The 117849-nt window shown below is 42.1% G+C and overlaps 6 protein-coding genes across 8 annotated transcripts in view; 4 read left to right on the top strand and 2 right to left on the bottom strand.

The window, feature by feature from the left end:
• Window positions 1-40070: 40070 nt before the first annotated feature.
• Window positions 40071-58569, bottom strand: LOC120736952 (histone acetyltransferase KAT7-like). Of its 3 annotated transcripts, none has more exons than XM_040037360.1 (15): window positions 58372-58569; window positions 56669-56813; window positions 55396-55596; window positions 52869-53153; window positions 52678-52760; window positions 52434-52520; window positions 50531-50629; window positions 50333-50443; window positions 49358-49549; window positions 47972-48061; window positions 47193-47333; window positions 46804-46897; window positions 46504-46650; window positions 44890-44996; window positions 40071-44759 (listed from the first exon to the last, which is right to left on the bottom strand). In XM_040037360.1, exons 1-15 carry the CDS (start codon window positions 58384-58386, stop codon window positions 44661-44663), a joined length of 1896 nt encoding a protein of 631 aa, XP_039893294.1. In that variant the 5' UTR covers window positions 58387-58569; the 3' UTR covers window positions 40071-44660. The 3 variants fall into 3 exon arrangements, with proteins under 3 accessions (XP_039893294.1, XP_039893296.1, XP_039893295.1); XM_040037362.1 differs by having other exon boundaries at window positions 50354-50443; XM_040037361.1 differs by having other exon boundaries at window positions 52869-53150; window positions 58372-58568.
• A 1233-nt stretch (window positions 58570-59802) lies between these two features.
• On the top strand, window positions 59803-69891 carry aldh16a1 (aldehyde dehydrogenase 16 family, member A1). The gene is made up of 17 exons (XM_040037359.1): window positions 59803-60095; window positions 61286-61385; window positions 61514-61640; window positions 61727-61884; window positions 61971-62048; window positions 62596-62783; window positions 63361-63519; window positions 63603-63761; window positions 63933-64089; window positions 64238-64313; window positions 64570-64675; window positions 64966-65099; window positions 65198-65371; window positions 66339-66543; window positions 66646-66831; window positions 68466-68591; window positions 68717-69891. The coding sequence occupies exons 1-17, from the start codon at window positions 60006-60008 to the stop codon at window positions 68888-68890; spliced, it is 2397 nt and encodes a 798-aa protein (XP_039893293.1). The 5' UTR covers window positions 59803-60005; the 3' UTR covers window positions 68891-69891.
• A 6064-nt stretch (window positions 69892-75955) lies between these two features.
• On the top strand, window positions 75956-77640 carry LOC120736953 (ferritin, middle subunit). Its single transcript, XM_040037363.1, has 4 exons — window positions 75956-76235; window positions 76673-76819; window positions 76994-77119; window positions 77223-77640. Exons 1-4 carry the CDS (start codon window positions 76134-76136, stop codon window positions 77376-77378), a joined length of 531 nt encoding a protein of 176 aa, XP_039893297.1. The 5' UTR covers window positions 75956-76133; the 3' UTR covers window positions 77379-77640.
• A 5597-nt stretch (window positions 77641-83237) lies between these two features.
• On the top strand, window positions 83238-84912 carry LOC120736956 (ferritin, middle subunit). Its single transcript, XM_040037365.1, has 4 exons — window positions 83238-83542; window positions 83952-84098; window positions 84273-84398; window positions 84503-84912. Exons 1-4 carry the CDS (start codon window positions 83441-83443, stop codon window positions 84656-84658), a joined length of 531 nt encoding a protein of 176 aa, XP_039893299.1. The 5' UTR covers window positions 83238-83440; the 3' UTR covers window positions 84659-84912.
• A 15559-nt stretch (window positions 84913-100471) lies between these two features.
• On the top strand, window positions 100472-102246 carry LOC120736954 (ferritin, middle subunit). The gene is made up of 4 exons (XM_040037364.1): window positions 100472-100671; window positions 101283-101429; window positions 101604-101729; window positions 101834-102246. The coding sequence occupies exons 1-4, from the start codon at window positions 100570-100572 to the stop codon at window positions 101987-101989; spliced, it is 531 nt and encodes a 176-aa protein (XP_039893298.1). The 5' UTR covers window positions 100472-100569; the 3' UTR covers window positions 101990-102246.
• Window positions 102247-116159: 13913 nt separating this feature from the next.
• LOC120736934 (uncharacterized protein K02A2.6-like) overlaps window positions 116160-117849 on the bottom strand; it is a 2336-nt gene continuing 646 nt past the window's right edge. Inside the window, exon 1 of the mRNA XM_040037320.1 lies at window positions 116160-117849. This exon is cut by the window's right edge and continues 646 nt beyond it. Coding sequence (XP_039893254.1) covers window positions 116680-117849 — 1170 coding nt within the window. The 3' untranslated portion in view covers window positions 116160-116679.

Genomic DNA, 117849 nt, shown 5'->3' with positions numbered 1-117849 from the left:
CCTATACGAATGGGTGAGAACCCCGTTTGGGCTCACTAATGCACCTGCCGCCTTCCAGAGAAGTATGGAAGAGATCTTAGGTTCGCTGAGGGATGACTGTTGCGTACCATACCTTGACGACATCCGCTGTTACTCCCAGTCTTTTGAAGTCCATGTCGAGGTGGTCCGCAAAGTGCTTCAGGACCTGTAGGACCTGAAGCACTTTGCGGACCTTCTCAAGCTGTGGCCTGAGAAGTGTGAGCTTTTTAAAGCAAAAGTTTGTTATGTGGGGCGCCTAGTTAGCGCTGAGGGTGTCAGGATTGACCCAAAGGATCTGGAGGCTGTCTTGGCTCTGAAGACCAAGTCACCACAGACAGTAGGTGATCTTAGGCGGGTCTTGGGCTTCCTTAGCTACTATCGCTCTTTCATACAGAACTTTTCGAGGATAGCTCAGCCACTGTACGAGCTACCCCAGAGCAAATCTTCAGAATGGCCCACTCATGGCCGTCAGAGTAAAACCAAAGGGCCCCAGATGCCATCGAGGGCGCCCATAGATTGGACTCCTGAGCATCAGAGGGTACTGGAACAACTGGTCGACATGCTAGTCCATCCTCCAGTACTAGCATATCCAGACTTTGACCAACCCTTTGTTTTGCACACTGATGCATCTGAGCAGGGACTGGGCGCTGTGCTCTACCAACAGCAGGGCGGGAAGTTGTGCGTCATTGGCTATGGGTCACGAACCCTGTCGCCTGCTGAACAGAACTAACACCTGCACAGTGGCAAGTTGGAGTTCCTGGCTCTTAAATGGGCAGTGTGCGAAAAGTTCAGAGATTATCTGTTCTACGCACCACACTTCACCATTTACACAGACAATAACCTGCTTACGTATATCATGAGCACAGCTAAGATGAACGCAGTCGGTCATTGATAGGTCGGGAAATTGTCAGATTTCCAATTTAGCATCAAATACAGGCCAGGAAAAACAAACATAGATGCCGACACGCTGTCCCGCGTTCCTCTGGGTGTGAACAACCTTGCGTCAGTGTGTACCAAAGAGTTGTCACAGGAGGTGGTAAGAGGGGCTTGGGAGGGAGCAAGAGTAGCCCAGTAGAAAGAAGTTGCGTGGGCGGCTGTCCTTTGCAGCCAGGCGCGGCTCTCCAGGAAGTCAAACCTTATGACCTGATGCAGGCACAAAGGGATGACCCCACGATGAAGGAGGTCATCAGACTCAAAGAGTCTAATGTCAGACTCAGTGAGAGTATCAGGAGGTCGTTAGAAGGATCTGCTTGTAAACTCCTCCGCGAGTGGGACCAATTACACCTCGAAAATGGAATCTTGTGCAGACGAACACCCGAACAAAAACAACTAGTCCTACCTCTCCTGTACCAGCCTATGGTATTGAAACATCTTCATGACCAGATGGGTCATGTCGGTACTGAGAGGGTCCTTCATCTCGCACGAGAGAGGTTCTATTGGCCTCACATGAAGAGGTGCATAGAGGACTACGTCACTATGAAATACTGTTGCATTAAACAAAAGAAACCCACAGTTCATGTGCGTGCACCCATGGGCAACCTGAAGTCCAACTCACCGCTTGAACTTGTCTGTATAGACTACCTACATCTTGAGAAAAGCAAAGGCGTGTATGAATACATTTTGGTGATGGTCGACTACTTTACACGGTTCGCTCAGGCCTACCCAACCAAGAACAAATCAGGGCGGACTGCAGCCGAGCGGATCTACAATGATTTTATACCTCGCTTTGGGTTCCCCAACAAACTCCATCACGATCAGGGGCAAGAGTTCGAAAATGAGCTCTTCCGAACTCTTGGGCAGCTCTCAGGGGTTGGTCATTCTCGGACATCCCCATACCACCCCCAGAGTTATCCCGCAGAACGATTCAACCGCACCTTGCTGCAGATGTTGCGTACCCTGACAGACAAAGAAAAGGAAACATGGAACGATCATCTCCCACAGGTTGTACACAAGTATAACTGTACTCGTCATGAGTCCACTGGTTATTCCCCACATTTCTTGCTTTTTGGCTGTCACCCCCACCTTCCGGTGGATCTTTTGTTTGGCCTGGTTGAGGAAACTGAACCAGTGTTGCACAGGGGGTATGCCGAAAAAGTGGCGTAAGAGAATGACAGAGGCCTATCAGGTTGCCACCAAAAATAGCCTCTCGGCTAGTGCTAAGGGGGAGTCGTACTATGATCAGAAGGTGAGGGGAGTGGTACTGAAATGAGGGGACAGAGTGTTGGTGAGGAACTTAGGCGAGCGTGGTGGACCCGGCAAATTATGCTCCTACTGGGAGAACAGGATATATGTGGTCAAGGAACAGGTTTCGGATAACCCAGTGTATGTCGTCCATCCAGAGGGTAATGACCAGGGAAGAACTCAGACCCTGCACTGAAACTTGCTCCTGTTTGTCAATGATTTGCCAGTAGAGTTCCCACCACAACCAACTAAACTAACCTTAAGATCGACACACAAACAGACCAATGATCGAGTGAGGGGTAAAGACAGGGAAGGACGGATAGAAAATGCTGAGACCTTTGATTCAGATGATGATCCGGGCAGTGGCTATTAGCTGAGGGTACCACCGACCCAGGCTGAGTTCAGAACAACTGTCCCTTCCGAGAAACAGGCTGTCAGCCAAGACAGAATGGAACCAGGGAGGCAGACGCAGGCTCGGTTTGATGCTGAGGACATTGCTGAGAACCTGTCAGAGATGGCTGGGGCCCACGGGGAAGGTCGACTAAGAAAAGAGGGTCCCATGGCACCTGAGACTGGGGATGAAGTTGAGACTCACCAGTATGACCACGAGGGGAGTGACAGTTCGGCAGCCCTTAACTTGCCTCAGTCAGAAGTAGAACCCGAGTCACCTCGACATGAGTGAGGAGGCAGCAGACTCTCCGTTGAACTCACCTGCCCCACTGAGGCAATCCACCCGACAGAGGCGTCCAGGCCAAATGCTAACCTATTCATCTCTAGGCCATCCAACATACCAGTCATGGCCCACTGTAAACATGGTAGATACTTACCTCGTGCCTTTGGCTGCCTTGTGGCCCCCACAACCAAGCTTATCTTCATTCCAAGGCCCACCGGTCGTCCAGATCCCATATCTATCTCTTTTCTACCCCATATGTAGCTATTAGGAAGAAGCCATAAGCTATGGTGGTTACCTAATCCCAGAGAACCAAACATTCCTAAGTGCTTGAAGTTTTAATTTAAGGGTTTTGATTATTCACTGTGTGAGATTTGATAAGAATACAGAGACTGTAAGTGCAAAATTGTTTCAAGTGTCAGGAGCCACTTTTGTTGTAGGGGAGCATGTGGCACCCCTGTGAGGGAATGACCACATTAATATTAATTTGTGTAAAACACTCATGTAACGGGACATTTTTCATTACTGTATTACTGTAAACTGTATTTATTTTCAGTTTCTTTAAAAGGATAGAAAATCCATGTAACAGGGATTCATTTTATGTAAGAAAGCAGTGAGGGCAGAACTTTGGTGGTTGCTCCAGGGTTTCGGGGTGCAGTAAGTGGAGCCCACCTTCTGCTGCTTCCTCGGACACATTCTGGAGGAAAGCAGAGGCTCTTTCTCAATTCTAAGTATGCGAGTCCGTACTCACGTTCTCGGCGAGACTGGACTTGCCGAGAACGTGAGCACGGACTTGCGATTTGTACAATTGGAACACCAGCGTACTTGATGATGTCACAGGTCCGGAGTTTTTACTGCCATCCCCTCTTAATTTAACTGTGATTAATATGGTATGAAGCTTAACTTTAATCTCAGCCAAACTGATTTACTCAGGAACAAATAAAAGACTGAAATAAACCAAACATTAACATTTAGAAGTGATCTAAGTGACTTATATATCATGTTTAACCTCAGTAGTGAAATCTCTATTAATAAAAATAGTGTACATGTACATACGTGTACATACCTTAATAAAAACAAGCAGGTGAGATGTTAGAAAGCTTTTATTTTTATTTTAGTGGACACTCAATACAATAGACAGCTGCTGGGGTTTGGGGTTTGTTTAACCTGAGTAGCAAAAAGACCGCGGGGGGAGGATTGAAAACGATGTGCCGGGAGTCCGCTGTTCTCGCCGGCTCTAATAATCCTCGACCTCGCTGTCTGCTATGGAGCTGGTGGGTCACAGACATCTCCGAAAACGTCGGAGCGCGTTTGGAAATATATGATGTCTTGATAAATCGAGCAGATATTTGAAGTCTACACAGCTACATTCTCGCTTGAAAATAACTTAAAAGTTTATTTTGTGACCCAGACAGAGTAATATTTAAAAGTTTTTAGCCCCGCTCGTCCGCCATTGCTGTGTTTGAGTTTTGGACGAAATGCATTCTGGGATATTTAGCTGTACCAAGTCCACACAAGTCACCACCGATGCATGTTCGATAAAACGGGCGGAGCGAGAACACATCCGGGACTTTTTCGCGTTCTCGGCTTGACGCGTACTTCGAATTGGAACAGTACGTGGTCTCCGACTGATGACGTATCACGAGTACACGAGAACGCAAGTACTCACAAGTACGCATATTGAGAAAGGGCCAGAGACGCATCGTCTTCCTTACTCTGCTCTTCACCTGCTTTTACAGGTCGGTAAATGGTGCTCGCGCCGAAAATGTTGTTTATTGTTACCATGGTTAGCCCACGTTATGTGAATGAGAGAGTTAAGGCGGTCCGCCCGAGTTATTTATATGTAAACACGGGAGAAACCAGAGGGGTGTCCTGCGCGGCCGCACCGCGAGCCGCTCATTAGGTGGAGCGCTCGTGAAGCAGAGTCAGTGCGCTCCTATGCTCTGTGCAAACGTGTTGTAATGCTCCAATCAAATCAGTTCTGTGAGATGTGAATGTTAATAGTTATGTTAAAGTGACTGAGTAGGTTAGCTAGTGTAACACAAGCACTCTGAGCAACTCTGTGTTGCTAACAGAGGCGTTCACAGGTTAATTAAACAAGCTGGGTTTCATGATGCACTAAATAGTGATTTTGCCAGTAAATTACTGAAGGAAACAAATGTGATGTATTTACCGATGTTGTTATTGAATATAACTGTTTAGCCAGTAAGATGCTGCAGAAGACAATGTGATGTGTTTGTTGATATGATCAAGGAATGTAACTGTTATGGAAAGAAGTGTGAATTTGAGAAACTGAACCAGTTAAAGACAGTATATTTCACTGAGGTTGTGAAATAAGTAAATGTAATTGATGTGAATGAGGAACCAGCTGAACAGTATATTGAAAGCTCATGTTTAGTGTTTATATAGCATTTATTTGTGTGAAATAAATCAGACAGACACGTTCTGGAGGAAAGCAGAGACGCATCGTGTCTTCCTTATTCTGCTCTTCACCTGCTTTTACAGGTAACATATTTGTCATCGTGGTCTTCATCCTTGGGACCCTTAACATTTGCACCCGTACCTACTCCTCAGGAGGGAGCGACTAGTGTCCAGCAGGTGCCTGTACCCATTCCTGTTTCCGCTGGAGGCTCCGGTGAGCCCATCCAGCAGTTTTCCTCGTGTTCTGGAGGCTCAGGGGTCCTAGTTCAGCTAACTGCTTATCCACTGCCACTACAACCTTCATTATAACAACCACCTCTACAAACTCTACTCCAGTCTCTAGCTCTGTTGTCAGCTCTGTTACCTGTTCAGTCTTTAGCTCTGGCATCAGCTCTGTTTCCAGTTCACTCATTAGCTCAGCCACCTGTTCAGCCACTTCCATCCTCTGCTGGAAGCTCCAATGAGCTCATTCAGCCAGCAGGGGACCGCATCTCGCTAATAAATCCTTGACAGACTGTTTGCCGTTGCATCCTGAGCCAGCTGTGTGCCTTGTGCAGCTACAGTTAGCTCCACCCATGCCAGAGGTCTCTGCACCCGCTGGCCCTGCCTTTGTTCCTGCTGGGGGTTCAGGAGAACCGCTCCAGCCTCATGCCATGTGTGATGGCATGCCACACATGGTAAGCTCCACACCTCACCACCCGTTGATTCACTTTAGTTTAATTTACAGTCACTACTTTAAAATATTCTACTTATTGTTCAATATTGTTTCTTTATTAAATGTATTCATTTTTCCATCACACCTTCCAATGTTTATATGGCGTGCACACATATTAACCTTGCAAGGTCAAAGTTCTGTTTTATGTTATATTAATACATCTTTCTTTGTTTGAGTTACCTGGGGGTTGGCTTCTCCTCCTGTCTGGCAAAAGGTGTGGCAAAGGGCTGGGAGAGCTGAAGTACCACTGACAGCCTAATTGGATTGCACCACATGCTTCATTGCCTGGGGGGTGTCTCATGTTTGTTTAATTGTTTTGTATTAGTTGGTTATATGGCAGCCATCTTGTTTTCCCCGTGTGTGTCATTTGGTTTAGCTAAACCAGTATTTAAGTTCCCTTGTGTGTCATTTCAGCAGGTCAGTTTACCATATGTTTGTTTGAGGTTTTGTTAATTATTATCTTGAGTTTAGTCTATTGAGTTGACCTCTTTTATTGGTCTGCCTGCTTTAAGTTTTGGCTTTGTTAAATATGTTTTCATATTTTTGGGTCAATAAAACCCGTTTTTTGAATTAAAACCACCTGTGTCCTTTATGCTTTACTGCTTGGTCCCTGACAATTGGTGGCAGCAGTGGGATCATCCAGTATTGGACACAGGTCTTTTTTCTTTTTCTTTTTTTCTTTTTTCTGTTTTTCCCCATGAGGAAGAAGAATGCATCGTGGTGGCAAGAATGAAAAGAAAAAGGGATCTGCTCAGCAAACCTGCGAAGAGGAGGAAAATGGAGCCTCAGGAGTCACTGAAGTTGTGGAGAGAGTGGAAAAGGAGCCTGCTTTGTCTGATCTAGTCAATATGCTACATGCTCACATGGAACAACAGGATGTCCGGGATGCAAAACAGAGTGAGTTAAATGCACGACAAGAACAGCGATTTAAAGCCTTACAACATCAGTTTAGACTTCTGCAGTCAGAAATCCAAGTCGGAACATCACCATCAGATTCTGCAGAAGCTCGCTCTGAATCATTAGAGTCTGATATTCATCCTTCTTCCTCTGCTCAGCAGGCCCAGGCTGAACCAGTTATGACTAATTCCAATCCAGCCATTTCACCAGCATTTCAGTTTCCCCTACAAATAGAGGGCAGATTGGAAAGATTACCTGAAGCTGATGATATTGAACATTTCCTGATCACATTTGAACGTATGGCTACAGCTTATCGATGGCAGATTGGGTTTTTCATTTGATACCCTTGCTTACTGGTAAAGCTAGAGGTGCCTATGTTCACATGGACATTGATGATTCATTAGACTATGATAAAGTGAAATCAGCTATTCTGTCAAAATATGACATTAACCCTGAAACATATAGGCAAAGATTCAGATCCCTGGACGTTCAACCAGATGAAAGCCCTCGTGAGCTATATGCGAGACTGAAGGAGCTTTATGGGAAATGGATCCAGCCAAAGGGTAAAACTATTCATGACATTGGTGAAACTATAATCTTGGAGCAGTTTCTCAGAACGTTATCTGCTGAGCTTCAGGTTTGGATCAGAGAACACAACCCGGGTTCAGCAATGGAAGCGGCTCGGTTAGCTGATGTGTTTGTTGCTGCCAGAAAGAAGGGGCAAGCATGGAGCCATAATGCATGGAAGGCATCGAGGGACACCCGGAAGATACCTCAGCAAAACCATCTGGATTCAGCAAATACAAGCACCAGTAAGACCTCTCAGTCTACCACTAGACCACCAAAGGCCTCTGGTAAGAAGCTTATTTGTTATCTTTGTGGATTAGAGGGCCATACAAAACCTATGTGCCCAAGAAATTCTGCTAAAATGGTGCAAATGTGCTTTGCCCCTCGTTCTAATGCTGATCCTGAGCAGGAGAGTGACAAATCCATCAAAATGAGTCAGATTGAAGTGAATGGGGTTCTACTCAATGCCCTTCTTGACTCTGGCAGTTCTCGGTCTCTTATTCACTCAGATTTTGCCCCACCTAATATTGTTCGCACTAGTGATACAATTTCAATCTGTTGTGTCCATGGAGATGAGAAAAGATATCCGACAGCTGACATCTACATTAAAGTTCAGGACCAGATGTATCTGCTGAATGTGGGTGTTGTGAACAGTTTGCCTTACGCTGCCGTGTTAGGGCGTGACCTTCCTGTGCTTTTTGATTTGTTGGAGTCTGAGCAGACTGAGGAGTGCAATGTAGCTGTTACCAGAGCTCAGGCTAAGCAAGTCAGTACCCACTCTGAGACCCTGAGTGCCCTGCCTTTTTTTAATGAGGAGTTTGAGACAACTGTGGTGAAGCCACGGAAGACCCGCAGACAAAGAAGGCAGGAGAAATTCAAATTTTCATCTGTGGATACACTAACAGACGCTAAGCCAACACCGTCACCCCTAGGGTTTAATATTCCAACTGAAATCGCTAAACTCCAAAAATCTGATCAATCTTTAATATCTCTTTTCCGGAAGGCCAAAGAAAAGGAACCTGGAGTGGAGCAGGTTCTTAACAGTGAGTACATCTTGCAAAATGACATTCTCTATCGTCAGCAGGGGTCGGTGCTGCAGCTGGTGGTTCCCCAGAAGGTTAGAAACGCCATTCTCACCTTAGGGCATTCTATTCCGTGGGCTGGCCACCTTGGGAAACACAAGACCACAGCTCGCATCAAACATCATTTCTACTGGCCCGGTCTTAGCAAAGATGTGGCTCAGTTTTGTAAAAGTTGCCCACAGTGTCAGATAACATGTGCTAAAATCCCCCATAGAGCTCCACTCCAACCTCTCCCTGTCATCGGCACTCCTTTTGAGCGTCTTGGAATGGATATTGTAGGGCCTGTTGAGAGGAGCAAAGCAGGAAATCGTTACATGCTTGTTGTAACAGATTATGCCACAAAATATCCTGAGGTGTTCCCTTTAAAATCTATAAAGGCCAAGCCCATTGCATTTTGTTTAGTGCAGTTCTTTGCAAAGAGTTGGGTTTCCACGAGAAATACTAACTGATCAAGGCACTAACTTCATGTCTACTTTGTTAAAGCAAGTTTATCAGTTGTTGGGTATCCGGAGTCTGAGAACTTCACCATACCACCCTCAAACTGATGGGCTGACAGAACGGTTTAACCAGACATTGAAACAGATGCTCAGGAAGTTTGTCAATGACAGTGGTAACAATTGGGATCAATGGCTGCCATATCTACTCTTTGCTTATTGAGAAGTCCCCCAAGCCTCCACAGGTTTTTCACCTTTGAGCTGTTGTATGGTTATGAGGTTCGCAGCCCTGTAACTCTGTTAAAGGAGATCTGGGAGGGAGACAAGGCGGAGGAGGGACCCAAGAACATTTTGTCTTATGTCATTCAGATGAGAGAACGGTTGGAGAAAATGAGCGAACTTGCTCAATCACATATGGTGGAGGCCCAGCAGCAGCAGAAGTCTTGGTATGATAAATCTGCTCGTCAGCGTGCGTTTGAGCCAGGACAAAAGGTGCTCGTGCTCCTCCCCAGTGACAACAACAAATTGCTGGCAAAGTGGCAGGGGCCATTTGAAGTCATGAGGAAGCTGGGACCCACCACATATGAGGTGTCCACCCCAGGGAAGTTGCGCTCCAGCAAGGTCTTGCATATAAACCTTCTGAAGGAGTGGGTGGAGCGTATTGAACACAAGGCAGATGCAATGCTCATACGGCGAGTACCTGAAAAAGATGAGGCAGATGAGCAATATCTACCACCTGCAGGCTCTCTGGATTATGATCTCAGCCATCTCCCAGAGGACAAACAGCAGCAGGTGAGAGAAATGTGTAAATCAGCAGTCTTTCAAGAGAATCCAGGGAGAACTGACATTGTCGAACATGATATTGTGGTACGAGAAGGTGCCTCTGTGAGACGATTAAGTTACAGGATCCCGGAACGTCTGTTGCCTTCATTGAAGAAGGAAATTGATTTGATGTTATCCCTAGGGATCATTGAAAGATCTAAGAGTGAATGGTGCAACCCTGTGGTCTTGGTACCCAAAAAGGATGAGAGTATGAGGTTCTGCATTGATTTCAGGCACCTGAACTCCATATCCATTTTTGACTCCTACCAGACACCAAGAATTGATGATCTACTTGAACGTCTGGGAAAAGCAAGGTACCTGACCACAATAGATCTGTGTAAGGGTTACTGGCAGGTCCCACTCACTCAACGGTCCAGAGAGTTCACAGCATTCAGAACACCATGGGGGCTTATCCAATTTACAGTCTTGCCATTTGGACTACATGGAGCTCCAGCAACTTTCCAACGGCTAATGGATCAGGTATTACATGACTGCTCTGACTTTGCTGCTGCTTACTTGGATGATATTGTTATCCACAGCAACACCTGGGAGGAGCATGTGGAACACCTGCGAACTGTTCTGGACCACCTGCACTCAGCTGGGTTGACGGTGAATCCGTCAAAGTGTGTTTTCGCCGCTGCTGAGACAGAATACCTGGGCCATGTCATCAGCAAGGGGGTTATCAGGCCACAGGTCAGCAAAATCGAGGCCATGGAATCATCCCCCCTGCCCCTAACAAGGAAGCAGCTGAGATCTTTTTTGGGCATGGCAGGTTTCTACCGTCGTTTCATCCCTCAGTTCTCCAACAGGGCAGCTCTGCTCACAGACCTAACGGGATCACGTTCCCCCAATCACATCCAGTGGACAGAGGAGGCAGTGGCAGCATTTCATGACATACAACAGTCACTAAGTAAGCAACCGGTTTTGTTTTGTTTGTTTTTTTGGGGTTTTTTTGTGTCCCGTTTGGATCTTTAGCCATCAGAATTGTTGTCTTAAGGCCAAGAAAGATGCCAAGCGGATTTATTTTACCAAGTGGATCATCATGGCCTTGCCATATTGGTCCATTTGATTGACCTTTATTATAATTATGAATTTATTTTATTTTCAGTTGCTACAAACGGGACAGACATGACTGGGGGATAGGACAGGGAGAGAGAATGAAAGAAAGAGAGGGAGAGAAAGAAAAACAGAGGGGAGAAGAGACGGTGAGAAGGGGGGGAAGAAAGAAAAAAAAAACCAAAAAAACAAAACAAACAAAACACCTGGGTCACCTGTATGGAGAAAAAAAACAGAAGAGAAAGCAAACAACAAAGAGCAACATAATAAAAAAAACGGCACCATCACAATAAACTAGCTAGCAGTAGATATCAGTAGATACTAAATAATAAACGATATTGTGCAGCACGCAAGATAGACAGCGCACAATGTGCTTTGAGGCAGCAGCCAAGAAAGCTGTAGTCCGCGTCTGTGAATACCCGTGTGTACACCTGTGTGCATACCTGTGTGGATCAGCATGCTTGCATTCCAAAGGTTTCTCCATGTAACGATCTGCTAGGGAGTGTGGGGAGCCACAGCCCCGTCCTCCAGGGTATGAAGCAGGTATGGAGGAGATCAAAACTCCAGACATCCAGAGGCCCCCAGAACACAAGAGACCAAGGAAGACCAACAGAGGGGCAGCCGCGCCACTGTCCCAGTAAGAGCTGAGGAGAGTCCCAGATGAGGGCTCACTCAGCAGCCGCGGAGCAGAAGCCAGGGGGAGTTGCAGTGATGCGCCCGTGAGCTCCGCCGGCAGCCAGCTGTGCCTGAGTGACCGAGCCCCAGGCCGAGAGGCCGGGGGCACCCCACCTCCGAAGTGGCCCGAGCGAGCCCCAGGCTCCAGGCCCCGATAAGCGGCCACCAAGGAGTGAGCCGGTGTGTACCCGGACGCCCATCCCCCAGACACAAAGAACCACCAACGCACTGACACCTGAGGGAGTCCGCCACCGGCAGGGGAAGTGGTGGTGGGTGGAGATAGGCCTCCAAACCTTGGAGGGCCTGAGATGTCCCCAGAGAGGTGGCGTCTGATACCCAACCTGACATATAGACACAGACATACAGGCACACACAGACACAAACATCCGTTCCCACCCTCATGCTCTCATATGCACTTACTCCACACTCAACCAACGTGGAGACAGACATAAAGAGACACTGTACACACGATCACACTCCCCAAGCGTACTCTACGAACCGGGTCTAGGTACCCTTGCCCCTGGAGGGGGGAACTGCACCCAGACCCAGGTGGTGTTACCCTTTTCCCTGCGGTGGGGAGAGGCAGACCGCCCCGACTCCGCAGCATCAGGGAGGCCCCACACTCCAGACCGCAGTCGGACGGCCAACTCCTCCTAGCCCCCCCCCCGCTCCAGCAGGCCGCAGAGAATGGGGGTGAGAGAAGACTCCAAACCTCCCTCCACCCGCTCATTGTAGTGTTGATGCATGTGTGTTCTAAGGTTTTGTACAGTCCCAACTTTGATGAACCGTTCATATTACAGATTGATGCTTCAGATCGGGGCCTGGGAGCTGTCCTCCTTCAGGAAACCATGGGAGGCCGCCATCCAGTGGCTTACATCAGCCGGAAACTGTTTCCACGGGAAGTTCGGTATTCTACAGTAGAGAAGGAGACCTTAGCAATCAAGTGGACCCTGGACTCCTTCCGCTACTATCTACTGGGAAGAGACTTCACCTTGGAAACTGATCACAAAGCACTCCAGTGGCTTGAGCAGATGAAGGACACAAATGGGCGAATTACCCGCTGGTACCTGGCCTTACAGCCATTCCGATTCACTGTCCACCACGTACCAGGCAAGGAGAACCTTACTGCTGACTATCTCTCTCGCTGTTCCAGTGAGAGCTCTGAAGAGGGGAGGTGTGTGATGGCATGCCACACATGGTAAGCTCCACACCTCACCACCCGTTGATTCACTTTAGTTTAATTTACAGTCACTACTTTAAAATATTCTACTTATTGTTCAATATTGTTTCTTTATTAAATGTATTTCTTTTTCCATCACACCTTCCAATGTTTATATGGCGTGCACACATATTAACCTTGCAAGGTCAAAGTTCTGTTTTATGTTATATTAATACATCTTTCTTTGTTTGAGTTACCTGGGGGTTGGCTTCTCCTCCTGTCTGGCAAAAGGTGTGGCAAAGGGCTGGGAGAGCCGAAGTACCACTGACAGCCTAATTGGATTGCACCACATGCTTCATTGCCTGGGGGGTGTCTCATGTTTGTTTAATTGTTTTGTATTAGTTGGTTATATGGCAGCCATCTTGTTTTCCCCGTGTGTGTCATTTGGTTTAGCTAAACCAGTATTTAAGTTCCGTTGTGTGTCATTTCAGCAGGTCAGTTTATCATATGTTTGTTTGAGGTTTTGTTAATTATTATCTTGAGTTTAGTCTATTGAGTTGACCTCTTTTATTGGTCTGCCTGCTTAAGTTTTGGCTTTGTTAAATATGTTTTCATATTTTTGGGTCAATAAAACCCCTTTTTTGAATTAAAACCACCTGTGTCCTTTATGCTTTACTGCTTGGTCCCTGACACCATGTCAGCTGGGGGTTCTGGAACGCCCGCCCAGTACCTCTCTGTAGTGATGGGCAGATGAAGCCCCATGAAGCACTGAAGCTTTTCATCCAATTGGTTCACCCCAACGCGAAGCTTCATGAAGCTTCATTTGCTCTAGCAGGACACCTACTGGACGTAAAAATAATAGCTGGCATGAATTTGAAGAGTGTGGCATTTTGCACACAGCCTGTAAATGTCAACAACAAAAGGAGTGTGTAAAACATCTATATTGTAGTGATGGCAGTATACTGTGTATATTTATAGTGGCAGTATGGAAAATGATTATTTGGAAATGCTTGAAATGGAAATGATCATTTACTGTGAGGTGAGGTGTGGTTGGGGTGTGGACAGTGGTTGTGCTTTTGTAACGTTGAGGTATGGACAGCTACACACTGAGGCTTTGAGCCTCAGTCCTGCCTGTTCACATTTTATTCTGTAAAAACTAAATTTTCACTGCTTTTATGACCTTTTTAGTGGGGAGAACATAGCTAGGATTTAATGATTTAACAAATCTTTTGAATCCTTTGTCCTCCACAATGCTAAATGGCTGGGAGTCCTCAATCACCATGCTGACCAGGTCTTCATCTATTTCAGATTGTTCTCCTGAGGAAAGACAATAAAGATAAAGCACAAATATAAATATCACACACGTAACTTATAACAGTTGTATAATATTGTTATATGATTTAGTAACATTACTGCATCCTATATTATCATTGCATTTGATGGCTCACCTGGTCTTGCTCCACAATCGGTGTTCCCCTTATTCTCATGCAAAGCTCTGTAGTGCCTAAGCATGGATGAGGTGTTGTTGTTATATCCCAGCTCCCTGGCACATAGCAAACACTTCACCTTGTACAAAAGTAAGGACAGCTTAACATTAATTGTATTGCACCATCAGTATCATGAAAATACATCTTCTGTAGAAATTTACATACCTTGTTGGGAGGAATAAGATCAAAATGCTCCCACACAGGGGAGGACATCCTCCTCTTCTTAGCTGGCTCCATTCTCTCCTGACTTTCTCTCATAAACCTCCAAACGGTCTCCAAACTCTCACTAACCGCAACTCTCCATCAAACACCCACATTTTGAATGAAGTCTGAGGGGTTTATATCGCTGTCATATCTCGCGGCAAAGTTTGAACCACTTCATGAACCAGTCACGTGGTACAGCCGGGCAGCGAGGCTTCGGACGTCATCATTTTCAGCTCCTCCCATAAATGAAGCAAGCCTCGATACGCGCATCGCGGAAACGCCCTCTCCATTACTCGACACAAGCTTCGAAGCCTCGATACAGAACGTCCCATCACTACCTCTCTGTTTCCTCTCCGTGCTGGAATCTACTGGGGAAGACAGTGACACTGCAGAGCCTGTGACGATTTTTGAGGTTAACAAACTAACTGGACTATTGAGACATTCTCAGGACATTTACAGACTCCCATGTTATAATGTGCCCAAAGGGGCCACAATATAGAGCTCCTTACATTAAGGAACAGTGATATTTGGGAATCTTTATGGGAGCATTAAGAGACGACCTTGGAATTGAGTCTTTCCAGTACTTTCTAACAATATTTGCAGAACCCTGTGCCATGTCTAGTGAAAAGTGCCTACCCAAAATGCAGACTTTGATATGAGTAAATGAACAAAAGCAAACTTTTGGTGAAGCAAAAGTCCAAAAGGCAGCAAACGACAAAATCCATACATTCTATCAGGCGGAGAACAATGGAAACTCACATGCAGACAAATCATACAAAACAGTACGACAGCACTGTGGAGCAGTTCTGAGTCACTGGCTGTGGATCATTGCAGGAATGCCCACGTGGGGGCGCGTAGAGAAAGCAAATCTGTTAAGGGGGACGGCTGGGTGGGCAGCAGTGGAGCAACTCAGGAGGGAGGCTGGGAGACCAGTGATGGAAATGGAGCTTAACTACTGCTGTTGGTGATGACAGGGGAACTGTTGCACTCCCAGTCTCCTCAGACTTGTGCCTTTTCCAACTGTGTAGCACCTAAATGTGCATCATGTTAGCAACACAGCATTTGTATGTGACACAAACACAACACAACAATGGAGGATGTGATGGTATACCTGCTGCTTATATGTGTATATAATATATATCTATAGCTTCTTGTCAGGTTTTTGTGCAGCTTTTTAAGCAGGTGCTAAAAAAGTACCAGAGAAAACCCTAAAAACTGAGTCGAGTCAGGTCAAGCCGAGTAGGTTTTAGTGGAAAAGGCCTGATACGGTCAAAGTTTCAGCTGGCTCTAGAAGCTTTGCAGGTTCAGGGTCCTCTTGCTTGTTATGAGCTGGCTTCACCACATGAGGTACAGGAATAATAAAAGTGTCTGGGCTGGCACAGAGGCTGTATTATCTTGCTTCACCATCTCGTGGTACAAATCAGCATTACAAGAAAGAACAACCTGGCCCTCGTTCAGCCTCTTCAAGAGATATTCAGATATAAAGTTACATCTGCTGTTTCTTCACGTTTTGTTCATAGCTTTAGTTAATTATGGAAAACTATTTTCTAATTCACCAATAATGAATTAATTCAGCCCTTTAACAGGAAATCATTGAATTAATTCACAAATTCAAGTGATAAACATATTATAGACCAGTGTGAGCATCCTGAGAAGGCCACACTCACAACAAGATGTTAAACATGTTTCAGGTTGTGCCTCATAATAATTAGCACTAGCATCATACTCATATCCTGTCTGATATATAATCTGAATGTGAAGTTCTTCACAGTCACATATTTAACTGTGGATGTAAGAGCTGTGCTCCACCACTAGATGATGTTGTGGATCAAGGTTTGTAATGGAGCAGCTGGTCCACTGTGAATCACTGCACCTTTGTGTTTGTTTGTTTTATGAAGATTTGTGACTGAACAGAGATTTAAACACTGAAATAGTCACGACTCAGTCACGTTAATGTGCAAACATATCGATGCCTGTTAATTAGGGCAACTCTCTTAGGTGCTCAACTCACGTGAAACCCAGAGACATGATGCTTTAACACTGCATTGCAACATTATCACATTTTATTATAACAATACTTTTCTTAAGAGTATAGATAATTCTATTAATCCACTTAATATTAATGTAATTACTAATAACCTAATCCTCCATATATATTATTTCTAATAGCTGCATCGATATATTTTTATTGTCCTTATTTTGACTTTTTTAGCGCTGAATGCAAATAGTAATAACAGTCAAGTTACAATTATGTCCTGATAGATTTGTTGTAATTTTCTTTGCACAATACTGGCTCACTGCACTGGTACATAAAAATGTTTGTCCTATCTACGGTAAACAAAATACTGTACAGTGCTGATGTAATTAGCAGATAATAAGTCATGCGTTATTCTAAATTTTGTTGTGTATACCAGCTTGTGCAAGTCCCTCCTCTTGAAAACATGTGCCCTCCCCACACTAAGAGGCTTTAAACAAAGACAGCACTGAGACCAGTGTCAGCACTGGTCTTGTTTCCTGAACTGGAGCAGCTGTTAGAAGAGCTTCAATGTTTGGCTCCCGTTTGTTGATGCTTGTGCTGATCTGATGATTCTGAAGGTCAGAACGTCCTTCAGAGGCCGTCGTGTTTAACATAAGAGACATGAGAAATATCGTCATTCATTCACCGCCTTCCTCTCTTTTTGTTGACACAGCTGTGTCATTTTGAATTTACCCAAATTAAATATCACTTCCGTCCTTCTCCAGCATCTTTGTGATTGTGACCCAGTTAACGAAATAAAAGCAATGTCAAGCTCATTTTCAAATTCTTTATTAGCAATTTTAATGACATTATGCGGAGCAGATGTTTACCAAACCACCAGAGAGGAGTCTTATTAAGCTATTAGTTAGCAGAGGTTAACCCGGCAGTGGCAGGGCATGAATTCAAGAACCTTATCTGCATGTGTTGACCTTCACTCGAGGAAACACGGTTGTTTGTTTTGGACACCAGTGTAGAGCATTTCCTTATATATCATCCGCAGGCCTAGATGTCAATAAAAGACATTCAGCTGACAGTCAGCGCCAAAATGTTTGTTATCACTTCTCTCCCAGTAAATAATGTGTATATTTCTCATTGTTCGCATAATTAAAACCCTGAGTACATACATTTCATTACAGTACACAAGCACATGCTAAAAACACACAAACAAGCAGATGTTAAAATACTATCCTACACTCAAACACCGCACACAGGCGTGCTGCAACTCTCCCTCCCCCAAAGCAGGGCCAGCATCTCTGCAGCAAATGATTTAGCAATCTAATTATAAAGTGTGGGGAAACATCCTTTCATGTTTACTACCAGTATTCATTACCTGTAGAGGTGCAGCTCAGGGAGAAGCATTTCAGTGGAGACCCGTAAGATTTAGAGCAAGTTAATGTGATAAGAATTCAGCACTTCAGGGTGGAAAAAACACTGGAAGCTGTTTAGCTTTATAACTTTCAAGCTTTGCAGTAAATGTCTTCAAGTAAACGGCCATATTTTTGACTCTACTAAAATTATTGAAACATTTAGATACATTAAAAATATATGTAAAAATGTACAACTTAATGGCTGGTGGACATAACATATATTAATCTATTAGGGTAGCTTTGCTTGATTCACAGTTGAAATAATGTTTATTTGCTTTAAACCAGGCCATGGTGTGCCTGAGGTGGCCATATTCAGGATATCCCCTCTGTTCAACAACATTTGGATGTTCACAATAAGGACAAACGTATTACAAATCAACAGGGTTTGCCAAGTGCTGAGCCAAATAATGCTCAATAGCTCCAAACCTCCTCTGGAATTAACTTTAGCACCACAACTTTGCACAGAGAGCTTAGTGGCATGAGTTTCCACACCCAAGCAGCTCCTGTAGGTGTAAGGTGGCCCAGCACTTTTGTCCATGTAAGGATGAAATGATCACATTATGTGTAACTTTGCCCAATTTTACTATGTGTATGCACCAATGGAAAAAACATTTCCCAGTTTCTTTTCAACAAAAAAGATCACATTGATTGTTTTTTTTTTAAGTTCTCTGCAATCGTTGAGTGTAATAATTCGATTACAGTAAATAACATTAAACAACCCCTAAGCACCTCCACAGAGGTCCAGGTGAGTCACAGCTATTTTGGCTGCAGTGGAGCCTGCGAGCAGGTATACAATGTATACCCTCTTGTACTCACAGAGATTTATAGTTTGCCTATAAATATTAAATAATAAATAATAAAAGGCTGCGGGATCTAAAGGAGCAGTTGCTCCTTTTTGACAGCACAGCTCCCTAAAATGTAATAAACCTGCAGACAGGAGCAAGGAGACAAGGGGCATCAAATCCATTTAGAATGATTTAGACTGAACCCTGCAGACATGCTTGAACGAATGAAATGGATTACAGTGGATATGATCCTGGTCCTGTCCTTTCTCTCGTTGTTCTATAACCTGTGAGCATCATAGCAGGTATAAAATGAATTCACATTTAAAACGCCAGCTGATCAGGAGCACACATGTACAAATATAAAAATATGAATCAACATGATCATCAAATCTGGGGCTCAAAGTGGGTGTGCGAAGTTCCTCCAGTGGCTGCTTGAGTCTGACTCCTGTGGTAAAATGTCCTGCTTAACAACATTATAAAGCATGTTTACAGCCTGGTGCAAAGAATGGCTTGGGCTTGTGTGGTTTCCTCCTCTGACATCAGACAATGGTTGATGTCATGGTGCTTTTATGCACCCGCAGATTTTAATTGAAGTAGTTGTCATGCTGACATCAGTATTTGCTCAAAGCACTTTTTCTTAAACATTAATTTAATTCAGCAGGGAGCAATAAGCTGCGTAAATGAATGAGTCCGTTCCATGATCAGCAGGTTTCCCATATCTGACAATCTTGTAGCAGGTGGGACTTGTTTGCTCTTCTCTGCTAAACTTAGATTTTCATGCTTGTTAATAAAACGTGCAGCTTTAAGTCCTGCCATATGTAAAAAACAAAAGACGGGCAGAAGGAAGAGCTTTCAGGCAAAAACCTGCTTCCCTGATATGTTCTGTATGTAATACGACGCTATCCAGTGTCGTGCTTTGATGCGATCTACACTGTGCCAATACTGCGCCTGTTACCGTGCTTGTGGCTGTGCTCCGGTCTCTGCAGCTTGCTCACTTGGGTTTGCATTTGCAATTTTTTTGCTTTTTAGCCTGACAAAGAGAAAGAGAGCACATGAGAGACATGAGAGATGAGAGCAGTCTGATCCAACAAATAAAAGCTGATTGGATCTGCAGCTGGCAGCATGACAGGAGGCTGCCTCTTTTCACCTCCAATTCTGGACCTCAGCATTCCTTCCAATTTTGACCAGCGGTGGCTTATTTACAAGTTGGCCACACACAAATTTGTTTTTCTTTCTGCTATACCCGCGTCACTTTGTGTTGTTTGAAATAAGTGGGAACATCTATAAAGTCACACAGTAATAGAAGCCGCGCAGCTGAAGTCACGACGCAGCCTAAATGAAGTGTGTCATAGTCCCAATAACTCTCATGTGCATAAATATAGTGGTGGACAACTTGTAATGTAAACCCAGACTGATTGTTACTAAAGGTATAAGTGAAGTTAGTGAGCATAACTGGGCCTGAATGTCAGAAATATCTTAGTTTTAAAGCCTGTTGTAATGTTAGTCTGTCTGCCTGGTCTTAAGACCATTTAACTGTTGAAGACAGCAGAGCTGATACCAGCATCAAACCATTCAGTTCATTTACATATTAATGTTAGTTAAATGAAATATTTGAACAATGTATTTCATCAGTTATTAACTTATGTTGCCAGCCTTTTGCTTTGACAATGTGTATAATTTCTTCCCCTCTGCTGTCGGACACATGAACAATAACCATATGACTGTTCCCACCACTAACACATGACCCTACGCTGTGTTCACTGCATCATTCCATGTTTGGCACTGATCACCACCTGCACTCATGTATATATCATGTATATATCTATCCACTTAGCACTTTTAATTCTTATTCTTATTTTTATATTTTTATGACAGTATGTTGCACTGAAGCACCGCAGCAATTTCCTAATGTTGTAAACCTCCTCAACATCTGGCAATAAACCCTTTCTGATTCTGATTCTGATTCTGAATTTAAATTTCATTTACTTAGTATTGGTAACCAAATTGTGCATTTTTAAAACTGTCCCTTAGATTTCATTTTTAAATAAAACTAGCTGGAATCACAGCCGTCGTTAGCTGTCAATGTACCCATCTTTAAGTAACAATGTCACCATGTTTCAATCAAGCAACAATGTCCTCGGCTGAAAAATGAAGCCTGGTTGGAAATGACCAACACTGCAGTTCCAGGAATGACCACTAGAGGCTGGCTTCCAAAGAGATTCAGTTCTTATACCATGTTTATACCCAGGTACAAAAAAATGCTTTAGTTTCTTCTCGATAGAGATCTAAGACGTAATTCCCTGACAGCGACATCAATCACCAAAGCCTTCTTCCTCTGGCATTTTTGCACAGCCTGAACCTGGTTTAAAGTTAGCCATTTAAACTGAGTGTGACACACAGGGAGTTTTTCCTTCCCACTGTCGCTAAAGAGCTTGCTCATAGAGGTCATGTGGTTGTTGGGTTTTTCTCTGCATGTATTATTGTAGGGTCTATCCTACAATATAAAGCACCTGAGGCGACTGTTGTTGTAATTTGGCGCTGTATAAATAAAATTATATTGAATTGAAGGATGTGGTTATGGATTTAATAAGGAAATGGCCACTTTGTGGGACAGGTGGTATTCATTTAAGCTCTAGCTGTCTGCTAGGTATCCCTTACCTGCACCAGCCAGCCAGAATGAAATGTCAGCATTTTATTGATATGTTACAATAATTAGCAGGTACTGGTATCTGTGTGATATGCTTGCTAGCTGATGTTAGCTCTCTGTCCTCTTGTTTAAATATGGACACTTACTGAAAAACAAAAACAAGTAAAAATAGATGATGATGATGATGATGATGATGATGGCCTAATGGGAGTTTACAAACGACTGGGTGACAACACTGTGCTTTTTCCATCTTTTATCTATACTCTATACTTTATGTATATTCTAGATGTGCTGAATATAGCAAAGGGCTTTTTTAAAACAAGCACCAAAATGAAAATTGAGGAAAACAAAAGTAAACATCATCATTAATCATTCATTTCTATCATTTCTTACGTTGCTTTTGACATTTCGAGCTTCCAGCCACACTGGAAAACATTTCATATGACTAGTACACCCAATAATAGCAGCAATAATTTGAATTAATCCTTTCCTTTTCTCAGTATCTCACACCATTTTGGAGGAATTTTACTCTGGAATATTTTGGTATACAGAGGAGTTCACGGTCGACTCAATGCCAAAGCACTGAGGTCCTGTAGCTGCAAAACGAACCCTAATCATCACCTCTCTGCCACCATGCTCGACAGTTTATCAGTTTTATACAAGCCACAGCTGTGCTGTGTTTGTTAGAGACAGCATCCCTTCCACACAGGCAACACTTGTTCAAGTTTTTGAACACTGCACAGTCTGACCTTGGGGTGAATTTGTTGGGATGTCCACTCTTGGGAAGACTGTGTGTTAACACCTGAATGTTTCAAAAACATCTGTTTTTCTAGAAGTGCTCACGCCTGCGGATGATTAATTAGTCATGTGAATTTGATGAGCAGCTGCTACCCTTAAATTCCTGTGCAAGTAGTTTTTCACAGGATTGCAGAACAAAACAGCTGAATAAATAATTTAAGGTTTGTTGGACTGTCACAGTCTGGCAGAGGCAGACTGTAGGAATTTGACGTGGAGGACCCAAAATGCTCCACGTCAAACGAAGGATCAAAACTTGAATATTAACAAAAAGTGAGCCGTTTAATAAGGCTTTTTAAAAAAGGTACAAACAAAGGGCAAGGCAAACTGAAGTAAAACTAACATCAGCCTAAACTGGGAGAACTAAATAAACAACAAGAAAAACCTGGACATGAAACTTGGAAACACGGCATGGAGAACGTGGCGTGAACAACAGGCGACCTGACAAAGAACGAACAGAAACACACAGACTAAATACACACAAGGGGGGTTAGGGGAAGTGGAAACACATGAGGAAACAGCTGACACTAGTCTGACATAACGAGACAAAGGAAGCAAAGCTGACTGCACTGACATAGGACACAGACCTTCAAAATAAAAGAGGAAACAAAAAATGCAGACATGACAATATGAACTTGACATTAAGACACGCAGGATGAAACACAAAGGGTGAGGGAAACTTAAACACAGGGGAAGAAAACACAAGGAGTCTAATAACCAAACGAACTTCGCTAATCTAATGAACTCAAACATAAACAACATCCAAATAAACTAAAACTTAAAACGTGGCGTCAACAGACCCATGAACCTGACGCTTGGCAACTCAAGGAGTGTTAGATTACATTTCCAGATAAATGGTAGAAAACTTCAGGTGGAAATTGTGCAGCAGTTTTATGTAAACTGCTTTACAACTATCTGGCAAAGGCATAAAAACGGGGGATTTTGTGGCATGTTTCAGTTGTTACTTTGAATTACTTTCCTGGGTCTTGTGCACCTTCCAAACGTCAGTGTTGTTAACATACAAGGAAGAAAAAGTAATTAGCAGTTAACCCTAAATACAGAAAAAGTAGTGTGCTGTCTCTGCTTACCCCTGGAGAAAGTGGTGACAGACTGCGTCTCCCATTTTGCGTGGCAGGAACTGCTCCCGTGGTTGTTTACAGGATTCAGGTTGAGCTTCATCTCTGTCCACAGACTGTACAAAGAAAAAGCCGTGAGACACTAAAGGAACGACTGGGAGAGAAAGGGGGGGGAAGTATTTTTTTATTTTGAAAGAATTTTCTTTGCCTACAAGTCGATTATTGTGAGAGGAGCATAAGAAAAACTGTTCTGTATTGTTGAAAACAGTTTGTCACAGCTGAGAGCTTTTTCATTGGACTCTTCTGAGGTCCTGACTGTTAGCAGCTGCTAAACATCCTTCTCCTCTCTCACTCCTCACAATGTGCCGGTGAGTCGTCCAAAATCATATAATAAATATAATAGTAGAGCAGCGGGCCTCTTTAGTCCTTCATATTGTGTCACTGATGAAAATTAATCCTTATCCCACCAACATATTTACATATATACTTGATCAAAAAAAGAAAGTTCAGTTCTAAGAGTAGGCTGTCATGATCTTCGGTAGCCGATTGAATGGAGGGAGAGTGAGGACCTAAATGCAGACACTGCAGGCAGAAGTTAAACGAGACGTTTCTTTTTTTCAAGCTGATTGTTGAAAGTAAACTAATCAGGAAAACTAAACTGGGAAAAACCTCGGAAACCTGGGACACAGGGATAAGTGTACAGGTGTTCTGACAAAGGACTGAGGGAAACAGCCACTGTATACAATGAGGGGCGATCAGGGAAGTGGAAACACAGCAGGAACGAATTAGACATAACAAGACAGGGGAAGCAAAACCAAACACAATGCTCATAAGACTATCAAAATAAGACAGGAAGCAGCACGAACACTGAGACCCAGACACACAAGCTTGACTCTAAGGCGGGAACACAGAAGAACATGGGAAAAGGTGAGGGAGACAAAGAGACAGACAGAGGAGACACGGGGATAAGTGAACATGGAGACATCGTCTTCCACAGGAAGACACTGAGGACAAAACACTGAGAAAGGGAAACGATAAGGGAACTTAACCTGAATCACAACAGACAAACATAATAATTAGGAAAGTTATAAGCACAAGAAAAGTAAACTAGGAAAGATAAGTCACTCTAAGAACACAACAATAATGACTAAACACGATTCAAAAGTCCACAGACACAAAACACTGGGTCAAAGACCCAGAACCATGACATAGGATGTCTGTCCAAACTGGGAGCTGGACTGGTTTCTGATACCTGACAGCTCTGCCTACACAAGTAGAGCCTAGAGTAAGTATTTCATTAGGATACAATGTTACGGTATCGACCTATGCAGATGTAAGAAAGTGAAGTATTTGAGCCTGAAGTTAAAGTGAAGACACAAGATAAATGCACTGCCAAAACAGGAAATGATTAACAACCAATGCCAAAAACACAAAATAAGGATGAGACACCAGAAAATGCTGAGGGGACCAATGAACTTCACAAACACAGACAGTAATTTACCAAATACAGCCAGGACGAAAGAGAGAGGATCAAGCAATGAAGAACGATATTAAACTGAAAAAAGAGAACCCTGAGAAAAGACCAGCGATCCCGAGGAGCCCTGGTCTGCTGATCAGCTGAAGGCTTTTAGAGCAGCCTGACAACAGAGACGTGACAAATGGATGAACACGTTTTTCAGCATCTGTGTCAGATACGACGTTCCGAATTGGGACAATATGTGCAGATGAGATAAGACAGTCTTTACAGTTGTTTAATGTGAGGCAACAGCTTGATTAAAAGTGACTTTGATTTCTCACAATATTTTAGCCAAAGTAATGGCGTTCAGGGCCTGGTCAGAGATTTACTTTATGTAGCCAAATATCAAAATGTCCATTTTGTGCCCTTCTGTGATATGATTCTACTCTAAGGTCTGTATGATGTGATAGTGCCTGCTCCGTATGTGAGGAGAAAGAATTTAAAGCACGCTAAACAGCATCAGCATCTTAGCACTGTCCCTGTGATCACGCTAGCATGTTAACAGCAGCTGTAAAATGCACAGACGCACAAAGCTGCCAGGTTAGCTGTCAGTTCATAAAGGTCGTCTTTTTCTTCTGGATCAGGTATGATGCTCACTTCCATTTATAATGGAAACTGATTGAAAAGAGACTGATTGCACGATTGTACTTTTTTTAAAGAACACAAAACAATGAGAGATGCAGAAGCTTGTGCCACTGTCATCAGAGCAAAGACACCCCTCCATAAATGACTGATCAACTGGTCCAAGTGTAACACAGTTTGAAGGCGACTGATTAAGGGTCAGCTCCGGCCTGGACTGGAGCGTGGATGAAGAAAACACAGTGATGGGGGCCATCGTGGTTTTTGCTCCCGTTGGGGAGAAGGTGCAATTTCTCCCAAATGAGCATCTGCACACACTGGCTTTATGATGTTTCTGGGAACAGGATGCATTTCTTTTTACAATTTGCTTTGACGGTGTTTGATGAGTATTCTTAGAACAGATGTCTTTTTAGATGATGTGTTTCCATAAGCTGAAACACACATTACAACATTACAAAGAACATTTAAGACAGAAGAATCAGAGGCTCACTGAACGCTTTAAATATCTGTTTATCTATTTATCGTACATGATGAACTAATAACCAGAAGATATGGTTTCAAAGAAAGGGAAAAAAGAAAAGAGTTTTTAGACACTCGTCTGACATGTGCGTACAGATCTGTCTGGATGTGGTGCCTGTGTTTCAATCACCTGTTTGAGAATTACTTCTTCTTCTTCTTGTGTGTACTTCTTTGGAACCCCAGACTACTTTCCCAGCACTCCCAGCACAGCAGAAGGATGGGAGTCTTTTAATGAAGCTCAAAAAACCCTCCCTTGTGATCATGAAGGTTAAGAGTTAGTGAGGCTGATCCCTGCCTGGACTGAGGCAACAGACGGAGTGTCAGCAAAAATGTCAAATACGGCAGTGAAACATAACTGAGTCCGTCCTCTGGGAGGAATGAGTGAAATAACAGGGAAATAATTTCTATGCAGTAACTGTTAATGGATGACGTGGATCAATCAAAGCACACAAGGCTGAATAGAAATGTGACGTAAAGAGTGAATCCATCCATCTTCTTCACCACTTGTCCAGTCCAGGATCAGCAGTGATCAGGCCGTCACAGTAACAATGTCCCGTTCCTGAGTCTGGTGACTCAGTGTTTATGTTTTTGATGATCAGTATTCTTGGTTCCTGTTCGTTTCTGGTTAGGCTTTATTGATTTTTAGATCTTGGGTTTTGCACCTCCCGTGTGTTCCACGTGTCACGTCCAGTCAGTTGTGCTTTCTTGTCTATGTTCGTTCATCTCCTGTCTCCATGTTGCAGTTTGTTACTCTTGTCTCTGTGCTCAATGTTCGCCTCCACTGTCAGCCATGTCGCCTTTTCAAGTCTGCGTCTCCTGATTTATGTTTCCTGTTTTACTTTGATAGTCTCGTATCCTGTTTTCAGTGTGTTGAGTTTTGCTTCCCCGTCTCATTATGTCAGATTAGTCTTGCTGTGTTTCCCTCCTGTTTCCCATTCCCTCGTTACTCCCTCGTGTATTTAAGTCCTTTGTCTTCCTCTTTTTGTTGCTGGATCTTCTGCATTTTCTGTCCCTCGTCTCTGATTTTCACGTTTTATGTTCTTACTTTCTTTATACTTGTTCGTAGTTTTCCCCAGTTTAGGTTTTTGTTAGTTTTTCGCAGTCTCCCGTCGCCTTTTGTTTTTGGTGTTTTTTTGCCGCCCAAAATAAAGGCTCACTCTTTGTTAAACATCCACCTGCATCTCTGTGTCTGCGTTTCGGTCCACATTTGATTAAGCCTCCCAAAATGCATTGGACTCAAATGCAGCAGTCTGGAGAAAAGTTTCAGTTTATTTCCCAAACACAGCTCACATGGTGAAGGTAAAGGTGCCCAGTCAGTGAAGTCCAAGGCCCAGAAAGAACAAGAAAATCCACTCCTTAGCTCCACAGAATCGAGACCTCTTTCTGTCTCTCTAAGATCTCAAAGGCCTTCTGCACAGAGACACACAAAGCAAGCAGCAAACACTGAGCGAGAAAGCCTGCTTCACTAACTGCGGTCAGTTCAATGATCCAGCAAAGCCTGAAGACGATCTTAAGTAGCAGCTGATTGCAAATGGGTGAGCTCATTACCTGCAGGTGAGAGGAACCGAAGGGTGTTAACCCAGGACACGTCCCGCTCCTGAAACACAACGCTGAGGTCAGCTCACTCACACAAAACAACAGAAGGATAGAAAATGGTGAGCCAGCACAGGAGGACTGAGGGACCATGGCAATTTTCTTTGATTCTGGAAGGTGCTACTTAATGGTTCCCTTGTATCCCCACGTTCAATCCCCTGCAGGTTATCATATGAGAAATGTGAGGGAGGGTTCAAATTAAGTGGACACACATCTCCAGGAAGAAAGCTGTTTCGCTTCTTTCTGTAGTTTTTCTCCTTTAGGATTATTTTCTTTTTACCCTCAGGGTGTTTAAAAAAACCCTGTCAGACCTGCAGTTCTCTATAAAACAGAAAGTAATGCGGCTCTAGTCGCTACTTCGTGTCTAACCATCCCCATTTTATTCAGTTAATACAACATTACATAGATTTAAGTTCACGTGTGGCAGAAGACTAATGTAAGCTTTCTTCTCACCTGTGAATGATTTAAAAACAATGGTTCAGGTTGAGTAAATGTATTAATTTTAACACAAATGCACAAACGAACACAATCGCAGTAACATTAGACTCCATTAAGCTCCTGTTGGACCTCTGACATCTCTGAAAGGCTTGACTGCCATCCAGAAGTCCACCAAACGCTCACTAAGGTTGACAAGTCAGGTAGATTCAAGGCCTGCACTCCATCCCACTGTGGAGTCCCTGGAGAGGAGAATTACTTTCTTTCTTTCTTTCTGCAAGTTTATTCATGCAGGGAATCCTATGTATGCAATTCCAAGCAGGAAAACACTCTCCCAAAAAATCATCCCAGGCCTACATGACAGAGAAGGTGCATCTTCTCTTTTGTTTTCATATTTTAATTTATATTTGATTGTGTTGTGATTTGCAGTGTTTTGTGTTGTTTCACTTAAATTTGTTTAAAAGGAAAAAGCTGAAAATTTAAATAGTTAAAAGTTGAAATGTGAATTGTTGTTTTTTGTATTTTAACATTTATTTATTACGTTTTATGTGGAGTGAATAAATAAAAGTATATTTACGGTGGCCCCTACAAAGCACGTAGTGCGTCGTTCACTTCAAAGAGCCGGCTCTAAGAGCCATTTCGTTTGCGACCGACACATCACTATTACCAAGCCCAGCATGTCAGCTATGATTTGGAAGGGGATCCTTACAACACCTACTGAATAGCTGCCATGACCAGATGCTGAAGGCGGTTCCAGAAAGTAGTAGGCAACGCCATGGCAAACTCCATCTTGGCCCAAAGACAAGACTCACCCTTGTCAAAGCTGGAGAAGAGCCCTGTCAGTAGCAAAGAATAAGGTCAGGTCTCCTCTATACAGCCTCGGACTGGCAGCTGCAAGATGACCTAAGGATGCAGTTGATGTTCTCTCAGCACATCACTGAAACATCACTTCAACCAGACATGTTTATGTCTCAAAGGCAACAAAACAGCTTATTGTCCTCGATCTCGCCACGTCCTGGGAAGAGCATATGGAAGAGGGAAATGAAAGAAGTAAAGAAGTGCCGGGAAGGCGGCTTGAAGATGTACTATGAGCCAATAGAGGTGGGCTCTATGCTCAATCCGCAAAGTCCTAAACCAACTGGGCCTAACAGGAGTGGCTAGGAAGAGGGTGAAACCGCAGAGAAGGCCACAAGGTGGCTGTGGATGAAGAGGGCTGATCCGTGGGTGGCTGTCGCTGGGACGCAGGCTGGGGTCTGCTCAACCTTAGCTGGGTGCCTGGATGATAGTGTCTGATGTTGAAAGACCCGAAACACCAGATGACCCCATGTTACATCACTGAAAATGTGTCCCAGCGCATCCAAAGATGTATCGTGCACACTCCATAAGCTCCTTATGGACCTCCCATCATGGCGTACACGCTCAAAGGAAATGATTCTTTGGCCTCAGAAACATGAAGCAACAATTCTGAGTAAAATGCAGCTGAAATGTATAAAATCACAAGTTTGTGTATTCAAGCAATGAATGAAAATTAAACTGAATGTTTCCCAACTGAGGACATTTCATTTAAACAGATTCCATTCAATTTAAGATTTTAAATACTTATGTAACAAAATTACATTATAAGATTTACATGTAATCAAACTACTTAAAGTCAGGAGTTTAGGGCATGAATTATACAAACCTCTCTTTCACTCTCTCTTTTGCTGCAGGCGTCTCTGAACTGCATTTCCTTATGCTTCCTTTGTCTTTGTCTTAAAACTGCAAAGACAATCTTTCATCAGTTCCATCAGAGGGTCCTTTCTGATTTCTGGATGCTCTCAGATTATTTATGCTTGATTTGGTGCTATGTAAAAATAAATAAATAAATTTAATTGAACACGCATGACTGGCTGGAAAGGAGACGTGAGAAGAAACAGGTATTAAAAACATTAAAATGTTTGGAGCTTTGGTATTTTCATTTGTTATTATAGAGAGCCATGGGCTTAGACTGAAACATTAAGACAACATGATTGTGCAACAGAACTATGAGAAGCAGAGACAAAAATTAAAACAGTGAACATGCACAACAACTTTGAACATGAGCAATAACAGTAACCCTGCTGAAACACACAAGCTATTAAAGTTAAGTGGTTTATAAATTAAAACAAGTGAATTTATCACTGAGCTGAATAGTTGCTGCTTTCACACTTAAGCAGGTTATTTCCCAACCCCCACCCCCCCCAACCCCAAAGCAGTGTAATATCACACAGAGGTGGAGCCCAAAGGAGTCGAGTGGAGTTTATAGCACTGCTCTGAATCCCTGTTGTAGTTTGCATTTATACTGGTGTGCTGTGCTGTTCAGTGCCGTATAAGGTTTGAGGAAGATAAATCCTACAGAATAACAGGGCTACATGTGAGGATTATGGGACTGTGGAAGGCTGGTGAGGTCAGGTGAAAACAGTTAACATCTGTAAAGACCATTAGAGCGATGCTGACAATGACAAAGACGGGCAAAAACTAAAATGGGAAGCAATCAAAAGACTAATACGAAAGACAGACAGTAAACAATTACAGACCAATATCTCTACTCCCACAGTTCTCAAAAATTTTAGAAAAGTTATTTGTTAATAGACTTGATAAATATATTGAGAAGCATAATCTCCTAGGTGATAACCAATATGGTAAAAAGGCCCACTTCAGTGGCAGTGATGGAACTTGTAGAAGGGATATCTACTGCAATAGATAATAAGGAATATACTGTTGGTGTTTTTATAGACTTAAAACAGGTGTTTGATACAAATGATCATTCTATATTAATGAATAAACGAGAGAGATATGGTCTTAGAGGGATAGCAGACAAGTGGATGAAAAGTTACCTGGATGACAGATACCAATATGTCGAATTCAATAATGTAAAATCTAAGCAGTTGAAGGTAGCTTGTGGTGTTCCTCAGGGCTCTGTGCTGGGCCCTAAATTATTTATATTATATATAAATGACATATGTAGTGTTTCCAAACTGTTAAAATGTGTATTGTTTGCTGATGATACCACTCTGTACTGCTCAGGTAAAAACTTAGAACAGCTTCTGACTACAGCGGAAAAGGAGTTAAATATATTAAAAAACTGGTTTGATGTAAAATAAGTTATCATTAAATACAAACAAAACAAAATGTATTAATTTTGGTACCAGACAAATGAAAAATGTATCTAAAATCAGGGTTAATGGAATTGAAATTGAAAGAGTGTACAGTTAAAATAAATTCCTTGGAGTGATGATTGATGATGAGCTGAGCTGGAAGTCTCATATAAACCACGTGAAAACAAAAATGTCAAAAACCATTGATTTTCTCTATAAAACAAGCATGTCCTGAACAAAAAAACATTATACACACTTTATTGTACTCTGTTGCTTCCATATATGACTTACTGTCTATAGATACGGGCTAATGCATATAAAACGAACACTCTTCCCATTTTGGAGTTACAAAAAAGAGCTATAAGAATTATAAACCAATCGAACTATATAGAACCAACTAACATTTTGTTTATTAATCTGAATACCCTGAAATTTTATGATTTAGTTGAATATAAAATGGCACAGATAATGTATAAAGCACAAAATAACTTGCTTTGCTGCAGTCAGAGAGAGTCAATATGACTTAAGGGGAACAGATTTCTTTAAAAAAAAACAAGATGAGGACAAATATAAAGCAGAGACGTGTTTCTGTTAGAGGAGTTAACCTGTGGAATAGTTATGACAGGGATTTAAAAAGGTGTAGTTCATTTTCCTTGTTTGAAAACATGTTTAAAAATAGAGTATTAGAAAAATATATAAATCAAGAATGAAAAGAGCAAAAATAATAATACTGAAACTCTTGGTTGTTTTGCTTTGATTATTTTAATGAAATTTAATTTAATCTATTTACTTATCTAAGGTGGAAAGGTTTTTTATTTTGTTTTGTTTGTTTGTTTGCTTTGTTTTACTCTTTGCTTCGAGCCCTGTGTACATGAGCTGCATGCTAGAAGATCTTTTGTTAAAGCGTAATAAGCACATGATTCAGCCAATACCTTTTGATCAGCTTTGTCTCGTGCTTTCTTGCTTTGTGGTAGATCTTTGTTCTGTATTCACTGAGATGCTAATCAATAAATCAATATTCAACTCAACATGGTGACGGAGACAAGGGATCAGGGAAGGCAAAAGAAATATCACTGAAACAAGACAGAGAGGGAGATGGTGAGGGTGGAAGAAATGATGAAACACGTGAAATCAAAGCAGGAACTAAAACTAGCATAATGAATAAGGCAAAAAAACAGGAATCCCAAAACATAACAAACTTCAAGAACAATAAAAGACAAACTCAAACACCAAGAAGCACAAACCCAAATCCTCGTTGGAAGTTGTTAAATCTGAAAGAATTACTTTTGAAGCACAGATTGAACAGGTTGAGTCCATGCACTAATGTCAGCTGCAACAATGGGAAAAATGTTGACACTGGTAGAAAACAAGCTACTGCATTAAGACTAACAGTCAAGCTAGATATAGTTCAAGCCTGTTACAGATGGTGCACTAATCAACAGACAGACAGAAAAAACTCACAGCTGCTGAGCTCTGCATCACTTTGAACACATGCTGCAACATGCAGCTACATCTTGAGGAAGATGAAGGTCAAGTTACATCAATGCACACAGCATATTGAGCATCAGACAGACAAAGTATGTGGGTTTGTTAGTTGGTTGAGACCAGAATCGGAGCTCAAAGTGTGAATAAAAGAGTGAATAAAACTGCACTAACGCTCCTCCAAAATGGCCAGAAAGGCTTCGGCTACTATGCTAATTGCTAATTCGTTGCAATCTTCACCTTTTCACAGCTTTTACCTGAAAGCTGCTCATAAGAACAGCAATCGCTACATCAGAAATCATCAAATCTACACACAGCTTCCTGAGGCTGTAGAGCTGTATAGAGCAGCACCTGCTATTAGACGAACTGTTCATAAATACTTATAGACTAATGCAGCGTTGAATGGTGGCCATATATAGCATCGGCTATGTGGTGTTGGATAAGCTGCAGATTTAAAGCAGTAGGTTTTCTTTGTGAATTTAGTTGCATAGGCATGTTGCTAATTTCCAAATTGAGCATCAGAATGGTAAAAAAAATGCTTTAAATCAAATCAAATCAAATCACTTTTATTGTCACATCACATGTGCAGGCACATTGGCACAGCACATGCGAGTGAAATTCTTGTGTGCGAGCCCCACAAGCAACAGAGATGTGCAAACACAACAACACAAACGAGCAAAATACAAGAATGGCCGACCTGAAACTAATAAATATATGTACAATATATAATAGTGTATGCATTTCTGGATGTGTATACTAAATATTTTCCTACGTGTGTGTGTGTGTGTGTGTGTGTGTGTGTGTACACATTTTTACAAATTAAATAGTAAAAAAAAAAAAAATAATAATAATAATAACAATAATAATAATAATAAAATATATAAAATATACAGAGTTGAATATGTGCAAAACAAGTGGCATTTATATACAGTGTGGAGTGCATAATGTTGAAGTTCCAGTAGTGAAGCTGAGGTGTCTATGACGTGTTCAGCAGTCTGATGGCCTGATGGAAGAAGCTGTCTCTCAGTCTGCTGGTACGGGACCGGATGCTGCAGAACCTCCTTCCTGATGGAAGTAGTCTGAACAGTTTATGGCTGGGGTGACTGGAGTCCTTGATGATCCTCCCCGCTTTCCTCAGGCAGCGCTTCCTGTAGATGTCTTGGAGGGAGGGAAGCTCACCTCCAATTATCCGTTCAGAGCACCGCACTACTCGCTGGAGAGCTTTGCAGTTGTAGGCGGTGCTGTTGCCATACCAGGTGGTGATGCATCCAGTGAGGATGCTCTCAATGGCACAGTGATAGAAGGTCCTGAGGATGCGGGGGCTCATGCCGAATCTTTTCAGTCTCCTGAGAAAGAAGAGGCGCTGCTGCGCCTTCTTCACTGTTTTGTTTGTGTGTAAGTAAGATAAGTAAGAGCTACACCAGCAGAAGACCACATCAGGGCTACACCTGTCAGCTAAAAACAGGAAGCAATTCACACTGGCTTACCAAAACGTGACCATGGAAGATTGGAAAACCATTACCTGCTCGGATGAGTCTCAATTTCTGCTGCAGCATTTTGGTGTTAGGATCAGAATTTGGTGTAAACAGCATGAAAACATGGCGCCATCCTGCCTTGTGCCAGTGGCTCTGCTGCAGGTGGTGTACTGGTGTGGGGAATGTTTTCTTGCTGCAAGTTTTGCCCTTTAGTACCAGCTAAGCATCATTTAAACACCACAGTCTACCTCAGGATCGCTCCTGACCTTGTCCACCCCGTATGACCATACTGTACTCATCCTCTGATGGCTGTTTCAAGCAGGATATGTCAGGAGCATGTCACAAAGCTCAAATCATCTCACGCTGGTTTCACGAACATGGCAATGAGTTCACTGCACTCAAATGACCTCCACTCTCAGCAGATCTCAATCCAATAGAGCACCTTTGTGATGTGGCGAAGCAGGATATTCACATTATGGATGTGCAGCTAACAAATGTCAGAAACTGGGTGATGCTGTCATGTATGGACCAAAATCTCTTTTCAGCCCCTTATTGAATCAGGGAGTCCAACCCGGTACTAGTAAGGTGTACCTACTGACATGGCTGACTGAATTTTGTGCTTTCTTTATGGTAAATAAAGACATTTCCTTCCAATGTTGATACAAATCGATGCATCAAAATTGACCAAAATTCAGGAAATGAAATGTCTGATACTCACAGGTTCCTGGGAGAAGTCTTTCAGATCCTTCACATGTAAACACTTCTGGTCATGTGTCTCAAGTATGAAATCTGCCCGGTGTGCTTAACTCCTGTCCCAAAGGAAAACTCAAATTTTGCTCCATCTTTCACTCTCCTCACTGAGTCTTGAATGAAGAGCTTGTGTAAAGCTATTTTTCCCAAAAGGAAGTGAGCGCTCCTTAACTGTTGCTGAGAGATGAATCAGTTATGCCACATAAATAAATAAATACATATGTGCAAAATTGTTTGCGTGGGTGTAGCTACTTGTGTTACTCATTAAAACACATAGAGGTGGAGACTTTGAGTCACAGATTGATCAAATGGATACTAATAGCAGAATAATTTGTTGGTGTTAACAACGTTCTTTCAAAGAGTTCTGGTGAGCTGAAGAATCCTGTATTGAAAATGAAAGAAAATTGAAGTCATAGGACATTCAGAGCAGAACCAGTTGAGTTTTACCCAGCGGGTGGGTCCAAACCCACATGTGGGGCTGATGCGCAATTGTGTGTTTGTCACAGATCAAGTCAAAGGATGGATTCTCGTCAGAAGCTGCACTGATCATGATGATAAATCCATCATAATACTGTGGCACTCACCCGCAGAGTCACACAAACAAATCATGAATACATCAAGCCCCGAAAATCAAATTGCACTGAGACAAGGCGACACGAACCATAAAGAGGACACAAAACACGATTATGATCTGGTTCAGGGAAATATAACCGTGTCAGTTGGAGTTGTGATTTGGTTTGGCGTCTTGTGCTCAGCCTGTAAAATAAAGACATATCCTGTCTTTTCCTACGCTCGCACCATTTTTCTTCCTTTGGGTTCATCGAGCTGACATTTCAAAGGCACACTGGAGTGTCATACATGGCTTTGCCACATTTTACCATAAACGTGTGGGGTAAATGAAACAGAAGCTAACCAATCAGCACACCCATCCTTCACAGTTTGGGTCAGTTGGTTTTAGATTAGATGAAGTTTACTCACAGTCAACAGCTCATGAGTCAGACAGAGGGGTGGGGAAAAAATCTGGCCTGCAGGATGTGTTCGGTTTAATACGAGGCTGCTGGAGGAAGCGGGGAGGAGCGAGCACAGGGCGTTTATAAGAGCAAGCACGGACCTCGCCTCAAGACCAGAGCACAAGGTGCAGAAACATAACCACGCGTGGACGGGTTGAATTCTGTTGGCTCCTGTATGCGTCCGAACCAGGGAGACTCTTCTTGACTATTTGCAGCCACTTCTATATTTTGTTATTGTCGTTATTACTTTGGCATCCTTAGGTAGCCATGGAGACGCTGAAGTTTGTAGTAGTGATGCTGGTGGTCGTGTTGGTGCAGGTTTGCAGCGCGCTGGGGACTCCGCTCTCCGGGGAAGAAAACGACGGAGAAATGTGGACGGTGGAGGACTGGCAGGTACAACCCCCACCCCGACCCCTCAAAGAAAAGAAAAGGGAGAGGAAGAGAGACGCAGATTTGAGGGTTGCATCCCCATATTACAGAGCTTTATTACTTTGTAAAGAAAAAGATATTTTCTTATCAGAATCAAGTCTAAATTTGTTTAAGCTGTATAAATATTACAAAACAAACTTCTCCCTCTTTCTCTTCTTCTGCAGTTTCTTTGACTAACTTGCTTTTCAGCACCACAGACAGAGACCGAAAGTCCAACAGAGGCTGGAGGATCATCGCCTTATTTGTTAGAGCCAATCATCTAAAATCATCAGCAGCCGATATTAAAAAATAGTTCTGGTAATAGTTCTCTGTCGAATGTGCCTGCAGCTACAAATCCTCAGAGAAATGCGAACATGACAACCGAGCGTGTCCGCCAAACTGGTAATTAGATGGTAAATGGGCTCGTTCACGCTTTTCCACTCTAACCGAGCAATTCAGTGCTTCACACACACACACACACACACACACACACACACACACACACACACACACACACACACACACACACACACACACACACACACACACACACACCTGGTCTATCTGACCTGGTCTATCTCCTCGTAAACATGCTAATTTCCTTTATTCATACATTTCACTTAAAGCCAAAAACTGAAGTACAGACAGTGAAGTGTGTTCAGTGACGTCAGACGCGTAAGGGGTCACCGTGTGAGCGTCACCGCTGGAATAGTTGAAAGCGAGGAGAACTCGTCCAGGGCAGAGACGTGTTCGTGCTGACTGCAAACTTTAGACGTTTGGAAATAAATTCACGCGTGATGCTGTGCTTTATATCTACTACGTGAGTGTGGCGAGCCTCAGTGTTCTGTTGTTGTGTGTGCAATTTTCTGTAATCTGGCTGTTTGGGACACATCTGCAGATCCGCTGAATCACATGCCTCCGAAATAAGAAAATCTGCGGTGGTTTATTTGCGATTTGATGCATAAAAATGAAGGCCTAGCCGGCACAGATGGCGTGTTTATTACCATATTTAACAGCTGGAGTCTCAGCTAATGTCTCTGTTTCTGTGGCAAAACATTTCAAAGCCATGTTCACGAGCAATTCTTATAGCTAAGATGTGTCATTCGGAAACATTTTAGAAGTCTGAAAAGTAGATGTATTACAGGGTTATGAAGTCTCCACGACTACAAATAGTGTTTGGTGTGTTTGGTGTGGTATATCTATAGTATGTGGTGACCTTTAGTCCAGATGCTGGTGAAGAATTTTGTAACAGACTTTTATGAGACACAAAGAAAGAGTGTATGCAGTGCTTAATACTCCCATTTCTGCTTATTTCCACAATCTGACTAGATCCTAGTATTTATATCAGCAATAACTTATTGTACTATATGTACGTGTGTGTGTGTGTGTGTGTGTGTGTGTGTGTGTGTGTGTGTGTGTGTGTGTGTGTGTGTGTGTGTGTGTGTAAGCAGGGTTACCCAGTGGAGAGAGGAATAACCATTCGTCTGGCAGATCTCATCAAGCGGTCCAAAGCGCAGCAGTTCCACGGTCTGATGGGAAGAAGCTCAGGTGAGCAAATAAACCAGCTCATAATTGTACTGCATGGTTTAGAGTTGATGATGTGCTCCACAGTCCTTTTTGCTTCCTGTAATACCCGAGACTTCTTTATCTCTTGCTTGTTTCAGGTGTTTCCCACGCTGTGAGACTGGGCAGGAAAAGTGAGTAAGACAGATTAGAGTTCAACTTTTCTTTATTGTTTTATTTTGGTAGCGAGCCTAAAAATCTTTGTGTTCCTCTTTCTCTGTGTGTTGTTTTGTTTTTACAGGAAATAAAGGGGAGATGTTTGTTGGACTCATGGGCAGAAGGAGTTTAGGAGGTAAATGTCCGGCTACAGCCACTTCTATTTGTATATAATGTTTGCTTTGCATAACTCTTTAGATAGAGAAGCGGCTCTGTTATCATGTTTGAATCTGCCATTTAAAAAGTGATTTTCAAGCTTGATTATAATCAAATCAAAATGTTCATTCTAATATTTGCTTTTGCTGTTTTCTTTCTGTTTTACAGACATGGAAGAAGAATTTAAATCTGACTCTTACTGAAGACAAAAAAAGAAAAGAGAATCACTCATAAACCAAACTCCATTTCAGTTATAACGTCTTATTCAGCCATCCGTTGTTGACCAACAGGACACTGAGTATGATGCACTTTGACTGACACGGTCCAAACACCTGTTACAATGAGCTGAAATAAATGCTTTTAAAAATCGCTAACTTCACTCCCGTCGATCTCTGATGAACTGCACTGCTGTATGTTGTAGCTGATGATATCTTGCCACATTTAAACTTAATGCATATGTAAGTCTCGTGTCTTTTCAAAGGGTTCGCTCAGTTTGTGCCAGAATAATTAAAGATGATTTCATTATCTAAGTGTGCTTTCTTTCTCTGTCATGCATTACTTGCAGAATATCATTCTCTCGTGTTCATGACCCCTACTGGTCCACTAATTCTTAATTTACGTTTTAATAATTAGAAATAAGCAAAAAAGATGTTTGGTGTTAATTGTTATTACCTATTGTTATTTAAACTCACTAAAATAAAAGTGGAATAGAAACCCTGAGTATACGAGGGCATTTTTAAGTGTATTTACAGGGAACCACACTAATATTCAGCTCTGCTTTAGGCTACATTAGCTTATCTAATAAGTAAATAAGTAAATTAATTCATTAATTAATAAATATTTAGAATTTGCAACCGAAATAAACATTTGGTAACAGATGTTTTATTTAAAACACTGACAGGCACATTCTTTTCCCCTGCATCGGCCCTCTGTAAAGATATTACAATGAATAAATCACATGTTACATCTTTGCATCTAACTAACATGAAAGCGTGACCAGGAAAAAGAGCAGATCAAAGATCAAAGGTCTCCTATCATCTCCCTCATGTGTGGAATTAGCAAGTGTTACAACTCTGAGTCAGTTCTGCTCTTTAAACATTTTGAGGCACCACAGAGATCTGTTCTTGATCCAGTTATTTAATCTAATAATAATGACATTGTTATTCCAAACCAACACTTTATGTTCAACCTTCTTTTTAACTGATGATACAATAATATATGCTAGAAAGAGCCTGCAGGCCCTGATTTATCTTAATCCCCTCAATCTCTCTTTGGCAGCTCAAAATCAGCATAAATGCAGAAAGGATCTTAAAATAATCTTTTTGAAAACCTTTACATCCTGTGCAAATAAAATAAATGGATCTTATAACTATATTTTTTTAATAGCGTGTGAAAAACGTACATTTGAGATTCATGTTCAACACGGGGCTCAAACACTGCACCGTACAGAAATGTTGTCTTTCATTTTCCAGCTGTAGTATTATTGTGCAGTCAGTCTCCATAACTGTCCTGGCCTATGAAGACATTCATGCTGCCCAAACAACACTCCATCACTTAAACCCCGTATGTCATCATGCTTCTTTGAGCTCTGAAGGAAAAGCTTGGATGGATTCCCTTAAACAATTAACAGCCCTCGTGTGGTATTCCTTTGTAAAGCCTCCAAACCACACATCTCTCATTTAAGTGTTGTAACAACAATTAACAATAAATTGACATTTTAATTTCAGATGCTCTCCAATGAAACCACCTGCTTGGGTAGAACTGGTTTCAGCAGCGCTATTCAAACCGAATAAACTCAAACCACAGACCTACATTCTCTTTGTAGCTCTTTAAGTTTTATGATCCGATGTTTGTTGGATTTTTGCAATTTTTTTTAAAATTAATTGTATTTTGTGCAGTTTTGTTATTTTTTTCTGCCAATTGTGTTCTTGTGGATGTGGGATATCTTGATTTTCAGTCTCCAGCGTGGATAAAACTCGATCATCTTCTTCAAAGCCGACATGACCGCAGTAGTGCCAGGATTTATTTAGTCAGGTTAGACATGCAGTAGATACTTGCTATTGCTGAAATGCCCCTTTAAGCTATCAGTGGCATTGCATATTTAGTTATTTAAACAAGCACGAGACATATAAGTTTTGTCTATAAGTTCCTTATTAGCTGAGCAAACTGACCGAGCCTAAACAATCCTTAAACCTTTAAGGATGCTGTTCGGGACACAGTCAACACATGAGGCGAAATCTGTTTGTTTCACCATTTGTCTTTATTGAAGAGGAAGGCAAAGAGGAGAAGCAGGTACAAAAGCACAACTGAGCTACACAGCAATGTCACGCTACTTTTGTGTCACTTCTTTGTGTGAGTAGTTTAAATAGGTAGCACTACAACAACAGCTTTCTGGTGACCTATGAAAGGCAAAGGAATGCATCTTTGTTTCTCCAGGGAGTCGTGATAGCATATGGGTGCGTTAGTAACCAGCAAAATGCTCTAAAACTGTCCATCTATAGCTGCCATTGGCACCAGGGGAGGAATGAAGAGGTGATTGGAAAATAGACACAAGCACAACAACGTCATGACAGGTTTCTTGAAAACAAGGACCCTACACACACGGGTAAATTTGATTTTTTTTTCTAAAGTTCAAAACACTCCAGTTATTTACAGATTTAATGGGCTGTTTTCAGCATTATAATTAGGTCCATTTTCTGCTCAGGCAAGAAGGAAAAGAGTACACCCTTTATGATGGGATTTCTTCTTGTAAGACTCTTAAATATCAGCATAATGGAGGCCTGAAAAAAGGAACCCCTCCTCTATAATATTTTCTCTGAAACCAAAGCCTTTTGCTTACCAGTCATCTCAGCCAAAAAAGACCTCGAGAGCACAAGTATCCCAATCATGTATGGAACACTGTAGCCAGGAGTGTTTGAGGATGCTTTTTATTCATTGGAAATTCATTTAAAGGCAAAAAAAAAAGAGAGGAGAAAATGGTAAGTAAGCGCACTTTGCTGTTAATGCACATGAGTTAAAAAAAACAAAACAACCTACCAACAAGTAAATTCAGGCAGCAGCACATTTGTGAGTGATTTATTGAGAGCTCATGCTAAAAGGATAAATGGAGTGTCTGTTAGCACTGTTGCCCTGTGCTGTACGACCCAATGACAGTGCATTTAACCACATTAACCACCGGATAACACAAATATGTATTAATATGTAAAATGCAGATAACCCGTACACAGAAACGATCAGTATATAAAACAGGACAAAAATACATTGATTTTTTTAAACTAATGAACTTTAAAGGCAACAGTTGTTTCAACACAAGAAGAAATGTAACTTTAAGCCGCAGTCGGGAAAAGAAAATGGCTCAAATGTGACACAAAAGCTACAGGAAAAAATATAAAAATAAAAAAGATAATGGTTGATTCAATGTGACATTGTTGGCAACACACCTCTAATTTCACAGCCAACTGCTGTCTAAACTTATGCACAATGTTTCTGACTCTTACCAAGTGTTAGACGGCACGATTGAAACCACCCCCGTGTCTGTTTGGTAAAAAACAAACAAAAAACTACAAGTAGTATTTTTACAACTGCTAGCTTGTTTCGCTTTTAGTGCCTGCAGCCACTCAGTGTTTAAATATGTATTTCCTTCAGTTACCTAAACTGAGGATTGTTAGGATGTATGTGAATCCTCTGTTGGACCAAGCAGATGTTTAGTCTGAACAAAAAGTGAATTTCCTGTTTTAAAGTCGGTTATTTGCTCGAGCCAGAATGGCTATTTCCCAGTTTCCAGTCTAAGATAAGCGAACTGCCTGCAGCTTCATATTTACCGAACAGGCGCGAGAGAGATATCGATCACAGATCAATGTTCACAGATCCATATTTGATAATAACAGCCAGCTACTCCTTTACCAAAACATTAAATGCTGATTAAAATTCTTCAACATGTTGATCCAGATCAATAAATGTAGAGATTGTCAATAGAATTAAAATAATATTTTAATCAATCATATAGAACAAATTAAAAAAATTTAAAGTGCTGCCAACCATGCTTATTGAGCTTACACAACAAGGCTGCCCTTTTCTAACAGCTCACAGCATCAACTATGGTGGTAATAGGTAGTGACAATGTGCACAGTGACATGTTTTGACTCAATCACGTCACTTTTGATAACATGGAATAAATCTCTGAAATGTAAATGACTCATCGCCTTTGTTGGTGGGGAAATGCTCTGGATTGTTCTTCCTGTACTTCCCAGGAGCTTGTAGACACATTCAAAAGCACGTACAATGTTTTTTTAGATTTTTTAAAATATTTGATTCACAAGGAAATCAGTTCCCTAGAAAGGAGAGATTCCTCTACGCTTGTTTACGCTCTATGTAGTTAATGTGGTTTTTTTAAGAATATAAATAGGCTATTTAAAAAAAAAATCTATAAAAAACCCCAAAACACTTGCTGGGCAGTAACATCTACATTATTTTCACGTTAATACACACACAAAAACTAAAAAACAACAACAAAAAACCCCAAACAAAACAAAACCAGAAGCTTAATGCGCCATTTTAGCTTTTTATACAGTGGTAAAACCTCAGAGGTAGAAAAAGTATGAAAATCATTGAGAACTTTAACAAAACCAAACAAAGCACACAAGAGCTCCCAAACTCTATAAACTGATAAAAAATGAAACTGCAGACACAACTGAGAGAAAAGTCTTAAAACATGAGTTACAAAAACAAACGGAAAACACACAAAAACACACATCGTGGGTAGGTTCCTCCTTGGTGACGGTACAAACGTGGCCAGTGGCAGCTATAGCTTTTTGCTAACCAAGAGATGGATGAGACGGGGTTAAATGCTGGACACAATGTGAGGCTTTGTTGCATGAGAAGCTCTGTTACTGATCGGCTCTGGGTTCAAACAGCCACAAGGCCGTAAGGTAAAACACCTGACCTAAAACCTTATTAGCTTTTCAATACTGCATCTAGTTGATAAAATGCATTAAGTTAAGTTAGATCAAATCACTTTTCACTACTTTTCACCTGTGTATGTGTCAAACATGTGAACACTAATTTACATAGTGTTGTTTGTTCACTGTGGTTTGATACTTTTGGACATTTTCTTTCTTTAGATTTCATCACTCGTCCCAGAGGAATGATCAACCTTATTTCTTCTCCAGTTTGTTTGAAAACTCTCCATTTAATCATGCGGATGGCAGTATTACATGCAAGCCCAGACATGGTCCTGTTTAATCACAACCAGCTGGTCTGTGTCTGCAAAAACACGTTTACACAAGTCAAAGTGTTGTCGACCTGCATTTTGTCTCAATGACAGACTGAAATGCACTGCAGATTTGATACCACATGCCACTGATTGGATTAGCAAGCGGGCCTGGTGCGCCGTGCTAATTAAGTGTCTGGGAGAAGGTGCGCTAACGATGCACGATTACCTTCACTTTGCAGAGAACAAATGAGGTCAAGAAGCTATCAGCGGCCATGCTACGTATACACACGTCAAAAGAACCTAAAGATGAATAGTGGCTGTGGTCAGTGTATAATAAAACCTGTCTGTTCTATTGTGTAAAATGTATAACTGCATTTGTGAAAATGTTAAAGCTACATAAAACTCAAAGCCCATTTCATCAGAACAATCCAACATTCAATATTGTATTGAATAACATTCTCACGTTATCCCCCACTTTAAAAAAATAATTTATAGCAAAAGCTAATCAAAAGCTAATTAGCTAAACTCAACATCAATAGTTTATAGCTAGCTAGTTAGCTTATAAAATACTGTTTAATCAAGAAATATTCATCAGTTTTATTGAATATCTGTGTTATTTTTGCCATTTTTCCCAAAATGCCCATTTTCAGGAAAGTCTTAACCAGCTAACTTTAGTAGTGGTTTTTGCTAGCTTATAAAATACTATACAGGGGAGTGTAGCTATTTTGGCTGCCATGAGATAAGGGTCGTTCTACATCCTGAACAGGGAAATAAATATTTAAAATTGTGACTGAATATCATTCCTATTTTTCACCATATTATTTTTTAAATGCCCACTTTTGGCCCAAACAAACCAGCTAACTTTAAGCAGCTGTTGTTGCTAGCTTTAGCATAGCGCATGTAATGCACAAAAAATGAAAAGACAGCGACAACCCCGGTGTTGCTTTGTCGTAAAAATGTCTACCCCTATCAAAAGAGTAATAAAACAAGATTTGAATCATTAATTATTAATTAATTATTTAATTTGTCAGCATCCCGCCACAAATAAAGCAAATTTATATTTCCTTTTAATAAATGTGTTAAGTACTGTATTGGATGTTGTATGTTAGGACCTGTTCTGTAATCTGTCTTTATTTCACTGCTTATTGCTCGAGATACATCTAAATGTAGTTTTCCCGCTCACAGAAATTAAACATTGCTTTTCATTAGCCCTCTTCCTTTACATATTTTATTTATGTAGCTTTCCTTTCAGAAGGACGTCGTTCCTGATCGCTTGCTATTAAACACCTGGCAACTCAGGGTTTTTACTAACACACAGTTAAGTGTCTGAGAAGTCATTCCCAGACTCATATGGATTTTCCTTATTTTTCTAATTCAAATTTTAGGGAAATGTCCAAACAATTCTTTTAACAGGAATCCTACCTGTGGACTAATGTTGTGGTTACTTGAACCCAGAGTAGCAACTGTCCATGTCTGTGACTGCGCTGTAGCCGCTGAAAGCGTTTCGTACAATAGTGAGTGAGGGTTTAGACTCAGCGTCTGTGAGCATGCCCGTGTACAGAGGAGGATCTGTGCGTGACTGTGTGTTTTTGGAGTGTGTGTATTGGTAGCTCCTCTACGTCCCTTTGGGTGGGGTCCATTTTAAGGCTGTGGGGTCAATGGTCTTGCTGTTACCACGTTTGGTCTCCTTGGCCTTCCAGTCATCAATAAGGTCCTTTAAAGGAAGAAGGAAACACCCCGCAAAGGAACCCTGGTTATTAGAATCATAAACAACAACCAGCTGCTAATTGGGAGAGAGTGGCTAATCTACTAAACAGAGACAACGGCATGGCTGTGTTTCATACCTGTCTCTTTAAAACCAGGTGCTTCCCCTTCCAATATTTAAGCATCTGGAGGGACTGCAGTGTGCTGACTATATCCACCGGGTTCACTGCAGTTTCCTGGCTGATCTCTGTGAACATAAAAGTGAGAGAAAACTGAGGATGAATCATCAGCAGCTTTCAAATCATTTCCCTGCATTCATTACACCCATAAAAAACATCTTTAAAAAATTCATATTTAAAAGTTTTTTTTCATTAAAATATTCCCTTCAGGTCTTTAGAAAGCTCAGATGTAACTTTACTATCTGTGGCACAGGGACACACAGAGCAGCAGAGTGGGGTGACTGAGAAGAGTCACTGTCATCACCCTGTGCGAGCTGGAGACATTTTCCTAGATTCAAAATAACAAGAAGACATTCTGAGTTCAAAAGAAAAAATACAAATAAAAGAGGACAAAAAGATGCTCAGAAGTGAAGGAACAGAGTGTTATCACTGAACCATTCACTGTTTAGTCACATTCTTCTTTATTCCGCGTGTCAAACAGATTGCACTGAAGGGCGCTCGCGGTGAAGTCGTCATTTATGAAAAGTAACTCCTATCAAATACTGGCGTGTCAGTGCTTCCAACCTCCAATTAGATACACCTATGGTAGCTAGCATTTTCAAGATCCTACGTCACGTCCTTCTCAACTTTTTGCATTGACAACAGTTTCATGAAAACTTGACCTCTGACCCCTGACCTTGAGGATGAGGTCACTGAGATTCAACCCCGCCTGAGATTTTTAGGGATACACCTAAGATATCGAACATCGTTCTCGAGTTACTGCATTCACAAACTTGGGTGTCTGTGAATATAAAACCCCACCAGCCTGTTACAGCAGAGGGGTAACAACGAAACACAATATTTGGTATTGAAGTGAAATTATTTAAAACTTTAGAATACACAACGTGATGATTATAGTGCTGGTAAATGATGATGTCAATCCCATCAAATGCAAAGGATGCATAAGCACCATGAAACAATACAAGTGTAAGCTAGTAAACAGAGGTGTGAATAACTTCAAATATTCCAAAATCCTCCATATAAAGAAGGAAATACAAGCAGCATGTGAGCTGGACTGCAACATGAAGACAAGGAAAATGAATGTGTCGTGTGTTTGAGGCCGGTGTCACTTAAAGCACTGCTGTGCCTTAATGCCTTACACAGATGTGAGCGTGTGGCTGCACTGTTTGTTTTTAATCACAGAAGCAGAAACGAGCAGCGCAAACAAACGCGATGCACCATGGGAGCAGGGCGTTCCTCGCTTCCTCTGAGTCACCGCTTCTTTGGCAGAAAACCACAGGGGAAGCCTCGCGTGCGCCCGCCTTCATTTATCACCAGTACATTGACTCGATATGGCTGCAGTGCTCTCTGACCCATTCACAAAAGTGGCCACGCTTGAATGCGTGCATACACACACACACATATATACACACACATGTACACACATATACACACACACACACACACAGTCTCAGGAGCTGTTCTTGTGTCTTACACTGTATTTTATAAGCTTTTTGACCAGCAGCCATAATCAAACAGAATCAACTAGAAGTCAGATATTTGTCTTTCTCCATCCAGCATTTTGAACTTTCTGACCTTTGATGGAAATCTCCTTGCCCTGAAAGTTGTTCAGGTAGCGCAGCAGCACCTCCTTCCAGTAACTTCGGTAGCTGATTAGTCCCAGGTCCGACAGGGGCCGCTCAGGTGAGCCCACCTTCTCTTCTACTTTGGACAACAGGTAACCTGGCAGGACAAACCGAGAGAGCAGTGCTTTGGATGGCTACACTTAGGAACGACCTGAAGCTCCTACACCTGCTGTTACCGTGTAGCGCTGTGCAGAATCTCTGGCCAGTGTGTGAGCTCGTTTACATTTAAGAGGGAAAAATGGGTACTCACTGAAGTCTATGAGCATCTTGCCGTAACCCTGCCTCATGTACTGCGGCATGGTGAGGATGCAGGATACGTTGTAGTTCAGGAAGGAGTTTTTCTCCTATGGGAGGAGAATGAACGCATGAAGGTAACAGGCTGAATCAAAGCTCATAGCAGGACTATGGAGGCTGCAGCAGTATGAAAATGCATCATCTCTGATCTGATTCCTTTGGCCCAACATCACAGAGCAGCTGACATTACAGACTGTGTGGAACTTCATCAGAAACACGGTTTTAAATTCAGCTCGCACTTCGTAGTAAAGACATTTGTGATTTGTTGTAGTCATTCTCTGCAAACTCTGTTAACACTCCCTATTTTCAAGAAGAGTTCAGTCACGTAAAATACTCTGGAGTTACCTTGGAGAAGTATCCGACAAGGTGGCACCCTGTGTTGTCAGCTTCAGTCATGACATAGAAAAGGAACGGTTCCACATCATAATACAGAGTCTTGTGGTCCAGGAAGAGTTTCGCCAGCAGACACAGATTCTGACAGTAAATCTGCAGAAAGCACAACGTGAAGAAGTCGCACAGCAAAACCAATCGTGTGTGAAGTTTTAGCCAGTCAAACAATCCTGCACTGACTTTCGTGACTTCACGTTACCCATCAGGTATAAATACATTAAGAGTCTTCCACACCTCAGTCACGTACAGCCTGCCTTCCTCCACAGGGAGGAAATACTTGTTAAGGCCTTTCTGTCACACCGGATGTGTAAATGTGCAAATGTTTGGTGCGTTAAAAAATCTATCGCAGCCGTTCACCTCGACTGCGCTTTTTTGCAGGTAATTATTTGGATGGATTCATTGGATGAACCCAGAATCTCCGTTTCTTCCTTTGAATCATCAGGATTCGCTCATTAGACATTTTTTCCCAGCAAAACCTCAACATTTTCTGTGTTACAAATTCTAAATTCTGTTGGTTTCCCCCTCACAGTGCACTCGGTGTGTAATGGCCTTTAGATTTGAAATATTAAGATCTTGTTAACAAATTTAGCCTAAAGTTCAAGTACATTAAATCGAAATGTAACTGCCATTATCATTGCCTGCCGACTTGCTGTGAGGTTTAGATAGAATATTTGGCAGAGCAAGTTTAGAGGTCAGTATTTGGTGGGAAAATTCTCCCACTGAGACTCTCTCACCTTATTCTTCTTTCCATCCACCTCAAAGACAGAGATGTTCCCCTTCCTGTAAATCTCGTCACCTGGAGGGTGTTTCCACACACACTTGGCCTTAACAAAAAAGACAAACATGAAGAAATTGAGACAAAACGTAACTTTTGTTCAGATCTTCAACTGGTGCAAAATTCTAAAAATATAGTATTTCTAAAAATACACTAAAAATAATAAATAAAAAATAATTTTAAAAAGTATTTTTTCAGTGTTTGCCAATTGTTTTTTTAATTTTATCTATGTGTTTATTTCAGTTGTAGCTGCTCTGTCCCCCCCCCCATATTCAGGCTTTAATATTTAATCACTAACACTGCCCGTGCTGTGGCTGTGCAGTTCATCTGTCTGACAGTCAGGCTCCAAACACCTGACTTCAGCCAAGCACCCAGTTTGGAAAAATGTTCTCGTCAGCCTTGTCACTTAAATACAGAAAAAGTCTGAACGTCTCAGAAAGGCCAAAGTTACACACTTTATCTAAACGGTGTAGGAATAATATTATAGAGCACCTGAGGCACTGAGACAGTCTAAGACAATAGCCCAGGCTCACTTTGATACCTCTGTGTCACTGACTGGCACCTTATACTTTCTAATCAATCAGATACTTTGACTGAGATAAACTGAAGCTCAACTCTTTGAGGAATCATTTGCATATTTTCCCCCCGTTTACTGATTACAGAATTAAAGCATAAGGACAACTTTAAGTATGACAGGAGAAGCCAAACTGCAGTGCACAAAAACAGCGGGACCTACAGCACCGTGCCAAATCTCAGACCACCTCAAGTCTTTGTAATTTGCAGGAAAATTGGAAATGAGTGCAGGAATTTAATGCAGTATCTGCCAACATACACGAGTACAGTATGCAAGACAAAATCAGAGTTTGTGCGGTTTTTACAAACTTGACATCTAGAACATCTAAAGCTGTTGGCTGAACTGAAGACCTGGACTGAAAAGCAATGAAAAAGCAAAGACTGAACAATATTCTGAAAGCCTGGAGAATTACTGCTTAAAACCAGTTTTTAAAAAATGAGCCAATGTTTGTGATAACAAAGTCAGTGTATGAGCCACACATCCCTGAGCCAACAGGCCAGGCTTCAGCCTGCTTCAAACACTAGCACAGTGTTGAATGCGTAGTCCTAACATGGTCCATCTCAGTCATGCTGTTCTGCCTTTCAGCACAGAAGCCCCACCCACCTGTTGTTGAAACCTTGTGTTTGTGAGTGACAGCCAATCAGTGGAAAGTTGGGGGAGAAGTTATCAAGCTACTGTAGGCGACTCCAACAACGCTAATCTGGTAAGAGTCAGCTGCGATCTATCTTATTTTAATGTAATGATGATAATAATGATAGTGGTGAGCCTCACCATGTGCCTGCGTAGAATGGTCTGACTCTTCATGTACTTGAGGCAGAACTCGCACATGTAAAGCCTCCCCAGGCGGGCGTACTCCTCTGGGTATGGAGAGTGGTACCAGGTGTCCAGCTCGTAACGTCCAAACACAATGGTCTTTATCATGTTGCTGCCCTCCGACACCTGGCCAGCCAGACGGAGCTTCTCCTGCACAACCAGGACAGGAAGGGACAGGAAGACAAGGTACAGAGAGGACAAGAAGACAGGGCAGGCGTGCAGAGAAAGAGAGGAAAACAAATCTCAATTATTTGTCGAAGAGGATCGGGCGAATCAAAGGTCACGCTCAGGGAAACCTCAGTGGAGGAAAAACAAAAGAAAACGATGCAGGAAGAAAATTTTAAAGGAAGAACTAAAAAGAAAAGAATTCAAATAAAAAAAGGTATGAAGCAAATTTCTTTAGAAAATACTTGAGTGTAAATGTTGTTCATGAGGAAGTGAATCAACAAACAAGCTACTGTTAATATAATATAAAAAACATAGTCAGCAACAAAAATGATCAGATAACTGTTAAAGTTGCAAGCAAAGAGTAAAAACACACATATGTGATGTCAATTCTAACTTAGATGCTTTCAAGATGACTTCGTTTTGAAATTGAAAAGCTAGTCATTCATTTACCTCTGTAAAGAAATGTATCGCCAGAGCAACGCAGTTAAAAGACCAAAATACTTCCAAAATCCTATGTGATATGTTTGAGAATAACGATGCTTTGTTTCAAATGAATGGGCCACAAAGTGACAGAACAGAAGGGGAAAAACCCAACACGGAATGACAGGAAGTGATTTCCCAAACTACCAAAAATATCTCAGACGCCTCCTGCAGCTGCAGGGGAGGGTCTGCAGACTGCAACAGAGAAGAAGAGCGATAAGGCCAAAAATAAAGGGAAGAAGACAAAGTGCAAGGGTGGAGATGAAGATGAGTTTTCTCTCTTACAAGGTCGTCCGAGGCACGTGCCTGCGCTTTCCTGAACAGCTCGAGGTCATAGTCACTGGTGATGTTCTCCAGCAGAGGCTCGCGGCTCGTTCCGTGGCTCTGACGGTGCTCCTGGTGGTGAGCGGGGACCAGAGAAGACGGTACAATCAAATGATATGTGATATATTACACACACCGACTCTTATCTAATCCACTTACCATGTACTTTTCCTTCTGCTCCTTATTGAGGCCAGTGTTCCTCTTCCTCCTCAGCTCTGTCACCTTCTCTTTGTAGCGCAGCTGACGCTCTGTAGGGGCCTGAGAGGACACAAAACACACTTATATATACACTCACACAAAGGTGATGCTCATAATAAACATGCCCCAACTTTTAAATAATAAACTCACAGAATGTCTATGAGTCAAAAGCTCAGAAGTCATCGATATAAAAAAGAATATTGTACTCATAAATAAACACTGATTTGTGTGTAATTATGTCTTCTGACAAACTGATGCTTTCTCATGAACTTAAAATGAATCCCTTAAAAATACACAGGAGCAGTGTTATTTCCACAGACTACAATGAGCTAACAGCAGCTAACAGAGGCAAAAACAACAGTGCTTACTGACAAAAATGTTTAGGATATCAACACTGTCATCACCAGCTCATCGACTTGCTTTCATAAAGTTTACAGCCATGGACACCCGGCACATTGACTCGTGAAGCAAACAGCATTTAACATGTGGAGTAAAATGAACGGTGGGCAGGTCTTTGTCCTGCAGAGACCACCGTAGCTAGAACTATATACTAAAATTGGGAGGCGTAAGAAAACAGAATTCAGTTGACTGCAATCTGCAACCTCCTGACATCTGCTGGTGAGATTTTACACACTGTAACTTTAAAGGGCGAGAAGCTTAACTGCTTCTTTCAGATAATGAACTAAGTGGCTGCACCAAGGTGCAGCGTGAGACAAATAAGTGCTATTTGGAAATGTTAATCACGCACAGTTCCACTAGTAGACTCCATGAATATAATAAAAGGATTTAAATAACATAATAAGACCCTAAAATGGACACTTTATCGCTTTTTTAACACAAAACTGTCTAAAAATCTCTTTTTTTTCTCATCTGCACTGACGTCCCACAGGATGTATAACTGACCTGGCATTATGCTGGCTGCATGTAACCGCGTTTGGCTGATCAGCCTTCAGCCAGGAGAAATAACGACATGTTGTTAACCATGTGATCTAATATGCAAACAGTAGTTTAGCCCTTTAAAAACCCATTCATTGGGTCATATCTCAAGTTCAGTCTAAAGTACCAGATAAATGATTATAATTCATTCATTACATTAAATAAGTGTAACTAATCTGATGTGTAGTAACTAACTTCAAAAACAGCTCCTCAATATAAATGATCATTCAACACTTCACATATCATCCAAGCACAATCTATAATTATATTCTAATTATCTAAAATTATAATTTTACAAATGTGTTCCAGAAACCAAACAGTTTTCACAGAGCAGAGACAAATACAAATAACCGGGAAGGTAAAACAAACGTATGTGCTTAAAGTATAAATCCTTAACCAAGTGTCTTTATTAATGCAGCGGTCATAAACATAACCAGGGAAATGTCATTTGGCCTTCCGTGCGTCCACAGAGAGGAGGTAACCAAGTGTAAGCGTAATCATTCGTTACTGCATGTGACCTGGGTTTACTCGGGATCAGAGGGAAGCCAGTGCAGAGAATAAACAAGCGTAACAGTGCAGTCACATTGCTGCTACTCTTTTACAGATACAGTCAGGCAGCGAGGGGTCCTACCAGTTACCAGCAGCAGCTCTTCATCACTTTGCCTCTGACCCTGCTATTCTGACAAATCGCAGCATGATGGGAGGTGTTGCTGCTTTAAGAGTGATGTTGTGCTGTCTTGTGGGTGGGTGGGTGAGGGGGGATTCCCTCCCATACACACAGACAGCATTGTGTAACAATCCACTGCATCTAAATTCTTAGGCTGAGTTCAGCTGACAAAGGGAATGACTTAACAGAAGCATGTGCACGAACTGATGGACTTGTTTATGTTTTATTTGTTTACTTGCGTGCGTGCCGTCCACGCGTTACCTGGTTTCTCGTGGAGTGTCTGTTCTCGTCCTGACGGTGCGACAGCGTCCTTTCCTCGGCCTGTTTGTCGCGCGTCGATGCCTTGCCCTGACAAAACATCAACACCGTCTGCCACCAACAACTCACAACTGACCCCGCAGCAGGAACATCACAGCACGTAGCATCATAGTTTCACACTCACTTCTTATCCTGAATTCCCCGTTGATGTATCGTCATGTTTATTTGTGTTTGTGTGTGCGTGTACCTTGCATTCATCGGCAGAAAGGTTGTGGTAGAGAGGGCATCCTGATATGGAGAAATGTCTCTCGTGCCTCCCTGTGAGATGACCTGAGAGAGACCGAAGGAAGAAGTGGAAGGGGTGGAATGGGAAGAGGATGAGGAGATGCTCTGAAGAGGAAGCGATGCTGTGAAGTATGTGCCAGTCTGTGCACTCACCCAGCGAGTTGCAGCCAGGTGTGGGACACTTCATGTTGAAGTTGTAGCTCTCGTGGAAACGCCGTCGTTTGGGCCGGTGGGAAAGGTCGTGGGCGGCGGCCTCTTTGAGCGACAGCTCTTTGGCTAACCTCTCGTCTTCCTCTTGTGAAACTACAATGTCGTTGCTAGAAGACACGAGGTCATTGCTCGGGCTGGAAACTTCAATGTCTGACTCTGATGACGGGGCGTTGCCTGTTGGTGTGCGAGGAGGGGTCTCGTCACGATCCGCCCCTTGTTTGATGTCTACTGAATCAAATGTGACAACGAAGACATGTCAAATGTCAAACAGACATTCTTACAAAAGTCACATCATTTTTGCGTGCCACCAACTTTCAACTGTCTTATATCTCATGGGAGGCCTCTGTTAACTTTTGTCACCACATACACAGCTAGCTAACACCCTGCGACGACGAAGAAAAATCTAATATCAAGGAACATATTAGTGCACCAGTGTCTGAGCTCACAGACCCCAGCGGCTCAATTGAAGCAGGCACATCAACACTTTTCTTTTTCTGTTTTTCACTCATGTAGGGCGAGCCAACATGTCAGTCCAACTCTGTGTCTACAGAGCGGACGCAGTAGAAGCAGCATGAAAGCACCAGCGGCAGCTCAAGTGATTTCTGTCCAGTGAGACGGCGAGACGGTGCTTAGGCAAAGGGTTAAATGATATGCTAGCTACATGTTGGAAACACTCAGAACTTAACACACAGTCACTACAGTAAATGGTAAATGGATGAAAGATGATGAAAGAATTTAGACAGTTTTTTACTCTCAGTGATGACGCAGAGTTTGTTTGTGGGACCTGAACAGACGGAGTTTAGGACCCAGACAACCGGTCACAGCAGATGGCCCCGCCCCTCCCTGAGCCTGGTTCTGCTGGAGGTTTCTTCCTGTTAAAAGGGAGTTTTTCCTTCCCACTGTCGCCAAAGTGCTGCTCATAGGGGGTCATATGATTGTTGGGTTTTTCTCTGTATGTATGAAGCGCCTTGAGGCAACTTTTGTTGTGATTTGGCGCTATATAAATAAAATTGAATTGAACTGAATAGATTACTCCACGAGGCTCCTGACTACGGTAGCTGTAATTCTCCGACAATCCATCAAGCGGTGCGGCTTCGTAGCTTACCAAAGTCGTACTAAAACATTTTTGACAGATGTTTGAGCGCCGTGTAGCACATGAAATCGGTTCAAGGTCAGTAAGCACAACCAGAATTCATACATAAGGCGCACTGTCGATTTTTGGAGAAAATTAAAGGCTTTTAAGTGCACCGGAAAATACAATATACAGAAGAAACGAATACATCACGATATATATAGTTAAAGCACAGGCTTCAAATTATACGGCGATATGGATTTTAGGCCATATCACCCAGCCCTAATTTCAGCATACTTTATTAATCCCTCAGGAAATTATGTGTTATAATTTACAATCATAGCATTATATAATCAAAATTTAAGCTTATATATCAAATAGCTTTTAAGTTTTTATGCTTCACTGGTTTTTCTTCATCACAGTGAATCAGAATTTGTCATTTCAAACAGATACAAAAAATGTCCAGCCCTCCTGCAATGTCCCATATTTGAGCAAATATTAATAAAAACTTCAAGTTGCAAAAAACAATTTGTGATGATTTCTGTATAGTTCAGTTTTCTATGTAGCTCAGTTACACAATACTGTAAGATAAAGCATGTAGGATACGTTTTAACATAAAACTCCCTGATTTCATTTAACTTTCATGTTGGATTGAGCAAATATAACAAATTGTACCAGTAGATCGTCCAGTTAGAACAACGTGCTGGAGTTTCTAGATGGTGCTCTGATTATAACACAGAAAAAAAAACGAGTTAAATATATCCATATTTTTTCATTTTTAAGACCTGGGTCACTAAATCATCCATTTAAGAACATTTTCTGCTCCACCACCACTGACTTGCACGTTTGAATGTGCAGTATATAACAATTGATATATGAAGCTAAAATGAACAGCCTAATAACCTTCTGCAAACCAAACCTTTCTACAGGTACAATAAAGTAACCTGAACCTGCAGATGATCATATCCTGCATCCGCTGAAGTTAGATAACAGTTCCTGGTGTCTATGAAGTAATTCATTCATCTCAGTGACAAAACACAAGCCCAGGATATCTACTGATAGATATTAGTTGTATTATAAGCAGGAACACACCGTGATCACAGACAAGCCTCGTGACATCAGCTGAATGGCATCACGGTGTCAAATGGACTCCGCTGCACATTCATGTTCTTCCTTCTTTTCTTTTGCCCTCTTGCTTTTCTAACACTCTCGTTCTCCACCTGTCCTGTTTCTTTCTCTCCCTGAACCCCTCCTTCCCGTTTTTTCCTCACTGCAAATTCATCCTCTAACTAAAGTTGAGCGTGGCAATGACCAAGCTCAACTTTTAATAAGAAAAAATGTTTAGAGCATGTTTAGAGCATTTGACAGTTCTGAATTCTAGTACTGTACCAATCTTACCGTGAGCCTCTGTGTCAGAGCCGGACGACCTGCTCTGCCGTAGTGGGTATTTTTTGGCTGTGGTGTTTGCCGCCCCCTGCTGGCTGCGTGTGACCCTGCGCCCAGAGGAGAAGACTGATGCTGCAACAGCTGTCGGCGCTGACTCTACGGCTGAGTCCAGAGCGTCATCAGAACCCACAGTTACAGGAGAGCTGCAGTTATCTACAGAAGAGAGGGGAAGTCAGTCAAAAGTGTTTTATTTACTGCAGTAAAATAACTTAAGAGGCCTTTCAGGGGATTACTCAACCAACTCATTAATCAACAGAAGAGTAATCACCAGTTACTTTATAATGTACTTTTCAAGCATTAAAATGAAAGGTTCTGCCAAACCATGAAAAAATTATCAGCATATGAAATCTGCTGCTGTTGGAGCCCTGAGTGGACTCTGCTCCTCTTCCAAGAAGAAACTTGACTGAAATGCCTGATTTCGTTAACTGTGTAAGCAGTTTGTCAGTAACTGAATCCAAACGAAAAAGTTAAAAGAAAAGAAAAGATGCAAACGGCCTCAGTGGCTATGAAGAGACTAATCCCATCACAAAACAGAAGCAGTGAACCTTTGAATCCACTTTGTTTTTGCAGATAAATAGCCTCTTTGCTGTTTCTGTCTGTGTGTGTGTGTGGGGGTGGGGGGGCGACAAGGAAGGAGTAGCCAACTCTCCTTGACAAAAAGCAGAGGAAACAGTGTCAGTCTCTGTTTTAAATCTCCTCTGATAGCCAGAGCAAAACGAGGTCACCCGGGGGTGGGAGTGTGCGTGATTGTGTGTGTGTGTGTGTGTGTGTGTGTGTGTGTGTGTGTGTGTGTGTGTGTGTGTGTGTGTGAGAGAGAGAGAGAGAGAGATGAGGGAGATCAGTCTGTCTAAAGCCATTCATCCTCTATGGCTGCCCATATACAATAGCTATGTCTAAACCAGTGTAGTGAGGAGGGTTTAAAGTCTCAGGCTGGACTCTGAATGAATGCATCTTTAATTTATATTACTTATAGAGACAGAATTACACAGCATGTAGGCATGCTTGGATTCTTATGCTTCCAGAACACCCAAAAGCTACACAGTAACCTAAACAATGTGAAAAGGATAGATGTACACCTTTATGTCAACAAGTTATGTTTTTTCCATTTCATGCAATTTTTATTTTGGTCAGTTTTTTCGTGCAAACCTTTGGCTCAAAATTTGTTAACAGTGACTGAAGTGATCTCTCTTCTAATTTGTATTTCTGTCCAAATGTGAATGTTTACCTTGTGAACTTCGGCTGAGTCGCAGAGACGCGCGAGTCAGGCGTGTGCTGCTGCGTCTGTGCACAATCTCAGCAGCTTCAGCATGCTCGACATCAGCGGAGAAGTCCGAGTCCTCCGTCCCGTCCGAGCTGCTGCCAGCGGTCCTCTGGGAAAGCAGCAGTTAGAAGTTAGAAGCAATCTGTTAGAAGCAACAACTATGGACGACCAACACAACCGCGTGTGACAAAGTTACTTTTTTTCCCTCTTTACCAGAGGATAATCCAACAAAGATCCCATTCTGGGGGGAGGAGCGTCACCCCCTTCAAATCTCCTCCGGCACTTCACCCCCTCTTCCCACCAAGGACTTGTAAATACTTCAGATAAGCCTAATACCAGTATCACCACGGGAGGTCCGGACAGCTAATCTATTGTACCAAGCACAACCTATAACAACTGGGTTTGTTTAGAAGTCCAGCACCTAACGATTCAGGATAATTTGTTCAAATCAGCACACTTCCAGGTTAGCTAATAAGCATAATGAATGGAATGTTGTTTTATTCTGACAGTTCACACTAGACTAATTAAGCAGTGAGGGCTGTCAATCACTGCACAAACTGATCCCTGTCATCTCGGTCTAGCCTAAAAAACAAAACAAACACAAAAAGTATGAAAACAGGATCAAACAATGTGCACATTTCTCTCTGTTTAATTCATTACAACCATTATTATCGTCACAGTATTTATTTAGTTACTTTTCTAATCTGTCCTTACTTATGTTAAATGAAATGTAGAAACAGTGACTACTTTGTTACATTCACTTCCCATTCTTTTCTCATTGTTTTGCTAACTATTTATGAAAACAAATGAACAGTTACAGACTTTGATAAAAATGGAGAGGTAGATCCAGGCCAATGTGGTTATCCTGCTTTATGGACGTTAGCGTAACAGCAATAAAATAATAGTAATAACATGTTATTAGGCTAACTAATTGTCTTTTAATATTAATGTAAATTTATAACAATGTAAGTTACTTTTTAAAATTCACACAGCCAAAAAGAAACCCAAAGATCAGAAACAACATCAGTACAGCACGGGCTATTACCGCAAACTATGTTTGACAACTTCATAACAAGATGCTGCGCGCACAATTTACATACGACCAATTAAATTAAAAAGGAGGCGGGCGTTAGAAAATGCGAACCAATGAACGCGACGCTTGTCAGGCGTCCGTCCAATCACAGCTGTTGTTTTGGTGCGGGCGCCCGTTCCTCCTCGCACCCCAAGAACTGCCTATTGCTTTTTCATCAGTAAGCTAAAGCTGCTGCTGTTACCTACGTTAAAGTGTGCTCGGGATTCCCACTGTACTAAGCAGCCGTTACAAATTTGAACAAAGTTACCAGCATGTTTAAAACTCTTATTTGGGTACTAGAAAGAAACGACGGTTCAAAAACAACAACATATTCTTGCAACTCAGCAATATGAGCCTGAGCTAGCTTAGCCATATAGCAACCGCAGATCGACAGCTCACTTATGCGATTCTATAAGCACTGATATTCTACGAATGCTACAAGCCGTTCACTTTGTCTTGTAGGAACGTTTTTTAGCTTGCAGCCCCCTTAAGTTTGTTTCCCACACAGTTTGTTTGCTTTTACCTCTATGTCGGCTAACATTAGCTATGACGTTATGTTGTTGTTTATCTGCATTAACGGTTGAGTCTGCCTCACCTTTCTCCGGGGCATTTTTCAAAGATCTGCCGTAACGCCTCTGGCGGATTATTATCCCGTGCTGTGGCAATTTATGGCAGCCTTTTGAAACTGTAACAACGAAAAAATAACCACCAGCTGAAAAAAAAGCGCATAAAATTCTCCGCACTTCCTAGTGAGGACAGCGCAAACTCGCTCTTTTTGGGCGGTACAGTGACAAAATGACTCCGGGGAGAAACATACACCGTCAAATCACGCTACTGTGGTGCATTAAGATTTTTGCAGCCATATTTGAATGCGCTCAATTGGGTATTTGGGATTGCTTTAAACTGTACAGCATCGTAAAAAGTAATAGTCATAATAAAAGCAATAAATAAATAAATGTAAAACAATTAGCCGTTTAAAGTAATGGCTGCGCTAGTCACAACTAATAACGTTCTTATAGACGTGGACCACTAAACGCACCAAAACACGTTGCGTGTTTAAACCAAATTTGTATTGTGACTATGAATCTTTTAACTGGAGGAAGTCTTCAAAACGGCAGACAACACAATTACACATGTACTTAAAAAAAGTGATTTAAGTTTAAAATTTAACACCATAACCTCCTAAGATGTGATGAGTCATTTTTTAAAGCGAATTGCCCCTCATTTATTATCATTGATTTTCATTTTTTAATCATTCAAAATCACTTTTTGTTTTAAAATTAAATTATTTGTTTTATTTAGCTACATGACAGACTGGACAGGTGACCGAATGTTTCCGTGTGTGCGTGTGTGTGTTTTAAACTTTACGTACGTTGGTAAATAGACTTCGGTGAACAGGGTTTACACAGGGGTTAAATCTAAACTTTAAAATTTACATGTTTTTCAAGTATCTTTATAACTCTTTGATATTGTAACCAATCCGGTCCTTTTTGTCCACTTAAAATATGTTTACAGAACTATTGTGATATTGTTTGTAATATTTGCTGTCCTCTTGGGCAGATTAACCTTAAAAAAACATTTTTAATGCCAACAGGATTTTCTTAACTGGATAAATAAAGGATATATAAAAGTCGCTGCCAAAAACTGATTGCAGCTTCTGCCTTGTTACAATAATGCTGTTTGTGGCTCAAGATGACTTGATATCAGTCATGGCGGATACATTTGACATATGTTTCACATATTATAGACCAACAAGTTATATATCAGTTTTGGCAAATACCAAAAATCAGTTTTTGGCAGACGATCATTTTTTGGCACAAACACCGGAAATTAGGTTTTATTTTGAAATTATGTCACACGTTTTATTACAATAATTTGTATGAGTTTGAAAAAACTAAAACTAAAACCTGGATTGATTGTGCTTTACGAAGTTAAAAAAGGTTATTTTCATTTTCTCAGTGTCCATACATCCTAGTACAGTCTATCTGCGTTCTGGTGAACTTAGCGCACACAATAGCGGAAGTCGGGAGGAGTGAATCCTCTCGCTCTCACGTATCGACCTGCGCGTTTCTGGCAGCTCAGGGAAGCTAGCACGTTTCTTTCAGAGTCGGAGTGACGCTCGAGTTCCCTTTCTGCCAGCTTTCTCTCTTCGTATTCTTCCTAACTCCATCCAAGAACGATCACGCACAGCGACGGCGAGATTTGCTCCCACGGTGGTTTCTTCTTATTATGGCTGTTAGCAGCACCAAGACAGTGTACGAGATTTTCCAAAGCATGGAGTACGGGCCAGCAGCAACTTCTAGCACTGCTACTGCACAGGTACAGGTTACGTTCAGATTCATAGTGGGAGACTGCTTTAAAACTAAACTTACTCACAGCACGCTGTGCTGCGGAGTTAGCGGATACCTATATAGGTTATTGGACTCGTGAAGTTGCTTAACCGTTAGCCCAGTGTACCTCACAAGACAAACATGTGACATAACTAGACACATAATTACATTATAATGTGTCGAGGGATTACTGTTCATGTAGATTGTTCTTTTATGTCCGTATCCCACCGTAGTCCGTGAAAAACATTTTAGGGGTTTCCTCTTTTTACGTGAACTTGAAAAGAGTTTAACAGGAGCTTCTGCCAAATACCAAATGTAGAAGATGGGATCTCTCAATAAAGGTTTACCCCTCGTTCATGGTGCCAGGCCTGCTAAAACTAAGTAAAATCAGCTGGCTACTCCCATCTTCTGTGTACAGTCTATGATTGCTAATCTGCAAACAGCTGTGTAAAAACAGCTGTGTAAAAACAGCTGTGTAAAGGTTTTTGTGGCTGTCAGGACATTGAAGGTTTACAAAGAGCACTAAATTACTGGATAAGCACTCAAACCACTAGCATGCTGTCATTTGACAGCCCACATCATGTAGAGCATGAGAGACCATAGCACCAGTACCACGGCTGAGTTAATACATACTGCTAAAAAATGCCGTTGGTGCTTTGCAGAGAGTTGAGCTCTGTACTTTGGTCTTCAGTCTGTAAATAGCTGACACTCTTCACTTTGCCTACCCGCCTTTATCAGTCACTGCCATGTATATTGGTCTCTTCAACCAGTAAAAAGGTTTTTTGGTTTTGGGTGCTGCTCATCTGCAGCCCATAATTTCACGAGTGTGCTAATAACGATGTTAACATGTTGTGGATTTAAAATGTTGAGAGCGCGATAGACTGTAGTTTTCTTTTCTTATTTTCAAAATAATGCACATCTCTTATATGCAAATGCTTAGATTTGCAAAAACATTAGAAGGGCCTCCTTTACCTGTAAGACTCCAGATAACAGCTTGTCTGAGATGTTCGGCATCCTCATCCTCTGTACTCATACAGGCACGGTTTGATAAAAGGGAAGCAAGACTTTTTTACTTCAATAAATCTGCAGTAACCTTTTAACAAAACTGAATCTGTGTGTGAGTGTTGGTCTCTCTGTTCTGGAGCTGATCCTTCCCCTGTTCCCTCTCTTCTTCATCAGGCCTGGCTGGAGCATCGTTCCCGTTCTCTGGGTCTCTTCATTGACGGTAAATTTGTCTGTTCAGCAGACGGGCGGAGCTGCTCCCTGGCTGATTCTAAAGGTGAGAGCAGCCCAAGCACACAGTTACACAGAAGTTAAAACCTCTTCATTACAAGTCAGTGTTTCAGACTTTTTACAAACATCCTAATGATAATGATGGTCTCAGTGTTTTGCCTGCCTGCTCTCCAGGAAGTATTGTATGCAGCACAGCATGCGCTGAAGAAGCTGATATTTCCCAGTGTGCCTCCTCTGCTGTTAACGGTTTCAAGTCCTGGAGCAGCCTGAGCTGCAACCAAAGGGCCAAAGTGCTCCTCAGGTCCAACAAACACACCTTCACGCACCTCGCTGCTTTGTTTTTGAGCCACCAGTTTAACATAAAGATGAATTTCTGTCCTCTAACAGGTTGGTGAGTGTCCTCGGGCAGCACGGCCAGTGTCTCTCAGAGTTGTGTGAGCTCTGTGAGGCCTCCTGCGCCACTGCCGCCCTGGTCAGGCTGCTGCAGTTCTACAGCAGCTGGGCGCAGCTCAGAGACACACTCCTCACTGACTGGACACCTCTGGGTAAGTGAATTCAGCTATCTTTACAAAATGCTCTCAGTCTTTTTATTGTGTTGTTTCGTAATTTTGCTTATTTTTTTATCTTCCAGGTGTGGTGGCAGTGGTGACCTCGAAAGACTGTCCTCTCTATTCTCTTCTGCTCAAAGTCCTGCCAGCACTGGCTATGGGTAAAACACACACACATGTTTGTAGCTGAACGCTAATCCGACTCTAACATCAAATCTGAACATTTCAAAATAATCTTAATACCTGAGTTTAAAAGTGAAATACTGAAATGTCTCAGTTTAAACATTTGGGATGAAATACTATTTTATAAGAGATTCATTTGGTTCTTATTTACTTTTCCTGCAGTGTCCCAACTTTTTCAGAATTGGTTTTTGTGGTCCGCCGTTAGATCTTAATTACTATCAAATGTATCCAGATCTTTGATATGGAAAAAACATCAAAGCACTTCTCTCATCAACCACCAAAGAGCCCTGCAGCCTGTGGTTATATTCATCGATTCATGCTTTAGTTGATTAATAAATTATATGGTTTATTAAATACCAGAAAATTCATCCAAAGGCCAAAGATGTGTAGCTTAAGATTAGTCATGAGAGAGAAGCCAATTATCTCTTTTTGTAATTTGTTATCATCTTAATCGTTTAGGTTTTATATCTTTATTTGTGGTGTCAGAGGAGCTGTGAGGTATAAATGAATGCTTCTTCTTTCTAGGCAACTCTGTGGTGGTTGTCCCCGGTCAGAGCACGGCCCCCCCAGTACTACTACTGGCTCAGCTTTTTACAGGAGCAGGACTTCCTGCTGGGGCTCTTAATGTGCTAACAGGAAGTGACATAACACTGGGTGTCAAAGTGGCCCAGAACCACAGCATCAGTTACGTCAACTACTGCGGCAACAAGGAGGTGTGTTTGTGTGCCATGTTTACACGTCTTTGTGGGGACCAGAAATGGGAATGTTACTATACTGGGACCAACAGCCCTTATGGCAGGGGTACGGAGCTGCAGGCCTCGAGGGCCGGTGTCCTGCAGGTTTCAGATGTGTTCTTGATCCAACACAGCTGATTTAAATGGATAAATGACCTCCTCAACATGTCCTGAAGTTCTCCAGAGGCCTGATAATGAACTAATCATGTGATTCAGGTGTGTTGACCCAGGGTGAGATCTAAACCCTGCAGGACACCGGCCCTCGAGGCCTGGAGTTGGACACCCCTGCCTTATGGGGACAAAATGCCTGTCCCTTTGAGTTTGAGGGCATTTTTGAGACTCTTAATGTGGTTTTGGTGTCAGGGTTACTGTTAGGCTTAGGCGAGGTTTGGATTAGGCATTGCTTTTTGATGATTAGGGTTAGGGAAAGCATTATGTCAATTAGACGTCCCCACAAAGATATGAAAACACGACTCTGTGTGTTTTTGTGAGAGTGAGTGAAATGGAGTCCAAATGGTTGAGCTGTGTGTAAGAAAATGTTTCCCTGCTCTTTGAGGACGGAGTGATGCTGTGTAAGGCCACAGCAGGGATGGGAGTTCCTGTGGCGGTGTCACCGTGCGTAGGCTCCACCTGTCCCTTCATCATCTTTGAGTCGGCAGACATTAACAGTGCCGTGGATGAGGTGATGGAGGCCGCCTTCAGGAAGAAGAAAGAGGTACGCTTATAGAGCGACGAGGTAACTCCTATTCCAGCGACGCATCCCTGAGCCTGTTTGACGGGACTCCCCTCTGCCTGCAGGTCTTCTGGGTGTTGTGTGTGCAGGAGAGTGTGGTGGACAGTGTTGTTGCCCATCTCCGGTTGCGAATGGCCAAGATGAAATGTGTGACCCTGCCCAGTGAGGCAGACAGGGAACGGGTGGATGCTGCTGTGCAGGAGGCTCAGCAGCTGGGAGCCACGGTTAGTAAGAAGACTTTGAGACATCAGGGGTTAAAAATGTTAATGCCAGGAAAAGTTTCAACGAACTTGAAGGTTCCCTTAGACTCGTCTGCTGATGGTGTGCACCACTTTGTCTTCATTTCCTCTGAGTTTACTGCCCATAACTAGCAGTTTTAAATAATCTCTCCTCAGTTGGTTCAGTCCTGTGCTGATCCCACGTCAGGTGCCCAGTATCCTTCCACTGTGCTCTGTGGGGTGGCCCCCTCCTCACCATGTGTGCTCAACCCCTGTCCCGGACCACTGCTGCCCCTCATGACCTTCAGAAGCAACACAGAAGCCGTGACTCTTGGTAAGAAGCTTCATGTGAAAACGTCTCCTATAAGACACCAACGTGAATAAGGTTTGAGGGTTTTTTAAAGGGTTGCATTTGCATCGTTATCAGAGACCTGGGCTTGTGTTGAACAAGGCGCCGGAGTAACATTTTCTGCCCTGTGCAGGGAACCACAGTCCTCACGGTCAGGCAGCATCCATCTGGACCGAAGACCTCACCCTCGCTCTGGAGACAGCTCAGAGGTGCATCTGCATTCTCTGCTCTCTGTCCTTCTGTTGATGTTCTGCTGTCTGTTTCCTCTTTCTCCTTCTCTTCGTTTCTTTGTTGACTTTTCTTTTTACTTTCATATACAGTCGTTTCGTCACAACCACCTGTGCTCGGTGTAAAGCGAATACATTGACTTTCATGGTCGGCTTCACATCTCGTGACTGTCCATTTAGTACTAACATTCATATTTATTTCCTTTAAAATGAATATTTCTTCTTCGTGTCCTGCCAGGTTGTCAGTTGGCTCTGTGTGGGTGAATTCCCACTCCATCTGTGACCCCTGTCTGCCCGTCTCCGGTCACAAAGACAGCGGGACCTGCACCGATGGAGGACAGGAGGTTTGTGGTTTTGACAGGCCGACAGAGCCTGGATCAGTAACACTGCTTGCACATGCTGGTGTAGTTCAATGTTTGAATTCAACGTCCCCTGGGTGTCGTCTCACTGTCCTTAGTTTAGTGTTTTCTGTTAGGCTCATATAGCCCCGCAGCACTAATAACCTCGGTCTTTAGATATGAGGTTCTTATTGGTCTCCAGCTCCGTAGACACCAGCTCCTGCAGTGCAAAACATCCCTACTAAACACGCCCACATAAATCACTCGATAGTTATATCCCCTCTTTATCCTGTCAGGGTCTGTACCAGTTTCTACGCCCCTCCTCTTCCTCCCCCCCTCTTCCTCGCTCCTCTCCCGTCTCCATGGACTACACGCAGTTCGGAACAGAAACGTCCCCACCTATCATTCCTGCTGAGTCGGACCCTGCCAGGTATGTTTGTGAAGCATTATAGCTGGTAAATGTTGCAGGAAAAATGTGTTGCACAGCACTAATCGCACCATTACAGACATTTTCTTTCTTTTTTCTAGAGCCCCTCAGTCCCACCTGCAGTTTGTTGCTGGTAAAGCATGTAAGTCAGTGTCTGGCTGCAGTGTGGCTGTGCAGCCACCAGGTGGTAGTGGTGGTCTGTTGGCCTACTGCCCAGACGGGGGCCGGAAGGACGTTCGCAATGCTGTGGAGGCTGCTGTCAAAGTCCAGCCAGGGTGAGAGCGCAAACTACGTGTACGTGTTCACAAACACGTACAGGTCATTCAAAAAACCACAAACACAACTGAGGTTTGTGTACTCGCACAACAGATGCTGTTGAGAGTTTATGAAACTGCACAGATATTCCAATATGTAGTCACTATATTAGTGGAAAAGCCATCAAGTAATGACGTAGCTACAAATCATCCCTGTAGTATTTCTGGATGGTTTCACAGGTTCTTTCAGGTCTTTTCTTAAAAGTGGAGACGGGGTTCAGCTCCCACACCCACACCTGCACCTACTTCCACAGAAGGGCTGAAAGCTGATTGTGCATTGAGACACTGCCAGTCTGAGAGCAGAGTGCTTTGTTGGTATACTACGGTAATATGAGGATTTTAAGATGTGATTATTTAAGACCTTGAGAAGGATTTAAAATGAAGTTCTGCATCTACGACAGAGCCACTAAAGAAATGTTAATATTTTTAACTTCGAGTCAGACGAGGCTGTTCGACGAGTAGAGTCACAAAGTAGAAATCTGGAGAGTGAACTGAGCAGCGTAGATCCACTTTAATGTTGTTTGTTACATTTTACTCCATATACACAACATGTAGATGAGTCCTCTGAGCCTTCCATGTAGAACATTGTGTTCTTAATCTGCTCTTATCAGCTGGTTACTGTAGGGCCGGGCTGTGTGCGTTTGCCATCAGTCAATGTACAACTTGACTGTGGGAACAGATAAGAAGACAAAGTGCAGAGTCATGAACTCGACACAAACTGCTTACAGAGTTCACTGAAATCTCACAGACACAAGCTGTGAAGCAGGACGTGTGGCCATTACTCATCGGCAGTCTTTAACAGTTGATAGATTTTATCCACGTAATGAAGTTTAACCTGACAGACACATAAATCCCAACAAATGGCATCAGGTTTTTTTAATTTATATTATTATTGTTGTATTTCTTTGAATGCCTTTGTCTCTTGTAGCTGGATGAAAAAGAGCCCGTCTGCACGTGCTCAGTCACTCTACTCTCTGGCCAAGGGCCTTGAGGCGAAGAGGCGGGACATAGCTGCAGCAATCAACACACAGACCGGCCTGTCAATGGACGAGGCTGAGAAGGAGGTGGAGCTCAGCATTACCAGGCTCAGCGTTTGGGCCGCTTACTGTGACAAAGTCCAGGGAGGAGCGCTGGTGAGACCTTTCATGTTACTCAAAGCTGCTAAAGATGCTGAAACATGATAGAAAAGTATCAGCTGAGGCCGTCTGATCGCTCGTTGTTTCCCTCTCCTTCAGCCCATGCCAAACTCTGGCTCCGCTCTCTCCATCCCTGAAGCCCTGGGAGTCATGGGGGTCGTCCTACCTGACTACAATCCCCTCCTCTCCATGGTAACCGTGCTTGGGGCAACTATTGCCACAGGCAATGCTGTTATTATGGTCCCCAGTCAAAAGTATCCACTGCCTGTCTTGGCATTCATTAAGGTAAGTGTATAAATGTGCTGCGTGGCAAGTGGCAGAGAACCTTTAGAAAGAAGTTGCATGTTTCAGTCGGAACACAAAGTCAAACACGGTGGAACAAAAGTAAGACGAACTGAAGCAATACGTCTTTGTTATTCAGAGGCAGCTGACCTGAATATCGTCTTAACTTAGGGGTCAAACTAGTGATTGTACAAGTGAATAGAAAAGTCTACACAAAAAGAAAAGTCTGCCCAGGTTTGTATGAAATGTCAGTACACTGTGTGGGTCAGAAGCAGAGCTGCTGTCATTCTAGAGGAAAGGCTCGCCACCCTGCAGCCATTTTAAACATGCGCGGGCACCTGTGTGAGCACGTCGATTAACTTTAAATTCAGTCGTCAGCATGACATAATCATGCACGCGCAGAAACGCCAGTCAGACGTGATAAGAAGCGCCGTTAAGCAAAAATAGTAATAAAGGCTTTTGTCCATTTTGTGTCCACCACCACGTTTGCTGGTGTTTCTCGTTTACTGCAGCAGATTGCTCACATTGCTCAGGACGCTGCACTCTGTTTACACTCGAGGAGGTGCACGTCCTGGGCACCGAGTCAAAGAGACCAATTACACGAAGAGTCTCTCAGTATGTCATTCTGCGCTGTGATTACAGCCGTTCACCAGCTCTGTGAACAGTCCTCGTAGCCATTGATCACTGGTCACGACAACGAGCATACTAACAACCATGAAGCTGAGCTTGTGGCTCAGCTAATATGTGATTCTAAAGTGGCTGTTGGTGTGATGGTAAATAGTGATCTGTCTAAGTGTTAGCCTCTTAATAATAATTTGAGGACAGGCTGTGCAGGCATAAGGGATCTGAGCCGAGGATAAAGGAGTCTTCATGCGTTGAACACATGGAATGAATTGAACTGAAATAAATCATCACTGGATGAGTGTTACATGTCTGGACCTAGCTGGATGCATCATAGTGCTAAAAGGGCTTTGAGGGTAATCCCTAAATCTGCACAGCTCTGTGCGGCTGAACTTGTCAGGTCACGTCTAACATGCGTGCACGTGTTTTGCTTTACGTGTTGCAAAGAAGCTCTGAAGATGTTTTTAATCAAAGGTCAAACCTTGGAAAGAACAGCTGTTTACTCAAATGGAAATAATGTGCAAAGGTTTTAGAAAAGTCTGCTTATAGTGTCATGATTGTTTTAGTTATGTGCAGTTCCCGATCCTTTCAGTGTTGCATCTATTCTGGGTTCCCCCAGATGTTTGGTTGGCCTGCTATTGTAAGACATGGTGCCTAAATGTTTTTGTACAGCCTAAGCAAAAAAAAAAGAAAGAAAAAGACGTAGGTGAGTGGACTGTTGGTTAGATAATGCTTCCTAATGGAGAGTTTGAAAGTCTTAAATTGTACCTTAATGTTGCGGGCCTGTTTCTAGCCAGTTTTTCTAAGTTGGTCAGCATTAAAAGTGCTTGGTCAGCCCAGCTTAAGCTGCAGTCGATCACGAGGCTGTCAGTGTGAACTTGTGTGCAGATCTGTTTTCATTTAAGATGAAAACTTGACTGCAGACTTTTCTCAGCTTGACCTGCATTAAAAAGCACCGTGAATCATAAAAACCGGTTGTTATCTTTATTGCACCTTTTCCTTCTCCTCTTTCTCAGGTGCTCCAGTCCTCGGACTTGCCAGCAGGTCTGGTAAACGTTATTACAGGAAGTCGAGACCAGCTGACTGTGGCTCTGGCTAATCACAGTGTCATCAAGGCCATCTGGTACTGGGGCAGTGCTGAGGTGAGGCTAACTCATTTTGCATTAAACTGAGCTCCTGAGTGTAGGATTGACTTCCTTCTCCCAAATTAGGCCTGCCTCATATAATCGCCTACACTCGCTTCACTGTTTCTGATTTCCTGCTGCAGGGCTGCCAGTACCTCCAGTACACCTGCACTAGTCCACTAAAAACCCTGCGCCTGTGTGAGGACCAGGAAGGGAAAGATGGGGAGCCAGACTGGACTCGGTGCCATCCGTCATTCCTGGAAGAAATGTGGAGAAGCGCTGTGCAGTGGAAGAGTGTGTGGATTCCTACAGCTTAAAACAGAACGGCAGGAAGAAGGAACAGAGTTACAGTTTGGATCATGGAGCGTTTGACTGTGACCTGAAAAATCAGAAATCATCACAGGCCAGACGGCGACAGAAGGGGAGGAGGGATTTTAAAAGCAAAAACATTAGATGTTAAATTACATTTTGAGATTATATTAGGAATGGCTGACACAAAGCACTTAATAGACAGACGAGGGATTCAATGCAGGTCACATGTTAACAGTGTTGCTGATATATAAGCTGATTTTTGTTGCCAACACGGTTTAAAAATGATCCTAAAATGGAAAATGTGGCGATAGATATTCACTGTGATTAAGACGAAAGGTTTTTCCCTTTTACGTCCCTGTGACGGTCAATGCAGAGACCCTAAAAACATTTCACTGCTTTCATTTAAATCTATGTCGGTTTACTGAAGATTATGGAGCAGAGCAGTAGCTGCCCGTCAGAAGAATCAGTTCATTGTTCAGTTTGTCATTTTGGTTTTTAAATAAATAGCTAGCCAAAGTAACATCCATTAGAACTACTGCAACGTTTTGCTTGATTAGTCAAAACAATCGATAAACCTGAAGGTTTATTAACAATAGCTGCTCTTTAGTAATGTTGGGATTCCTTTATTTTAGTCATAACAGGCTATCATGATAATAACCCTGCTGATTTTCTACCTCTGTTATGCGTATTTTAATTAACCCTCACATGTCTGATCAGGTATCACAAGTTATTTCAAAGTAGGTCATGTTCACATTTCTTTCCACGTTAACGAATAATCCACGTGAACCGTGACAAACCTCAGGAGAACTTTGGCTCAGATCGTTGCGCCTGTGTTGCAGGGTCGGTGCATATTAAATAGATAAAGTTGTGTTATGGGCTTGAGTATGTTCTGTGGGGGCCATTCCACTTCCTGCTCAGAAGTTAAGACAGACAGAAATGAGGTGCAATTCAGAAAAGGTCACAGCAGGGGGCGCTCACGAGGTAGTTCTCAGTGATTAGGAGTGAATACAGATAAACGTGAACAATACATATATTTTTTATTTTGCTTTTGACAATACAGCAACACTTATGTACTAAAGTTTTTCTGAGAGAAAAGCCAAAAAAATACTTCCAATCTGGTGACATATGCTGAGAGGTCCTCGAAAAAACCCTTTGTGGCTCCTGTTTCTAAACAGCAACTAAAACACACATTAGATGTGCGGTTTAACTACAACAGAACCTTACACGTATAGGAAGCAGCGGGTATCAGAGGGTTACACTACGGCTTCAACACAGCTAGCCGTTGTTTGTGTTCGCTGGCTTGACAAAACCTAAAAGCCCAGTTGGAGATAACAGGAACCTCGACGCTGGTTATCAGCTTTCTCCTGTCGTAGCTGCAAATCCAGCTACGTGCATAAGATTAGGCAGCAGATTTGAATGAAGTACAAAAACATTTGTTCATTTTTTTGCAGTTTGCACTGCTGTAACTTTACAGCTGGCCTTCATTCAGTCAGTTTAATAAAGTCTGGCTTGACAATCATGCAGGTACTTAAAACATGCTGTAAAGAAAGGATCCAGAGAAAATGTTTTACTTCAGGATCTTTCTAAACCAAAGCACCGGGCTGTGTTCAGCATAAGTTACCATGGTGATTTAGTAGAAAGAGAGCAACTTTTGTGACACAGGGAACTCTTTAAGCTCAACATGGCTGACTGAGGATTTAATCGAGCTTCGCAGTGCACCACTCGGGCGGCTCCTGCACACTTCATGCCTGTAAATGTTCTGTGGAGCTATGATGTATTTCTTTACTTAGAGGGTTTACTACAAATCAAATGTGCAGAGCCCTTCGACTTAAAATCTAATGATATTTTCCAAAGAAAAGTGTCCACCCAAAATGTACATTTTTGGACTGCATCTCTGTCGTCCACTGTTCATTCAGAACGGTCTTGTGAGTGCCCCGTATAAAAACCCTGAACTCCAGAGAGTGTTTGTTGCTTTATTCTCAAGCTGCCAGAACTACTCAAGCAGTTTGTGTGATTTGCCCCGGTGTCAGAATAACAAGCATTTAGCTGAAGTTTGCACTCCTGGAGCTTCTAAAGAATTATGGTCTGCATCTTGGTGCTAATTATGCTGTTCGCATCTGAGCAATCAAATCACACCAAAGGGAGTCCAGTTTAACTGCACTGAAAAGAGTTCTCCATTGAAATATCTCAGCTGGGGGGAACTGTGCATACTCTGCAACTTGAAGCCGTGTCAGCCTTACAGATCTGTCAGTGACTCAGCAAAACAAACAAAAAGCAGCAGTACGTGGATCCAACTTCCTGTGTCATGCGTCTTTTGCTGTACATTAATACTGTAATTTGTAGCCATGAAAGGTCAAATCTGACTCTGTCGTGCAAAAACATTCCAAGTGACATTTCATTTGTTTCCAAATTCACATTGTGAAATAAAACCAATAAAACAAACAAATGTCAAGTGTGTCTGTTTAAAAACGAATATTTAAAGAAAACGATTGTCTGGAAATGTATATTTATTGTTTTATTTCTTTTCCCATTACTCACAAATACATTACTTTTCTAGCTTCTAATGTTTAAGTTCTATTTCTACAGCTGTCTGTGCTGTTGCAGAATTCTTCTGTAGATTCTTTGAAAGCTGTGTTTCTCTGCTACACGTATTGCATCAACACTTCTTAAATGAATAAATCCGAACTACTGATTTGATCAGTGTCTCAAATTATTTTATGCATAGAATAGGTTAAAGAAATGTAAATGTGCTTCCCTGCATTATCTATTTTTTATAAGAAAACAGCAGCGCCGCCACTGCACATTGTAAACATATGTTTGATTGTGGCACTGTGACTGTGATCCTGGTTCTGCTGGAGGTCTCTTCCTGTTAAAAGGGAGTTCTTTCTTTCCACTGTATCCAAGTGCTTACCCATAGTCTGATTGTTAGAGTTTTCTCTCTTATTGTAGCGTTTTTCCTTTGTAAAAGTGCCTCGAGGCAACCATTGTGAGTTGGTGATATACACTCAGACCCCTTTTGTCTCCAGAACATCTTTACTTCTTCAGATTCAACAAGGTGCAGGAAACAAGCCTCAGACACTTTGGCCCATGTGACACGATGGGTTTGTCAGCTGCACGTCCATGATGCTAGTCTCCCATTCCTCCACATCCTAAAGGTGCTCGACTGGATTGATATTGAGTGCAGTGAACTCACTGTCATGCTCAGGAAACCAGTTCGCGATGACCTGAGCTTTGTGAAATAGTTTATCCTGCTGGATGCATGCATCAAAAACTTTAGCTTCAGTTTCCTGTTATTAGCTGACAGGAGTGACACCTGGTGTGGTCTGCTGCTGCTGTAGCTCAAGGGTTGACATGCTGGGTGTTCGGAGATATTATTCTGCAAGAGATTATTTGAATTACTGTTGCTTTACTGTCAGCTTCAAGCAGTTTGACTTTTCTCATCTGACCTCTGACACCAACATGGCATTTTAACCCAGACAACTGCAGCTCACTGTATATCTTCTTTCCTTTTTATAAACCTTGGTTGGAAACATCCCAGCAGGTCAGCAGCTTCAGGAATACTCGGACCAGCCAGTCTGACACCAACAGCCATTCAGAGTAAATCACATTTTCTGATCCTCAGTTTGAACATCAGCGAACCATCTTCACCACGTCTACATGAGTTGAACAAATGTACCTAACAAACATGAGAAAGTATGAATAAAATACAGTTCTTTTCGTTAATTACTACTAGTTCGCACAGATAACTGGTCAAAAACAGTTTCGGTAACTCAAGTACACTTTCTGTTCCTTCGTTCACACTTTCTGTTCCTTGTTCGTTTTTCCAAACCGGTCCCATCCAGCAGAGCACTGAGGTAAACGTACAATGAGATGCGATCACGAGGTGTCCTCCCTCTCACGGTCCTGTGACAAAAAAAGCAGAACAGCGAAAAAGGAAGACGGGTGCTGGCGGCTGCAGAATGCTGACTCACAGCGATGACATCGCACAACACTCAGCTGAACCTGATGGTACAACCCGGACTCATCGTCTTACACGAGAGTGCACAAAATAAAGATGGCAAAGCTGCTGTCTGAACTGCTCTGTCATCTTTGTTAAGCATGAGAGTGGAAAACAAAGCAAGTGTAGCCACTTGATGACGAGTGCTTATGTGTTATTGCAGGTGTTGGTGAAGTATCGGCAACACAGGACAGCTTACAGTGCTTTTTAGTACGATGATAAGTGTGCAGTGACTGTGGATCTGTCTTTAGCTCGTCCTTCCTTACTTTGAGCTCTGTGGTTCCTCCATTTTCACAGAACACTAACTTATGTGATTGTTGTCTCTATACTGTGAAAGCCTTTTATTAACAATCATTTTTATTGCAGGATGAAATTTAGTTATAAGACTTGAGTGAAATAAAAGCCATGTGAACACAAAGCTATCTATTGGGCTGGCATTAAATACAACATGTATTGGATTTTTTTCATTTTATGGAACTTTTTATGTCTACTTCCTTATTTCTTAATATGACACAGGAACTGGTGTCTTTACTCAGGTCATTATTTATTTAACAGTTTTATAACTTTTCAGATTGCAGTTTTCTTACCCTTGCTCCGTACCAAAAACTACAAATTTCTCCACTGATTCTGAATACTCTGACAAAATTAACACGTTTATGTTTTTCCGAATCCATTTTCCTTTATCTTGAAATATATGTAGAAGTGTTTTAAGTTTTTTTTTCTGAGGTCATGGAAAATGCCTCTTATTAGTACATGGTCCTGATTGGACAGCGCTGCTCGTCTACAGGTATAAATGCATCATATGTAACACCTGTAGCTCTGACGCTCTGGAAAAACAAGTGTTGCTTCTCTGACTGAGGAATGTGTTATGTAATGATGTCTCTAGCTCTTGCAACTATGCTAAAAATGTAATGTGGCTTTATTTTGAACATGTTAAAATTACACAACAGCAACTACAAAAAAAAGCACAAACAAACAAAAGGAAACATAAGGAAAAAATAACAACAACATTTTCAAAACGAAGTAGGAAGAAGGATACGCTTATTTAATCCCACGCATGTTTCCACAAGTCACAACTAATAATCATCAGTGTGATTAATGGCCTGTCCTACAATAAATCCGTCCTTAGAATTTGTTACATGCATTTGCTTTTATAATTCCAACATCGTGGCAGGAGAGTTATTTACAGATGTGCAAACACATATATACTGTGTAGATAGCGAGTAACAAAAACGGATCTCCTTCTTGTACCTTGAAAAAAAACCATAATTTTGTACCACTATTTAAAACGTGTCAAACTAATAAGATGTAACCTTTGCAATATCATCGATGTGTTTGAGAGAGGTATTGTTTACTCTCGTACATTACGTGTCAGCTAAAATCACACACTACAGCAAATCATAAGGAGAACTAAACCTGTTCTGAGACATATTTTAGAGACAAGCGGTGTCGGCCTACGTGACTGCCACTGTGTGTGAAATGACACGTTCAGCCAAAAGGCTTACATATGTTGTCCGTAGTATGCAGGAAGGTATCAATTACTCTAAGACAAGCAGACATGGTGGAAGTTATTCACTGGGAAAGAAAGAGTAGATCAGTAGGCTTTCTCTGTCATTTCAACTGCTTAAAAGCAAGTCTAGTGATGTTCTTTCATTCATTTTATTATTAGAAAATGAAGCTGAAAGGGTGCAGCAAAGAAAATGCAGGCTCCGTCCTCGTGCTGGGAACACTTGATTACCAGCACACCTGTTCAGACTGGCAGGTCTCTCGGGCACAGTGGAAAAGTACTGCTCACACTGCTGTAGGTGCTGTCTCGTAGTGCTTGACTTGATGTAAAGACAAAGTCAAGTTAAAGATAAACGTACAGAAGAGATATTTATGATTACATGAAGATGAATATTAAAGCTTACTGTGTGTGTTTTGGGCTTTCTATTAAAAACATATCATGAGTGGATTTACTTCTACATGCACTTTACATAGAAAGGATTGAGTATGTGACGTTGTGTTACACTTATACCTCAGCTGCAGTGAGACTATTCAAGGAGAAGTTTCATCTAACACGATACTTTTACATAAACAGACTAATACAAAAATGTGTACACATGTCTTAGTTTTCGTTTTGTGTTACCCAGCAGTAGTAATGTTTCCGCCTGGGAGGTTCTACTATTGCTGGTAATGTCTGCCAACAGTGCTGTGGTGTTGAGCAATGCAATGCAATAAGAAACTCTTTGGTTGTAAACACCATTATCAGCAGTTTTTGGATGTCATGTGTTAGATTTATGGCGTAACTCTGCCTCAGTTTATGCTGCTTTTATGTAACCATTAACTAGCCTACAATAATATGCAAAACTGTTCTTCTTTTGTACTTTGTTGGTTAGAACAAATGCCCGTCTAAACATGTTGTTTTTGGAATTTTTCATTGATTCAACAAAAGAAGTGGAAACACAGTATGTGTTTTATTGACAGGCTGCAAGTAACAAAGCGCCTAAAGATGCAATTTAAAAAGTTTTCTGTTATATATCGACACAATTGGGTCAACCTTTGGGTTTTGTGCCTTTTTGGCTTGAATGTTTCAAAGATCAGTCTTAAGTCCCTTTATTAAACAAGCAAAAAACATTTGTTTAAAAAACTTGTCCAGATAAAAACTTCAAACGCCCTTCAGAACTGGGAATTATTGAGGTCTGGCTACTTGAAAAAGAAATATCAGCTTTGGCTCAAGACTTTTGCACAGCATTGTACGTATTAAACAAAGAAGCGATTTTACGCGTTTTGAGATTTATCGTTAAATATCTTATATGTTGCTTATTTCCTGTTGAAATATGAAAATGCTTTGTCATTGCACGTGACTATCTCCCAGCAGGTCACATTAAACATTAAAGTGGATGATGAGTTTTCTACGAATCAGGAGGAGAAAAAAAATGCAACTTCATCCTGTGAGTCACAGCTGGTACAGACGCCCCGGCTCAGTGATTGGTGGAAACACACGTCACATCTTGCACGAGCTCCTCCGTGGAGTATAAATACAGGGACCCGCGAGTGTGCCGTTTCACACCAGGGGAGGAATCTTTGAGGAGTTCTTGCTTCAACAGTGTTTGAACGGAACTTCTTGACTTCGTCCCGCTTTGTATTTCAGCTTCTCTGCACTTCGGAAGAAAAATCCTTTTCTCCTTGAACACTACACATAAAGTCGACGTGAAGCTTTATTTTTGCACCGTTTTTGTTAATAAAAAGCACAAGAAACGCCAGCCGAAATGGAGTCCCAAGTGCGCCAGAACTACCACCGCGACTGCGAGGCCGCCATCAACCGGATGGTGAACATGGAGCTGTTTGCGTCTTACACCTACACTTCTATGGTGAGAACACGTCATGTGATGCTGATGTCTGTAATACCTTAGTCTCAAGCTATATTAGCTGAATGCTAGACAAAGAGAACAGAGTCGTTAAATGGTAAAGTCAGGTATGTTTGTTGCCTAATTTCAGTAATACATGATTCAGAGTAACGGCTTCTTTGCTGCCTATCATGTGCAACTAGGCAGGTTGTCAGATACGGAGTGTATTTTCACTACAAGTACTGTCACTAAGTACCAAAATGCGCGTCAATGCTTACGGTGGCTTTTCATACACATGCTCGCTTCGCAGGAAACGAGTGTAGACTCTGTCCTGCGGAATTTAAGTGCACATTGTCCTTTTTAAATCAAATTTGAACATTTCTATATCAACTGTTTGTCACGATGCTGTATTTGCAGAATAATTGGTGCTGTGTACTAATAACCTGTGTCTGATTTGGCAGGCCTTCTACTTTGACCGTGATGATGTGGCCCTGCCAGGCTTCTCCCACTTCTTCAAGGAGAACAGCCATGAGGAGAGGGAGCACGCTGACAAGCTGCTGTCCTTCCAGAACAAGAGAGGAGGTCGCATCTTACTCCAGGACATCAAGGTGTGTACAAACTGAACCAGTCCTGCTGTGACATACCTGACTGTGTCTAACACAGAAACTGGGATTAATGAGCAGTGTTATGACACTCGTTCTCTTGTTGTTGCATTAGTGTGTAATGTGTACACAGAGCTTAAAACAAGTGTTCAGTCTCTAACAGAATTGTTTGTTGTGCAGAAACCAGAGCGTGACGAGTGGGGCAGCGGGCTGGAGGCCATGCAGTGTGCTCTGCAGCTGGAGAAGAATGTCAACCAGGCTCTGCTGGACCTGCACAAGCTGGCTTCTCAGCATAATGACCCTCATGTAAGTGGGAGTTGGAGGGAAGCGTTTGGGGTTAAAGACTGAACTAGTTCATGCTGTGTATGTTTGACAAATCATCAATGTTAACTGTAGTTTGTTTTCCCAGCTGTGTGACTTCCTGGAGAGCCACTACCTGGATGAGCAGGTGAAGTCCATCAAGAAGCTGGGTGACCACATCACTAACCTCACCCGCATGGATGCCCACAACAACAAGATGGCAGAGTACCTGTTTGACAAGCACACTCTGGGTGACAAGAGCTAAATGCTGAGACCTAGAAGTGAGCCTGGAGTCAGCATGTTAACAACACAGGCTTTGAAGTAAACTCACTTCTGCTCCAGCTGTTTCACTGATTTCTTTCCTGATTTCCTCACTTTAAAGCTGGCATCAGTTCTTGTATGTTGTGTTTTTGTGTGAAATGTCACATGGAGCGATGGATGTTATCAGGGTATGGCTCTGCTTCTAAGCTGTCTGACATTTGGAAATGTTTCTGATCTGTTCATCTGAATAAACATTTTGAGCTGGATCTCTGGTCTGTCTGCATCTGTGACTTATCATGACTCAATTTATTATAGTTTAGATCAACTGCTCTGTCAGATGTATGCCTATTCAACAGACAATGCATTTAAGTATACTGTTTCAGTTCAAATGGCTTCAGAAGGAATTTGGTGTCAGGCTGGTCCAACTATTTCAGAAACTGCTACAGGATTTCTCTACCCTGCCAGAAAGTGTTAAGAGGAAAAATCCTGTGAAGTTGTTGAACCAAAATGCCCCTTTCACAACACCCAGATTGCTTCAGGTTCTTTAATCCCTTGTGGGAAATTATAATTTAATTGTAGCTTCAACATTGACAAGAACCACACATGCAAAACGATGTCAATTACTAATAAAGTTAAAGAAAAAAGGCACATATTCCATACAGCCATTATTTCAGAGTCTTGATGACATTAAAGCTTAATAACTCTTAACTTTTTCAGATTTAATGACTAGAAAACTGAGGTGATGGTTTTTGACCTCCAACGTGTATTTAGATACCTTGGCCCAGTAGAATAAGCCAACTGTCACAAACCTGGGGCTGAAAGTGGACTCTGAACGTGTCAGATTAAGGCAGTTGTAAAATCAAGCTTCTTTCAGCTCAGGCAGCTGTCACAGCAGCACTTTGAGACAGTGATCCACGTCTATGTTAGCACTCAGCTGGATTACTGTAATGCACTTTATATAGGGATCAGTGATTAATACATTACTCGTTTACAGAGGGTGCAAAATGCTGCAGCTCGTCTTTTATCTGGCACTCAAAAGTTTGAATACATTTCCCCTATTTTAGCTTGACTTCACTGGCTGCACATTCATTTTAGGATTCATTTAAAAATTCTTTTATTTGCTTTTAAAGCCCTCCATGGCCTAGCCCCATCTTATCTCTCTTAGCTGCTACAGCCTTATACACCCACCTGCTCTCTCAAGTCAGCTGATCAGCTGCTCCTGAATGTACCCAGGACTGAGCGTAAACCTCGAGGAGATCGTGCTTTTCCTGTAGCAGATCCAAAACTGTGAACGATCTTCCTTTAGAGATAAGACTCATGATGGCAGCTACATTGTAGCCACAGCTGCCCTGGGGCGCACTGACAGAGGCGAGGCTGCCGGACACTGGCGCCACCGGGCCCTCTGACCACCACCAGCAGGCAAACACGGGGTTAGTATCTTGCCCAAGGATATTTGGCATGCAGCCAGGAGGCAGCCTGGGATCGAACCACTGACCTTCTGGTTAGTGGCTGACCTGCTCTGCCACCTGAGCTACAGACACCCCAGAAAGTGCTTTATGAATAAAGATGGATTGGATTGGACATCTTATAGTTTGTAGGTCAGTGTTGACAGGAAACTGACTCTGGATCTGTCTTTAGCTCATCTTTCTTATCTTGACCTCTGTGATGTCCTTTCACAGAATACTAAGCTATGAGATTGTTGTCTATACTGTGATAACGTTTTACTAACATTCACAAATCCTCATGCAGGATGATAACATGTAGTTATAAGACCTAAGTGAAAAAAAAGCTGTCTCATATGGAAACAGAGGTTTCTGCTGGGTTGGCAGTGTTGGAACATACAATGGAAAAAAAAACAGAAAAACCCATCATGAAAACAAGGCAATAATTTTGAGTACATTAATGGTTTATTTATAATTAATCACTGAGGAAATGTGCGGAAAGTTCATACCCAGCACAAATGTTCGCATCAGGTCAAATGAAATTTGACCTGATGCGAACATTTTACAAATTTACTTATGAATTAAATTACATTGAAAACTGACATGTAATTAAGTTTACTTTTAGTGTACTTATGTATCTTTTCCAAACATGGAAGCACGTGTACTTTATTTTTTTATTTAATTTATAGTACTTTATACTTCTACTTAAGTACATTATAGTACTGTATTTAGTTAACTCTTTTATAACTTTTACTGTTTTCTTACCCCTGCTGTCTAATGAAAACCAGATTTTTCTACTTGTGATGATTTAAAATTTTCTGATGAAATTACTTGATTTGTGTTTTTCTTTATAGAATGAACATTTCCCTTTTCTTAAAACATATAAAGATTTTTAAAGTTTTTTTCTGAGCTCATGGAAAACACCACCTATCCGATCCTGACTGGACAGTAGTGCTACAAACTGGATGAATATGATGACTATGATGTATCGCTGTTGGTCAAACTGCCCATTATTAAATAAAATAGTTAAAAACACTTTTAAAAGAAGGTCCACTTAAGACATAAAATGCAACATACACATAATGCAGCAGTAATAATATCTCAGAAACATCACATCATACTTATAGCTCTGACACTTTCAGTTCATTCTGTGATATTTTTAGTACAACTGATTTCTATGGAAAACAAGTGCTGCTTCCTTGATTGAGGAATGCATTACATAGTGATATTATCTGGTTTCAAACTCTTGCAGCTATGCTAAAAAATTGTTGGAATACCTTTGGTGTGTTTTAGAACGAACCTGTTCTGAGACATATTTTAAAGATGAGCCTTGTTGGTCTGCATGACTCCCTTTACTTAGACTTGGTTCCTCCTGCGCCAGATGGCGCATTGGGCGGCAAGGGATCATCAACGAGCTCGATTTGCAGCCACATCTTCAGCCTCGTCCCATGAAAGATCGACCGCTTTCAGGTCCTCAATGAATGACCGTCTCCACGTCTGTTTTGGTCGTCCGCAGACATGAAGACGGTCATTCATTGTGGACCTGAAAGCATGACTCCCACTGTGTGTGAAATGCCATGTTAAGCCAAAAGGCTTAGATATTAATGCACATAAAGATAATAAATAGTCTAAGATGAGTATGCCTTCTTGAGTGAGATGGTGATTGGCTGGTACAGAAACAAGAGGAAAAAAGAACTCAAATAAGACGTTCTTGGGTTCCTGGTACAGATCAACTAAAGTAAGTAAATCCAGGGGTAGGGCAGCACGGTGTCACGATGGCTGCCTCAAAGCAACAAGGTCCTGAGTTCAATTCTGACATCAGGCCAGGGTCTTTCTGTGTGGAGTTTGCATGTTCTCCGCGTGTTTGCGTGGGTTCTGTCCAGGTACTCCGGCTTCCTCCCACAGTCCAAAGACATGTAGTTAGTGGGGATAGGTTCGTTCGAAACTCTAAATTGAATGCGAGTGTGAATGGTTGTCTGTGTCTACGTGTTAGCCCTGCGACAGAGTAGCGACCTGTCCAGGGTGTAGCCTGCCTCTTGGGACACCTGGGATAGGCTCTGAAAAAGCCCGTCCTAGGCAACCATGAAAAAGGATAAGCAGAAGAGAATGGATGAATTAAGTATGTGAGACTGCAGCACACTTGAATAATCTTCAAATGTGTGTTACATACCTCTGCTGCGATGATATTCTTGAAGGTTTCATTGAAAAAGCTACTTTTACATAAATAGGCTGATATAAAAGTATATAAAAATACATTTCTTAGGTTTTTTTCACTCAGCAGTAGTAATGCTTTAGCCTGAGAAATTCCTGTCAACAGCACTGTGGTGTTGAGCAATGCAATAAAAAACACTTTGGTTGTAAGCACCATTATCAGCAGTTTTTGGATGTCATGTGTTACATCAGCTGAATCAGCTTCAGTTTGTGCAGGTTTTATGTACTAGGCCAGCGTTAACTCAAATAATCTAACTTTTATACAGCACAGTAAAGTCCTGAATATACCGTCCTGAGGCACCTGTCCTTTATATTTTGCCACAAAAAAGGACGTTCAAAGATGTACTGGAACATCTGCATACATACATGAAAATCTAGTTTTCACATTTTTACCGAGCTTTAAAGTCAATACTTTGGTATGAAAACCTTCATCCTACATATTCTATATACCACAGGCTGAACTCTCGTAGACAGCATTCTTGTCATTTCTCTATGTAGTTTTTAGGAATAGTTCTCCAGGCTTCTTCTTAAAGAACGTGCAAAGCTCTTCTTTGTTGGCCTCTTTTTGTTCTGTACTCTTACACTGCTTCAGTAATGTTAAGGTCGAGCTTTGGGGAGGTCAGTCCATGGCTAAGAGGGATCATAATTCTATCACTTTGGCAAGCTCTCCAAAACCACTGGGTGAGGGACTCAGGGTCTCAGTTCCCTAGATGTTCACTGGTGTTGGTGTGGTGGGTCTGCCCCTGTGGAAATTCACCACCAGCTCCTGGTTTTCCCGTGTTGAACTAGAGATGGTTCTGCTGGCACTAGTCCACAAACTCCTGAGTCCACTGTCTGTATTCTGAGTCATCCTCACTTGTAATAAGGCCAACTATGGCAGAGTCATCAGGAAACTCTTGCAGATGACGGTCTAGGTTGGTAACTGTCTGCAGTGTAGAGTAGAGAGTGAACGGGAATAGTGCTAGCACAGTTCTTTATAGGGCCCCTGTACTGAAGACCAGCCTGTCAGAAACACAGCCTTGCATCCTCACATACTGTGGGTAGCCAGTGAGATAGTCCAGTATCTATTGGGACAGGTAGTAGTCCACCCCTGACTGCTTGTCCCTCACAAGTCCAGGTTGGATGGGGTTAGAACTGGAGAAACTAGAGAAAGAACATTAGCCTAACAGTGCTTCCAGGCTTCTTCAGGTAGCACGATCTCGGTGCAGGAGGTAGATGATGACATCATCCACCCCAATGCTAGACTGATAGGCTTTTGCAGTGGATTCAATGAAGACCTAACTGGGGCTGAATATGCTTCAGTACTAGCCTGTCGAGGGTCTTCTTCAGATGTGAGGTCAGTGCTACTAGCTTGTAGTTGCTGAGGTCTTTTGGACGTGTGATCTGTGGTAATGGTACCACACAGGTACTGAGTAAGAGCCGCTTAAATAGGCAGCCAGTAACGTGGTGCCGGAAGATAGATGTTGATGGGGGAGAAAATGTCTGTTTATGTCTGTTAATCTGTGTTATCTTCAGGACTGGTGGTAGATTCAACTAAAGAAATTGAAATAAATTATGTCCTTTGTTATACACTGCTAGTAACAAAGTGCCTAAAGCTATAATTTAAAATAGGTTCTTTGCTAAGTTCTCTGTTAGGTGTAGACACGACTGATTCATCACTTGAGTTTTGTTCCTTTTTTATGCATGAATCATTGCAGGAATGAAAATGAGTAAAAAAGCCACCAATCTCCATATTAAAACTTAGAGCTTAAAAGCCCTTGAAAAGGCTAGGAAACTACTGCTATTTAAAAATTAGCGGACGGTCTGGCACATTGGAAGCAAGGTTTGGAATAAACGTTTTAAACAGTATTTTTAAACAGTATTAAACAAATACATTCATACCATGTGCGTGTGCATATCGGCTCTCATGTCCATCAGGACGTCTACATGTATTTTGAGAAAATCTTTATATATTTTACCCATGTTGCTTGTTACCTGTTGAAATATGAAAATGCTTTGTCATTGCACGTGACTATCTCCCAGCAGGTCACATTAAACATTAAAGTGGATGATGAGTTTTCTACGAATCAGGAGGAGAAAAAAATGCAACTTCATCCTGTGAGTCACAGCTGGTACAGACGCCCCGGCTCAGTGATTGGTGGAAACACACTTCACATCTGGCACGAGCACTTCCGGTGGAGTATAAATACAGGGACCCGCGAGTGTGCCGTTTCACACCAGGGGAGAAATCTTTGAGGAGTTCTTGCTTCAACAGTGTTTGAACGGAACTTCTTGACTTCGTCCCGCTTTGTATTTCAGCTTCTCTGCACTTCGGAAGAAAAATCCTTTTCTACTTGAACACTACACATAAAGTCGACGTGAAGCTTTATTTTTGCACCGTTTTTGTTAATAAAAAGCACAAACGCCAGCCGAAATGGAGTCCCAAGTGCGCCAGAACTACCACCGCGACTGCGAGGCCGCCATCAACCGGATGGTGAACATGGAGCTGTTTGCGTCTTACACCTACACTTCTATGGTGAGAACACGTCATGTGATGCTGATGTCTGTAATAACCTTAGTCTCAAGCTATATTAGCTGAATGCTAGACAAAGAGAACAGAGTCGTTCAATGTAAAGTCCGGTATGTTGTTGCTAATTTCAGTAATACATGATTTCAGTAGCAGCTCGTTTGTTGGTTGTTTATCACAGTTGGGCAGGTTGCCAGATGCGGAGTGTATTTTCACCCCAAACACATCACTGAAAAACCCAAATGCCGCGTCGTGCTTCGTTTGGCTTTTCTTTAGTCTCGAGTTCAGCAGTTACCTCAGTCTAAACCGGCTGAACTATTGGTGATGAATCATGTCTGTCTCCATAACTGTTTGTCACGATGCTGTATTTGCAGAATAATTGGTGCTGTGTACTAATAACCTGTGTCTGATTTGGCAGGCCTTCTACTTTGACCGTGATGATGTGGCCCTGCCAGGCTTCTCCCACTTCTTCAAGGAGAACAGCCATGAGGAGAGGGAGCACGCTGACAAGCTGCTGTCCTTCCAGAACAAGAGAGGAGGTCGCATCTTACTCCAGGACATCAAGGTGTGTACAAACTGAACCAGTCCTGCTGTGACATACCTGACTGTGTCTAACACAGAAACTGGGATTAATGAGCAGTGTTATGACACTCGTTCTCTTGTTGTTGCATTAGTGTGTAATGTGTACACAGAGCTTAAAACAAGTGTTCAGTCTCTAACAGAATTGTTTGTTGTGCAGAAACCAGAGCGTGATGAGTGGGGCAGCGGGCTGGAGGCCATGCAGTGTGCTCTGCAGCTGGAGAAGAATGTCAACCAGGCTCTGCTGGACCTGCACAAGCTGGCTTCTCAGCATAATGACCCTCATGTAAGTGGGAGTTGGAGGGAAGAGTTTGGGGTTAAAGACTGAACTAGTTCATGCTGTGTATGTTTGACAAATCATCAAATGTTAACTGTAGTTTGTTTTCCCAGCTGTGTGACTTCCTGGAGAGCCACTACCTGGATGAGCAGGTGAAGTCCATCAAGAAGCTGGGTGACCACATCACTAACCTCACCCGCATGGATGCCCACAACAACAAGATGGCAGAGTACCTGTTTGACAAGCACACTCTGGGTGACAAGAGCTAAATGCTGAGACCGAGAAGTGAGCCTGGAGTCAGCATGTTAACAACACAGGCTTTGAAGTAAACTCACTTCTGCTCCAGCTGATTTCTTTCCTGATTTCCTGGCTTTAAAGCTGGCATCAGTTCTTGTATGTTGTGTTTTTGTGTGAAATGTCACATGGAGCGATGGATGTTATCAGGGTATGGCTCTGCTTCTAAGCTGTCTGACATTTGGAAATGTTTCTGATCTGTTCATCTGAATAAACATTTTGAGCTGGATCTCTGGTCTCTGCATCTGTGACTTATTTTGCTGATTAGTTCAAGCAGTCTAAAAACTAAATCACAACTTCATTACTGACTTTGTCAGATTAAAGATGATCTCAGGTCTTTCAGTTAATATTTCTACTTACTGGCACCAAATACAAACGAGGCCATATCAGATGTAAATATTACTGGACTTGCAGGACATCGCTATGGCAGCTTCAACAAGCACCACACATCCGAAATGGCAAAAGTATATTACTTCATGTTAAGATCTAAATATAACAGCCAATAACTAACATGAAAATATGGAATAAAGTGGACATGTGAGCTAATGCTTTACTATGATGAATCTTTGTTTGCCTTGTTATGGATATTACTGTAATGCACCATCGCCATCTACTGGAGATACTCGGTTTCTGTTAACATCTTTAAAGCAGGTAAAATTAAAAATGAACTAAAGGTGTTTTACATTACAGCCTGCATTTACCTTATGCCTTATTCAGTAATCACAATACAAAACACTAGCCAAGTTTACTTCCAAAAATAGAACTGAAATGAGTTGTACAGTTTTCTGTCAGTTGTGCTTCTGATTCAGTGTTGGGAAGGTTACTTTTAAAATGTATTCCACTACAGATTACAGAATACATGCCCCAAAATGTATTTTGTAACATATTCCGTTACGTTACTCAATGAGAGTAACGTATTCTGAATACTTTGGATCCGGGGTGGCTTACTGGGCTTAAGCCCGGGTTGTTTTGTCAGAAGCCCGGGGTCTTTTGGAGTGTAATTTTTTCATAGTTAGATGCCTGGCTGACAACTGTATACAACAAAAACTACACACAATATTCGAAGCACATAGTGCACACTGTGGGAATTTCCCCCCCTAATGATCCGAGCTCAGACACTAAGCGACTGAGCAAGGGGGCGGGGCAGCTGCTGCCTGTGAGTGCGCTGTTGGAGAGACGGAGCCAGCCATACTAAGGAGAGCTTAAGTTTGACCAGGTACCAAAGCAAATCATTCGTACAGTACAAATAACGTAAATATGACGGTGAATCACAAAAGATGGATATCAAACTGATCACTTGACCATTATTACCTTACTCGCTCTTCAAGTGAATCAACAAATGGCGAAATGAAAAGCCGAACAACAACAATGCTGTTTCTTTAAAGAGTCTCAGCTTACATGTGTTTATTTCATATTTTCAGTTGTTTCCCTCCACGGCTAAATAAATCGGTTTCAGTAATGCACTGATATACAAGAATGGACATTAGAGGCTTCTTTCAAAGAAAAAACTCTGGTAGTATTTTATATATTATGCTTTGTATGTTGTTCAGTATATTTCTATGCAAAACAAGAGGAACTTCAATACACAGCAGGATATCCACAGTTGAAACCAGATATTTACAATCACTTTATGGAAAACACAAGAACATTGTTTTACTGTATAACATCAATTTAGAGTAAACTTGTTTTGTTTTGGTTAAATAAATATTGAAATATATTTTGAATTAGTTAAATGTCAGAATAAAGAGAGAAAGAGCTTCTATTTTAATCACTTTCATCAAATTTAGGAGCACATGTACACTAAGTTTATTGTTAATTAATAAGAAACTCCAGACGATTCCATCCTGAGCTGAAGAAGCTTCTGATAGGTTCGTAGAGTCCATGTGAGTAAATTGTCAGCACAAAGAGGGAGATGGAGAATGAGGACAGAACAGAGATGAACAAGAGCAGGTGAGACACACATGTTAGTCAAATGGTTGTTTACCAAAAGTATCACCGTATCATAGGTCCTCATGTATCTCGTACCTAGTGTTTCTTTTTAGGTTTACTATTTTTCAAATTCTATATTTATTAAGTTTTGCAGGCTTGTTTGCACAACAAGGCTAAATAATTATATAAACTTTTCTCAATCTAAATAGTGGACTTTGGTAGAATTAAAAAATAAGTGTAGTGCAGGTCTATGATGATTTTTAGTGCTACTATCATCTAGTTCTGATTCTGGTTCTGTCTTGGTTAAGTCTTAGTAGTCCTGATTTTGAACTGTTGTAGTCCTGTTTTAATTCTGGATCAGTTCTGGGTCTGGTTGAATTGGGGTTTAGTCCTCGTGTCTTGATACAGCCCCGACTTTGTTCTGTCTTGCTGCTTAATTAAAAAACTAGTTTAAGGTGTCCTGCATATGTAATATATATTTTTCCTATATGAAGTCATTCTTTTTTGAACAAAACTCAAAACAGAGCCAATTAATCTTTCAGTCATTTCTACCCCCCCCTAAAAAGAAAAAAAAAAAATCCCACATGCACACTACCCTTTAGGGCTAAGCCCCGGGTGTTTCAAATGTCTGGCTCCGCCTCTGCTTTGGATTACTTAATATATTATCATGCTGTTTACAACTACATGAATGTACTATTGCTGTGTGATTTATTACTATTACTGAAGGTTAGTCGCCATACCAACATCAACTAGATTTTTAAATCTTAATATAAATGAGTAACAGTAGGTGGACATTAGGTAAGGCTGCACTTTTTGCAGTGATCTTGTATAGAAAACTATTGCACGTGTATATAAAACAGGTCCGCGGCTCCGAACCGTAGTAAAGGGACCTCTGGCTAATACGTCGGGTTCGTGTCGGGCTCGTAGCTGAAAACTAGCTTTACTTTGTTGTCTGGGTCAACTTTGCTTGCGAGAGACAGAGAGAGGCGTTGAAAGGCTGCTCCAACGGAACTTATTGTTTCGGAGAAAAACACGAAAAAAGTGTACAGTCGAGTCTTAATAGCTTACTTACAACTGGGCTCGTCAGGCTCTCTTTTTGGCTGCAGTGGTTATTATTATATTTACATGCTTCCAGCATGTCTGTGCTCTCTATGCTGTTGTGTTGGTGTGTGTTGGGCTGTGAGCTGAAAAGCTAAAGCCGGCTGTATGCGTACAGCAACCGTGTGTGAAAAGTGGTCAATAAAGAGATGCTGAAAAGCGTGTTCATGCAAACATCGTCAGGTCTGCTGTGATATGTTTACAATAAGACTTCTGCTCCTGAACCTCTGCGCACAGCGTCTGCAAATCGGGGATGTACGAAGTCAGTTTCATCTTTATGCAGGACTGTAAGCTGTCGTCTGTGAGGCGTGAGCGCTGTTTGTTTTTAACATAGTTCACGGTGGAGCTGCTGACATAATGTGGATCCAAAGATCCATAATTGGCCTACCTGGGGTTGAAAGTCTCGATAAATGCAGGCGTTTCGGCGGGTACACCGGCTTCCGCAAGTGTGACGCTTATTTTGAGCGATGAAAATATAATAAATTATAATTTTATTTTTATATTTCAATATCACAATAATCTTCCAATTTAGAACTACAAGTTAAAAAAGAACTAACATAAATAAATTACACTTCAGCTACATACTTCTAATTTATTTTCCCAAACCACGCGGGACTAAATATAAGGACTAAAGAGCCGCAGGTTGCCGACCCCTGGCCTAACATATAAAACAGGAAAAAAACGCAGTGTAATTCCTTTATTTCAACAAAGTAACTGTATTCTGAATACCACCTTTTTAAATGGTAACTGTAACGGAATACAGTTACTCATATTTTGTATTTTAAATACGTAACGGTGGTACATGTATTCCGTTACTCCCCAACACTGCTGATTCATACATCATATCATGCTACACTGCATTTGCACTGTTTTGTCATTTATTTTCAGGAATTAAAGAAAGATCTGTAATCATTTTATTCACTTGTATTAATTTGCTTGAAGACGTTTCACCTCTCATCCGAGAAGCTTCTTCAGTTCTAAGGTCAAATGGTGGAGAGTCCCAGATTTAAACCCAGTGGGAGTTTCCCCCCACAGAGGGACAAAAGGACCCCCTGATGATCCTCTAATCACATGAGCCGAGGTGTGAAAATAGGTGTGGGTCCCAATCAGCCAGGGTTTCAGGTGAGCTCATTGTGAAACCTGGCCCCACCCTATCATGTGATTTCCTGAGGTCAGATGGCCCAGGATGTGAGTGGGCGTTAAGGCGTCTGGGAAGGGATCTCAAAACTGGATTATAGATGGCAGGGAGTTGGTGTCGTAAACCACCGCCTCTGTTCAAAGATGGTCGCTCACAGTGGACATAAATGGCTTCTTTCACTCCTCTTTCAAACCATCTGTCCTCTCTGTCCAAAATGTGGACATTGGCATCCTCAAAGAGTGACCTTTGACCTTTAGATGCAGATGGACTGCTGAGTCTTGTCCTGTGGAGGTGGCTCTTCTGTGTTGTGCCATGCGCTTGTGAAGTGGCTGTTTGGTCTCTCCGATGTAGAGGTCTGAGCATTCCTCGCTGCACTGTACAGCAAACACCACATTGTTAAGTTTGTGTTTTGGAGTTTTGTCTTTCGGGTGAACCAGTTTTTGTCTGAGCGTGTTGCTGGGTCTGAAATGCACCGGGATGTCATGCTTGGAGAAAACTCTCCTGAGTTTCTCTGATACACCGGCTACATAGGGGATGACAATGTTGTTGCGTCTGTCTTTCTTATCCTCCCTCGCTGGTGTCTGATCTTCTTTTCTGTGCCTCTTTGCTGACTTTAAGAACGCCCATTTACGATAGCCGCACGTTTTGAGTGCGTCCTTTACATGTGTGTGTTCCTTCTTTTTCCCTTCAGGCTTAGAGGGAACATGTTCTGCCCGGTGGTGTAGGGTCCTGATTACTCCAAGTTTGTGTTCCAGAGGGTGATGGGAGTCAAAGAGGAGGTACTGGTCCGTGTGTGTGGGCTTCCGGTAAACTTCGATGTTGAGGTTGCCGTTCTCTTCAATGTGCACAGCGCAGTCCAGGAAAGGCAAACAGTCGTCCTTTGTGTCTTCCCTGGTGAACTTGATGTTTTTATCCACAGCGTTAATGTGCGCAGTGAAGGATTCCACTTCTTGTGTCTTGATTTCGACCCAGGTGTCGTCTACATATCTGTACCAGTGGCTGGGTACTCTTACTTTGAAAGAGCCAAAAGCCTTCCTTTCCACTTCCTCCATGTAAAGGTTGGCTACAATAGGTGACACGGGGGAGCCCATGGCACAGCCATGTTTTTGTCTGTCGAAACCCTCGTTCTATTTGAAATATGTAGTGGTGAGGCAGAGGTCTAACAGTGTGCAGGTCTGATGGGGTGTGAAGTTGGTCCTGTCCTCCAAGGAGCTGTCTTCTTGTAGTCGTTTTCTGACAGTCTCCACGGCCTCCGTGGTGGGTATGCAAGTGAAGAGAGAGACTACATCAAAGGACACCATGGTTTCATCTGGATCCAGGGGAAGTTTCTGGACCTTGACGGTGAAGTCGGTGGAGTTCTTGATGTGGGGTGTTCCCCACAAGAGGTGCCAGGATGGTAGCAAGGTGTTTCGAGATGTTGTAAGTAGCTGAGTTTATGCTACTGACTATGGGTCTGAGTGGGACACCTTCTTTGTGGATCTTAGGAAGTCCGTAAATGCAGGGTATGGCATCCCCTGGGTAAAGGCGGTGATATGTGAGGCGGTCAATGATTTTGTCCTTTTCAAGGTCTTGAAGGCAAGCTATAACTTTCTTTTTGTAGCTGCTTGTGGGGTCTCGCTTTAAGGCTTCGTAGGTATTGTTGTCACTGAGGAGAGTTGTGATCTTTGTGTGGTAATCCGTTGTGTTCAGTACCACGGTGCACCTTCCTTTATCAGCTGGTAATAAAGACTTCAGACCCAGCAACACACTCACCATTTGACCCTTAGAACTGAAGGAGCTTCTCGGATGAGAGGTGAAACGTCTTCAAGCAACTTAAACAAGTCCAGACGCTTTTCTTTCCAAGCTCCTTAGACTATGATGACCTGGATGACTGAGAACCTTCACAGACATTTGTATTAATGTTATCTAGAAATAAAATCACACCATAAAGAAATCATCTCTCACTCTTCTCTTAAAAATCCAGGTGTTTGCTCAGATTTATATACATTTTTTGGAAAGTATCCATGATTACAATTCTGATCAAAATGTCTCAACAGCCACAACTGTGCACACTTTATGCATAGAAAAATTGCTTAAAAAATAAATGATTTTTAAAAAAAAAAATCCCAGGTAAATGTGATGATTGCATACTGTTTTACTTGTTGTCTCCCTGCCCTGTTGGCTGAGCTAGTTTGGGCTAATCTTTAGGTTTCGAACTGTTGGCCTCATATTTGACTCGATGGCTGCAGGATGTCCAGGTCCTGTGGCTGGAACATCATCAACCCTTCACTACCGTACGTGACACTTGGTACAAGGTGTTTGTGCTGAAATGTTGTGGCTGTTTTTCTCCAAACATGCTGCTGTGCATTATGGCCAAAAATCTTCTCTTGTCTAATATCGTGTGTGCTTTATTAATATTGTAATCATAATAATCCATAATTATGGATATACATATTAGATTGTTTTTAGTGAAATGTAAGCTCTCAAGAAAGGTAGGGAAAAGCTTTGTAATTTACTTTAAAATTAAATAAATAATAAATAAATATTAAATATGTTCCCGAAACTGGTGGAAAGAGCTACAGACCCATGATACCTTTACCAAGTTAGCTAGCAGCTAATGACCACCACTTCTTGTGCAGTTAATAAAAGAACAGGTAATGTCTGTTGCGCTGTTGCACACACAGCATGCTCATTTGTTTCAATTCATCAGTTGCCACAAGACGACTTACTAATGTGTACATAATAACCTAATACTTCTGTGTGCTATAGACTATAGTGTACACTGTACACCCTACTTCTAGTTTCTGTTGCATCAGTTTGTGTCTCCCAATTAATTTGTGTTTCTCTTACAACTCTGCACCGCCCAGATGCCCCAAAATGCATGTGCTCTTTGTGAGCTCGTTGCAAGCTCGGAACCAGCGTGCTCAGCCATCAAGGGTGAGCATTGGTTAATGGTCATTATGTGACTGATGCAAGCCAGTTCATTTTATTTGAGCAAAATTGGGATTAATAATTAAATGTTATTGTTGATGGGCACAGGCAGGACTCCACATGCACACACACATAAAAAAACGAAGTAAAAAAAAAAAAGGCTTAAGAAAAGGGCACTTGGGGCACCCACCAGGAAAAAGGCAGGCACCCCCCCCCCCCCCCCTTCAACATGTGCATGGTGTAGGATAGTGTTACCAATTATTTGTGACGTAAGAGCCTTTTATGGAATGGGCAATCATTTAAAAAAAAGTAAACCAGTTATACTGAAGGATTCAGAAATTAATTTAAAGAAGACTAATTATGGAGTTCCACAGGGTTCTTTGCTAGGACCAGTACTTTTTCCATTATACATGCTTCCCTTAGCCAGCGTTATAAGAAGGCGTAGCATACATTTTCACTGCTATGCAGATACCCGACTTTATCTATCCATGAAACCGGATGACACACACTAATTAGTTACGTTGCATGAATGTCTTAAAGACATAAGTTTGATAGACTCCTTTAGTCTTGCTCAATTTGTGTCGGGGCCAACCCAGAAACAGGGTCATATGTTGGATCTTGTGCTGTCTCTACCGGTCCTAAACATGAAAATATGTGATGCTGTTTTTTCTGATCACTGTCCTGTTGTGTTTGATATACTTTTATCTCTTCTCCATTTTACACCTCTTATTTCAACACACCGTTGTCGTGTTTTTAACCCATCTGCAACCAGTGTTGGGTGTACTGTAATTAAATTACTTTTCCACTGAAAAAGTAGAGTAACTGATTACTGTTCATTTTTAGGTATTTTAATTACAGTTACTTACAATGTACTTGCGTTACATTGTAAAATAATTAAACTCGCTGAATATCATTATTTAATTTCAATAATTTATCTTCTAAAGGTAAAAATAAACTCTGCTCTTTAACATCGCTGTAGTGCAGCTGCACGTCATTTCACACCAGTTTGCTGCACAGTCGTATTCTAAAGCGGAAGATGTCGGACTCAGCTGAAGCAAGTGGCTGTTTTATGAAATGGACATATTCCCGTCTCTTCACTTTTCTGAAACAAGCAGACAAGAACATTACAGTAATATGTAAAAACTGTCGGCCGCTGTTAATAGCAGGAGTAATCTACTGAAGCGCCTGACACGAGAGCATAGACGAACACGTCTGAGTGATCCTTGTTCATCATCCATGGATAACACCGTGGCAACTCCTGCTAAGCAGCAAAACCTGATTTTACTTCAGCAGCACAGAAAGCATCTGAAAGTGAGCTTTAAAAAAATAAAATAATAATAAAAAAAAAAAAATTGCAGGCTACATTGTGGAAGAGATGCTACTGCTGCGTACTGTAAAGCAGCGGTCCCCAACCCCCGTAATTTGGTACCGGGCTGCGAGAGTGAGACTCGGGTGTGAAAAGTATGGTTTTCAGGGTTTTTATCGGTTTTTAGCGTTATTTTGTTATCGTTTTTTTTTTTCGTTAACTCTGTTTTCCTGGGTCTTTTCACGTGTGTTATAAATAAATCTTCTTTTTTTCGGTACCGGTACTAATTTTGTTGTATTTATCTGCAACACCTTAAACGCCGGTCCGTGAAAATATTGTCTGGCACAAACCGGTCCGTGGCACAAAAAAGGTTGGGGACCGCTGCTGTAGAGTCTCTGTCTTTAAAAAAAAATTATTTATTATTTAAAGAGTTTAATTTATATTGTTTGTCCACTCAAGGTTTGTAGGGATTTTAAGAAGTATTTAGTTAAATTACTTATTGAGTAATTAAGTTACTTTTCAGATACAGTAATTAGATAAGTATTTTAAATACAATATTGATTAAGTAATTAGTAATTAATTACTTTTTTAAAGTAACTTACCCAACACTGTCTGCAACAGAACAATTTTCTATTGCTTTTAAAAAAGTTTTAAGATCTCCCCTTGGCTTTGGTACCGAGGAAATGACGGTTAATTTTTATGATGCAAAACTGTCCTTGATGAGGTCGCTCCTTTTAAAAGTATGAGCTCGAAACCACAATCAGACCCATGGATAAATAAGGCCACTCGTTCAGCCAGACGAGGGTGCAGGAAGGTTGAACGTAAGTGGAAAAAAGATGGGCTGCAGGTGTCCTTTCTCATGTTGAGAGACAGTCTGTACAGGTATCAGGACATTGTAAAAGCAGAAAAGTCAAAGTTTTTTTCTAATGTTATTGAGAATAGCTCCAATAATCCTCGGGTTCTTTTTTTCAATTATTGACTCTGCCCTGAATATTTCCCCAGCTTCTTGTATTAATAGTTCCTCAGACACCTGTGAAAGGTTCCTGCAGTTTTTTATCAATAAGATAAAAGCTTCGATCTATGATCGCCCTGCCTTCACATGACCTTTCTAAAATATTCACCTGCTCTGCTGTTTTTGATCAGTTTGAGCCTGAGTGTCTTGATCAGGTGGAGGAAGTATGTAATGGCACAAAGACATCATCTTGTCCAAATGACATTGTTCCAACACATTTAAAAAAAAAAAGATTTTTAAGGTTGTCATCTCTGACATCTTAGCTATTTTTAATAGCAGCCTTAGTTCAGGTGTTGTGCCAGCCTGTTTTAAACATGCTGTTGTACAGCCTGTGCTTAAAAAAACCTAATCTCGATTGCTCTGTCCTCACTAACTTCAGGCCTATTTCAAAGCTCCCCTTCCTGTCGAAAATTTTGGAAAAGATTGTATTTGTTCAGCTGCAATCTTTTGTAAATAGGCACAATGTTCTTGAGAGGTTTCAGTCTGGTTTTAAAACTCTTCATAGCACAGAAACTGCACTTTTAAAGGATCTTAATGATCTTTTATTAGAATAGAAGAATAGAATAGAATAATCCTTTAATTGTCCCACAAGGGGAAATTTGATTGTAACAGCAGCCAAAAAGACAAATATACAAACAAACAGTACACAGGACACAGAACAGAAACATACACAATTTTTCTTACATATTTACATTAAGGACAATGGTTATTATATACAGAGTACTGTACAGTTATTAAATTAAATAAAAATAACTACAGGTTGTAGTGCGAATCGGTTAATTAACTTATTGCAGTTACAGCGCAGATACACATCTGTGTTTGTTGGGAGCAGTTGTGATTGTGCAGTCTGACAGCTGCAGGGAGGAAGGACCTGCAGAAACGCTCCTTCATGCATCGAGGATGCAGCAGTCTGTCACTGAAGCAGCTCTGCAGTTCAGCAACATTTACATGCATGGGGTGGGAGACTCTGTCCATCAGAGATGTTATTTTGGCCAGAGTCCTTCTGTCTCCCACCACCTGCACTGGGTCCAGGGTGCATCCCAGAACAGAGCTGGCCTTCCTGATGAGTTTATCCAACCTCTTCCTCTCAGCTGCCGATAAACTGCTGCTCCAACATACCACACTGTAAAAAATGACAGATGCCATCACAGAGTCATAGAAGGTCTTTAAAAGCGCTCCCTGGACTCCAAATGACCTCAGCCGCCTCAGCAGGTAGGGTCTGCTCTGACCCTTCCTGTAAAGAGCATCAGTGTTGTGGCTCCAGTCCAGTTTATCATTCAGGTGAACACCCAGGTACCTATAAGAGTCCACTATCTCAATGTCCACTCCCTGGATGTTCACCGCTGTCAGTGTGGTGGGTCTGCGTCTCCGGAAGTCCACCACCAACTCCTTCGTTTTGCCGGCGTTGATCAGCAGGTGGTTCTGCTGACACCAGTCAACAAAGTCAAGAGTCCACTGTCTGCACTCTGAGTCGTCCTCACCTGTGATGAGGCCGACTATGGCAGAGTCGTCAGAGAACTTCTGTTGGTGGCAGCGTGGGGAGTTGATGGAGAAGTCTGCAGTGTAGAGGGTGAAGAGGAACGGTGCCAGCACAGTTCCCTGTGGGGCCCCCGTACTGCAGACCAGCGTGTCAGAGACACAGCCCTGTGTCCTCACATACTGTGGACATTCTGTGAGGTAGTCCAGCATCCACTGGGACATGTGGTGGTCCACTCCTGATAGCTCCAGCTTGTCCCTCAGAAGTCGTGACTGGATGGTGTTGAAAGCACTGGAGAAATCAAAGAACATGATCCTCACAGTGCTTCCAGGCTTCTCCAGGTGAGTCAGAGCTCGGTGCAGGAGGTAGATGATGGCGTCCTCCACCCCAATGCCAGGCTGATAAGCAAACTGCAGCGGATCCAATGAAGACCTCACCAGGGGCCGCAGATGGTTTAGAACCAACCTCTCGAGGGTCTTCATCAGATGTGATGTCAGGGCTACCGGCCTGTAGCTGCTGAGGTCCTTGGGATGGGAGGTCTTTGGTACCGGTACCACACAGGAGGTCTTCCACAGCTGTGGTACTTTCCCCAGTGACAGGCTCAGGTTGAACAGATATCCTAGGATGCCACACAGTTCATCTGCGCAGCATCTCAGGAGCCTGGAGCTGATGTCATCTGGACCTGCAGCCTTCCTCACCTTGATCTTGCGAAGCTCGTTCCTCACTTGAAGTGCTGAGATAGAAAGAGTGGATTTTGGGGGAGGGGTGTGTATGTTGGAGTCCATAGAAGCCGGGGGTGGGTGTGATGGCTGCGAGCTGGGAGGTGTGAAGCTGAGAGGTGTGAAGTCCTGAGATGAAGGACAGGCAGTCCCTGAAGATGAAGGAGATTGCAGCAGGGGGGACAATGCTGTGGGAGGGGTGGGTGTTTGATCAAACCTATTAAAATATTTATTTAGGTCATTCACCCACCCCAAGTCTCCTGCAGCCTGGGGGGTTGGTTTTTGTCCTGAGATTGTCTTCAGGCTGTTCCAAACCCGTCTGATGTTGTCCTGTTGCAGCTGCTCTTCCATCTTCCTGCTGTAGTTTTCCTTCCCTTGCCTTATCTTCCATTTCAGCTTCTTCTGAACAACTCTCAGCTCCTGTTTGTCTCCAGATCTAAAGACTCTTCTTCTCCTTGAGGAGAGCCTTAATTTCAGGATTTATCCATGGCTTGTTGTTAGAAAAACAACGTACCTTTTTGATGGGTACGGTGTTGTCCACACAGAAGTTCATGTAATCCGTAATGCAGTCTGTGATGCTGTTGAGGTCATCCTCCAGGGGGCTGCAGAGGTTGTCCCACACAGTAGAACGGAAACAGTCCCTCAGGGCCTCTTCAGTCTCTGCCGACCATTTCCTAACTGTGTGTTTCACTACTGGTTCTCTGTGTACTAGAGGTTTATACACAGGCTGGAGATGAACCAGGTTGTGATCTGAGCCCCCCAGGGGAGGGAGAGGTGATGAGCTGTATGCCTCCTTGGTGTTGGCATACAATAAGTCCAATGTTTTATTGTCTCTGGTGTAGCAGGTGACATACTGGGTGAAGGTGGGGAGAGTGGAGGACAGGGAGATGTGATTAAAGTCCCCAGAGATCAGGAAAAGGGCCTGACATGTTTGGAGTCTGCTGGTTACAGTGTGCAGGACCTCACAGGCTGCTGCAGCGCTAGCAGAGGGCGGGACATACACAGCTATCATAATCACGTGTAAACTCTCGCGGTAGATAGTACGGTCTCATGCTAACCGCTAGCAGCTCAATGTCCTTACAGCATAGCATCTCTTTGATAGATAAATGCCCAGAGTTACACCATCTATCGTTCACAAACACAGCCAGACCCCCTCCTCCCTTCTTACCACTCTCCGTTGTTCTGTCGGCCCGGATCAGATGAAAACCATCCATGTTTACGTGTGAGTCCGGAGTTAGCGCAGTTAGCCACGACTCTGTGAAGCACATCAGGCTGCACTCCCTGTAGCTCCTCTGATGTCGGGTAAGAGCCGCCAGTTTGTCTACTTTACTGGGGAGAGATCTCACATTCCCCATAATAATAGATGGAATCGCTGGCCGGTACCTCCTGACTTTAGTGCGACGCCCGATCCCGGCCCGAGTACCACATCTCTTCCTCCTCACCTCGCGGGGGATGTTAGCTTGCTCGGCAGTAGGCAGGGCAGCGGAGGCTCCGAGGGCTAACAGCTGATCCCTGCTGTAAACAATGGGAGGTCGGACCTCCACGCGCTCTCCGGACAAAGACGCCGTAAAAAATGTAATAAAGAACACGATTGTCCATAGAATTCTGAGCTCCATTGTGGGGGACAGCAGTCCACAATAGAAAAACAAAAACAATAAACACAAAACAACAGAGAAACATATATTAAAGAGAAAAAAGGACTCGGTCAGGTCGGAGCTGCTGATACTGGCTGCCAGCTCGGAGCAGCGCCGGAAGCCACCGATTCAGGTGACTCAGCTGTGCTTCTGCTTTTGGATCTGACCCTGCCTTCGATACTGTTGACCACAGCATCTTAATCTCACGTTTGGAGCATTGTGGCGTAAAGGGCACTCCATTAGAGTGGTTCAGGTCATACCTGTCTGACAGGACCTTCTCTGTGAGCTTTGGAGATTGTATCTCTTCCTCAGCTCCCCTTACTTGTGGTGTTCCCCAGGGATCTATACTGGGGCCAATTTTATTCTCCATTTATATGCTGCGTCTAGGTCTAATTTTTAGAAAATAAAACATTTGTTTTCATTCATATGCCGATGACACTCAGATCTATCTTCAATTGAAGGGAAACAGTCCTGCCTCACTAGAACCCTTACTTCAGTGTCTCTGTGAAGTTAAATCCTGGATGGCCTCTACCTTCCTTAACTTCAATGAGAACAAAACCAAAGTGATAATTTTTGGACCAAGTGGCAATCCCAGCACCTCCCATTTTAACCTGCACAGTTTTGAGCTTTTTATCAAATCGTATGCCAAAAATCTGGGGGTTATATTTGACAGCAATTTCACCTTTGAAAAACAGATTAGCTCAGTCGTACAGCGGTCTTTCTTCAAACTGAGGCTTTTATCTAAGGTGAGATATTTTTTTATATTTTAAAAACTTTGAACGAGCGATTCATGCTTTCATTATATCCCAGCTGGACTATTGTAACTCCTTATATGCTGGAGTCAGCCAGACCGGCCTGGCAAGGCTGCAGTTGGTCCAGAATGCTGCAGCTCGTCTTCTGACACGTACTAAAGGATGTGAACACATTTCCCCGGTACTTGCCTCTCTTCATTGGCTCCCTGTCCGCTTCAGAATTAATTTTAAAATTTTATTGTTGACTTACAAAGGCCTGAATGGACAGGCTCCCGGGTATTTGTCCCACCTCTTGCAGACTTATACCCCCTTTAGATCTCTTAGATCAAGTGATCTTTTGCTTTTAGCCATACCAAGGTCGAGACTGATTCATAGAGGCGATCGAGCGTTTGAAGTCATAGCGCCTAAGCTGTGGAATAATTTACCCCTATACATCAGACAGGCTCATACTGTCAATCTTTTTAAATCTTATCTTAAGAAACATTTTTATTTACTGGCTTTTAATACAGCATGAGAGTTATTTGTTAATTCATATTCGATGTTTGCTATCAATATTCTAAGTTATTTTATTAGGTATTTTGTATTCTTGTACAGCACTTTGGTCAACGCTCCTGTTGTAATTAAATGTGCTATATAAATAAATAAACTATAAAGACCTGGGTGATCTAAAAGTATTTGTGACCAGGATATTTCCTTCAATATGAATATTAAATAACTATGTAGGACTGTTTTCATGTATTTGCCTAATATTTCTAAAATTAGAAACATTTTGTACCAGAGTGATGCTGTAAAGCTAGTCTGCTTTGTCCTTTTTAATGTTGACTTCGTTCCTGCAAATAAACTGTTAACTGTGACTCTTCTGTGTCCTTGAAATGAGTCCTGGTCAAACCAGTGGTGTAACAGAGAGTGCTAACAGTGACCAGAAAAAGAGAGCAGATTTTTCCCATACTGGCTTCTCTTTATTGGCACACTGTTAAATCCAGAATTTAATTTAACAGTCTTCTCACAAACTGTGTCTTAGCTGTATACTTCGAAAAATAAGGTCCATCTTCTCTTAAAAACCTCGTAGAACCCCAGTAGAGAACTTTTCTCTGAAAATATCACGCATACGTATAATATGCATGCACTGCAATGCAGCATGTGAAAATTAAAAGCTACACTTTAGCTATTAGGACTGACTTGTGGTTATAGGAGACATTCATTTTAGCTGAATCCTTGAATATGTCCCCTCCTAATTATGTCCCTCCATCTATTTTCTGACCACATGAATTTCACCTTGCTCTGTCTCTTCCTCGTTCTCTTATTGGGACTGTGGTAAATACCATTATCAACAGTCAACAGTCATGTGTTACAAAATAAATGAGGTTTGGCTCAAGACTTGTATTGTACATATTTAAAAAATGAATGAATATTGTACTATGTGCATGTGCATATCACTCATGTGCAAAAAGAAGTCTTCATATAGCGTTTTGAGATTAATCTTTATATATTTTACATATTTTGCTTGTTATCTGTTGAAATAAAGAAAATGCTTTGCCATTGCATGTGACTATCTGCCAGCAGGTCACATTAAACATTAAAGTTAATGACGAGTTTTCCAAGAATCAGGAGGAGAAAAAAAAATGCAACGTCATCCTGTGTCACAGCTGGTACAGACGCCTCGGCTCAGTGATTGGTGGAAACATGCGTCACATCTGTCATGAGCTCCTCCGTGGAGTATAAATACAGGGACCCGTGAGTGTGCTGTTTCACACCAGGGGAGAGATCTTTGAGGAGTTCTTGCTTCAACAGTGTTTGAACGGAACTTCTTGACTTCATCCAACTTTATATTTCCGCTACAGATAACTTCAACGTAAAGCTTTATTTTTGCACCGTTTTTGTTAATAAAAAGCACAAGAAACGCCAGCCGAAATGGAGTCCCAAGTGCGCCAGAACTACCACCGCGACTGCGAGGCCGCCATCAACCGGATGGTGAACATGGAGCTGTTTGCGTCTTACACCTACACTTCTATGGTGAGAACACAGAAAGAGTCCATCATCAAAGCAGACTCTTTTCTGAGGAATGTTTACTATTTTTAAATGACGGCACTGTGTGCTGTTTAAATGTAAAATCATTTTATTATGAATATTAAGGTTAAATGGCGCAGCTAGAACAGGGATGTAATTGTGGCACACTAAGATGTATTGTGTTAATGCAGCTTTTTAACAAATGACAGATTATTTTTAAATGGTGTCAGATATTGACTCAGTTGGGACCTCGAGTGAAAGTTTAAAGGTCACAATGTGAAACTGAATCATGAAATCTCAACAGATGTTTTGACAGTTATATATTTTTCTCAGTTCATTGTATGTTTAATGGACAACAGACCTGGAGAGCATTTGCTGCTTCACTCATACTTGCAGCAACCCTGCACAGTGCAAGATTCTGTGTTGGTGGGTGTCAAGTTTGAATTGTTGAACTAGCAGCAGAGTGGGGTCTTAGTCTCTATTTCAGCAGTTATCTCAGTCTAAACCGGCTGAACTGTCCATCATGAATCATGTCTGTCTCCATAACTGTTTGTCACGATGCTGTATTTGCAGAATAATTGGTGCTGTGTACTAATAACCTGTGTCTGATTTGTCAGGCCTTCTACTTTGACCGTGATGATGTGGCCCTGCCAGGCTTCTCCCACTTCTTCAAGGAGAACAGCCATGAGGAGAGGGAGCACGCTGACAAGCTGCTGTCCTTCCAGAACAAGAGAGGAGGTCGCATCTTACTCCAGGACATCAAGGTGTGTACAAACTGAACCAGTCCTGCTGTGACATACCTGACTGTGTCTAACACAGAAACTGGGATTAATGAGCAGTGTTATGACACTTGTTCTCTTGTTGTTGCATTAGTGTGTAATGTGTACACAGAGCTTAAAACAAGTGTTCAGTCTCTAACAGAATTGTTTGTTGTGCAGAAACCAGAGCGTGACGAGTGGGGCAGCGGGCTGGAGGCCATGCAGTGTGCTCTGCAGCTGGAGAAGAATGTCAACCAGGCTCTGCTGGACCTGCACAAGCTGGCTTCTCAGCATAATGACCCTCATGTAAGTGGGAGTTGGAGGGAAGCGTTTGGGGTTAAAGACTGAACTAGTTCATGCTGTGTATGTTTGACAAATCATCAAATGTTAACTGTAGTTTGTTTTCCCAGCTGTGTGACTTCCTGGAGAGCCACTACCTGGATGAGCAGGTGAAGTCCATCAAGAAGCTGGGTGACCACATCACTAACCTCACCCGCATGGATGCCCACAACAACAAGATGGCAGAGTACCTGTTTGACAAGCACACTCTGGGTGACAAGAGCTAAATGCTGAGACCTAGAAGTGAGCCTGGAGTCAGCATGTTAACAACACAGGCTTTGAAGTAAACTCACTTCTGCTCCAGCTGATTTCTTTCCTGATTTCCTGACTTTAAAGCTGGCATCAGTTCTTGTATGTTGTGGTGTTTTTGTGTGAAATGTCACATGGAGCGATGGATGTTATCAGGGTATGGCTCTGCTTCTAAGCTGTCTGACTTTTGGAAATGTTTCTGATCTGTTCATCTGAATAAACATTTTGAGCTGGATCTTTGGTCTGTCTGCATCTGTGACTTATTTTGCTGATTAGAGTAAAAACTGAATGCATCACTACTTGATTGCTGTCGACTTTGTAAGATCATGGTGTTCAGAAATGTCGTCTCAGAAGGTCTTTGATTTAACATCTCTACACATTAGCAACAAGTACAATCTGATTTAGGTGAAGCCATATGAGAATTGAAATGTTACTGAATAACTTTTGGATTTTTCTTACAGAAAAGAGATCCAGTTAGCAAAAAAAAAACAAACACAAAAACCATTAACCTAATTAATCTAAAATTACAACTCAACATCTATATAGAATAGATGAAATTAACTGTACAGTGTGTTAGCAGTTGTGCAGTTGCTATTCTGATTCATACATTGTATCATGCTATACTACTTTTTTTTTTTTTTTTTTTTTTTTCTCCATTTCCTGAATTTAAAATGTCTGAGTTTATGTTGGACACCTGTACTGAAATAGTTGTCAGTGTGTGTGGTTATATTGAATTATTAGTAACATACAATACTGTGCAAAAGTTCTAGGCAGGTGAGGAAATTATGTAAACAAAGAATGCTTTCAGAAATATAAATGAATGTTTATTGGCCCCAAATGTATTTAGCAGCAGGACAACAACCCCAAACATGCAGCCAGTCTGTAACAGAACCATGTACAGTGTATAGAAGAACAAGAAGTACTGGGAGTGGTGGTATGGCCCCCACAGAGCCCTGATCTCAAAATCATGGAGTGTGTCTGGAATAACATGAAGAGACAGAAGGATGTGAGGACGCCTACATCCACAGAACATCTGTGGTTAGTTCTCCAAGGTGTTTGGAACAACCTACCAGCTGAGTTAATCTGTTTTTTCTTTAGTTTTATGGTCATACTTGGGAATGGAATGAATACTGGAAAAGTTTCCAGAGAAAAGATATGCGCCTGGAAAAAGAAAGGAAAGTTGCCACTGTGAAAAGTTATTCATTCAACCTTTCATGCATAGCGGTCACTACAGTGGACAGCTATTCAAAGGCTGTTTTCTTCTATTTGTGTCAGTGTTGATGGTATACTTGCATATAAACCACTACATTGGACACTGATGTGTCACTCCATACCCTGCCACCCACTCTAAAGATGATGTTTTCCACCTAAGTGGAAATGTAAAAAACTCTTTGAAAAGTACATGTTTCAAAAGATTCAAAAAATAAAAGCCATGCCTAAAGATGAATAAAAATACTTAAGAAAACAAATCCTGATTGAGGTTGTCATAATTCAGGCATGAAAGGGTTAAAGCATTTAAAGGTGCTGTCGTATTATGTGTTAATCCACGTGCTGGAAAACACTTTAAGAACCTTGAGGCAACTGTTATTGTGATTTGGCACTATATAAATAAAATTGAATTGAACTGAATTGAAACACACGACACACAAAGGTGACCTGTGGAGTTCCACAGGGTTCTTTGCTAGGACCATTTCTCTTTCCATTATACATGCTTTCCAATCATTCAAATATCATTAGAAAGTATAGCATACATTTGAACTGCCATAGTGATGATACACAACTTTATCTGTCAATGAAGCCAGAAGACACACACACATTAGTTAAAGTGCAGGAGTATGTTAAACAAATAAAGACCTGGATGACCTCTAATTTCTTGCTTCTAAATTGAAATAAAACTGAGGTTATTAAACTCCAAAATCTTACAAACATGGCATGAGCTTGGCCTCTAGTAACACTGTCATGAACCTTGGATATGTAGGACTGCTTTCTTCCAATCGAGCAATATCTTTAAATTAGAAACGTCCTATCTCAGAGTGATGCTGATGAATTCATGCACTTAATACTTCTAGGCTGAACTATTGTAATTCATTATTATCAGGTTGTCCTAAAAACTCCCTGAAAAGCCTTTAGTTGATCCAAAACGCTTTTGTGAGAGTACTGACAGGGGACTAGAGAGAGCGTATTTCTCCCTTATTAGCTTCTCTTCATTGGCTCCCTGATAAATCCAGAATTTAATTCAAAATCATTCTCCTCACATACAAGGCTGTGAATAATCAGGCCCTATCTTATCTCAAACACCTCATAGTATTATATCACCCTAAAGGACACTTCACTCTCAAATGTGTGTGATGAAAAATTTCTGTTAGTCTCAATTAAAGTGTTTAAGTGCTTATGCGTACGCTGAGTTGTGACACCACAATGGAAAACTTCAACTGAACAGTCGAAAACTAGATGAACTTATGTCAGCTTCAGTAGCTGAAGAAAATTGCAGCTGACCCTGTCTGTGGACTTCACGACACCTGCTTACTTGTTGTTTCTCGGATGTTTAAAAATAGAATTTGAAGCCGCCCCCTCTTCTTTGGAGCTCACAGTCATCAGGTGACCCTGAATCCTCCCTTGGTTATGCCGTAATAAGCTTAAACTGCTGGGGGCTTCCCATGATAGTATTTCTGAGCTTTCTTCTTTGCTAGCCATTTTTACTTACTATGAGTTTATATGACTCTGCATTTAACAAGTAGTTATAATTTATCTCCACTCTGTTCCACAGTGTCTTTTATCCTGTCTTCCTCCCATTTCCCTCAACCTAGATGGCTGGTTCTGGATCTGCCTTTCGCTCTTCCTTACTTATCTTGTTCTCTGCTGTGTTGTCCATTTTCACAGAACACTAAGCTATGAGATTGCCGTCTCCACATTATGATAACATTTTGCTAATTTTAACAATTTTTCATGCAGGATGAAAATATTTAGTTATAACACTTGAGTGAATAAGCTGCCTCATCATGAAAAGGAGGTAATTGTTGGTTTAACAGTGTTGAAACATACACTTAAAAATGGGTCTTAACCTTTATAAACATAAAGCAATATATCTTAGTAAAATAAAATTATGTGGAAAAATTTAGGTGCAATTAAATTAGTTAAAAAAATTCAGCCCTAAATCCCAACTTTAAGTTAACTTTATCAATTAAATATCTTTTCCAAACTTTGGAGCCAGGCCCGGGGAGGGTGCCCGAGGGCGAGCGTCTCGTTGCCAGGCCTTAATCCATGGGGCCCGGCTGGGCACAGCCCGAAAATGGGACATGTACCCATCTTCCTGCAGGTCCACCACTCGCAGGGGGCACCGTAGGAGGAGCCAGGAGTGGAGGTCCTGGTGGACCAATCCCGACCAATCGGCTACCAAGACAGGCAGTTGGGACATGGAATGTCACCTCTCTGGTGGGGAAGGAGCCTGAGTTAATGCGTGAAGTTGAGAGGTATAGTCGGGCTCACCTCCACGCATGGCTTGGGCTCTGGAACCAGCCTCCTGGAGAGGGGCTGGACTCTGTCTCAGTCTGGAGTTGCCCCTGGTGAGAGGCGGCGGGCTGGGGTGGGTATCTTGGTATCCCCTTGGCTTGCTGCTGGTATGTTGGGGTTTCTCCCAGTGGACAAGAGGGTTTGTTCCCTTCGCCTTCGGGTCAGGGAATGGGTCTTTAATGCTCACGTGGGCAATGACAGCGGGACCTGGAGGGGCGTGATTGGGAGGAACGGCCTCCTGGATCTGAATGTGAGCGGTGTTTTGTTTTTGGACTTCTGTGCAAACCACAGTTTGGCCATAACGAACACCATGTTCGAACATAAGAGTGTCCATAAGTGCACGTGGCACCAGGATGCTCTAGTCCACAGGTCGATGATTGATTTTGTAATCGTATCACCAGACCTGAGGCCATATGTTTGGGCACTTGGGTAAAGAGAGGGGCTGAGCTGTCAACTGATCACCACCTGGTGGTGAGTTGGATCAGGTGGAGGGGGAGGATGCTGGATAGACCTGGCGCACCTAAACGCTTAGTGAGGGTGTGCTGGGAACGCCTAGCAGTGGCCCCAGTCCGCGGGCTCTTCAACTCACACATCTGGCAGAGCTTCAACAGGGAGACTGGGGACATTGAGTCCGAATGGACCATGTTCAGCACCTCCATTGCCAAAGCTGCTGCACTGAGCTGCGTCCGCAAGGTAGTTGGTGCCTGTCGTGGTGGTAATCCCAGAACCAAATGGTGGACACCAGAGGTGAGGGGAGCCACCAAGCTGAAGAAGGAGTCCTACTGGGCTTGGTTAGCCTGTGGAACTCTGGAGGCAGCTGACAGGTATCGACAGGCCAAGCGGAATGCAGCACGGGCGGTGGCTGAAGCAAAAACTCGGGTGTGGGAGGAGTTCGGAGAGGCCATGAAATAAGACTTTCGGACCGCCTCGAAGAGATTCTGGCAAACCGTCAGGCAACTCAGGAGGGGAAAGCAGTGTTCTACCTGCACTGTGTATAGTGCGGATGGAGTGCTGCTGACTTCGACTGAAAAAATTGTTGGGAGGTGGAAGGAATACTTCGAGGATCTCCTCAATCCCACTGGCACATTTTCCGTGGCGGAAGCAGAGTCTGGGGATGAAGAGGATGACCCGCCAATCTCTGGGGCGAGGTAACTGGGGCAGTTAAACAACTCCTTGTTGGTAGGGCCCCGTCCACCCCGAGTTCCTTAAGGCTCTGGGTGTTGTAGGGCTGTCTTGGTTGACACACCTCTACAATGTTGCGTGGAGATCAGGGGCAGTACCCCTGGACTGGCAGACCGGGGTGGTGGTCCCCATCTTTAAGAAAGGGGACCGGAGGGTGTGTTCCAACTACAGGGGAATCACACTCCTCAGCCTCTCTGGGAAAGTCTATGCCAGGGTGCTGGAGAGGAGAGTCCGTCCGTTAGTCGAACCTCGGATACAGGAGCAACAATGCGGTTTTCGTCCTGGTCGTAGAACACTGGGTCAGCTCTTTATCCTCTCAAGGATACTTGAGGGTGCATGGGAGTTTGCCCAACCAGTCTACATGTGTTTTGTGGACTTAGAGAAGGCATTTGACCGTGTCCCTCAGGGGGTCCAGTGGGGGCGAGCTCCGGGAGTATCGGGTGTCTGGCCCATTGCTACGGGCCATTCAGTCCTTATACAACTGTTGCAAGAGCTTGGTCTGCATAGCCGGCTATAAATTGGACTCTTTCCCGGTGGGTGATGGGCTCCGCCAGGGCTGCCACACATAATAGAGGACACACTCTTGACCTACTGATCTCCAAAGGCCTGAGCATTTCAAAGGTTACTGTGTCTGATGTGGGCCTGTCTGATCATTACTGTGTTTTCTTTGAAAGTAAAATCTCAGCCCACACAAATATATCAACAACAGTGATCACAAAACGGTGTATAACTGAACACAGTAGTGCAATTTTTAACCAGGTCTTCCCATTAACACCTGACCTGCCCAGAGGGTCAGTCAATGAGCTCGTCAATAGCTTCAATGCTAACATGTTAAATGTAATGGACACTATTGCTCCCATTAAGGTGAAGGTTATCTCTGGAAGGAAAAAGTCTCCATGGAGAAACTCCACACTGGTGAAAAATGAAAAAAGAGAGTGTAGGAAAGCTGAGCGCAGATGGAGAAAAACAAACCTCCAGGTTCATTATGGCATTTATAAAGAGAAACTTCACAATTATAATTTACAACTGAGGAATGCAAGGAGGTCCTACTTCTCTGACATCATCACTAAAAACAGCCATAATGCTCGGGTCTTATTTTCTACAGTTGACAGGCTAACAAACCCTCCTGTGTCAGTGGCAGCTGAACTTCATTCGACCATGGCCTGCAATGACTTTGCCAAATTCTTCACTGAAAAAATCCAAAAAATTAGACAAGCAATTGGTACATCAACAGCAGATCCAGGATATGTACTGTGTCCACCAAAAAACTGTTTAAACACCATGAAACAGTTTCACCCGATTAACAGCAAAGACCTGGAGGACATCTTAGGTCAACTGAACTCCTCCTCCTGCTGTTTAGATGTCCTGCCAACAAGTTTTTTCAAAAAGGTCTCAAAGACTTTAGAGTCAGACCTGTTACAGATCGTCAACTTTTCTTTATTATCAGGTGTGTTTCCAGAATCACTAAAAACTGCTGTAATCAAACCTATACTGAAAAAGGACAATCTTGACAAGACACAAATGAACAACTACAGGCCGATCTCAAATCTCCCGTTTTTAAGTAAGATCATTGAAAAAGCAGTTTCTCAACAGCTCAATTACTTCTTAAAACAGAATAATTGCTACGATGCCTTCCAGTCAGGTTTTAGACAGAACCACAGCACTGAAACCGCTCTGACCAAAGTGTTTAATGACATATGTCTGAATACAGACAGTGGAAAAATGTCAGTCCTAGTTTTACTGGATCTCAGTGCAGCATTTGATACAGTTGACCACAACATATTACTCAAACGACTGGAGAACTGGACAGGTCTTTCAGGAACTGTACTAAACTGGTTCAAAACATACTTAGAAAACAGGAAATACTTTGTATCAATAGGTAACTTCACATCTGAGCAGACAAGTATCACATGTGGAGTTCCCCAAGGTTCCATCTTGGGACCCCTTCTGTTTAACATCTACATGCTCCCACTGGCACAGATTATAAACAACAACAAAATAAACTATCACAGCTATGCAGATGACACACAAATATATATCACAATGTCACCAGGAGACCGAGGCCCTGTACAGGCTCTCGGTAAATGCATTGAGGAAATCAATGACTGGTTGTGCCACAATTTTCTCCAGCTAAACAAAAACAAAACTGAGGTAATAGTCTTTGGCGCCAAAGAAAAACGATTACAGGTCACCAGAGAACTTCAATCAATACATCTAAAAACCACAAACCAGGCGAGAAATTTGGGTGTAGTGATGGATGCAGACCTAAACTTAGAAAAACACATTAAGACAATAACAAAGTCAGCTTACTATCACCTCAAGAATATATCAAGGATAAAAGATCTGATGTCTCAACAGGACCTGGAAAAACTAGTCCATGCATTCATCTTTAGTAGGCTTGATTACTGTAACAGCATCTTTACAGGTCTACCTAAAAAATCAGTCAGACAACTACAGCTCATTCAGAACTCTGCTGCTCGAGTCCTCACTAAGACCAAAAAAGTGGACCACATCAGTCCAGCTCTGAGGTCCTTACACTGGCTGCCTGTCCGTCAGAGGATAGACTTTAAAGTTCTGATGCTGGCCTATAAAGCTCTGAATGGTTTAGGACCAAAATACATCAATGACCTCCTGACCCAGTATGAACCTTCCAGATCCCTCAGGTCATCTGGATCCGGTCTTTTATCAGTCCCCAGAGTCAGAACCAGACACGGAGAAGCTGCATTCAGCTTTTATGCTCCTTATATCTGGAACAAACTCCCAGAAAGCCTCAGATCAGCTGAAACACTCAGTTTATTTAAATCCAGGTTGAAGACTCACCTGTTCTCAGCTGCATTTGAATAAAGCACCAAATCCACACTTTAAGCTTAAATTTCAAAACTTACATTTAACTACTGATTTTATCTACTGTTCTGATTTTATCTGTTTTGATTTTATATACTGTTGTTTGTTTGTTTGTTTGTTTGTTAATTAGTTAGTTAGTTTATTTGCTTGTTTTAATCAATTTTAAATCATGCTTTTTATTTGTTCTTGTTTCTAATGTCTCTGTAAAGCACTTTGAATCACCTTGTTGTTGAATTGTGCTATACAAATAAACTTGCCTTGCCTTGCCTTGCCTTGCCCCTTTGTCACCAATCCTGTTCATAATTTTTATGGACAGAATTTCTAGGTGTAGCCAAGTGGCGGAGGGCTTTTACTTGGGTGGTCTCAGAATCTCATCTCTGCTTTTTGCAGATGATGTGGTTCTGTTGGCTTCATCAGGTGATGGCCTCCAGCTCGCACTGGAACGGTTTGCAGCCGAGTGTGAAGCGGTGGGAATGAGAATCAGCACCTTCAAATCTGAGGCCATGGTCCTCAGCCGGAAAAGGGTGGAGTGCCCACTCTGGGTTGGGGATGAGTTCCTGCCCCAAGTGGAGGAGTTTAAGTATCTCTGGGTCTTCTTCACAAGTGACGGGAGAAGGGAGCAGGAGATCGACAGACGGATTGGTGCAGTGGCTGCAACGATGTTGTTGTGGTGAAGAGAGAGCTGAGTGTAAAAGCGAAGCTCTCAATTTACCGGTTGATCTATGTCCCCACCCTCATCTATGGTCACGAGCTGTTGGTAGTGACCGAAAGAACGAGATTGCGGACACAAGCGGCGAATGGCCCATTTCAGGCTTCCTCCGAAGGGTGGCTGGCCTCTCCCTTAGAGATAGGGTGAGAAGTTCGGCCATTCGGGAGGGGCTCAGAGTAGAGCTGCTGCTCTTCCTCGAAAGGAGCCAGTTGAGGTGGTTCAGGCATCTGACAAGGATGCCTCCTGGGTGAGGTTTTCTGGGAATGTCCCACCGCTTGTGTCAACACTTTTTGTTGACACATGGTTCTGATTACACAATTATACTAATTTCTTTATATATAATGATGTCATCTGCTTTCTAGCTCTTGCATCTATGCTACAAAAAAGCTAGAGCCAAAAATGTGTCAAAATGATAACTGTACTGTAATAAGTTTTGAGTGTGTAAAACAAACAGATTCTCGGACATGTTTTAGAGATATACATGTCACAGTTCTGGGTCATTTTGATCCAGCTTTTTCAGTTTAGTATATTTTGGTATTTTTCTGTATTATGATGTATGCTCTGATTCAGTGTCAAGTTTGTGTCTTTGTGATTTGTTTCTTGCTTCCTGTTTTATTTTGATATTCCCAGTCAGTGTATTCAGTTTTACTTCCCCCTGTCTTGTTAGCCCTACTTTCTCCCAGCTGTGTCTCCCTCCTGTTTTCCATTCCCTGATTACTCCACTGTGTATATAAGCCCTGTGTTTTCCTTTGCTCTCTATCATGTTAATTTTTCCTACCCTCTGTAAGCTGTCTTGTACTCCCATTTAGTTTCTCTGTTCCAATTCAGTCATTAGTTCCTCTGTTCAGAGTTTTGTTTTGTGTTTTGGTGAGTTTAATTTATTGAAAATTTTTTTCCAGGATAAAGCTGTGCTTTAAGTTTAAATGACAGTGGACTCATCTCTGCTTGTCCTGCTAGACCTCAGTGCAGCGTTTAGTACTCTTGAACACTGCTATTACATAGATTAGAAGACTCCATAGGTATTAACCCTTTAAGACCTACCATAGAACCAAGTCCGCCAGAGCTTATATTATATTTTTACATGCTGTGGAGCCATTTTTGGGAGCATTCTAAGTTGCTATACATCAATACAACCATTATAGCCCGAATTTTAATAATATGTATGCATTAAGTGCATAGTAATTACATAAATTGCAAAAAAGTGCAATAAACTACTAAAAAAATGAAAATCATTTTTTGTTTTTTTTTAGAAATTTCTAGTTAGAGAAATTTAAGAGGCTTATGCCTCAAAACTGTAAATGCAAAAAAGTTGCACAAAATAGTTTCCCACCACAGGAAATTTATTTTGAGTGTCTTCATAGTTTTATTTTTTGAAATACACCAATTTTTATATAATACAGGAAAAACGAAAATAAATATTATAATGCAAATTTGCAAAAAAACAGCATATGCATCAAAATAAACTATTTCTAGCAGTGCAGTTTGACTTCTAAGCATCCCAGAAACGACACAGAAAGTCATAAAGTCAAACATAACTTTTAAAAACACCAGTATAGGCTAATGAGGCCCTGAAGGTAAAAAACTACATTTCCGTGAAATGACGTCACTTTCGGTTTCGGGCAGGTAATGGCGGTCGTGCAATAGTTTGCACTGATGATCTATTCCAATGTAGGAAGTGTTACGAACAGCTGATCGGGTCGGTAAAGCGTGTTTCTGGAATATTATGTTTTTGTTGCTGCAAGTGCTTTTTATTTATTTTTTGCAAAGCAATATGTGGAAGGAAACCGTGACCTAGGGCAAGCTGATGGCATAAGATGTAAGTACAACCCCTCCAGTTTCATATGCAAAAATTTTTTTATTGCGCTAGCTTACGTGGTTGCAGTTCTACCGGGATTTAAAAATAGCTACGCAAAACGGAGCGTGCCTGCTCCGACCAGCTTTAAAGGGTTAGAGGTACTGTGCTGTAGTGGTTTGAATCATGTCTGTCAAATGGACTTGGTTCATGCAAATGGGAGTGTTCTTCACACACAATGGTTAATTATGGAGTTCCACAGGGTTCTGTGCTAGTACCAATTCTATTTACATTAAACATGCTTTCCATGGGTATTATTATTAGAAGACATGGCATACATTTTCATTGCTGTGCAAATGATACCCAGTTTTATCTGTCCATGAAGCCAAATGACACACACAAACTAGTTAAACTCCAGGATTGTCTTAAAGACTTGACCTCTAAATTCACATAAAAGGAATTTATAGGTTATTGTACTTGGCCCTCAACATCTTAGAAATCTGGTTTTGAACCAGATACTTACTGTGGATGGCATCACCTTGACCTCCAGTAACACTGTGAGGAATCTTGGAGTTATTTTTGACCATATACCTCATTACTTTATATTTCATAATTATCTCTTAATTTGTATCACCCATTTTTGTTTGATTGCAGTTTTGTTTACTGTACATGCATATGTATGATAGAATAGTTTTGGATTCAGACACTATTACTGTGATACTAAGTAACAGACACACGAATAAGATCTTGCACACAATAAAAAGTGTTTACTGCCTGGGTGTGGTGCTCTTTTGTTCGTTTGGGTCTCCTGAGCAAAGAAAGAGACACAGAAGCTGTTTTTAACTTGAACCTTTACCACTTAATAAATTTAAGAAAATGTACTTTGAGCATATTTTGTCATCCCTCTCATAAAATGAACCCGACAAGAGTAAAAGTGAAAAACCAGTTTGTACATTTATTAGTTTTAGGCTGAGTTGTTGTAGTTCATTACTAACAGGCTGTTCTAAAAACTCCCTGATCAGCTGCAGTGGGAGTGTCATGGTCCCCTGGTCCTCTTCTCTGTCTATGTGTGTGTTGTGTTTGTTGTAATAGCAATTTTACAATGTATGTTGAAGAGATATTACTGCCCTCTGTTGGTGTGTCTGTGCATTACAAGCAATAAAAGGTGTTCGTTAAAAACATCAGGTTATGGGCCCAGAGGTCGCCAAGGGAAGCTGCTAACACGTTTTCTTTTGGGAGTCATAAACAGAATTGTGGGATTCACAATGGAAGATAGACTGTTTATTGACAAGCTGAGCGGACCGGAGAATTGGGCAACATGGAAATTTCAACTGGAGCACCTGTTGAAGGCAAAAGGACTGTGGGGTATGGTACAGGAGACGGAGCAGTTAGCTGCGGATGCTAATGCCCAAGCACGAGCTGAATTAGAACGGAAGAAAGAAAAGGCATTTTCAGTGCTGGTACTGAATGTAAGTACACCCCAATTGTACTTGATAACAAACTGTAAGACCCCAAAAGAAGCATGGGAGATGCTAAAAGCACAGTTTGAAAGAGATACTGTTGCTAACAAGCTATTTCTGAAGAAGAAGTACTTCCGGTGTGAAATGAAGGAAGGAGAACATCTCAATGATCATTTAAAGAGGATGAAGGAACTTACTGATCAGCTAGGGGCAATAGGTTCTGTGATTGAAGAGGAAGATCAAATTGTCACCCTTCTAGGTAGTTTGCCACCCAGCTATGCAACTGTTGTTACTGCTTTGGAGACAAAGATGGACAGTCTGACACTACAGTTTGTTCAACAAGCCTTGATAAATGAGGAACAAAAGCGAGTGCTTACTGACAACACCACTGTGTCCAGTAGTGTATCAGCAATGTCATCTCAGATGCATAGAAATGAACAGAGTGGATCAAAAACAGTGGGAGCAAACAGCTCCGACTCATGGAGATGTTACAAATGTGGGAAGGAAGGACATATCAAGCGTGATTGTCCAAGCATTAAAAAGAAATACAAGGCCCATAAGGCTAAAAGCGTGGTGTATAAGGACAAAGAGGACTCATATGAGGGAGCTTTTGTTGTAAATGAGTCATGTAAAAGTGATGCACAACAAGAAGAATGGTTAATTGATTCAGGAGTGTCAAAACACATGACATGGAATAAAGAAGCTCTGCAAAACTACCAAGAGTTTTCAGAACCACAAACAGTGAAACTCGGTGATGGCAGAGTAGTTGAGGCTTTAGGTCTGGGCAACATAACAATGAAAATGTCATTCAGAGTTAGTAATGGAAAAGATGTCACAATGTATGATATGCTGTATGTTCCCAAATTATCAATGAACCTTTTCTCAGTGGGAACTGCTGCCAAGAAGGGAAACACAGTGAAGTTCAAAAGGACTCATTGCTACATAAGAGGAAAGAATGGAGCTCTCCATGGAATGGGAACACAAAGATCTGACGGATTGTATCAGCTGGATATTGAGGGAAACTGCACAACCTGTCATGGAGCGTCAACTGCTTCAGTTCCAGCAAGTATGTGGCATCAGCGTCTAGGTCACACTACAAATCTGAAAAAAGTCAAAAACTTGGTAAAAGGAGTTAGCTTTACAAATGAAGAGGAGGACATTTTTTGTGAAGCTTGTGTTGAGGGCAAATTATCAAGAAAACCTTACAAATCAGTGGGAGAAATACGAACAAAACGCAAGTTGCAATTAGTGCATAGTGACGTTTGTGGTCCTTTTCAAACTGAGTCACTTGGAGGAAAAAAGTACTTTGTGACTTTCATTGATGACTACTCCAGATGTTGTAAAGTGTATTTCATAAGAGAAAAAACGGAAGTGCTGAACAAGTTCAAAGAGTTTGAAAGAATCTTCTCAAATGAATGTGGACAGGGAGTAATAAGACTCAGAACTGACAATGGTGGGGAATACACATCTAAAGAGTTTCAAGAATATTTGAAAGCTCAAGGCATCCACCATGAAATGACTGTACCACACACACCACAGCAAAATGGTGTTGCAGAAAGAAAAAACAGAACTCTAGTGGAATCAGCTAGAAGCATGCTATCACATGCAAAGTTGCCAAACACATTCTGGGCAGAAGCTGTTGCTACTGCAGCTTACATACAGAATAGGCTCCCAACATCTGCTTTAAAGAACGAAACACCCTATCAGAGATGGTATGAAAAAAAAACAGACATTAGCCATATGAAAGTATTTGGTTGTGTTGCTTATGCTCATGTTCCAGACACAGAGAGAAAGAAGCTGGACAAAAAGGCAGTGAAAGTTCGTTTCCTGGGATATGCAACCAATGCAAAAGGCTACCGACTGTGGGACGATGAAAAAGGAAAAATACTGATTCGACGAGATGTGGTCTTCAATGAAACAGAGTTTAAATGCAAACAAAGTGAAAAAGATCTCGGTTTGGGGAATGAGGTGACACTACACATGAGTGAAAGACAAACAAGTACTGAGGAGACTGTCACCAGTGAGGCTGCAAAAGGAGATCAGCGGATCAGAAGACCTCCAAAGAGATATGGATTTGAGGAGTTTGCTGATGCAGCTACAGTTGATCATTATGCAAACATCTGTTGTGTCACAGAACCAAATACACTAGAAGAGGCTATGTCAAGTCCAAATGCAAAGGAGTGGAAAGAAGCAGCTGATTTGGAATATGAGTCACTGCTAGAAAATGGCACATGGGATTTAGTGGATCTACCAAAGGATCGCAAAGCAGTTGGATCAAAATGGGTCTTTAAAGTTAAGCATCACAGTGATGGACAAGTGGAAAGATACAAGTGCAGACTTGTTGCCAAAGGCTATTCACAGATTTATGGTGCAGACTATGATGAAACATTCTCTCCAGTTGTACGATTTGGTTCAATTCGTACATTGTTGTCATTTGCTGTGCAAAACAATCTAAATGTGCATCAAATGCATGTTGTGACTGCATTCTTGAATGGACACCTGGAAGAGGAAATCTACATGGAGCAGCCAGAGGGTTACATCAAACCTGGGCAGGAACATCTAGTGTGCAAACTAAACAAGTCAATATATGGACTGAAGCAGTCTCCACGTTGCTGGAGCAAAGCTTTTACAGAGTTCATGAAAAGTATTTGTGATATTCTGGATTAGGCTCTTAAAAGGATCAGGACAGAAGGACGTGGATAGGTGCCTTTATTGAACAGCAGGACATCACACACTAACTTGTTGTTTCTTAGCGGTGCAGAAAACTACCCTTTTTTGTTGTTATATATTGGTCAACCAAGAACTAGCCCTGTAACAGGCACTTCTGTATTTTACCACTGGGGGGCAACAATTCACTCTATTACATTCCTCCCCTTTTAGATTCGTAATTGAAATAAGCAACCCTTTAAAGAATGTATTTCACTGCCCCCACCAAAAAGAAATATTCTGTGGCCCTTACGAACAATGAACAATGTAGCCATTACTTCCATTATTAACTCTTCACTTCTAAAATAACTGGCAGTAAATAACTAAAACATAACTCTACATTTTCAAAGATTCAGTCTCTTTGGGGGAACTCTGCGTCTCTCTGGGTATCTGCGTTCCACAGATGGGCTTTGGGTGGTTTCTGGGGTGGATACTGGTGGTTCATCGGTTGTCTGTTTAGGTGGTTCAGGAGGTAAGGAGTGTGATGTTAAAATCCCAGGTGGACTTGGTGGTATCTCTGGAACAACACTGTCCATAATCACTTCTGGCCGTCCCTCTGAAACCGGTGAAAATATAACTGGGGGTTTCTCCACAGTCTGTCTCCATGGTAACAGGTGATCCACGTGTATTGTGCGTGTTCTCTGTCCCTCTTGTATCAGGTAAGTAACACTTCCCATTTTCTTCAGAACTGTTCCCTGAGTCCATTTTGTTCCCCCCCCCCCTGAAGTTTCGGATACGCACAGCGTCTCCCTCCGAAAAAACACGAACAGGTTGGGTTTTGTAATCATGGTGTCGCTTCTGCTCAGACTGTTTCTGTTCCATGTGTCTGCTTAGTTCAGGTTTCAGCAGGCTGAAGCGAGTCCGGATCTGACGTTTCAGGAACAACTCTGCTGGTGTACGACCCGTCACAGTGTGCGGTGTACTGCGATACATGATAAGGAAGTTTGCCAAACGATGACTGAGTGGCAATGTGGCCTTACCATCTGCTTCCAGCACATTTTTCATCAGAGATCGTTTCAGGATTTGTACTGACCTCTCTGCTGCCCCGTTTGATGCAGGATGATAGGCAGGAACAGCTGTGTGTCTGATCCCATTTAACTCCAGAAACTGATTGAATTCCTTTGACACAAGTTGAGGTCCATTGTCTGAAACAAGCTCTTCTGGAAGTCCATATGAAGCAAATAACCCTCTCAAAACCTCAATGGTGTTGTGTGAGGTAATGGATGGCATAGGGAACACTTCCAACCATTTTGAATGACTGTCAATGACAACTAAAAAGTACTGCTTGCCTTTTTCAGCGAAATCAATGTGAATCCGTTGCCAAACTCTCTCAGGCCACTTCCACGGATGGAGTGGTGCAACGGGTGGTGACTTCTGTACAGCCTGACAGACTGAGCAGCTTTGAACCAGTTCTTGTATATCACCATCACAGCCTGGCCACCACAGGTAACTGCGAGCGAGTGCTTTCATACGACAGATACCTGGATGTTCATGATGCAGGTCTTCCAGCACTTTCTGTTGGTAAACCGGTGGAATGATGACCCGTTGTCCCCAAAGAACACATCCTTGTTCTGCTGACAGCTCGTGCCTGCGTGTAAAGTAAGGCTTAAGTGATTCGTCTTGCATATAACTCGG

Source organism: Simochromis diagramma, unplaced genomic scaffold (assembly GCF_900408965.1).
Source record: "Simochromis diagramma unplaced genomic scaffold, fSimDia1.1 OVJJ01000516.1, whole genome shotgun sequence".
NCBI classification, from domain to species: Eukaryota; Metazoa; Chordata; class Actinopteri; order Cichliformes; family Cichlidae; genus Simochromis; species Simochromis diagramma.
The sequence above is the reverse complement of the archived record's forward strand: the minus strand, read 5'-3'. Positions and strand labels throughout refer to the sequence as shown.

Excerpts from the sequence above, each read along its gene's own strand:
- LOC120736953 (XM_040037363.1), top strand. The coding sequence starts at position 76,134 with ATGGAGTCCCAAGTGCGCCAGAACTACCACCGCGACTGCGAGGCCGCC. Across the intron at positions 76,236-76,672 it reads CTTACACCTACACTTCTATG|GCCTTCTACTTTGACCGTGA; the intron begins GTGAGAACACGT and ends CTGATTTGGCAG. Across the intron at positions 76,820-76,993 it reads TCTTACTCCAGGACATCAAG|AAACCAGAGCGTGACGAGTG; the intron begins GTGTGTACAAAC and ends TTTGTTGTGCAG.
- aldh16a1 (XM_040037359.1), top strand. The coding sequence starts at position 60,006 with ATGGCTGTTAGCAGCACCAAGACAGTGTACGAGATTTTCCAAAGCATG. Across the intron at positions 61,641-61,726 it reads AGGGCCAAAGTGCTCCTCAG|GTTGGTGAGTGTCCTCGGGC; the intron begins GTCCAACAAACA and ends GTCCTCTAACAG. Across the intron at positions 62,049-62,595 it reads CCTGCCAGCACTGGCTATGG|GCAACTCTGTGGTGGTTGTC; the intron begins GTAAAACACACA and ends TCTTCTTTCTAG.
- LOC120736956 (XM_040037365.1), top strand. The coding sequence starts at position 83,441 with ATGGAGTCCCAAGTGCGCCAGAACTACCACCGCGACTGCGAGGCCGCC. Across the intron at positions 84,099-84,272 it reads TCTTACTCCAGGACATCAAG|AAACCAGAGCGTGATGAGTG; the intron begins GTGTGTACAAAC and ends TTTGTTGTGCAG. Across the intron at positions 84,399-84,502 it reads CTCAGCATAATGACCCTCAT|CTGTGTGACTTCCTGGAGAG; the intron begins GTAAGTGGGAGT and ends TTGTTTTCCCAG.
- LOC120736954 (XM_040037364.1), top strand. The coding sequence starts at position 100,570 with ATGGAGTCCCAAGTGCGCCAGAACTACCACCGCGACTGCGAGGCCGCC. Across the intron at positions 100,672-101,282 it reads CTTACACCTACACTTCTATG|GCCTTCTACTTTGACCGTGA; the intron begins GTGAGAACACAG and ends CTGATTTGTCAG. Across the intron at positions 101,730-101,833 it reads CTCAGCATAATGACCCTCAT|CTGTGTGACTTCCTGGAGAG; the intron begins GTAAGTGGGAGT and ends TTGTTTTCCCAG.
- LOC120736952 (XM_040037360.1), bottom strand. Across the intron at positions 50,630-52,433 it reads GACACTCCACGAGAAACCAG|GCCCCTACAGAGCGTCAGCT; the intron begins GTAACGCGTGGA and ends GTGTCCTCTCAG. Across the intron at positions 48,062-49,357 it reads CCATTCTACGCAGGCACATG|GCCAAGTGTGTGTGGAAACA; the intron begins GTGAGGCTCACC and ends TTTTTTGTTAAG.